Source organism: Beta vulgaris, chromosome 3 (assembly GCF_026745355.1).
Source record: "Beta vulgaris subsp. vulgaris cultivar EL10 chromosome 3, EL10.2, whole genome shotgun sequence".
In the NCBI taxonomy this organism is placed as follows: Eukaryota; Viridiplantae; Streptophyta; class Magnoliopsida; order Caryophyllales; family Amaranthaceae; genus Beta; species Beta vulgaris.
The window spans coordinates 53,985,997-54,099,144 of NC_079204.1; the positions used below are offsets into that span (position 1 = coordinate 53,985,997).

General features: G+C 34.9%; 9 protein-coding genes across 12 annotated transcripts in view; 5 read left to right on the forward strand and 4 right to left on the reverse strand.

Annotated features, from left to right (window-relative positions):
* LOC104889528 (calmodulin-interacting protein 111) overlaps positions 1 to 5,265 on the forward strand; it is a 10,914-nt gene extending 5,649 nt beyond the window's left edge. For both annotated transcript variants that reach the window (XM_010674772.4, XM_019248259.3), the window contains exons 7-11: positions 1,246 to 1,672; positions 2,059 to 2,139; positions 2,266 to 2,456; positions 2,540 to 2,727; positions 4,642 to 5,265. In XM_010674772.4, coding sequence (XP_010673074.2) covers positions 1,246 to 1,672; positions 2,059 to 2,139; positions 2,266 to 2,456; positions 2,540 to 2,727; positions 4,642 to 4,705 — 951 coding nt within the window. In that variant the 3' untranslated portion in view covers positions 4,706 to 5,265. The remainder of the gene's footprint in view (positions 1 to 1,245; positions 1,673 to 2,058; positions 2,140 to 2,265; positions 2,457 to 2,539; positions 2,728 to 4,641) is intronic.
* Positions 5,266 to 20,782: 15,517 nt separating this feature from the next.
* LOC104889529 (transcription factor MYBC1) lies at positions 20,783 to 23,299 on the forward strand. Its single transcript, XM_010674773.4, has one exon. It carries the CDS (start codon positions 21,339 to 21,341, stop codon positions 22,350 to 22,352), a length of 1,014 nt encoding a protein of 337 aa, XP_010673075.2. The 5' UTR covers positions 20,783 to 21,338; the 3' UTR covers positions 22,353 to 23,299.
* A 10,776-nt stretch (positions 23,300 to 34,075) lies between these two features.
* On the reverse strand, positions 34,076 to 43,051 carry LOC104889530 (hypothetical protein). Its single transcript, XM_010674774.4, has 4 exons — positions 42,578 to 43,051; positions 36,472 to 37,099; positions 35,243 to 35,522; positions 34,076 to 34,422 (listed from the first exon to the last, which is right to left on the reverse strand). The coding sequence occupies exons 1-4, from the start codon at positions 42,705 to 42,707 to the stop codon at positions 34,372 to 34,374; spliced, it is 1,089 nt and encodes a 362-aa protein (XP_010673076.1). The 5' UTR covers positions 42,708 to 43,051; the 3' UTR covers positions 34,076 to 34,371.
* A 19,872-nt stretch (positions 43,052 to 62,923) lies between these two features.
* Positions 62,924 to 66,326, forward strand: LOC104889531 (hypothetical protein). Its single transcript, XM_010674775.4, has 2 exons — positions 62,924 to 64,662; positions 65,590 to 66,326. Exons 1-2 carry the CDS (start codon positions 63,033 to 63,035, stop codon positions 66,030 to 66,032), a joined length of 2,073 nt encoding a protein of 690 aa, XP_010673077.2. The 5' UTR covers positions 62,924 to 63,032; the 3' UTR covers positions 66,033 to 66,326.
* A 119-nt stretch (positions 66,327 to 66,445) lies between these two features.
* Positions 66,446 to 68,913, reverse strand: LOC104889533 (psbP domain-containing protein 6, chloroplastic). The gene is made up of 3 exons (XM_010674776.4): positions 68,508 to 68,913; positions 66,966 to 67,282; positions 66,446 to 66,726 (listed from the first exon to the last, which is right to left on the reverse strand). Exons 1-3 carry the CDS (start codon positions 68,809 to 68,811, stop codon positions 66,556 to 66,558), a joined length of 792 nt encoding a protein of 263 aa, XP_010673078.2. The 5' UTR covers positions 68,812 to 68,913; the 3' UTR covers positions 66,446 to 66,555.
* Positions 68,914 to 75,191: 6,278 nt separating this feature from the next.
* LOC104889534 (exocyst complex component SEC15A) lies at positions 75,192 to 78,584 on the forward strand. The gene is made up of 2 exons (XM_010674777.3): positions 75,192 to 75,333; positions 75,955 to 78,584. Exon 2 carries the CDS (start codon positions 75,979 to 75,981, stop codon positions 78,352 to 78,354), a length of 2,376 nt encoding a protein of 791 aa, XP_010673079.2. The 5' UTR covers positions 75,192 to 75,333; positions 75,955 to 75,978; the 3' UTR covers positions 78,355 to 78,584.
* Positions 78,585 to 96,766: 18,182 nt separating this feature from the next.
* LOC104889536 (protein NRT1/ PTR FAMILY 3.1) lies at positions 96,767 to 101,597 on the forward strand. Of its 2 annotated transcripts, XM_048639966.2 has the most exons (5): positions 96,865 to 96,944; positions 97,270 to 97,403; positions 98,213 to 98,430; positions 99,545 to 100,104; positions 100,490 to 101,597. In XM_048639966.2, the coding sequence occupies exons 2-5, from the start codon at positions 97,376 to 97,378 to the stop codon at positions 101,421 to 101,423; spliced, it is 1,740 nt and encodes a 579-aa protein (XP_048495923.1). In that variant the 5' UTR covers positions 96,865 to 96,944; positions 97,270 to 97,375; the 3' UTR covers positions 101,424 to 101,597. The 2 variants fall into 2 exon arrangements, with proteins under 2 accessions (XP_010673082.2, XP_048495923.1); XM_010674780.4 differs by lacking the exon at positions 97,270 to 97,403 and having other exon boundaries at positions 96,767 to 96,944.
* LOC104889535 (hypothetical protein) lies at positions 100,426 to 103,712 on the reverse strand. Of its 2 annotated transcripts, none has more exons than XM_019248261.2 (4): positions 103,593 to 103,712; positions 102,592 to 102,721; positions 101,628 to 102,064; positions 100,426 to 100,795 (listed from the first exon to the last, which is right to left on the reverse strand). In XM_019248261.2, exons 2-3 carry the CDS (start codon positions 102,713 to 102,715, stop codon positions 101,688 to 101,690), a joined length of 501 nt encoding a protein of 166 aa, XP_019103806.2. In that variant the 5' UTR covers positions 102,716 to 102,721; positions 103,593 to 103,712; the 3' UTR covers positions 100,426 to 100,795; positions 101,628 to 101,687. The 2 variants fall into 2 exon arrangements, with proteins under 2 accessions (XP_019103806.2, XP_048495924.1); XM_048639967.1 differs by having other exon boundaries at positions 101,628 to 102,083.
* A 3,790-nt stretch (positions 103,713 to 107,502) lies between these two features.
* On the reverse strand, positions 107,503 to 110,092 carry LOC104889537 (7-deoxyloganetin glucosyltransferase). Its single transcript, XM_010674781.3, has 2 exons — positions 109,387 to 110,092; positions 107,503 to 108,722 (listed from the first exon to the last, which is right to left on the reverse strand). The coding sequence occupies exons 1-2, from the start codon at positions 109,925 to 109,927 to the stop codon at positions 107,779 to 107,781; spliced, it is 1,485 nt and encodes a 494-aa protein (XP_010673083.2). The 5' UTR covers positions 109,928 to 110,092; the 3' UTR covers positions 107,503 to 107,778.
* Between the last annotated feature and the right edge of the window lie 3,056 nt (positions 110,093 to 113,148).

Consider the following 113,148-nt stretch of genomic DNA (forward strand, 5'->3'; position numbering starts at 1 on the left):
AATACAGAAAGGCCATGAACCATAAAAGGAAAGTTTTTTGTCAGTGTGGGAAGGCTAGGAAGTTCTAGGCACGAAACATATGATATTGCATTGACCTCATATCCTTCACCCTAAGCATAAAATGGCAAATGTCAAACATAGCCTGCCACAGCAAATGTCTTCATAGGTTTTGGCCTCTAGCAAATGCAGTACAGGCTACCGCATTAATTGATGTTCCTTTCTTTTTCTTTTTTTTTTTTACTTTATCTAACTAGTTAATAAAAGCTTTTAACTAAGGTAGAAAAGACATTATCAAAATATTATCATTTAAATCTGTACAAAATATTAATCAATGTTTTGATTATTTTATATATAATTTTATACAAAATATAAAATTTTGCCAAATTTATATTGTACTCGCTATCTAGAATCTTGATGTTGGCGTTTTTTGTCCCCGTATCTTTCACGATGCTACATAGTCTACAATCGTGCACCCCCGAATTGAAAATCCTGGCTCCACCACTGCTGTGACTGGCTACAACCATAGGACTATGCTGGAATATGTGACATGTGTACCAAACTCCACAAGTCAGTGGTGGCAAGTCTCTGAACTATGGTAAAACTTCTCTGAGAAAAGACGAGTACATAGATTCTTGGAGGTATTAAGAGGTTTATCAGGAAGGAACCGAAAGATTAAAGATTTCTTATCTGGAACATTTTACGGTCTGTATAACTCCATTACAACAACTAATGTGGTTCACCTTGATCATCCCAAAGACCCAAACAATACATTATAGCATGTGGGCTACCATCTATGCCCACTTGTTCCATGGACTGGAGCAAACCACTTTGGTACTTCTGGTCACTGTGAGTGAGCCGCCTGGATTACACTGTGAATTTGGGAATCTGTTTGTCTTTTAGAGGTCACATATCTTGAGCTATTGAATTAGGCATTCTAAAGATCAATTTTTTATTATCTTTATTTACATCATTGCTCTTCCACAATTAGGGAAAGATTGGCTCCTGGGGAAGGGTAGAAGAACAAGGATCTAATTTGGGGCAGAAATTACAGAGGTATGATCATTACCCGTCAATCCGGGGGCTGGAAGCCTGCCAACCCCTGAACACAAAGAAAAAGCTGAGCACTGTCAAAACCTAAGGAAGGCATCTACCCACATTATTGATAAATAAGAAAAAGTAAAGGGCCAACCAGATTCCTGTATGAAGTATGATTTATTTTTTTCTCTGTTTCTGCTTCTTCTCCAGGTGATTCTTGAGGTTCCTAAGGTCAAGTGGGAAGATGTTGGCGGACAAGAGGAGGTGAAGGCGCAATTGATGGAGGCTGTAGAGTGGCCGCAAAAGCATCAGGATGCATTCAAGCGAATTGGAACCCACCCACCGAAAGGGGTATTGATGTTTGGTCCTCCAGGATGCAGCAAAACTTTGATGGCTCGTGCTGTTGCTTCTGAGGCTGGACTGAATTTTCTGGCTGTTAAGGGTCCAGAACTATTCAGCAAGTGGGTTGGTGAATCTGAAAAGGCTGTTAGATCTCTGTTTGCTAAGGCAAGAGCTAATTCCCCATCAATTATATTTTTTGATGAACTAGACAGCCTTGCTGTCATCCGCGGAAGGGAAAGTGATGGTGTCTCAGTTGCAGATAGGGTCATGAGTCAACTTCTGGTTGAATTGGATGGTAAGCCATTTTGTAAATCTATTAGTGACGACACCTCTTATATGATTGGGAAGCATTACTTTGTTGTAGAGATATTAAAGCAACTTGCTTTCCATTGTCTTTTGGCTGTTTTGTTGCCCTCTATTTCTTTCTTTCCCTTGTTAATCTTATTGGACCTGGCTACTTCCTTTTCGTATTACTCTTGCTATATATAGTAAACTTGAACAGGAATGTGTAAGCAAGATTTTGATCAATCATGAAAGTCCTGCTTGTTGAGTGGTTCAATGAAGGAAATATTGTCTATTAGGCAAAATGAAGCAAATCTAAATAATCTATGGTCTGCAAAGTTAATTTTTTATCCATGTAGTAAGATGTCTGGAACCCTGACAAAACCTGTTTTCGTCTAGGTTTGCATGAAAGAGTTAATGTTACTGTTATCGCTGCAACAAATCGCCCTGACAAGATTGATCCTGCCCTTCTTAGACCAGGTGATCCTCATGCTCTCTTTGAAAAACATAAGCATGACAAAACATTTAGTTATATTGCCTTCCTTCTTTTTCTCTCATGTTACTAACTTCAGCTTTTTTCGTGGTGTTGGATCTGGCAATCTGAAGGGCGGTTTGATCGACTGTTATATGTTGGACCCCCGACTGAAACTGATCGTGTTGACATATTCAATGTCCATTTGCGTAAAATGCCTTGCAGTTCCGATGTCGACGTATTAGAGCTGGCTCATTTGACTGAAGGCTGTACTGGTGCAGATGTATCATTGATTTGTAGGGAAGCAGCAATCTCAGCAATTGAAGTATGTTGTCTTATTTCTCTTGTTAATTTTTTTTTATATATCTTCAGCTGTAAGTTTTTATATGCAAATATTCACGCAATCAGGAGAACCTAAATTCTTCCGAGATAAATATGGAGCATTTGAAGAATGCAATTCTTCATGTACACCCATCAGAGATTCAACCTTATCAGGAATTGTCCGACAAGTTTCAGCGACTTGTACATTCAAAGTCTCCATCAGATGACTTGGCATGTCAACATCAGCTGAATGGGCCAAACGAGATATCATCCTGGTAGCAGTTTTCTCCCTTTACTTTTCTTTTTAACTCTGCTATGTGATCTAATGTCAGCTTACCTTGCTTAGAGTCCTCCTGATTTCTTGTGGTGGTTTTGGACCTACGTTCTTTCCAAGCTACTGCTTCTTTATGTGATTTTTGCAGTCTGAGTAAACTAATTTTTACTTCTGAAGACTTCATTGATATGACTGTTGAGCATCCAGTGTGTACTGTGTAATGTAGTGTTATCTAAGCATGATGCAAGACAGTACCACCTTTTACCTTAGGCTATAAAACTTGGTAGTTTTTCTTTTGGTTTCTGTTGTGTAAAATGCAAAATGTTATTCCCAACGAGCATGTTGAATAACTATATTTGTTTTCCTCCAACCAACTCAATCTTTCACATACTAAATAATTGATAGTTACGCCTAGAATTCAACCAAGTACTGCCAACATCAAAATGCTTGTGGCACGAGGATTAACTGTCTGTGGGCTCACTAATGTGTAATATCTATTTGTTGAGCTCAATGATCATTTGATATTAAGCATATAAAGCATTAATTTACAGTGTTTTGCAAGTGATAACTTGGTTGGATTGTGTTTTAAAACTACTCCTGCTGTCCAGAATCAATAGACATTATCTGAAGACCCCCATAATTAAGGTTTTATCATGATTTCACTTATATACCCTCTACTATAGTTGCCGTTTCCATCTTCTCTCGACTACTACATTTGAGTTTGGAGGGGTATATATGGAAATGTAAGCATAATCTATTTCTATCTGAGCGAAGATGGCAACTTTTTCCTTGAATCAAAATAGTATTGTGACTCTTAATTCTTGGATGGGGGAAGTATGTAAAAGTCACTACCGAATGCCAAACCGTCGTCATTGATTGTGAAATTGAGAATTAAAAATTGCTAATTTGCACAAGGCCTGCTGCCTCATAGTATCTGGTTGACTCATTACTGGGTGGAGATGCATCATGTTTAGTGTATATTTTCAAAGGCTGTTAACTCATAATGACAAGGACATGGTGATAGGAAATATAATTATCATGCAATTATCCTATTCAAATCACTGTATCTGATGTGAAGAACTGAACAAGGACAATTAGGTGATAACATTTAGATTGTGTTGTTAAATAGGAGTAATAATAAAAGTTAGAACAAGTTATTGCTTCCTTTTGTGACTAAAGTGGCCAATATAGATCTCTTCTTAATTAATTATGGTGTTTATATTATAGTATGATTAAGATGGCTTTAACTTCAGACTTGTGAAAGTAAAGTAGGTAGCAGTTCTTTTTGAAAAACTTCTGCGTCATCATCACTAATATTGTTTGAATTACACTGAATGAGGATTAACCTATTGCCTCTTGACCTACTTTTTCCTCTTATAATTTGTTGTCGAGTCGAACCATCATTAGTGGTTTCCTTGCTGGGATTTCTCATACAATTAGATGTATGAAATGGGTCGAGTTCAGGTTGGGCATTATATTTTTCGGGCTTGAAGTACTTTCCGTAACGATTTATAGTCAGCTCTAAATTTTCACTGAAGAATTTTGGTTTTGTCCGGGTCGAGTTGGATTGTAAACTTAATTTAACTTCAATTTTATGCTATATTTATGGGTGCGGTTGGGTATTGGTCACTCTCATTTTTCGAGTTTCAATTGTATTTTTGAACTAAAATTTCATGGGCTTTCACGAGTTTATGTCAATTCTTATCAGATTATCTTCAGTTGAGGGTTGGGTCAAATTTTGATACGTCTAATTAGATCCTTCTTGATGGTGCTCCAGCCTATTAATCACCATTTAGAGAAGAAAATTAAAATTTGAAACTTAGTTAATGCTTTGCCTTTGATAATTTATTACCTCAAGTCACCACAAGATCAGTGAAATTCTTATAAGCTAATCTGTATTTATATGGAAAACCAGGAACCCAGTGAAATGGATTCAGCATCTTGTCTGTCCATGGCGAAACACTTCTACAAACAGGTAACTGGAGCGAAATTCAGCCACCTTTGATTCTTTTCTTCATATGAGTATACTCGGATCAGATTCTCAGAGCTCCATCGCCATCTTCCTCTGGCACGCACATATGATGTTTTGCATACACGCGCACAAATCAACCTCTTATGTACATAACGCGTACATGCACACGCACACGTCCATTCAAATGAAGAGAGGGATTATAATTATTCGACCAAGATCTTGTGTAAGCTCATGTGATTCTTTTGGAAGAATGTGTGACATTTTCCTAAGAGTAGGAACCAACAAATTGTGCACAACACATAATCTGGAAACAAGTTTGTTAAGTTTGGTGGGGCTGTTTTATCTATTTTATTTCATTTATGTTAATTTACCCACATTTTGCTGCCCTCAAATTTGGTAGTACATCAGATTTTAAGCAGTATGTGGTGATTGGTGTTGGGCATACTCCTATAAACTGTGTTTGCATTCTTTTGGTTGGGCAAACATTGTCACTGTCCTACAGCTGGGGATGGTCTATTTTATTTGTAGGCTTCCTGTTGTCATTATTCACATTTTGGTCTTTTTGCACTCTTCACTTTCTCTAGGGAATAACACAATCAACTCCGAATTTTGAAGTTTTATGTACTATTCACCGAGTAAAAATTACCTCTCTTCGGTTTTCTAAAGATTGTCCCATTTTTCTTCTTTCATTTTAAGAGTTTTATCGGGTTGATAGGTAGTTTTGTCCTTTAACATAGTGGTAGGATAAGTATGGAATGGGGACTACATTATCTTAAAAGGACACGGGATAAGCTTTCGGAGACAAACTAAAATGAAAAATGGGTCAATCATTTAGGTACCGATATAGTGAGTAAAAACTAAATTTGGAATAATTATCTTTTTAAAAGCATTTTTCACATCTCTATCCGATATTCTCTTGAACACTCGCATTGCAATCAAAATAGAACAAATGAAGTTTACATATGTTTTCAAACGTCAAAGTCGATTGAATATAAGGTGCGAAATATTTCATTAAAACTGGTCAAAACTTATCATAGTTTTTCTTTGACGTTTATGTTTTCAAATGTCAGTCGATTGAATATAAGGTGCGAAATATTTCATTAGAACTGGTCAAAACTTATCATAGTTTTTCTTTGACGTTATTAGAACTAATTAAATTTCATTTTTAAAGGTGAAGAGGACGCACCCTCAACAATCGCAAACTGAATCTTTTCCTTCGTGCGTGGTGAAGTTCGATCCGTGGACCTCTACTCTACCCTGGGAGATGTAGATATAACTATAAGCCACTTGACTTAGTTGAGCAAAACCTCTCAACTTCACACTCTCATTATCAACTGAAATGGCCAAATGGGTGACACGAGCTTGGGTCCCACCTTTTTTTGGTGTTTGATTTCTCAACTGGGTTGGTGGGGGGTGTAACAACATCATTAAACACTTACTTTTACATAGAAAAACATGGCAATTATAGGAGTTTGATGTACTTCTTTGGCTAAGCTTCAAGGAGTATCTTATTTGTGGATCAATGTGTTTTGTGTCTTTCTGGCTCCCACTTGCTTTTGCATCAACTTTGTCTTTACTCTCTCCTTAGATTTTATTATTACAATGCATTTATGGATTAATATTACCATTATATATTGGATATCCTTAGTTCTAATCACAATGCTTAATTATAGGGTTGATTAACAAATCAGGTTGGATTCGGGTTAATAATAAACTTGAACATATTCCAACACAAACTGAACCCGTTTATTAAATGGGTTGAAAAACTCAACCTTGACCCGACCTGTTTATTAGATGGGTTGCCCATATAACCTGTTTAACCCATTTACATATTATTACTATTAATTTTTTTTTTTTGTTTTTAATAATGAATTCACATAAAAGTATGCATGATTAAATTTCTTTTCAGTTTTTGTGTTCTAGAATTATTATTTTTAAAATTTTCACAAACTTTAACACAATTTTTTTAAAAATTTATATTTTAATAAATTAAACAGGTCAAATCAGGTTAATTTCGGATTGAAAATGTCAACCTTAACCTAACCCATTTAATTAAATGGGTAAATCGTGTCAACTCATTTACTTAAATGGGTCAAATATCTCAATCCAAACCCACTTATTTTAAGTCAGGTTCGGTTTCGATAAACAAATTGGGTCAGTTTTTCACGACCCTACTTAATTAGCTAAATATGCATTGATGGGGATATTTTTTTTTGTGTCAATACCCTTTCTTCTTTCTTTCTTCTTGTTTTTTGGTTGTGCATCAAAGCTAATATGGTTGTGTAATATTCACACATATATGTATGTACAACATTTGATAGGCGAATATTAGTTGAGAATTGTGCATTCTCTATGTAAGGTTATGCAACATTTGTTAATAGTTGTGCATTCTCTCTATGTAAGGTTATGCAACATTTGTTAAAGGTTGTGCATTCTTTATGTCAAGTTGTGCAACAAGGTTAGTTTGATTGTGAATCAAGGTCACTACGTTTGTGCAGCAAGCTCAGGTTGGTTGTGCATCAGCAATGACATTTTAGTTGTGCACGAAGGTATGTATGATTGTGCACCAAGATCATATTAGTTATGCTGCAAGGTCGGTTCAGTTGTGCAGTAACGAACATATTGAGTATACATCAAGAACATCCGAAAATCATAGTTGCAAAAAAGAAAGAAAGGGCAAAACAAATAATATACATATTGTTCACCATCAAACATTTTGATATTAAGCTTTTTTCTTAAAAAAATATATATTACTCGAACATAATAAAATGACCTTAAAACGAATCGGCCAAAATATTACTATTTACTAGTACACAAGTTAAAAGTCAAAATGGTAGCGGTACGATAAAAGAAACAGAGAGGACGTACATTACTCGCATGAGCAGATAGATAACAAACATGTTAACTAGATAATCTTACCCAAAACAAAACAAAACAAAACAAAAACAAAATCTTTGAAGTAATCTTGGGGAGAGCTAGATAAGATAGCTTGCTTTTGAGGAAAAATACGGTAGCATTGATTGATGGGGAGAAATAAACGGTTGCTAAATTGATGATATAAGGGTTCACTAATTTTGTAATATCTTAGGACATCATAGTTTGCTTGATTAGGAGCAATAATCTTTCAATGATGATGTCAAATCAAACCCAATGGCCATATGTTGTTTGGGTAAAAGACAAACATATGTGGGTTTGTTTTCATCATTACAGTTTCTTCATAATGCATTTTTTTACTTTTTCTAATTTTGGTGAGACACCAATTGGTTCAAGTTTTGACAAGGTTGTACATTTGTTTATTATAAAATCTCTTTCTTGACTATAAAAAAAATGTGCAAGAGTTACTAATTCTAATTCATATTTCGAGGGGTGAGGATAGTCTAGTGGTTAGAGCTTCTTTTCTAGTTTCGGAAAGTCTTGAGATCGATTTTCACCCTTGGCAAGTTGGGATTTCCTTTATTCTCCTAACTTGTCAAGGTTTCGTCTTACCATATTTAAAAAAATAATAATCATATTTCGAGTTTATTTTGGACTATTTTGATTCTTTTTCACGTTTCAAGACGGTTTGTTTTTGGAAAAAAACGTTCTCCAGGAAAACTGTTTTCCCTATATTACATTGTTTTGTTGGGAAGTGGATTTGAAAAGGAATACTAAGATAGAAAAGAGTTTTTTTAATCTCTTGTAAACATTTTCCTTCAAAATTTGAAAGGAAATAGAATCATTTTCCTCCACTTTCTCATTTCCAACATCTCTTCGTTTTTCCCTTCTTTTAACTCAATAGTTTTCCATCAAAACAAACAAAGGAAAACTATTTATAAATGATAAATATAGACAAAACAAATACAAAATCACAATTAATAAATTACTGGTAATTATAATTGAAGTTTCTTTTTTTTTTTCCTCCTCTTTCACAATATATAGCAACATTTGTAATTGTCTTTATTCTTTAAAAAATATATATAGTCTTTTGAGCTTATGAATCTTGTACTTATTAGTTAACTTATCAGTTTATTTTCAGCTATTATTGGCAAACAGAGCTTTTATCTAATTTTTATCGACATCTTAAATATAAAGGAAGAGAAAGATAAAACGGTTGAGTAGAAAAATAACGTTAATGATGTCCAAGAAAACTTATACTCACAGTCTCACACATATTATGTGGGCATTTATTTATTTTGGTACCATTACTATTTTTCGATATTTTTTGTCATTGATGGAAAACGTTTATCTACTATTTTGCACTCGGAGTTCTTTGCCCACAATATTGATGTGCCAAAGCAACAACCTTCATTCATGCGTTTATGGGTCCCATATATTAACGTATTATCAAAGCCATATATGTATGTAATGTAATGTAATGTGTCCTTTAATAATTAATAGTGTGAAGTGATTGTCTAATTGACTGGACTACGTTGGACGATTTGGACGGATCATTTGGATTTTGAAGTTAAGAATCATTCTGCATCCTTGATTGATTGAGTTTAAGAACTCAACCAAAAATTGCTTAGAACTTTTGGTTATTATAGAACTTTAGGTAGGAATTTAAACTGGTAACAATTAGAACAAACTTATTTGAAAATCGTGGCGTGAGAAGATCACTGTCCTAAAGTTGAATTTTGCCCCGTAACAACATACAGACTCACAACAATCAACCTCCAAGGATACACGATTTCTGCATTTCCGGTGTTGATAGGAAAGCAGATTGAGAACGATCTTGAATATTGTCCAGAATAATAGAGGAGAAAGAAAACGAAGAGAAGATGAGATTGTGTGTTTCTATGTTCCAATGAATGCTAGAACACTAGTATTTATAAGGAGAGAAAAACCAAACGAGATCAAACCATGGCTGAAATCGTGGGAAAAACGGTCAATAAATGGGAAGAATAATGGTAGCAGATCAGAAGAAAAATTAGGGACAACTGAAATATTAAGAGAGAGATTATGGGAAAATGGTAACTTAAGACTGATAAAAACGGTCAAAATGCCCAAGGCCTGGACCGGGCGAACATGATATACTTAAGGCTAATTTTTTTTCTCATTGCTCATTTGAAATAATCCTAATAAGCAAAATGAGAGTTCCAAAAGTCTTGAATACCATATACATGATACACTCGTATATATGATGAACTAACTCTACTGCTTGATGAACTAGGTAGCCAGCCTAGAACCAAAAGACCACCCCTCCCCTCATTTACCCCAAATGCTGCCCTCAAAGTTCAAATGCTGATCTTTCTCCTAGGAGGTGGACATTGGTACCACTAGATTAAAGATATCTGAGTGACACTTAAAAAAAAGATAAAATCTGACCCATCAAGCATTGATTTTAAGAAATTATCAGCTAGTTTAGACAAATGACCTTCAATAGACAGGACTTTTATGAAAAGTATATACTTTTTTAGGGTTAATTTTGTGGTGAATGTGTTTCTTTTCTGCTTGTCTGCATGCAATGCTTTACTTATTCCAGCAATAGTTGATGCCTTCTATCTACGTAACGCCGCAAAAGTTGATGCCTTCTAGCCTTATGAAATTTTCCATGGCATGCCTATTGCCTAGAGACTAGAGACTATAGATTAGAGAGTGGTGCAAAAAGTATGTCTTAATTTGTTTAAGAATAACATGGTATGTACTGCTTTTTTTTAGAACGCACACTATCTTAAGAAAGAATTTTCTCCTAGAAAGACAATATTTTATGGAAATAATTACATCATTAGTTCACTACAATAACTTGAACTTTGATCATATCAAATTACTCAATATGCTTGATAAGTTTGACGTGAATGCATGAACCATGATTGATAAAAATTGTAAAGGTGCACGAGTGATTCTAACAAGTTTGAAAACTAACAGAATTATTTCTAATTTCTCCTACTTTATTAATGTCTTTTCTAATTTTTGCTATTTTTTTAGGGGGAAAGCAAGCTAGCATTATTATTACTTTTGGAAATTATTATTTATTCGAGCAGGTGGCACATTATATTCTTATCTTTCTAAATGAAAGAATTCAATATCGTTTTAAATTTAGAGCAACGAGTTTGGCTTTTGTAAATGTAGTAGTGTGCACAATCAAGGATTTTTAAAATAATGAAAAGATTGTTAGCTATTGGCAATAACAATGTGAGTTTGGTGTTGATCAAGCATTGGACACATTTGAGCAAGAACTTAGCGATCAAGCTCAAGCAAGCCGGGACTAAGCTTGTAATATTAGGGTTTCGAGAAACGACAATATGGAAAGAAGGATCATTGAGAGATAACAATATATTGAATTGGAAAATTTGCCAAAAACAAAAAGACTTTTTACGAGTTTAGTTTTGCGAAAAAAAATCTTATAAAGCATTTCTTGCGAAACAAACTAAAAAATTAATTATTTTTGCAAGATGAAACATGAGACCATTTTTCGGTGTTGACCCTTATCTTTCCGACGTTGACCCTAGCAATTTCCCTTCTTGCTCATAATCACCACCTAGCCACCACTACAGACACCTGCAACCAACCCCCCTACCACACCAGCCACCGCTCTCCTTATTTTCCTCACTCATCCTTTCTCTCACTTCGTTCCCATGGTTCCCACTTTCTTCTCTCGCACCTCTCCTCCTCCTGTGTGTTGCCGTTTCAGACTCTGAACCCCATCCCTTCCTAAATTACCTTCCTTTTCCTTCTACTTTTTGGGTTTTTTGTTTGAATCTCAACTTTGAACACTTGTGTTTGGACATTTCAACCTGAATCTCAAAGTTTCAAACCCAATAATCGAATTTTAAGGTTTGACTCTCAAAAATATCAAACCCAAAAATTCAATTTTTGAGTTTTAAAGTTCGAGATCTGCTCATTTGTGGTTTTTGGTTTGATGTTGAGCAAAGGTTTTTGAGGTAGTTTCTGTTTCATTTGTGATGGTAGTGGGTAATGAGTTTCGTGGTGGTGGTTGTGGGGGCTCATGGCGATTTGGTCATGTGATTGTGGTGGGTACAAATTTTCTGTGTTGCGGGGGGGGGGGAGCTGGCGGGGAGGAGGTTGCGGAGGGGGGCTTTGTGTGGCGTAGCGGTGGGGGTGGACGAACGGAGAGGAGAAGGGAGATGGGTGGGGAGGGAAGAAGGGAGAGGATATAGGGTATGGGCAAAAGGGGGTGGGGGCTGCCGCCTGAGGGGGTGGAAGGAGGGGTTAGGGGTTGTTGGTGGGGGTGGGCTACAGGTGGTGGGGTCTGGGCTGGGTTGGGATGAAGTAGGGGTGGGTGGGGCTAGCGGCAGGTGTTGTAATGGTGGCTAAGTGGTGATTATGGAGGAAGCGGGAAATTGCTGGGGTCAACACCGAAAAATGGTCTCCAGTTTCATCTTGCAAAAATAATTAACTTTTTGGTTTGTTTTCGCAAAAAATGCTTTATAAGGTTTTTTTCGCAAAATTGAACATGTAAAAGGTTTTTTTTGGCAGATTTTCCTATCAAATTAAACAACAACTTGAAAGCAAATGTAGTTTTGTCATTGTGAATTTCATGACACGGCAAAGAGAGACAAAACCACGCACACCATTTTCTTTCAAGTTGTTTAATTTGAGAGACTTAAACAAAGTAGGGTATTGAGAATTTCTTGACTTCGCAAAGAGACTTAAACAAAGTAGATAGGGTTTCGGAAAACAACAACTAGAAAGATGGTTTTTTCTCTATTAAATATAATATGAGAACAATAAAGACATAATAATAATGACTTAAAACTAACATCAAGAGCATGTTCGATAATTTACTGATTTGTTGAACGCCACCCTAATTTTTCTTATGAACGCCCTAAATACACCAAAATACATACATGACTCTGCCTCTATGTATACACCAAAATACGTACTCCCCGTTCTTATACCCTTTTCCATTCCCTTTTTACATTCCCCTAACCTTTTTTAATTATCTTTCATCTCCCAGACTCTCATACTCTCATCACTTTCCTCCATTGAAGGGAGCTTGACATTTTTCGACGAGTGTAACCCTTCCGGCGACTCATTATTTTCTCCGACGAGTCTGACATTATTGCGCGCACCCCAAAAAACGTTTTTTTAAAAAAAAAAAATGGGTGAGGTGTATAGTAGACGTCGCACCACAGTTTCAGGCGTCCACCATAGACGCCTGAACCTGTGGTGGGGCATCTACTATACGCGTCCCACCACTGGTTCAAGTGTCCATGTGGACGCCTGAGCCTATAGTGGAACGTCTATGGTAGACGCTTCACCAAATAATTCAATTCAACGCAGTTCAGTTCCATTTAGAAGCGACCAGGAGGTTTCTTTTAGTTTGGGTAATGAAAGCCTTTTATTACTAAATTGAGTCCAATCAAAAAAAAAAATTCTTGAAGGAATGAGTCCAATCAATTTTCCAACATATAATTGACTGCAACTTAGAAATATATGGTGTTGCAAAAGAAAAGCATCTTGAAATTGTAGTCCTTAACAACCTAGAACTAGAAGTGTGTTGTAGGCCATGAGATACGATATTTTTATGCGTTCAAGTGGATTGTGCAAGCGTTTTCTTGGCAGGTGGCACTTGTAAGTCCAATCAATCCTTCTCAAGTTCTCAACATCCAAAGTGAAAGTTGCTATCATACCTGATTTTTTTTAACAGCAGCTCCGGTTTTTTTTTTATAATATGCGGCTAATTTTTCGCCAAATTTTAGCTAGTTAAATTATATTTTTATGAGTTATTGTGTACCTTTTAATAAAATGATAAATAGAAACTTTATCATTGGATGGATGGAGTATAATTAAGTTTGACAGTTGGTGAATCTTTGAAAAAGTTTATTTCTATAAAAGATCTTATGTCTACTTAATTTACGACCTCCACATATAAAGAACAAAATTCATAACGAACATAAGTTTAAGCTAATGATTGAGACCCTATAATTAGTTTTATACACTATCACGTCCTTTATGCAAGAGCCTTGGGCTTGAAGTGTGGATGCAGCACATGCCTCCCTCATATCTCGGCGTTAGATATTCCACCTAAAAAGGAGAGGTGGATGAGATTTGAACTCGTGACTTTATATCACGCTGGCTCTAGTACTAAGTCAAAGGATCAACTAAACCAAAATAGTTTAAACTAATGATTGAGGTCCCAGAAATAATTTCATACTCTAATACATTTGTTATTTAACATTTTCCTAAACAAAAAAACGTACAATAAAATGAAAGATTCGTCAAAGATCACAATACAACATATTCCTAACGGAAGGCCTTGAATTGAAGTCATTCTCACAATAAAAGGAGTAAAACCAAATAAATCATCTTTCTCTCCATTATTTGTCTTCCGCCTATCTTTATAGCAAGTCTCATAAGACGTAGAATTGTTTCCAATATTGAGCAGACTGGGAATATTTTGGACTTGTACAATCAATCCCTTATGTATGCTTTCATGCATTTTTTTTTTCTCCCCTTTTCTGTTAGTATACTAGATTAAGACTATAAACAAAATATTTATATGAAGTATTAATTTCAATGACTAATCAACTAATCTTCTATTAAATGGTTTAACCAAATGTTTCGGGTTAAACAGGTTTCGGAGAACTATTATTCTCCGGAAGTGGCTCCCTACATTCTTATGGACAATTTGTCCCTTGATTAATACTGATTTTGATATTTTCACTAAAAGAACTAATCTTCTATTATATGGTTTGACCAAATGTTTTAACTTAAACCAAGTATATATATACTTTATGTAAGTATTTCTTTTTGTTAATTTTTCTACTCTCAAGGTTTTTTTTTATAAATTTCTTATAGGTTGATTATTTTCTACCTTTTGAACTTTAACTATTTTTGCGTAACTAGTAGAATTATATACTTCCTCCGTTCTGTTTTAAATGAAACGTTTGTTTTTTCACGCAACCCAACACGCTTCTTTAATCATTAATATCTTTAGTTGTGCACACGTAAAAAATAAAAAAGTTATAATTTGATAGTATGCATCGAGACGAATCTAACAAGATCCCACTTGACTATGTTTTTCTTTATATAATGGCGATAAATTGGAGTCAAAATTGATCAAGGAATAGTGTCATTTTGCACAATGTTTCATTTAAAACAGAACGGAGGAAGTATATGATTTGACCATTCCGATACAAATCGATGAGCAATGAATGAAAATCGGAAAAAAAATGTTTATTACTTTTTGAGATAAATCTCAAGGGATTAGGCTTCACTACTTGTGGTACAAAAATTCCTACTTTCTCTATTCTTTTCTTATTGCAACATATACTTTTTTTGGTTATTTCGTATATATTGTAGTATTTCCTCTTTCGGTAAAAAAGCTATTCAATTGGACTACATTTCCCTTATTAAGTCTACTTAAATCCATCATTGATTACCTACCAACCAATCACATGAGTTCTTTTTGCCAAGCTCTACTAACTTTATAATTTCCTTTAAAAGTGTATCCAAACCATATGTTGCAATAGAAAAAGAACGGAAAAAGTATATTGCTCAAAAGTTAATACTTTTCGATATCAAACTTCATAAACTTTAATCACGAATCATCACCAATATATAAAAAGAAAAATATAGTAACCTGAGATCTTGTTAAATTTATCTGAATATATAATAGTTTTCAAATATCAAATTTTTATAAATTCTACTAGTATATATTTGAAAATTTTAATGATTATTGTAATACATTAGAAATCATAAAATTGCAAGTGTTGCTGGAATATTCTATGAAAGGAATTTAAGTTACTTGATCAATATCTAAATTTATTCGTGAGTGGTGATTTATGTTCTGATTGGACAGACATTAGCCACTTAAGTTAGCTTACTCATTATTAGGTGAATTAGCACTAATATTCTATGAACCCTTTTTTTATTTGTGAATTTCATGTTTATGCACATGGAAACAAATCGAATCTATAAAGCTCTATTTAAACATAAATCAAGCTTAAAAAGTTTGGAATCAAGATTATCTTAGTCAAAGCACTAACAAAGGGAGGCAAAAAGACAAAATTGGCCCCCCATTAATCTATAATCACACACCTTGAGCACACAAATGATTCTTTCTCAAGCAAAGTAACTAAAACCCACCTAAAAAAATTAAAAGTGAATAAAAATCCAAATTAAAGAGATCAAACCCCACTTAAAATACTAATGTATTTATCATCTTCAAATTGGATTGGAACATCTCCCCACTTGATTCCTCCATTAGACCATTACCAAATTCAAAAGTAAAACACCCTCAAAGTGACCTAACTTTGCATTTTCTTTTCTAATTGATTATACTCTTCCGTTTTATATTACTCGCTACACTTCTTAATTCACGGATTTTTAGGCAACTTTTGGAAAAGAAAGAGGTGGAGAGTAAAAAGAAAAGGAACCCATGTGAGAGAAAAAAGATAGAGAGAGTTTATTAATTACCTAAAAAGAAAATATAACAAGTAATGTGAAACTTCCTACAATAAAAAGTATAGCGAGTATTATGAAACAGAGGAAGTAGTATTTTCTCTCTCCCCTTCTTTTCTCACTCATACACTCAAAAATTGCTTCATAAAGTCTTCTCTAATCCCAATCTGTTAACCCTTTTTATTCCCACTCTTTCTTTTTTCTAGTACATGAAGTATAATACAAAGCTTCTTTTGTCTTTTAAATATGATCTCTTTAAATCCGTACAACTCTACCATATCGTGAATACAACGCTCTATTAATATTTTAGGGTTTAGTCATGTTTAATATCCGAAATAATAGCTGCTGGAAAACATTATTGGTTAAGACTTAATTAAGAGGTAAGGTCAGCTACTGACAGCGTAAAGCAGATAATTTCCCAATCTAGGCATTTGGAGGAGCATGTACATTACGTGCTATTATAGTGCACAATATGATGAAGGAAAAACCTACCTTTTTTTTTTTAAGGTAATGAAAAAAGAAGTTAGGAAACCCTACGCACGAGAGGAATTTCGAACGAGTCATTTACAAGGATATCATGATATTTGGAGTTATTACAATTAGTAAGAAAGAAACTATTTTGAACTAAATGTCCTACATTTGCTATCAAATCAGCTGCTTTATTTCCTTCGCGGTAGACATGGCGGATGGTGTGTGCGGAAAATGAGTTGAGTAGAATGCGAATATCTTCAATAATGTGCACAATCTACCATGGCGGTTGCCAAAGACCTTTAATTGCATTGATGACGAGAAGGTTATCTCCTTCAATGTGAATGTTGGAGATTGTTTTTGATTTCTAGTTGAATTCCCATCTGAAGTCCCTTTGCCTCGGCAATGTGAACTGTTCCATTTCCTAGATTAGAACCCATAGCCTCAATAAGGTGGCCTTGATGGTCTCTAATAATTGCTCCTGCTGTTGCTGAATCATTTCTGACTGAGCCATCGAAGTTTAGTTTGAAGGACTGGTCTGAAGGGTTTTCCAGGCGATGGGGATGAAGGTAGAGGCAGTGAGGCTAGCGGATGAAGGAGGGGAGAAGATGAGTTGTTAATGGTGGTGCGGGTAGTCCATTATGTGGCCAGAAAGGAGGCTTTGAGGATGATTTGATTGGAGCTAAAAGAGAGAAGGCTGAAAAGGATGCCATTTCTTTCCTTCCAAAAGCTCCAAATAAGGAAGATAAATTTTGAGAGTCTTTTTGTGGGATTTAATGGAGCTAACTAGCTAAGAAAAGGTAATAGGGTGAGTTTGGGATGGAGTGTTGCAACCAATTTTGGATTAATGGGTTACTCCATAGATCATTAAATTTTGACAATGAAAGAAAAGGTGTTCAATCGTTTCATGTTGGAAATTGCAAAGACCGCAATTACTGAAAGGGATGATTCTTCTTGTTGTCACGATATCTCTAATAGGTAGATTGTCATGGCAAATTTTCCACAATGAAATTTGCAGTTTAGGAGGTGTGTCAATTTTACAAATCCAATGAAAATACCATTTTTCTAAATTTGGTTCTAAGCCATGTGATAGCCATATGGTTGATTTGACTGTAAACTGACCATTTGATGAAGGTTCCCAAACAAGAGTATCCAGGAGAGGGCTTGTAGGCAAGAGGATTCCTTTGATTTTTTTGGAGCCAACTATGGGGCAGAAAATTTTGGAGTTCATCAATGTTCCATGAATTATCAAAAAAAAAGAAATGGGAAAGGTGAGTATCAAGGTTTACAGAGTTGGGATCAATTTGAAGTAGTTCGATGAGGTTTTTATGGGTTAGTCAATTATCTAGCCAGAAGAAAATATTTTTACCATCTCCAATTTTCTAATGAATGCCCTTTCTAAGAAGGTCACATTAATCAAGTATTTTTTCCATATAATGGAGTGAGTAGGCTTAATTAACGTTATAGCTGAAGAAATTATGTTGTTGAAGGTTTTTTATTTTAACACTGCGTGCCTAGAAGTTATTTGGTTCAATAAGTATTTTCCAATCAAGCTTTGCTAAGTAAGCCCATTTAGGGGGTTAGCTCTTCTAAGACCCAAATCACCCCCGATCTTTTGGTGTACAAATTTTGTCCCATGAAATAAGTGGGATCGCATTTCTTTCCTTTTGTTGTCTCCAAAAGAAATTTTTGTGTATTGAATCCAGGGATTTTGCTATGAACCCATGGAGGATAAAGAAAGAACAAGTGTATGATGGTAGTGCTTCTAAATTACTTTGAATAAGCATGTGACGGCCCGCTTTTGAGAGGAAATCAACTTCTCGTTGATTAATATGTTGTTGAGTGTTTTGAATAATTCTTTTGAAGTCTGTTTCGGTGGGATTGGAATTGCTGAAGAAGATTCCAAGATAGCGTCCTTAACAATTGTTTGGGGTCTTGTTAAAATGGCTTGCAACTGTAGACTTTTTCGATGAGGGGATATTTTTAGACAAGATGATGTCTAATTTACGAAAATTTATAAGTTGACCTGAGATAGTGCAAAAAGAGTCAAGAATATTTTTAAGCTTTACACAGACCGTACTTGTTGCTTTACAGAAGAGGAGGTTGTCATTGGCAAATAGAAGGCAAGGGATGTTAGGTAATCTAGGCTGAATATTAATTCCTATCCCTGAATTTGGTTTTTGGGCTTCTGAGGATATCTTTGGAGTAAGCACTTCCATGCAGCAAAGGATAAAAAGCTACGGGGAGAGGGGATCCCCTTGTCTTAGCCCCCTTGATGATTTAAACCATGGAGTTTTTTGTGCCATTTATTTTGATGTAGTATGAAACATTTGTAATGCATATGTTAACCCAAATTATCCATTGTGATGGAAAACTAAAATAGGGTAATGTTTTCCGGAGAAAATCCCATTTAATTTTGTCATAAGCTTTTTTCATGTCTAATTTGAGGGCGCACCAACCTTTCTTGTCTTTTGATTTTTGGAAGATGTTAAGAATTTCTTGTAGTATTAAAAAATAACATGGATTCTCGAGTTAATGTTACAACTGGGTACTAAATTTTTCCCTTTGTTTCAGTTTGGGTACTCAACTTTAAAAAGTTCCAGTTTTGATACTCAAACAAAACTTCTGTTACTTTTGGTGTAAGTCCAATTAAATAATAATAAAAAGTGTTTTTGGACAAATTTTTTATTTCTCTTCCTAAAAAGAATTTTTGTCTTTCTCTCTCCTCCCATCAAAATCAAATCCACCCGACCACCACTCCACCACCTCCCCCTTCCCCATAGTTTTTCTCTCTCCTCCGCTCCTGCTTCCATCGCTCCTCTCCGGCAACCAAAACAACATCATCATGCTGCATTTCACAAGCAAAATCAACATTTGGGAGATAAATCCCCAAAAATTGGAGAGAGAAACTTCCACTGAAACAAAATACAGAGAAAAATCAACGGAACACAAGAAAAACTTCAAATTCTTCAATGGTGAAACAATAATTGGTATCAATCTCTACCCAAAAAGATATATGCAATTGGAATCATGATTTGATTTCGAAATTGATGATGAAAGCATTTACGTAATTCAAAGTGTCAATCTGGTTGAATCCATTAATTATCTCTCCTCTTCATCAGACGAAGATGATGATGTAGACATGACTAAACCTCGCGCCTTTCTCTGTCTAGAATTCCTCTCTGCATAGATCGACCTTACGACAGTTCTTCAGGCGAGTACATCGGCAGTAAACAAGCAAGGTACATTGGATGCGAATTCTCAGGCGAAGAACTTAAAATCAGTGGATGCGATTTTAGGGGTTTCTATGCTGGAAATCGAGGAGGAGGTTCCAGTGGTGATTCAAGAAGATTATCACACTACGTGCATCAATCCAACCCCTGCAGAATCAAGCTATGGCGAGGGGATAATTTCTCAAATTGGTTAGAGCAAATTAAATCGAATGAGAAGAACTTGGATCCTGAGCAGAGTCGTTGCATCAATAGGGAAGGTATAATTGATCCATTACCTATCTTAATTAGCAAAAAAAAAAATGATCATGATGATGTGAAGTGTGGTAGTGTTTTTGATTTAGGGAAAAGTCATGAGTGTTTTGATGGTGATTAGAACAGTAATGGTGATGATTCTTTTAAAATCGATGGTGTTTATGGGTGTTTTGATGGGTCGATGATGGTGGATAATTGGGTATCAGAAACGATGGCAAAAAAAAAAATTGGCGTGGTTTGTGGTGGATTGGTGGGAGTGGATTTGGTGTTTATGGGGAGGACAAAGAAAGAAATATTAAATTTTTTAAAAAAGAGAAATAAAAAAAATTGTGCAGAAATATTATTTTTATTATTTAATTGGAGTTAACAGGAAAAAGTAACAAATGTTTGGTTTGAGTACCCAAACTGAAACATTTTAAAGTTGAGTATCCAAACTGGAACTTTTGGCAAAGTTTAGTACCCAGTTGTAACCTTAACTCCGGATTCTCCGTCAACGACAAGAAAAGTTAGCACTGACGTCATTTATGACACTCGATGCACCCAAGCCAATAATTTGAAATGTTTTTGCTACTAGTCAAAGTTGGTGGTGTTAAATGCAATCGCGTCATAGTTTGTGGCTTTGATGCTAATATTGCCGAAAAGAAAAGAATACAAATACAATGATCCATTTCACATTATTTTCATGTTTGTCCCTCAATTCATAGACTAAAATGACTAATATGCCCCCATCCTTCAAAAAAAAATGTCTCAAAAATTACTTTCTCAAGCAAGAATAGCCAACACTGACAAGTTTTATAAGGAGAGAATCATAGAAGTATAACTGTATAAAGAGTTAAGGACCCTCAAATCCCGGAAAAATATAAACCCCATAAAAATCATAAGAAAAGTCTCCTCAATTTCTTTTTTACTACTACTATTTTCTTGGTCTTTTTGAAACAGTACCCCATAATAAAAAGCTGAAAAGAAGCACCAACAAGATCCACCTCGAACACCCCTCCTCCACCACCCACCACCCTTCACCACATTCTCTCTCTCTCTCTCTTCCCCTCCTCCATATCCAACATCTCAGCAAACATTTTTATGGGAAAACAATTTCTTTCCAATTTAAGTTAATATCATATCATATCATATATTCATATCTTTATCATTATATATGAAGTAATCTCAATTATCTCTTTTTTTTTCATAAAAATTCCTGCAATTATTATGATTATCTTTAATAGTGAAACTCACTAATTCCCTTCCTACACAAAGATTTCCCACCAAAAACTAAAATTAACGCATACCCATCTCATAAAACCACCCCAATTTTATTGGGTCAATTCAATTTTTCAAAAAAAAATGAGAGAAGAGGAATCAAATTGGTTCTCAAAATGGGAAGATGAACTACCATCTCCTGATGAATTAATCTCATTATCTCAATCATTGATTACCCCTGATCTTGCTTCAGCTTTTGATATCCAAAGTCCAAGCAGTAATGGTAATAGTAACACACCTATATCTATTTTATCTCCGCCGCAACTGCTCAGTCACTACCATCAGAGCAGCTCAGCACCTCAACCGCCTCCTCCGCATCCTAACTCGTCCGAGTTTGACTCATCTTCAGCCGAGTTGGGAGGTGGCGGTGGAGGTGGTGGTGGCGGTGCCACTTCAGGTGGTGGAGGAGCTGATGAACCAGCTCGTACCCTGAAGAGGCCTCGCCTTGTGTGGACCCCACAGCTCCACAAGAGATTTGTGGATGCTGTGGCCCACTTGGGTATAAAGAATGCTGTACCAAAGACTATAATGCAGCTCATGAGTGTTGATGGGTTAACTAGAGAAAATGTTGCTAGTCATCTACAAAAGTATCGCTTGTATCTTAAGAGGATGCAGGGACTCAACAATGGTGGCGGTGGTGGTGGTAGTGGTGGTGGTGGTGTTGTTTCTGGTAGTGGTGGTGATTCCGCCACTGATCATTTATTCGCTAGCTCGCCGGTCCCGGCTCATTTCCTACACCAAGGAGGAGGAGGTCCTGGTGGTGGTGGTGGTGGTGGTGGGAGTGGTGGTAGAGGTAATTCAGAACATTTTATGCCGTATGTGCCGGTGACGGCTCTTAACCACCATCAGATGGCGGCTGTTGCAGGCCACCAGCAGATTCAAGCACAGTTTCAACATCATAGACAGATGGCTCATTTTGGGTCTGCACAAGGTGGCGCACAATTTGATCATCCTTTTTTATCAAGACAAGCACAATTGGGTCCAACTAGAAATGGGATGATGCAGAGTAATTCTGGGTTTGTGGAGGATGTTGAATCTGCAACAGCTAACAATGGTGGCAGGAAAGTTCTTACTCTTTTCCCTATTGGAGATGATTGATATATATAAGTACAATATAATCTCTACTTTCTTTCTTTTTTCTAAGGAAAAGAAGAAGAAAAAAAAAAAAGTTTGGATTATAGTTGTTGTGATTAACTTTGGGGGATGAGACTAGAAAGAGGGGGTGTTCATTTGTTGTTTCTAGTTACTGTTGATTAGTGTTTAACTAGTGATGAGTAATTTTAGGTTGTTTTTCATGGGAAGAGTGTTAATTCTGGGTTCTTTGGACATAATTAAGCTTCCATTATCATTAATCATGGTGTAATTAAGGTCATCCTATAGAAGTGTTGTCATTTTCACTTCTCATTATTGTGCAATCTAGTGACTTGAGTAATTGATCATGATGTCACTTTTGGGGAAGCTCAGCTGAGGTGAGCTGAGCTAAGCTACCAATCATACTTGTGGTTTTGTGGATGTGATCATTTTGGGTCCTTCTATTATGATTGAACAAGATTGACGAGGTATCTTATAGAGTTTGATATCATCAAGATTATTACTTGGTTGATCATAGCACGCGGCTATAGTTGTACCCAAAAAAACAACCATTAGAATCGGCTTAGTGAGTCCCTGCTTCCGTGATGAACTGTTGCTTTTTATCTCTGTGATCCGAGCAAGGAGAAGAGGATTGTTCGGGATTTATTATCCGGTAATTCAACCGTGTTAAAGCCTTATTATAGGTTGAGGTTAGCTACATGAGTCAAGTTTTTATCTCCGGTATCTTCTGTCAAGCGTTATATGCTCCACCAAACTTCTTATCTGGTAACGTAGGATAAAAAAAAAACGCTTCATCTAGAATCCCAAGTAACAGTTCAAGTGTAGTTTTTGCAAATGTAGTGTAATGTAGATGTGGTTCATTGGTTCTTGTTGTAAATTGTGTCATTCTATATATTAAAAACCTCTGATTTCATCATAACTTATAAAGGACTATGTTGAACTAGTGTTGTTTTTGTACAAGTGTGTACTTATGTTCTGTCCTAGTTCTTCATCATCAACATTCAACCTGTATCCGTACTTTACTGTTATATCCGATCAAAGCGAATCTTAATCGCATTAGAATAAACCCGATTTTCCAACATTTAAGCCTGTATTATCAATGAGTATTTATCTGTCTATAAACTAGATCCATCACCTTCAGTCAGATCTCTTTTTGTGGCATTTTTATAATGAAGATTGTATCATTCAAATCGCATTATTTAACAGCTGTATTAGACAATTTCATGCTGTTAGGACCTGGCAAAATGCGTGTTACTTAACTGATTAACAGGATTTTCTGCTACTCAGATCATGTGTTCGACAGTATCAGCTTTCGTTTCCCTGCACTCAAAATCAGGAACTACAACATCATTTGAGTTTTCAGGTGGAATGTTTAGAATTTTGTGGGCTGTAACGAAAAAGTATATATGTTACAAATTAATTCATTGAGCTGGCTCAACAATTTGCTCTAGGTTACTCGGACTTTTCATTTTGTTCATATACATGTGTTAGATGATAGATCCTTGATTTTCGAGACAGTCGAGTCTAACACCAAAACACATATCCATGACTAACACAAATACCCGAGTCCATATAACATAAAATTTAGTGTTGGAGATTTTTCATGTGTCGTAGTAATCAAGGGACCAATTCCAATACTTAATTGCTATTCTTTTTCAAGTGATGATGAACTTGTCCGACAAAGGTGGAAGCTTTTATATACATCTATATTTTTTTAGGGGACAAATCGTTCATGAGGATATAAGGAGGTACTTGCAAAGAACAATGGCTCTCCCAAATTTGTTATACCTTAAACGGGACTAGTTTAGCTAAATGATGCGCTATATAATTGTCATCTCTTTTCACATGAAACCACAAAACGGAAGAAAAAGAAGTGCACAAAGAAGAAATGTTAGAATAAAAAATGAAAGCTTAGATGTGGTGAATGCTTCATTTTTACGAAAACAATGAAATGTATTAGAATTGCTAATTTTGCATAATAAAGTTTTAACGTAATGAGGGAAGATACTAGGAATCTCACACAGAACATGCATGTTAATGTTTTTCAGCAATTTCCGGAGAAACAAGCAATATGTGGGAGTCTTGGCTTTGCTTTTATGAATTATTGTTGTATTAGGCCTTGTTTGGTCTTATTCTAGGACTGTTGTATATAAGAGCCAAAAATAGTAATCCTACTTCTATGCCAAATACTTTGACACTCATGCCAAAATAAAGTAATTGTTGTCCCTATAAATCATATTAATAGGAGATGTATTTTAGTAGTAATAGACTAATAATAGCCTAATCTTCACAAAGTTCCAATAGTCCCCTATCAATTTTAAGCCACAAAGTTTTACTTTTTCCAAAAGATTTTCATCTTTCTTTAACTTTACTAAACAAAAGCAATCATACATATACATCTAAGTGAAAAAAAAAAAATCAATCATACTTACGATAAATATTCAAACAAATCACAAAGGTTCCAGCAATAACATTTTATTGACTCATTTTCAGATCTTTCATCTCCAAAAAAAAGATTAATACATAATATTTCGAGAATCATAACGATACTTAATTAGTTAATTATAACACAAATACGACAGTTATTACATTTGAAAATCAATTGGTGTTTTATTGCTAATTATATCGAACTGGTAACAAGAAGACTATCAACGACACTGTTACAAACACATATGGTATAGACGTTACGAATAGATTGTCATAAAAAGTTAAAAACTATAAACCATATACTTGATGATAGCTCCTATGATTCATAAATTTCATCCATTTAAGTTAAGAGGATTGGGAAAATCATGGCTCACCAAATGATGTTAATAAAGGTAGCAAACAATAAGAAAAGGGACACACAACATCTACATGGTAGGCCATAACTCATAAGGGGTAGAGCTAGGAATTTTCACATGGGAGATTTGGGAGGGGACAAAGGCATAACATAAAACTATGAAACACCAAAGAGATCATCTTTTTTATTTATTTTTTAAAATTAGATTTGTTGTGGGTCCATTCACATTATATGACTATAAGCCAAATCTCAAATATACTTATAAACTTATCTTGTTAAAAAATACCCTTCAGTTTGGGACCAAACCAAACAGGGCACAAGGAATTTTCGGTCATATGTGGCAATGTGGGGCGGCATGAATATGATCATCTACTGCAACTTTGCAAGTGCAACTACTTTTTATTTTTCTCCTCCTGATCCAAGGATCCCCCACCAATGAAGGCCAAAAAATTTGTAAAGAAAAATGACTTTGGTTGACCTTGTGTTTATACTTCCTCTGTTTCTAAATAAGTGCAACATTTCTTGTTTTCACGTTTGCCAATGCATTATTTTAACCATTAATATCTTCCATTATCAATAAGTAAAAATTATAAAAAGTTGATATTAAAAAAATTCACATTCAGACGAATCTAACAAGATCACACATGACTATGTTTTTCCTAACATGTAAATCACCAAAGCTAATTAAAGTATAAACTGTAAATAGTAAACACTATGCAAATGTTGCACTTATTTAGAAACGGAGGAAGTATTTGATTGGATTTCCTACCTATCCCTTAAAATTATGTATGGTTATTATGCAAAGTAAATTTCTTGCTTAAGTGGAAGAGGATCATTCATTAATCCCAAATGTTAAAGGTATCTTTTAAGTAGTTGAGGTATTGTTGTGGTGTTGTTGGTATAGGAGTTCTATCTTGTTATCATTGTCAAGGTTACATATTTGATTTCTCTCGATGGGAATTTAAAGGTGGGGATTTTCTTTATTCTTATGGGTTGGGTTGTTGTTAACTCGGAACTGACATGGTTTTACACGTTTAACTTAAACATACAGGAAAATTTAGCATTTTAGCACCATTTAAGATAAGTTGGCAAAACATTAATTAATTCTTTAAATCTTTCTAATATACTACCAAGTTGTTACCTAAATGGATATGGATTAATAAAATATTGGGCATAAAAATCCAATTTATTATTGTTAACATTTGTTAGGGTTGTGAATAAATAGGTTTAATAGGTCGACACTGGTAACTACTTAATTAAACGAGTCGTGTTAGTGTCAAGAGATCTTAACGGGATTAGTTAACCTGATCAGACTTTTTGATGTGACTAGTAACTGATACGAACTTGAAATAGTCATGATATGACCTATTTGACGGCTCTAGGTTTATGCTTGTTGATGATTGGATTGACTTGGCCTTCTATTCAATTGAGTGTCATATAACAAGGTTAGTATCCAAAAATCGCATGACAGTCATCTTCGTAAGGGTTATTAGTGATTAATATGCAATACACCTTTTTAAAAGTAAGGGGAGGAAAAGTTTTCTACCAAATTGGAATTTTGCACAAATTAATCCAAGCAAATGACCCAACTACATAGACAAGGCAACTTGAGAGTAGGGAAGGGTGAGGGATTCATTTAATTCTGAAGGTTTCGGTGAGAACAACATTTACCATTAGACTAAACTTGGTCAATAAGCATATTATCCAATGAATGCAAACTTTGTGTCAGGCTAATACTGTTTTAAGTGGACGGGATCTTTGACGGACGCAGTCAATATAATTTTGATAAAAAATAAAAGATTCAAATATAATTCATTTATGATTAGTTGCTACTATGCCTATTTCTCTATCTCTTTTATCTCCTTACACCTCTATTGGCCAATCCACTATCGACCACAATATAAATGGATCAACTTGCTTTGATCGTTAACATGCATATAGTAACCAATTAACAACCCGATACGGTAGTATATTGACTCGTCCGATAACCAGCTTTATACTAGAGCTAATCAAATCAGCCTGCCTTGGCCAAGCCAGGCTCGGTCCGGTCTGAATTTTGGATAGGCAACTAGATTTTGCTTTGGGACGGGCTTTGGACAAGTCATTTGAGTCTTATTTTTGGCCCGAAATGGCGGGTTTTAGGCACAAAAATTTCGGCCTGAAATTAGACCTGACCAGGCCACTGGGCAATGTTTTTAAAGACCCGTCCCGACCCATAATCGCCTCTACTTTATACTAGACTAACCTATGGTCAATACTTCATAGTACACCCCTTGTATACAAGTTTCTGATAGGAACATAGAAGTGATAATGATGCTTTTAAATTCTTTCCCTTCTTAATATAAATATATAACAATAATATTACTCTAATGTGAACAAAGAGAGTATTAAAAGATCATTTTTTTTCCCTATCAATCAATTATTGATCGTCAAATACGTATCATAACATTAACTTCTTTTTTTCTTTGACAGAGAGTATCACAACTACAACAATAATCGAAAACGACAACTTGTTAAACTTGTGGAAGTGGAGTTTCCAACCATGATCACTACATCAACGACTCATCTCTAATTAATTATATAAAATCATTACTATTAACATAACTCTCCATTATTTAAACCCTAAAAATTCTGATTGGAAAGAGGATTTTTAAGTCTAAAAAAAGATTAGTTGACCCAATCTAAATTTAGTGGGAATAAAACTAACATGTCACATCAAAAAAATATAAAATTATATCCTTAAACTTTGGTGATCATGATCTACGTATAGTTATGAATATAATTAGTTCCAGCTCATTTGGAAAATCTTATTTGCCGTCATATGTCCAAGTACATGACTCCCATCCACATTGTCTCATGATCATAATCTACCTACATGCATTCTCCCATACATACATCACACTTATTAGCTACTACTAACTACTAAGAATAATATGTATGTTTTAAATGTCCATAATTTATTTCCATTATAAAAAAATTTCTTGTTTGGATGATCATGGAACAGATAGACAATGTTAGCCCCACCCCCAAACAATTTACTTAAAATCTTAATTAATCATTTACTTTGTCTCCAAGGGTTAGGATTCACTAGATCAAATCTTAACAAAAGGGAAAAAGAAGAAAGAAAGTTCCAAGAAAATTATCTTAATAGTAATTATATTAGTACTTATATGCACCCTTTATATTCTCCTTGTCTCCACTTAAAAGATCTTTTCTATGGGAAAATTATAGGAATTTTCTTTTTTCGAAATTAAAAAAAGATATCTTTAGCATGTAATTTATGCACATATATATAGAATATAGAATCAATATTGCTATTCTAACTATTAGTTTAAAGTTAATCTTTTGCTTGAGTTGGTCTTTTGATATTGAAGTTCTAATCTTGGTTTTACATTCCATCGCGCCTCCTCACATTAGAACCCATCATACTAAAATTGTTGATGCAACATAGTTCATCTTATACCCCAAGGATTTATATTTCACTTTGGACGGGAGGGGTTGATGAAATTTGTACCTATAACCTACTTGTCACAATAATGGCTCTGATACCATGTCATACAATCAACTCAATTAAGGTTAAACTAATAGTTGGAGCCCGAATTTTAGTTTTGTATTCTATCATATTGCCAAAAAAAAATATTAGGAAAGTTTTCATCTTTCCTATACAAGAATTCTTCATATAAAAATTGATATTGTCTACAAGACATAACACTCTGTATATAAACAAGGAGTGTGTTCTTCATATAAAATTAACACAAATTATTAGGATCGATGGTCTAATTTTAATATAAATTTAGATAAATTCAAAACTACTTTATCGTAACAAACCAATTTCACCTCACTTTAACCAACACTATCCCTAGACATCTCGCACCAACTTAGTCGCCGTTGTTCATTCTCTTCTTCTTCTTGCATTTGCTTTTGAATCTCAAACTACAACAGACAATTTTAAAAATAAATCGAAAGTCTTACCGGATAGAATAAACTAGTTACTAAATGGGTTAAAGAATGTGATTACTGAATGGATTAAGCTGGTAATTAGATAGATTAAAATGGTCAATAAATAGATTAAACTAGTTACTATATTCTGAAGATGGTCCATTTTCTTCTTAATATTGGGCTTGGACCATTGCCTAATTTTAATTTAAAAGTAGGTGGTCTCTTACATGATCAACTATAAACTAAATGAGCGAGTTACCCAATTTGCACTATTATTTCCCTCGATGGCTTCTTGTACCAATTTCTCCTGACACATTACTAATTCTCCCGGTGTAGATTTACTTGTTGATAATAGATCAGTAAGAGTATTGGTCTGATAGATGACTCTTCTATAGAGTTCATAAATATTGGAACTCATTAATTTACCTCCGTCTATCTGAATGATCGGTCTCAACTCAGGAGGAAGATCAGATAGTATTCGATTGATTTTTCGATCATAAGTACTATGTAAAGTCCTCGGTTTTTCCTTTTTCTCTATCCCTATCCATAGATAGGTACAACGTTTGAATCAATAGAAAATCTGGTGCCTATTGGTGTTCCAAAAGTTCCATTTCGAAGTCCTGGAGAGGAAGATGCATCTTGGGTTGACGTATAGTGCGACTTGTCGGATATATTGGGTCATATGGGATAATTGTCAAATTGTTGATCTATCTAATTAAGGTTGATCAAGCTCAATCACGTATAAAAACAAGGTCAAATAAGTACTCAATAGGTCCAACAAAATCTAATAAGTTCAATTATGAAAGTAAAGTTAACGTGATGCTTACCTCTGTTACACAATAGTTGCAACTGTTTTAACGCTTGCAAATGCGCACCTTTTTTCTATTAATATCTCTAATATCAATTGATAAGAATTACTATATAATGTTAATATAGTAAAACTAATCCAACATCTTAATTAAAGGCTTCTTTAGTCAAATATATAAATAGTATAAAAGTCGAATGCGATTACAAAACCAAGGAGGGAGGTATCTTTGTAATAACAAATGAATTTTTTATGCCAATAATAAACACAGGAGTATATGTTTATTAAGAAGCTTAGGGGAGCAGAATCGTATCAAATGATTTTAGATTTCAGCAAATTCTTGTCAATAAGAGAGGCTTCTAAGTTCTAAACATTGCTTTGATTGACAACTCAGAAGTTAAGACGCACGAAACTTCCACTATCCATGCAAATTAATAAACTAAGTTATGGGATAAGGAATAATCTAATTTTTGTTATGGAGTTTATAAATAGTGTTAAAAATAGACAACCTGGCAAATCAGTTCATAACAAATAATTAGCCCATAATTTAGTACCGAAGTAACCTTTATCTTTCCCATAGATTATTCCCTCCATTTAGATTCGAGTTCATCATTTTAAAACATTAATTGTCTACTTAATCCCATCCCAATCTCGGTACTACCACCCTTAAAAGGTTATCAACTACTCCCTCCGTCCCATAATATAGTGTTTGTTTCTTTTTTATACTGTCTCCAAGACGTAACTTTGACCTTTAATATCTTCAGTTCTGTATTAATAAAAAAATATAAAAAGTTGATATTATGAAACTACACATTGAGACGAATCTAACAAGATCCCACATATGTTTTTTTATACTACCTCCGTTTCTTAATAAGTGCAAGATTTCCCTTATTTGGAATAGTCACAATAAGTGCAACCAAGCTCAAAATGGTAATAAAAGTTCAATATTATTACAAATATGCCACTAAAAAGCAAGAGGGGACCACAACTTTTTTGTTTCATCACTTGAATTACTCTACTTTATTGTGGTCCCAACTTTCTCTCTCTACATTCTAGGGGTGAAAGTTATTCGGATAAAATCCAAAATCCAATCCAATCCAAATTAGCAATTCGGATCGGATTCGAACTGTGTTCGGATTGGATTCGGATTGAGAATTTTTGAAAAATTGGATTTTCGGATCGGATTGGATTGAGGGTAATTGGATCCAAAAATCCAATATAACCGAATAGTAATATGCCTTGTATTATGTATCTGGATTGGGCTTAAGTGCTTAACTGGTTTTTTATTATAAAAAAACCTACTCCATAGTCCAATACACATAGAATTTCAATCCTTCCCCTAAAGCACTACTGCACTTAATTCCTCATTTCCTAAATCTACTAGGTTGCTGTTGTGCTTAATTTATTTCATCGAAAAATTAAAGTTTTAAAAAATTGGATCTTCGAATCGGATCCAATCTAGAGTATGAAATTTCGGATTGGATTGGATCGGATCGGATTCAAACCCTAATTGGTTTGGATTCGGATTGAAAAATTAAAATCCAAATTTTATTCGGATCGGATTGGATTAGGCCTTAATCCAAACCGCACACCGAACTTTCACCCCTACTACATTCCTTGGTATTCCCCCACTTTCTCTATGTTGCACTTATTAAGAAACGGAGGAAGTATATACAAATGAGAATATTCGGTCAAAGATTTTAAAGTTTGACCCACCAAAAATGAAGTAAGCACTATATTATGAAATGGAGGGAGTAAGTTAGTAATGTAGGGAAGTAGGTTTTGTGTAATACTGACTTATTATAACACTTACTTTCAATTTTCGACTTAAAATGGTCACTTTTTTTTTAATTAAACGGGTAAATGTATGAGCCAAATGAGTCACTTATTATCTTTTAAGTAAAAAAGTTACTCCTGTTCTACTATTATTTGAAGACAGTGTTATATGAGATTATTATAACAATATTTAGCATTTAATGTAGAAAGTAATTTTAAAATGCACTATTATATAATTATTACACTGCTATATCTACACTCTCTATATTTAATAGCAATATTGTTTAGGTCGAAGTTAGAAAATTTTAATCATATATTTTCACTAATCTATACAAATATATTAAAAGGCGTGCGAAAATAAGAAAATGTGCCACGTGACGCTCTCCTTAGGGAGTTTTTAAAAGGTTAATACCCCCTAAAGTTGGGACCTACACAGGTTAATCAATAGTTCAGACCTTTTAAAAATTATCACCCAAAGTTGAGACCTCTATTGTCAATTTTTCATAAAAAAAATTAAGAAATTGTAGAGTATAGGGTTTGAACTCAAGACCTCAAGTACATATGTTAAAGCTTTAATCACTAGGCTAAGTTGTATTTATTGTTATTATCATATAGTATTATATTAATAAATAAATTTTTTTCTTATTCGGAGCATAACCCGGACTTAATAACTAGTTTAAATATCAAAATAGAGTGTAATCGAAGGAATACAAGGAAGTATTTTTTAAAATTCAGACATATACTAAGGTCTTATTAAGTTGATAGTAACCAAACATATAATTTTTTTTATTGTTATACCAAATAGACAAGTGATATTACAATTATATTATAATAGCTTCATAATTTGATGAAATTATATTTTCTAATCAAGCCGACAAATAATTTAATTTTTTTCAAAAAAAAAAAAAACTCCCCAATTATACAACTTAGAATAATAATTCTAAAAAAAAAAGTACTACCATATTAAAACATGAAATAAGACAAAGAATCAGGATATTATTTTTCCTCCACTTTGATGTCTCCTTACCTTTACAAGCTCCATCCCATGTGAAAAATAAAAAGGTTTTTGGCATGGAGTGTTTGTCACTACAAAGATAGGCAAAAGTTTTTTAAGGGGTTTGACTACCCTTAACCTGAAGGGAACAATTTGAGATCTCCAAGATGAACACAGAAAAAAGTGCCCCCATTTATTTAGCAATTACTTGGAGCTAATTGTAAAGTTGTTTTTGCCATGCATATGGAATCTTTTAACATCAGATGTTGGGACTTTTAGGGTAATTTCATCATGTCCAATTTCACAAGCATGCAAAGTTGTAGTAATAAAACAATTTTATTTGATCCAATTATATTCATGCCTTGACATCATCTTACTTGGAGCTACTTAAGACAAGGAGACCAATACCTAAACTAAGTATGGTTAGTAGTACTTTCAACACATTAATATAGTGAGCTTTTGCCAAATCACTGCTATATACTATGGGTATAATTTACACACTTTTTTTTGTACTATCAAGATATTATTGGTAATATTATAAAATAATTTGGTACTTGAGTATTGGTACTATACAGTCTTATATAGGTACTTTAAGACCTCGCATTGATACTCAAATCTACTTATTTGGTATTATGAATAAGTATTACGTCCAATAATAAATCCTCACTTGTTATTGGTTAACGCTTTCATGGTACAATTAGCGTCATCATTTTTATTATTCCCTTTATCTAAAATTAGTTTAAACTTTTGGAGCACAAAATCCTGATAACAAAAATTTACTTATCTTTTGTTATTTTACAAGATAAGTAATTCATCCATTTCGTTTTAAATGCAACAAAGGAATATTTTATATCTCAAAAATAATAATATCCATTTGTTGCATTTAAAATAAAATAGAGGAAATTATCTACTTCCTTTGTTCTTTTTAGATGCAAGATTTTTGCCTTTTAGATGGATTAAAATAATCAAATGTTGCAGATAAAAACAAAGGTATAATAAGAGAGCAGAAAATTTATACTTTTATCGAGCACAGGATTTGTATTTTGTTTAAATGGCTAATTAGATGTAAATTGAGATAAATAGTGAATTAAAAAAAGAGAATAATGTTAAATTCCTATCCGTCTCTCTTGCTCTAAGATGTTTTTTTTTTGAGATTAAAAGGTAGGCTATATTATTAAAGAACCATGTTCAGAGAGTCCGAAACAATCAAGTCTGAGATCCAACTAGGACCTCCTACAAGCCAAACCTCGTCACTGAAGCTCGAGGTAGCCCATTTTCTTGCTCTCAGATGTTAGTACGCATAAATGTCAGTATGAGACAGTATCACAATAAACATCGTAGGATTAATTACGATACGGCCTCGCCAAGAGTTACTCTTTTATCAGACTATCAATGCAGGGAAGAACAATCTAAACACAAATTAAGAACTGATATAAGAGAGAAAGAACGAATTATAGTTATTAATGATTCTACAAAGTTGAATTGTAAAAAAACTTTTTGACATGAGAAGACTAAGAAATGACTAAGTTGCCAGTATCAACTGAAAAGAAACTAGAAAAGTTCCTATTGTTTTGAGAAAATATAGGTAGCACACAGACTAGTAAAAGTTTTGGACATATAATTCAACAAATGACACCTAAACACAGAGGCTACTAGTAAGTAATTATATTGACCTAATGGAAACAGGCAGTTGATCAACCAGACACCACCCACCATACACAATGCTGGATCAAAGGTTCTGAGAGTAGTCGAAGCTCAGAGGCTGCTGACAGAAAGGAGCCTGAAATTAAGAGTACAGACACAAAACATCAGATTCAGGTTATATGCCGCGGCGAAAAAATTGTGCATTTATCGTTGCATGCAAAAGCATGGATTAGATTGACAAATTCTGCATGAAACAAGTATATTAAAGTTTATATCTTTGTGTTTTGAACCATGGCAAAGATAGAAGGGGTGAGAATATCGATATAAATCTTCGTTTTGCGGAGAATGGTTAAGGTAAATATCCTGCATATCGTTAACTTATTTAAGTATGAATGAAATTCTTATCATTTCCTTTTCTTCGAATTATTGAACCTAAGCTATTAAAATATAGACCAAAGAATCTCAAAAACCTGCCCTTTAGTTTCTCCCTTTCATGCAATTCCCTAATCCCTACCAATGAATAAAGAGGATCTCGTCCCATCATGTACTCCCTCTGTTCAAAATTAGTAGCCACAACTTCCAATCCCTTCCCCGTAATTAATAATAAGACAGTATTAAACAAAAAGACTGTTATATAAGTGTTGGACCATTTCCGTCCTCTCCATATCAGTAGTAAAATATTGGGGAATCTAGTAATGAGTCGGTTCTAAAAATATTTGTATGGACTATCAATCTGGAAGAGGAAGTATATAGTAAGCTGCCTGTGCAAAAACAGATTGTATAATACAAAAGCACATGCGTAAACCACAACCTAGCAGTCACTGCAAGCCAATAAGCCATCTCAACTAGGCCAACTTAGTTACTTAGATATCATGGCATATGCTTCAGGTAATTTAAGAATACCAACTAACACGGAATGGGCATTAAAAGAACCGAATTTCAGAAGTACAGCCTACCTGGAAAACAGAATGCCTGAATTGCTCATAAGAGTGTGCATACATCATAGCAGGACTAGGCCACTGCATATATACAGCATCTCTTGAAGCTTGATTCAATCCCATTGCGTAAGGACTCATGCTTGGGTCTGATGGGCCATAGTTGAGGGAAGTTTGCGCTCTGGGGATCTGACCCATCTGAGGAAAAGCAGAAGCATCATACTGCACAAAGGGAGGCTGAAACTTGGGCATGCTGAAAGGAGGCAAAAACCTTTGGCCAGTAGGAAAGCTTTTAACATACCTGCAGATGACAAAGAGCACAAATTAGCTCAAAAGAAAAACAATAGAGAGCAGGCAATTTCCAGCGCAACATAGAATCTAGTTAATAGTCATGCCTGAAATTCTACTAAATTATCTTTTTGCCTTTTTGGCATCAGTATATCACCACTCTGGTAAGTGGCAAGTTCAACATTAGACAAAGGTTATGAGTAAAAGGTGTATTTGTTTGAACTCCTCCTAACAATGCCAAGGTTGCTAAAGAGTACTTTCAAATAACTGAAAGGGAGAATGAATCAGGATATGCATGCTCGCATAACTGAAACAGCAATAAGAGGAGCGGCCGCAATGCTAAATAACCTAGAATCATTTCACAAAATGATGGCTCCATCAAACAAGAGCCACAGCAGATGTACATTTGTACCGATCTTAAAATATCTTCCAATTCCCCTTCCAACAGTTCATAGAGCTATAAGCCCAATCGAGAAAGTATTTTTCTAGCAAATCTCATTCTTGGTGAAAAAATGGGTTAGACTTTGCAGGACAAGAACAATCAAAGCAAAACCATTGATGAGTTACCTCCAATTGCTTTCTCTATGTTTATCCAAAGAAAACAGTAAGGACAAAAAAATTGAAAAAAAAATCTACGAGAAAAACACCATTATGTCAGTAACCTAGGACTCTAGGAGTGCCCCTGAGAGATGAATTGGATAAGAGAAATGGTATTTCTCTTAGCTTATGAAATTGATTAAACCTAGATGAAAACTAAAGTCGAGCAGCGAAGATCAAGTATGTAATAATTTTATCATCCAGCATTGAGAATACGATATGAAGAAAGTGTTGCCACTGCTCTCATGCTCCCAGGCTATGCCATACAAAGCCAACAAAAATACCACTCTTGAAGTAAAACCTCAAATAAAATGGCAGATTAAGGCAAGTAGAGGTGCACTGCAGACCAGTATACACAAACGTACCTTACATAACTACGATCATAGTCTGGATCAGATCGGTCTTTTTCTCTGTCTTTGAAGATAGCAGCAACTCGAGAAGAAGTTCCTACATCCCTGACAATGATATTCTTCTCCGGATCATTGATGAAATTATAGCATCCTCCATTTTCCTCCTTGCTTGGACACAAACCTCTGTTTTCCACTAAAACCTGAGGCATTGTCTCATCTGCCGTAGGACTGTTTGGGCTGCTAAAGATGCGCGCTCTTGCCTTATCATACTCCTCCTTCCTCTCTTCTACACTCCTTACAGAGTTTCGTTTAAGACCCATGTCAGTTCCATCACCAGAAGATGTCCTACAAGGCCTACGCCTGATAGCAATTTTGACCAGCTCTTGTTTGCTATTTTCTGACTGTCTAGCAGGTATATCTGATAAGCAAACAGATGGGTACTTGCTCTCCGCTGTTTTCATAACCATAATCTTTGCTCCAGCCCCATCAGTGAGATTGTCCAATACCATGGTCTGCAGCCCATAATGTTGAGCAACCCTGTGCGCTGCAAGACGTAGATAGGAGGTAGGAAAATGTTGAAACTCAAACTGCAGCTGCTCAGGAGTCTGCAAAAACTTCTGAATATCGAGTTCCATACGCAAAACTGAAATAAAATACATCAAGGGAACTTGTCACTTAATTGAACAAAGAAGATCGCATGAAAGAATTATTATCATATATATTCAGGAACCTCTTCACAGCAAACAGCATACCTCATAAACCAAGAAAAAAGAAGCAAAAAGAACAATAAAGGGTAAATGAGCAGAAGGCAAGAAGCTTCACTAGCTTTATAGGAGTATATTCATCATACACAAAGGTGTACAATGTGAATGGCATACCCAAGACTACTTTTTGTGCAATTGCTCATTTGGAGCTCTCCTTTCTGAATATATTTTGCTCATTTGGAGATCCAAATGAGCAATGAGCAATGAGCAAAAAACAAAAACAGCCTTGGGTGTACCATGCTCACGGTACACCCGGGTGTATCATAAAAGTTGAAAGCTTTATAGCTTAGAGCAAAGGCAGCAAGAAAGACATTGCCAGTTTCGTACTTGGCCAATTTCTCGCATCTGCAAAAACCCAAGGACACAGACCAGGGTACATCCCTTGAGATATGCTGACAATATCTTGAGAGTCAGGACTGTTTCTCAGAGACATTAAACTAGCTGGCTAAAAGAAAAGAGTGAACAGAGCATGAACAGATCTAGACTCAAGCCTCCTTAAAACACACCTTTAAAGTAGGCCCCACACGGGTGGCATGAAGAGAGAGACATTATTCACCCATATGATAATGTGGTAGAAAGGAAAATTTAGGAGAGAGAGTGGTGGTCTGGTGGACATGCTGGGCATGGAGAAAGAGAACAGGATGCGTGGATGCAAGATGTCAGCGCTGACATATTGCCAGTCAATATTTCCGTGACACAACTCAGATTGCTCTATCTAACTGATACCCAATAGTTATCATTTATTTGCTATAGTAAAGAGTAGGAGAGATAAAATGATGATCAAAACTTGATGGACAACCATAAAATGAAAATATGTCAGGCAAAAAGCAACAAATCCCTTCATGTAAAAATATAGAGACATTCTACGACTGCCCAAAGAAGAAAGTGATATGATATAAGGACATTAATCATGTTTACATTTAAAATTTCACCATGCATCTTATTGGATACATAGTGAATCACTAATTAATTAAAATTTCAAGAATTACTTGACAATTCTTGTTTCAGATATCCGGTCTCAGAACCTACTCAACCTAGTTACAAAATCTTCCCAGATGGGCTTGCAATTGCAGTTAGACAAACAGGCACAAGCAGATGCAGTCAAGTTGGACATATTAGCAACATGAAAATGTATCTACTGTAACATTTTACTTTAATAATACAAGGCCCACCTACAGAGAAGAAGCTATTTATCCCCTTACCTCCCTCCACCTTGTAAAAGTTGTTCTCATTTGTGGCCAACTTTCTGAATCATAAAAAAATCTTCATAGACAAGCAAAAGGGAGAGTTATTGTCATCCAAGATTCATCTTTACAAATTAAACTTCTTATTTATTTTTTATTTTTTCAACTTTTATATCTCTATTTTGGTCTTTCTAGAACCTGAACATTCATTTAGCTGGAGATTAAAGAAGAGTTCACTAACTATTAAGGAACATCGGCAAAATTACAAGTGAAAGATGTCATGAGGAAAATATTGGGTCACGAGAGGATGATTGGTTCATGCACACATATCTAACAACTCAAATATGATATAGAAGAGATACTGCTAGAAATAAATGTCAGACCTCAGCAATTACACTCAGAAGAAACAATTGAGCAACAATGAGAATCAAATCAGGGAAAGCAAGAAAAATATGAATGGATTGATATGATTTCAGAGAATTTCCTGCCAACTATAACATTAGCCCAATGTTCAAGAGGTTGGAGCTCTCCCAATGTAGTTTCTATTTCACTTTCTGAATGATCTACTCTAAGCTCCTCATCCCTTTTTATTACATTACACCCTTGCCCCTCCTGGCTGCTCATAAGTTAAAATTCCAACTAACTCTTCCTGAAATACTTGTGCTACCCTTCTCTTTACCCTTTCGGCCATTCCCCATACTGCATAACAAATTCTCAGGTGTAATGACAGCTTTTCCCTCAGACTTCCTCTCACAATAGGTTATAAGCACGGTGGGATTTAGCAGATACCTACCAACCTGTTCGTAAATTATATGAATGAGGAATAGTAACAAAGACAAATAATAACACCACCCTTGCTTCAATGTTCCGTGTGCAATATTAAGAGTTCTGAAAGGATTATATTCAACCTTGCTCTATGATTTTATCTCCCACCTGTCTCTCCCTCCATAGAACCTCACTGGGAGATAAGCAGCAAAAACAAAACAACAAGAAAATGATATACCTCCTTCGTTCTATAATTGATACAATATGGAGAGGATGCACAATCTTTAAGGAGCCTATGTGATGAGGAGAGAGATAGAGATGGACAAAAAAATAGGGACCCAAGTAATGAAGAGAGAGATAGAAAGAATACTTCCACCAAAAATAGGTGTCAAATTTATTTTGCAACTACCCAAAGAGGAAGGGCTCGCATTTATTTTAGAGCATAAGAAGTATGTGTTAAGTCCAAAGCCTAAATCGAAAGACATTTATAGTGCGATTGACAAAGGATCCCCAAACATGTTCTCTACTACCTACGACTACGTAAAACTCCAAATCAAAGTTATAAGCATTACAAGCCTCCTATGACTTTCCCTCATAGCTTCAGATGCACTACATGATAAAAGAGCAAAGATAAGCACTATTGTTTGGTCACTGTGAATAGTGAGAAAAGGAAGGATGGACAATAAATGTGTGTTGGTAAACAGAATAAAGCACACCGTAATGTAAACTTCTCATTTGAGGATAACATTACCCTTTCATTTAAATGGACAAGATATGAGCCCCACTAGAATAGTTAAAACCTTTCCTAATTGGTCACCCACAATCCATCACTCAACTCTCACGAGTTACGACAAAATTAAATGAACCCATACACAAATGCATTCTCTCTCAGGTGATATTACCTCCACGAATTAGGCCTTCCTCTGTGGAGAAAGCACGCTGCCAAGCATCACAACCCACTTAGTTGTATCCAAACACCTCAACAGGTCATGCGTCCCCTCTAGCCACTATTAGGAGAATTCCATATTACTACTCCTAATCTCCTCATCCAAGGCCTCTTTTGCATTCACATCCTTTTAACACTATAAGTCTATTACTAATATGTTATCTACTTTGCAAGTGTCTTTGGACTAGTGGAGTCCAACAAATATGAAGATCTATAGAGAGGCACCAAGAGATGAAGGAAATATTTGTTCGAAGTGACAAGAAATTCAAGACATGAAATTACATATCTTCCACTTTCGAAGAGATAACAATTCTTGGAGATTTTAAAAAGGAAAGCCTTCTCTTAATATAGACCATCTCCTAAACAAAAGCTAGATTGACTTCCACTTAAAATTCAAAATTTCGCATAATGGGCAACTTCCACAACTCTGTAAAAAGTAACTAGTAAATTCTTATTGACCACTGGCAAGTCACACCAAAACTAAAAACCCCTATAGGAGGCATTATCATCTTCAAAGCTTTGCAAAACTTTGTACGGCAAAAAATACACCAAAATTATACAGAGAGATTAAGCTCCACCCACCACAAAGCACCATCAATAAAATTTAAAAAGTAATGAACATCAATACATTCCTCAATAATCGGAAAATTAGAATTTCATTAATGAGCATGAACATTTTTCTGTAAAGATATGACATTCAATTACTCTTGCCAATGGCCTCCAGGACAACATTAAAACCTCAAACCTAAAGGATCCTTTGCATGAAGCAAGAAGATGTCTCTCGTGGTAGCCACAAAGATCCTCTCCCTCTGTTCATTTCAATCTAGTGTCATAGAATTCTGCGATCACATTTTTTTCATATCCTTCTTTACTCCTTCAACCCAAGTCATCTTTTGGTTCTTTCGCCTTCTTATAAATCCCCATATTTCCAATGCTCTACTTCCTTTATCCTTTAGACCACGTCACACATGCCCAGACCAACATGGTCCATTCTCCCTTCATCTATCCTCAATGTTTATTAATAAACCTTTCTTCAAATATCTTCGTTCCATATTTTACCCCTTAAGTTGTTCCCACAAAGGCATCTCAACATACGCACCTATGCCATACCCATCTTCTCTGAGCTCATCTTTAAGAATTTTCCCTTTAACCTTAAAGCTACGCTGCAATCACATAATATCCCTAATACTCGACATCGGATCCAACCATGCTTGATATTGTGATCACAACTTCGTCAGATAAATCAAAAGGTACTTAAACACTCACTTGGGGAGTAACTCCCTACCATCTGATGTTAATGAATTGTTTCACTCCCCCTTAGTAACTTGGCACTTCATGTACTTAATTTTATTTCAACATAGTATAAACCCTCTAAGTAACTTTTATCCCCAATAACTCTAACTTGGCATTAACCCCAAATCTAACCTCGTCCACTGATACAATATTGTCTCCAAACATTATACAGCATGGTAGCGTACACTAAAGTTACCCCACAATCCACATCAGTCAATGACAAATACATGGGTATCCTCGATCAACAAGTCTCAAGAACATCATCAATCTACATCACAAACCTTCTAAAATATCTCATAGCCAGCAACGAGAAACACCCAATAACACAGATGCACTCAGAAGAGACCTCCAACCACAAATCAAGTTAGTACTAGACCTACTTTTGACAATATGATAAAGCAACTTAGTGTGTTTGGCATGTTCAGGGGAAGATAAATTTAAGCAAAGCAGCTCATGTTCCTTTCGCCACCAAATGTACCGATAACTCTCAGCTAAAAAAAGCACAGGTATCCGAACCTCTCAACCAAAAGAAAGAGCATGGAAGGTTTACATGGAAGTAGAAGACACATATTACAGCCTTCTTAGTTTGTACTAAACACCCAACATCTACGAGATTTACCTGACTTGGAGGGTATACGTATTCAAACATATCTCATTCCTGGCGTCACTCCTTACTCATAATGCAAAACTAATTCCACCACAGTCCATTCACTAACATTGTAAGAAGTAACCAACTACAACACAACATGATCTATATCTACACCAACACACAGTACACAACAACAAATGCCCAGCATGCACCCCAGCATACTCAGTCAGGGAGCTCACCGCCCGACATTCCGAACACAATTTCTTTCCAGCATCATATTCAACAACAACATCAAAGCAATCTAGCATCATACAATAACAAATCTCCAAGAACCCAATGTGCTTCAGCAAACCCTCATAAATCAACCAGATCTAAACCAAAACTAAACTACCCCCAACAAATTTAACACAATTCCAAACAACAATACATTAATATACAATCCAACAATTCCAAATCCCCAATTTGCAAAATTCTACCCCTAAAAAACCCACCTCCAGATTTCAAAAATTACACAAAATTAAACTAATTAACTCAAAATTAAACCACAATAATCAAAATTAAGCAAGTAAAAAAACTCAACTGGTTAGACGATGACGAGGGTTTTGAAGAGCTTCAACAAGAAAAGGGTCCACCAAAGAAGCGTAATTGTTGACCAATGCTTCTTTTTCCTTATCATTCAACCCAATTGATGATACTTGAGTAGATTCCATTACAAAAAAAAAACCCTTGATTAAAAACACAAAAAAACAACAACCCAGATAAATTCTTCTTGCTATTACCCTAAAATCAACCCAAAAAATTAAAATTTCAAAAACGATCTACAAAGTTTTATTATTTTTTCTCTCTAGAATTGCGGATGCTACTGCTTAATTTGCAGGTGTTTCTTCTTCTATGTAATAAAATTGGGGAAAATTGAAAGAGGGTTTAAGAAGAAGAAGGAAAGTATGGTTGTTTTCCTAAAGCATCCACGGTGAGAGGAGAGAGAAAAAAAAGAAGATGGAGAGACGAAAGAGAGAAAACTCTTCTTATCTCCCACCCAAAAAAGGAGTATGAATTTATGAGATTGGCCTCTATTTATATGTCCCTTTGATTTTTCTTCAAATTTTTCCTATTCTTTTTTGGGTTTTGTTTTGTACCCTCTCTTTATTAGATTTTCTTACCCCAATTATTACCTTTTATAATAAGGTGAAGTGTGTGGATCATAATGGGCTTTATTTTGAAGGAAAAATCATTTTTTTAATGTATTTTTGGAAAGATATTTATGGGTTTGTTTGATTTTATTGTTATTCGTGAGATTTTGAAGAATAGAATCGTGTAGTTAACTTTTTGGAAAACAGACTCATATATGTATACTATTTTTTTTAGATTGTTTTACCGAATTTTAATAAATTTTGGAAAACAGACTCATATATACATAAATGATCGTGTATTGCCCGCCCTACTTGATAATCTACCATCTCCATGAAGACAAATTCTAGAAAGACAAAAAAGAAATCAAAAATTATTAAAAGAGGCGGTCTTGTTTTAATATAAAAATAGACCTAGTCACTAAATGGATTAAATTAGTCACCGAAAGAAATTAACCTAGTCACTATTGGACTTATTCTCTTTTTAAGATTGGACATACCATTGCCTAATTCTAATTTAAAAATAGGCCGTCTCTTACAAGACAAACTCGAAAGAAATATATAACATTAATTCAATAATAAAGTATACAAATGTTCTATTAGTTTGTCACCTCAACAAGTAGTTCTAATAGTAATATGGTGCCAAACCAATACCCAAAATAAAGAAGTACTGCATCCCAAATATCTTGTACCATCCCAACATTCGCCTTTAGCCCGTTATTGAATTAAACTAATTAAATACCAAAAACATATGCCACATTTTCAATAAGCATTGAAATTTGCCGACACTGTGACAAACTAAAATAGTTCAATGGTGCATAAGGAGCAATGATATTTCCGTACCCGGTATGATCTAATACCATAGCATTTATGTAATTTTTATGACAAAAGCAATATTAAAAAATTATAATTTTTTTCATATATTTTTATTTGGGGATTGTTAGTTGAAATTTAGTTGATCATATCTGAAAACTATCTTATCATATCAGTTAGCTATTATATTATATCTGGCTAATCTAATCATATTAAGTAAATGGTATGGGACAAGTTGTCCCCTATCGAATATGGGAAAATACTTTCTCGGTGCGTAAGATGGGAATGGGAATTTGTTAAATTTCTCTCCTAACACTAATCTCAAAATTATCACCCTTTTTCTCATTAATCAATCAATGTATGAGAAAGCCTTAACTCATAAAAATATATTTAGCTCCTAATTGTATAATAGATAGATAATTTATATATCCTAATTTTATCTTGTTAACTTTAATCATTTCCTAATCCCATGTTGACGATAACGTAGTTATCCTAGTCGATAGAATATTATATATGATATATACTGTGATAGTATAAGTCTAACACTATGAGATATGATTAAAGTTAATAAGATAGAATTAAGAGATATAAATTATCTAATATAACTAGAAATTTTATTACAAACTCAAAAGATAATCTATCATAGACTCCAAAAAAGAAATCCACACGGTTCCTAAAGTTGTGTGTTAAATAATGAACACCAGTAAGCCCTTTTATAACATAAGGAACATAAGAAGTGTTGCTTCCTCAAATTGACCAAACTCTTTTCAAACACTTCTTATGTTTGACACACTTTTTATGTTCCTAATTATGTTATTATTTAACACACAACTTTAGAAACATTTTTAGCCTCTAATATTTTTAGGACCCCTTGTATTATTTTCTCTAGTTTTTCTCCATTATAGTGAAGAAGCTCTAATCCTCCATCTGTGGACGTAGGTCCAATTGACTAAACCACGTAAATCCTTGTGTACATTGTTTGTTTATCTTTATTGTTTTTCTCACCTTAATTATTTCATTAATTGTTCCGTATTAATCAAACTACAACACCCTGTTTCCTGACACAAACATATAACTAATGTACTTAAAGGCCAAGCATACAAATATAGATTCTCTTAGTATTATTGTGAAACTTAAATTAACAATTTACCACTTCACATGCTCTATCAAAACCTAAAAATAGGGGTTAAGTTTATACATAATATATAGTACAAATGTGTAAATTTTTGGGGAGGTTAACCAAGAACAATCAATGCTGGAACTAGTTAGTGCTAAATTAGATATAGTTGCTCTTCACAAATATGAGATGCAACATTTCTCTCTTCTCCTGTATTTTTCAAGTGGAATATAGTGTTTCACTAGCATTTCTAAAGCTTCTCCTTATCTCATCAATTAATCTAGGTAAAATTGGCGTTAACATCCTGAACTATAACTTGGGTGCACCCAAAACCACCAACTATGACTATTAGCCTAAACACCACCAACTACGAGGTGGGGTATAGTTTGTACCACTAATTACGATGTCGGGTGCAGTCTGTATCGTAAAAAGTCACCGTCTTCGACAACATATTGGGCTTTCGGCCTCATTTAAGGTATGGAATGCACCCCACCCCATAATTATTGATGTTTAGGCTACTAGTCGTAGTTGGTAGTGTTAAGTGAGTAACACTCGAGTTAAAGTTCAGGGTATTGAGGCAAATTTTGGTGAACTTTTTGTTCACTACTAACAATGTTCTAAAAGGATCTATATAATGGGGTTTCTTTCTAAGATATTTTTGTCTCGTGGGGGTATTAATTCTTTGACTGAAGTTCGTGAGACGGTAGGAAAAAACAGTAGGCGTGAGAAAATAAGGATCCCAAACTAACACCAGCATTTTGAAAGTATGTTTGGGCCACGACCACGAGTTCTAAACTTGGTTACCAATTACCATTAGTTGTGAAAAGAACAACGAGTCAACGACATCCTTGGCCAGTAAGTATATATTTTGTGCAACAAAGTTGCAACGTGTAGCCCAAACCAGAAATTGTGCAACGATTATCTCAAATCGTTTCCCATTATCCCATACCACAGTACGGGCGCCTAAATATATAGGAAAAATTAACGACAGAGGTCTGAACTTTGGGTGATAATTTTTTAAAGGTTTGAACTATTGATTAACCTGTGTAGGTCCCAATTTTAGGGGGTATTAACTTTTAGCGGGCCTTAGTGACTTGAAAATGGCTTAATAGGTCATAACTTGTAAAACTTGGGTCACAATAGAAGGGTTAATTGAGGGAGGGAAGTAGGAACTAGGTGAGATTTAAAAAAAAATCGTCAGTTTTAAGTCATCAAGGTCCGCTAAAAGTTTACACCTCCTAAAGTTGAGACCTACACAAGTTAATCAATAGTTCAAACCTTTTAAAAATTATCGCCCAAAATTCAGACCTTTATTGTCAATTTTTCCAAAAATATATGGTCGCACAAAATGAACTCATGGAATGTGCCACTAAATCACTAATAGCTGTTTTGTTGCCCAAAATAAACACTCACCCACTCTCTAATCAAAATGAAATTTCTTGTATTCTTTGTAATCTTGATATCATATTGGTCTTTGGAAGTTAGCGAGTATATAGCTCTATTATATAAGAGAAGGGGGAACTATGGTGTCCCCCAATAAATTTACTTAATCACCCCTTAGTAAACCAACTATTCCACCAGAAAAAAGATGAAAGAAAATCAAACTTAAATATAGCATAAAAAACTTAACAAAGAAAACTATATCAATCAATACACAATCAAGTAGTAAATCAAAAAGAAATACAATCAATTAACAAAGTGAAATAATTTAATTAAAACAAAATACTTTGTTGCTAAAAAATATAAAAAAATCCTTAATAAATCTGTGTAACATTATTTTATCGCTCATTGGTTTTAATTTTAAAAATCTTAAAGAAAGTATAAATAAAATAAATAATAAAAGACGGATTTGGTTAAGTGATATAGGCTTAATCAACAAAATTAGCTAGCCCAAAAACATATCTAATATTCAAATTTCATTTTTGTTTATGCCCAAAAAAGTTAGGGAAATTTTCTCAGGTACCCCTGAGGTTTGATGTAATTCCCAAATTACCCCTCACATTTGGGGAATTCCTCATATACCCCCGAGGTTTGTGTTTGGGTCTAAAATACCCTTACTCTTGACGGAACCCTAATGCCGTTAACTTTTTTTTCTCTCTTTCTTCAGTTTTCTCTCCTTCCTCCCACCTTCCTCCATGGATGAACCTCCAAGCTTTCCTTGTGAGCTGTTCTTCGTCTAAATTCCCAAATAAAATGGTCCACATTTTAGGCTTTCCTTGTTCAAGGTTCACTCTCTCTCCTCCATCTTCTCTCTCTTCATCTCATCAGTGCCTCTCCTCCCTCATCTCCTCTCTCTTTTCCCTCCTCGTTTCCGCCCATATTCCTCCAGAAAAACCGCCCAGATTCCACCGGAAAAAGCCCACTTCTCCACTTAATCACAGCGTCTCGAGTTCTTCGTGGGCAAATCTGAAGACTTGATCTGAAAACAAATCTGAAACTCGTTGTTCTTCGTCGTTGTTCTTCGTCGGCTGTTTTGTCGTTCTTCTTCGTCACATTTTGTCGTTGTCCGTCGACTGTTCTTCGTCGTCTTATCGAGTTCGTTGTCGAAGATCGGAGACTCGAAGATAAAGTCTTGAAGATTGAAGACTCAAAGATCGACTCCTTTCAAAAAAAATTGGGAAATTTCTGTTCTTTTTCTCATTTTGTTTGTTTTTTCAAATTTATTTTTTCGTTTTTCAATTGTTACATATTTGTTTATTTTTTTGTTTTCTTTATTATTTCAAATCAGTTTCGAGGATGGTGGGGATGATGGGAGGAGAGAGAAAGCTTGGAGGTTCATCCATGGAGGAGGGTGGGAGGAAGGAGAGAAAACTGAAGAAAGAGAGAAAAAAAAGTTAACGGCGTTAGGGTTCCGTCAAGAGTAAGGGTATTTTAGACCCAAACACAAACCTCGGGGGTATATGAGGAATTCCCCAAATGTGAAGGGTAATTTGGGAATTACGTCAAACCTCAGGAGTACCTGAGAAAATTTCCCAAAAAGTTATAAATTATGTTCTAAAGAAGTGAGGCACGCTTGCGTTCATAAATTGCTAGTATTAAACTATTTGAAGTAGGGATCGTAACCCTAAAATATCCCTAATATATACTCCCTCCGTTTCCTAAAGATCTTCCCACTTACTGTTCCTACAGATACCAAGGAAAATCAGTTGTGTGGGGCATGGTGTGAGTAAAGTAGGAGAGAGAAAGGGGTTAAGATAAATAAACAAATAAAAAGGGGTTAAAGTAGGAGAGAGAAAGGGAGTAAAATTGAATTAATAATGTAATGGTGGACAATATGATAGTGACATGAGAGGGTAAATAGGGAAATTTGTTTTGTCAAATAAGGAATAAAGCAAACGAGGGAAGATCTTTTGGAAACACCTTTAAGCGAAAAGAGGGAAGATCTTTAGGAAACGGATGGAGTACTACCTCTGTATTTTTTTAGTTGTAATATTTGCTTTTTTACATTTGCCGGGATGATTTTTTGAACGTTGATATCTCTTACTGGGTATAAGTTTAAATTATAAAAATCTCATCACCCTTCCCTTCATTGAAATAAATTGCGTTGAGATCCTAGCCATCCACAGGGCAATTTCAATCTCGATTCGAAATGAAATCACAAAAGGCTCCATTCTTTTCCTTGAATCTGACTCGTCAAATGCTGCAACGTGGTGCAATAGCGAAAGTGGGGGGACCATGATGAACTACCATCTAAACTTTATAAGAAGTGTGCGCAAGAATGCTCTAAACATCTCCATAACTCACAAAGGCCGAAGCTCCAATTTCGTGGCAGACTCATTTGCAAAGCAAGGATTACATCGCAAATCTGAATACATTGCGTGGCTTTAATTTTTAGTGAAGCCTGCGGTTCACTCAAAGTTTTTTGTTATCTCTTTTAGATGAAATTTTATGAACTGTTATGAATTGCTTGTATGCACTGTAGGCTTGGTTCTTTTTTCAGGCTTGTATGAATGAATGGTCTTTTGACCGTGTACTTGGTTGCTTGGCTCCAGATTTACTCCTCACCTTTGGGTGTGCTTGGCACTATAAAAGCTTTCTTCCTTGGTGAAGGAACACATGACTTTGAGTTGAGTGTATTTGGGCCAGGATTTGAATGAAATGAAAAACCAACTTATAAAAAAAAAACAATGATGATCCCTTCAACGGTGGAATGAAGTGTCAAATAATAAAAATATTATAATGTGAGATTAACATTAAAAAAAAGAGATAAAGGAAAATAATAATCTCATACATTTAATACTCATGTAATAGGGACAAAAATAACTAACTATAAACGAATACAATATTTCAATAATATGAAATTACTTTAAAGATTAATTGTTTCACTTATTTACAGATGGAAAGACTATTATATTCTCGCAAACATGACAAAAATTTCAGGCCAGTTTGGGCAATTTTCTCGAAAACAATTTATGTTCCTTAAAAGTGTTTTTCCACAAATTGTTTCTAGCAAAATACTTTTCAGAAATAAAAGTCTTTGACCACAAAACTCTAAAAATAATTCTAAGGAATATAAATGGTTTTATATTTTTTGTCATTTATCATACATTCACAATTCCACATGTACCATAAATATAGTGAATTTTTTCCTTGGATAATGCAAAAGTGGGTTTTAATTCCCAAAATGTGTTCAAAAAAATTAAAATTCCCTGCGTACCGTCCACGTAGGACGGCACGCGAGATTTTTTTTTTTAGTAAAACCGCTACTCGGAGTAGCGGTTTGCAAGTGTCCAGAAATTTTTTTTTTTTCAACTTAGGTAAAACCGCTACTCGGAGTAGCGGTTTATAAAAATAAAAAAAAATAAAATTTTTTTTTTTTTTTTTTTTTGTAAACCGCTACTCCGAGTAGCGGTTTACTATGCAAACTGATATCTGCTTACCATATTTTGCGCAGGTAAACCGCTACTCAGAGTAGCGGTTTATATTTATACACCGCTACTCAGAGTAGCGGTTTATATTTATACACCGCTACTCAGAGTAGCGGTTTATATTTATAAACCGCTATTCAGAGTAGCGGTTTATATTTATAAACCGCTACTCAGAGTAGCGGTTTATTTTAAAATTAAACCGCTACTTTGAGTAGCGGTTTCCGTGGGTTAAAACAAAAAAAAACAATTTTCTCGCGTGCCGTCCTACGTGGACGGTACGCAGGGAATTTTAATTTTTTTGGGCATATTTTGGGAATTAAATCCCACTTTTGCATTATTCAAGGAAAAAATTCTAAATATAGTACATGTAAGGTTAGTTGTCTATTCATTGCTCATAAGTTTATTTAAATTCCTCTATATAATTAAATTATAATTAAAAGGAAAAGTTTCAAATGAGCGAAAATAGTACTCCCTCCGTCTCAAAATATAGTACTCATTTCCTTTTTTCACGGTAATTTATGCAAGTACTCCCTCCGTCCCATAATATAGTGCTTCATTTCCATTTTGGGTGTCCCAAAATATAGTGCTTGGTTCTATATTTAATTCCATAATTTTTTGTGATTTGCCTAGAAAAATCGTGCCATCATTATTTGTTTGCTTCTTGAAAATAGTTTTTTTGCTTTGTTTATTCAACCCAAGGGTTGCATTTAATGCTCTTTTACCAATTATTCTTCATTCTCTCTCCTAAGATCACCTTTTTCCACACAATATTTATTTTAATAATAAAAAGTTTTTACTTTCCTCTTAGATTCTATTTACCTTAATTCCCGTGAAAAAATGGAATCAAGCACTATATTATGGGACGGAGGGAGTAAAATATAAGAGGGATAATAAAGATTTTTTGTTTATTTAAATAAATGTTGTATGGAAAAAGATGATTTTAGGAGAGAGAATGGAGAATAATTGGTGAAAGAGCATTAATTGTAACATTTTGGTTGAATAAACAAAGGAAAAAACAAATTTCTAGAAGAAAATAAATGATGGGACATAGTTTTTGTAGACAAATTACGGAAAAATGTGGAACTAAATATGAAAATGGGAACTATATTTTGGGATACCTAAAATGAATATACTCTAGAGTCTAGCCTATCATTGACTTGCCTCAGTGTTGTGGCCAATTGACTAAAAATAGTTCATTAACTAGGTTTTGGACCCGTGCATAATGCACGAGAACTATTAAGTTTAATAAGAATGTTTAATATATTAGCTACATTGAAAACATATAAACTATTCTTTACGTCTATTCGATCAAATTCTTTTTTGTATGATAAAAAGGTGTCTTTATATTAATTATAAAATTGTTTAGCAGATACATAACTCATATGTTTTCTTTATATGCTACATTAATCGTAGTATTAGACATCCCATGTTCTTCCTCATAAGTTAGTACTATTATGCATCTTTTACTCGTGACTCTAGAAATGGTTACGTAGAATTGGTCATGCTTGCTACTGGTCTCGGCGGGAAACCCACTATGCGATAGAGATTGTCCTTGATTTTTAATACTGCCAAAAGAAACTGCCTTTTTTTTGGAACATCATAAGAAATTTTGTTTCATTTGACGGAATATCATACGGGGTATAAATACCTTATTCCCCGTTGCTACCTAAAATGACCACAACTTGGATGATTCGGTTTTTTACATGCTTGATTACCAACCTAGTACTGTTACATAAACCAGATGTTGGCCGGGTCAATATTCCTCAGTATCATCACTGGTGTACGAACCTTTAGTCTTATATTGTGATTCAATAGACCGGAACATCTAATGGTATTTAGGAATTCAATGGAGTAGATCTTCATCTAATTCTTTTTCCTTAAAAATTGCATTTTTCCTTAAAAATTGCATTTTTAAACTTAAATATACTCTATTAATACCTCGGGTAATTCAAACAACACATAATCATTCACATCTCCACTATCTTATGAGTCGAAGCAAAAATATCTATCACTGAAAATACTTAGTTTCCTCTAAATGATCCTCTATGTAGCCGAATATATGTTTTCCACTCTAGCTGATATAAGATTATTTCCACCATCTATAAAATTGACAATGAGTATATATATAGTATTCGTGCGATGATATTTGCTATCTCTTGTTATAGATAAATAATTTATAAATCATCCTAAGCTCAATTATGATAAGGATGATGAACAAAATTTCAAACTGAATATTGATCAACTCGTTGCAATACAAAATTTCAAATCCTTATTTTACATTACTATTTACAATATAAAATTAGTCAGTATATCGTTTTGATTTTCATGTTATATTGTAAACCTTCAAGAGGTTATTGTTGTGGATGAATTTCAATCTTTCTTTAGTATTTAGTGTTATGCTCCCATTTGTATCTTTATTTATTCTAAAAATTTGATATATTTATACTTTGGAACTGCATAATGGATCAGAGTGATTAAAAAATTGATAAATATAATTTTTCCCCTGTTGGTTTTTGTTCCTCTTAATTTCTTTTAGGGTGACATTTTCGTACTTCCCACTATACTTTTCGCCTCCCAAAAATTACACTAAATGAAACCAGTGGCCCACAGTTAACCATTACTCCTTTATTTCTTATCATGAGCAATCCGAAAGAACAGAAAAATATAAAAGTATAATTTTAAAATATATCAAGCCAACATCATTTTTGATATTAATTAAATTAATTTAGAACATATAAATATGTAATACCGTATTATATATGTGCGTTTTGTAGGTTCTCCATATGATTTACATTTTATGGTTATCCTTTTATATAAGAAAAAGTGAAAACAAAAGTAAATAGACAAAATAACAACTTTAACAATTTAATAACTTTATCCAATACTTTCAAAACATTTTCACTCTCTTTCTCTGTCAACATCCCCGAAAATATATTCGTTCTCTCAATTCATCTTTCTCTCTAGAAAACCAATTAGTGAAAAAACAACCAAACTTAGTGTTTATTTATTGGGAGTAAAACCGACTAATTTTGAATACTTACAATAATCCCTCTTTTGACATATAATGCTAGATAGTTAGCTAATTTTGTTGATAAAACTATGTCGAATAGTATCCCTCTTGCTTTCTAGTCTAATACCCATGCAATGTATGGTTACAAATAGTTTTATTACTTTGCAGAAAATTATAATATAAATAGTTATTCCTTTCAACATCAAATTCATCATTATATCGTATTTATCCCCTATGTACGACTTATATCGACTATATATTATTTATGATAATGCTTCTAATCTAACCTTTTCTCTCTTAAAAACGATAAATATGCAAATTACCCTCATTCTATTTTAGATGGGATGAATACAAAGGAAGTCTTTTTTATTTTTACGATGCATACCCTTTTCTCATCAACTATGTCATGTCATTTCCTTTGGTTTAGCAATTTCAGAGTTTGATGTAAATTTAATTATAATATCAATACCCATGGTATTGAAACTTCATTTCAAAACATGAGTTTTTCTTTATAAATTTCATTAGCATCCAATACTACCCAATGGCCAAATCACTATGGTCAAATCACTATGGTAAAAATTAAATTTGTAAATTTTACAATACTAACTAATATACTTGGAACTCTATGAAAAAAAGAACAGAAAATGAAATGATCGAACCACAAATGAAGAAAATAATAACGTCACACTTATTATTAGCATGGTAAATTATAGTTGTTGCAGTGACTACTGCACTATTACATATTTTTTAGTCACTCGAATAGTGCCCCATAAAAAGACAATTAAGAACAAAAACATTTGAACCATGAAAAAAACTATCCAACACCATCAAATTCATAGTTTTTTCATCATATCCTGTATTTTATCTTGAGTTTTCTTGACTTTCACTAAAAATTTGCACTGGTAAAATCGTTTTCTCTCTAGATTTGTTGTTCTTATCAAATTGCCAACCCAACTTTTCGGTGAATATGAAGCAGCAATCCACATGTAGAAAACTATGTCCATACTTTGATCTTTCTCGTGCTTCTTCCAACGCGATCAAGTCTTATTTGCATCTCCAATTGTTAATTTAATTTGAAGGCAATACATTATGACTATTGTAAGTTCGGGTATCTTTTTATTACTTCAATTGTAATTGGTTTATGAATTATTGATTCAAGATTTTCAGAGTTAATTATCAATAGACACACATGCACAGATGGTGGCCTATCCTTCGTAGCTTGTATCATCTGATTGATCTTTGGGATTTCATAATTTTCTTTATCACCCATCCAAATTCAAGTTCAAAATAGAGCTACATTTTGAAGAAGAGGCTTTTATAAAAAGTTGTTGACTTTGTTTATTTTTGTTAACATTGTAATTTCCTTATTAGCTTATATAAAAAGCTGTAATTTTTTTGTTAACATTGTTTATTTTCGTTGTTGTTAAACAATCGGAATCTAAGACACTTTTTAAGTTACTCTAACCTAGTATTGTAATTTTTTTTGAAAGGTTAGTATTATAATTGAATAGAAGTAAATAACACGAGAAACATTCCTAAAAAGAAAAAGAAACAACAATTAGTTAGTTGCAGCTCACTTCTAGGATATTCTAATGTCTTTCATCCTTCATCTCTTTTTCTCACCTCTCTACCATTTCATAATTATCTTCCTTCATCATTTGATCTAACTCTTCTCCACTTCCTTCTCTTTCATCTGAAATGGAAAATTTTATATATATTTTGTGAAAATAGCAATTAACTTTTATCAAATCCATAAATATTTGTGTTCTATATTTTGCTAAAGATTTTGAGCGAGATAGTACACAAATTTTGCTTTTCTTTTTGGTGAACAAAGGTAACATAACATAATTAACAAAATTTGATTGATCTGATTTACATGCAACAATTAGAAAACAGAGTTACATGTATGTTTTCACTCCTTCAATTCAAAACTAAACTCGTTCATAAATTACAACTTCACATCACCAAAAAAAATGAAAAAAGAAAGGTTAAAGAAAACAATAAACAAAAAGCTTAATATCCTTAGTAGATAATTTCGCAAAAAAGTCAATCTCATTTCTTTTTGACTTCGAATTCATCGCTGCTATCTTCCTCTCTGTTGGTTGGTTCCCCAATTGCTGATGTTGCCATGTTGATGTACCCGTGTTTTTTCATCTGGGTTTATCTGTTCGAAGTATTTCTATGTAGGAGTTTTTCTCTCTCCTCTCTATTTCTCACTCCAATTAATCGAATTGTTGTTCATTTGGATGAATTACAGAAAAAATGAGCTAAAATTCGATCATGAAATTGAAAGAATTTGGTATTGAGGGTTTGAGAGGAGGGAGATGCAGTAAAATAAATATTCATATTTAAAGATGTGTGAGTTGTTTCCTTTCATGACAATATTCAATTTGATTTAATTAGGGATTATTTTTTGGAATTAATTTGTTTCCTTAAATATAAATTGCTAGATTTAAGTTTACCTTACACAACCTAAATCTACACGATTTGCAATCTTTTTAAATCAAATACAGTGACACGTGGCAAGTGAATGAGAGGCTTGGAAAAACTGAGAAGCAATGAGAGGGGATAAACAATATGGGGCTGCCACATAGGATGAAGTTTTCTTGCTTTAATATTATATATGATGACGAGATCGAGAAAAGTAGGTTTTCCTTTGCGGGCGGTGGTCGGAGATCTAGAGAATAATCATGGCTATTGGCAACTAGTATTTGGTTTTGAAAGTTTCAGCAGGGTATTATGGTAAAAGTAATGCCTCATTATAGAAGTATAAGAAAATTTGTTTCTCGAAAAACAACACATTGGATAAGCTCCAATTTGTATCCAAGACTCCTAGAAGTTGTTTTGGGCTTTTCAAAAGGTATAAACTACTCTCCAAAGATATGGTGTTTTGGCATATCTTTAGTTTTTTGGTCTTAGAAACTCTAATAGAAGCTTGCCCAAACACTATTACTACTTGAACTTCATTTGCGATTGATTTGGAATAGTTAGATTGTAACGATTGAACTTGTACATTATTCATACACTTTCTTTTGACCACCTGTTGTGATTCATACATAAGGAAAAATATAATCATTTGTGATCTTACTAGATTCATCTCGATAGATCCTTCAAGATATCAACTTTTTATAATTTTTACTTGTCCGTAATTATAGATATGAATGGTTAAAATTGTGCATCTGGAAGCATAAAACACTATATATTGCAATGTAATTATAGATATGCATGGTCAAAATGGGTCGGGAAGCATAAAACACTATATATTGCAATTTACATGAAATGAAGGAGGTGCAAATCTAAAAATTCTTGAATTCCTCTAGTCTAGGTTGGATTCTTGGACTATTGACTTGTAAAATGTGCCAAACCTAAAGGAACATCCGTCAATAAACTCTCGATTTAGTGTTTTCTGGTGATTCGCATATAGTGGACTTAATTATAGACTACACGAAGCAAGTATAGACATTTCACTAATTGACTTGTGTACTTTGGAAAAAAAGTCAAATTGAGCGTATAAAAAAATTAATGTTTGTAGTGACCCATTCTAAAAAATTGTTTATTTCTAAAATCAACTTAATTATTAAACTAAAACCTTCAATTTGGTGTTTATTAATAATCACCTTTTATTGGTTCCAAATCAATAGTATATGTTCAAAGTGCAATCCACATACCAACTTGTGAGACTAACATTTAACTTCCTTATTCATCATGTGTTGTAACACTTAAGATGCCAACTAAAACAATTATGCCTTAAAGTAATGAGGTCAAATTTTTACCACTAGGCCAAGCCTTACTTAATATGTGTACTGGATATGTAGTAGTTTAAGGAAGGCATGATAATGAAGGTAACTAAACGCAACCCCACTTTACTAACGCAGTCCAAAAAACCTTTATTATCATATTCTTTATGAAAAAATCTTTTTCTCTCTAAATATATTCTCTCATCCTCCTTTCTAACTGTTAAAGGAAAAAAACTTCATAGAAAACCTAATTCACAAATTTTACTATGATACTCAATGGACGATAATTTTGATTCAAACGAATTTCAATCTGATGTATGTTGTTTATTTTTTTCGTCATTATTCATTGTCAGACAATTATTATGCATCAATTTTCCTTATTTCGTGCAATTTACGCAACTCGATTAGTTTGTTTCGTGCAGATTAAGCGAAACAGTCTATTCTGTTTCATGCAGATTGCACAAAACCGTCTATCCAATTTCATGCAGATTGCACGAAACATTCTATTATGTTATTCGAACCTTCAATAACTTTAGTAGTTTTCTTTCAAATTGTAACTCGCAATTTGTTGGTTGCTGAAAGCACAAAAATGAAGAAAGGAGAAAGAGAAATCATGAAAATGGAGGAAGGAGGAAGACAAAACCACGAAGATGGAGAAAGGAGGAAGAGAAATCACTGAATTTGTTATGTTGTTATGGAGAAATCACTCAAAAATGGATGAACTCTTAGAAATTAAATTGGTACAACAACCATAGAAAAAAGCCAGAGAAATGATAGAGGGAGAAAGTAGGCAGAAATTGGTAGATGATGAATAGAGTTATAAGGAGTATATGAGTTGTGTATAGTAAAGTGAGGTAGCATTTAGCAACCATGATAATCTAAACCTTCATAACCCAAGTTTGGGCTCTTACCCACATTTTGGTACTTTGCGATAGGCGGCCCAACCTAGGCATTTTCATGTACCTAATCAAACAGTTTAGCTTTCTCTTAATAAATCTTTTCATCTTAAGAATATTGGAGGTGTTTGGTAATTAGAGTTTTGGAGTAAAAAGAGAGTTTGGGACCACTTTTAGAGTTTGGAAAAATTGTTTTAAATAAGTCAACCTTTGCGTGGTCTTCCAATTTCAAGTCTAACTTTTGATTATTCTTAGTCAAGTTAGGTTTGTAGGGCTATTTTCTTCTTAATTGAGTTTTAACCTGTTTGTGACCTATTTAGAAGGTTACATGTGCCACGTGTCGTTAAATGATTGGTTTGCTTTTTTTTGTTTTATTTTCTCACTAACCCCTCCTCTTGTCATCTTTCTCTTCCCTCTTCCTTAGACCACCCCCACCCCTCCCCTCCCTTGCCCCTGCATTCCCACCAACATCGTTCCCCACCCCACTCCTCCCCTGCCCCTGCCCCTGCCCCTGCTGCCTTTCCACCAGCAGCATCCCCCACCCCTCTCCCACCTCGCCCACGAGCACCCTTCCTTCTCCCCACGCACCCCCACCTCCCCCTCCCTCACTCTCGCCGGCAGACTCGTCTCCGTCCTCCTCCCTCACTCTCGCCGGAAGCCCGCATCCGTAGTCCTTTAGATCAGCGGGCTCCTTCGTGTCTTTCTGGGTAGAAACGAGGGTGGGAGAGGGGGAGGCGCGGGATTCGATTCGAAGGGGTGAGGACGGGGAGGCGCAATCGGAGGGGTGGGGGAGGGGAAGCGATTTTACGGCGAGGAGGGGGAGGTGCGGGATTCGAAGGGGGAAGGGGAGCGGGAGCGATTTTCCGGCAGGGGAGGGGGAGGCGCGGGATTTGAAAGAGGAAGGGGAGGGGGAGCGATTTTCCAGCGTGGGAGGGGGAGGCGCGGGATTCGAAGGGGGACGGGAGGGGGAGCGATTTTCCGGCAGGGGAAGGGGTGGCGCGGGATTCGAAGGGGGAAGGGGATGGGGTGGTTGGGCTGTTGTTGTTGTGGGTGGGGGGGGGATGGTGTTGTTGTGGGTTAATGGGTGGTTTTCAGTTTTTGGGTGGGTTAATGGGTGGGTTTTCAGTTTTGGGTGGGTTAATGGGTGGATTATCAGTTTTTGGGTGGGTTAATGGGTGGGTTAATTGGTAAACTTTCTTATTTGCCAATTTATCAGGTTACCGGTCATTTATCCTAATTAAAGCTAATGGTGCTACAAAGTTGACTTGACTAGGAATAATCAAAAGTTAGACTTGAAATTGGAAGACCACGCAAAGGTTGACTTAATTAAAACAATTTTTCCTTAGAGTTTTGACTAGTCAAAAACTCTAAAAGGGGTGTTTGATAAAATAGCGTTTTAAAGAGAGTTTTGGAATGAAAACTCTCAAAATGAAAAAGCTCCTAATAAGAGCTTTTTCTTTAGAGGATTAGGTACAAATATGTTCAATGACTTTTTTGCCTCTAATAATATTAGTACACATTGTATTAAAATGTCTATAAATGTCATTTTACTCAAACAAATGACAATAAGCTTTTAGCAATCAGTTAATTGTTAAAACATTTATAAAAAAAAAGTTGTCAAATCAGCAGTCAAATCTGCCAAACAAAAAGTTAAAACTCTAACAACAAACTTTAACTCTAACAGCTAAACTCTAAACTCTATTTGCCAAACAGGACCATTCTCTTCATTATTTTCAAAACTTGAATGATTATAAATCACTTATTCTTTAGTTTGTTTTTAGTCTTTTAGAACTCAAATTTACATTGCATTGCTATTTTTCTAATACAACCTTCTTTTTGATGGGATTTCTTGTACCAATTTGGTGTTTCATGATTATATTGTTACAAATTTAGTATATTCACATATCCATTAACTCGTTTTAGCGGAAAAAAAATCCTAATTCTTTTTTTCTAGAAAGGGGATGACATCCTTTCGATGATGGTAGCCCTCCAATTCTTCTAGTTTTTTTTATTGCCTTGTTATTAATATAATCTCCTATTATCTTTTTCTTGAGAGTTTTCTACCCGATTTTTGTTTTTTTCTTCTTTCATGGGAGTTTAGAGTTTTATTTTATTCTCTTCCCACGTGAAGGTTTTAAAAAATGGTATGAAAAATCGTTCTTATTAGTTGAAGTTCAAGACTACCAACATAAAGGTATTGAAAACTCGAATAATATGGTCAGCATGGTTAGATCAAGAATGTTCTTCTTCAAATAATAGACCTCCCTATCAATAGTGGTTTAATTCAGCAAATATAAAAGGGCTGCCTTGTATTGCTCGATCTGGTTCACCGTAGTTTTTTCGAGAATAATTTTTTTCGATTTATCTGATTATATCTATTTTTCTTTAAATACTTATTATAAACGGCGTTCGATTTTCAATCAACAAAAAAATTCTTTTCAAAAAAACTCGCTTTAACGGCTATACTATAAATAACTTTATTACTTATTTTTAGTATTAGTTCTTCATAGTTCAATGTGTAGTAACATGAATACATGATGATGGAATATAAACCAAGTGAAGAAAAAAAGACTTATTATAAAAAAAAAAAAACAAGTAAAGGAAAAAGGCAAAACAAACTTAACAAAGAAGGCAACAAATTAATGAAGTAATTAGTATAATTTATAAATAGGAATGGATCACAATTCACAAATATGTGGCGTAACGTAACGGAAAGCATGCTCAAACCAGAAGAAGGAGCAGGAAGTTTCCAGACACACGCGGCTTTTATTTGTTGATTTGATAAATTCCACGTTCTCTCACCTTCCCTTCACCAAGCTGTACGGATTTGTTATGCCTCTATTCAATCACCACTCGCATTTCCAATTCACGTCCAAGTCACGCAGTCTCCCTATGCCCAATTCTATTTTTTTATTTACTCGTTATACTTTTTTTTTCATGAACTCCAATGCAAAGTTTACATAATGACTCGACATCGAGAAATTAAAGTTGGCTTAAGTGTTGAGTTTTTCCGTATTTTCTAACAAAGTTTAAGTTCAATTATTACTCCGTATTTAGAAGAGGGAGGATTGGAGATGTTTAGCTTGTAAGAGCACCTCCAATGGCAAAAAAAACCCTCCCCATATGGACTCTCTCTCCTCAAATGGGGCTCCACATGAGTGGGGTTGGTTCCCCATTTAATGAGGATGCTCAAGTTTTAGGGGAGGTGCCCAAGTGAAGAACAAATGGGGAGCTTACACATGGCGGGTGAGAGAGAGAAAAAATATTGGTGGGGTATGGGAAAGTAGGAGATAGAAAAGGTGGTGGGGGTATAGGAAATAAGAGAGAGAAGATAAATGGGGAGGGATGAATGGGAGGTAGATGAGTGAGGTATGTGTTTCAAATTTGAGTAAGGTAAAATGGGGAGGTAGTGGAAAATGAGGTGGACAAATAAGGTGAGGAGAGAGAAAAAATGGGGTGCCCCATGAATGGAGATGCTCTAATGGGCAAAAAAAACTTTGACTTGACACTTAAACTATTGAATAGCAAAATTAATTGATTTTATTTGAGTTTATCTTGTAAGAGACTACCTATAAATGCTAAGCCCAATATTAAAAAGAAAATTAGCCCGATAGTAACTAGGTTAATTTCTTTCGGTGACTATTAATCCATTTAGTGACTAGGTCTACTTTTATATTAAAATTAGACCATCTCTTTTAATAATTTTTGTTTTTATTTTGAGAATATATGTTGAGGTTCATCCAATAACAATTTTGTGATAACATCTGTTAGTGATATTGATATACTCTCTCTGTCTCTTAATAGACTTTATGTTTTTCATTTTCATACTTACTTATATATATTTTATCTCATTAATATTTTTAATTACATATTACTAAAAATTATAAAAGACTGATTCTCATAATGTACACAATGAGACGAGTTAAACAAGACCTTACATGAATATGTTTTTTTATATACTGGTAAAAAATTGAAAGATGTTCTTTACTTATAAATGGTGCCAAAATTAGAAATGAAAAGTCTTTTCATGATTGGAGGGAGTATTAGTTGAAAACAGTGGTTAAAAATATGTCTATTGTGAAAGAAGTCAAAGTGTGTAACTACTTTGAGTTGAAAGAAGTACTACCATTTTCTTTGTGGTGTTCCTTGTCAAGTTGTTTTTGCTTGCTTTCTTCTTAACTTATGCCAAAATCACTGGTGGCTTTGAGGTTCCCAAGCGAACGTCTATGAACTTGCCAATGTAAGCTTGCTAGCCTGTGCATAAATTAAGAGAGCTTGTTAACTGCAAATGTAATGCCAAGCCTATCGATATGATCCATGTTTAATTGCTTTACTAATTTCCAAACCTCTAACGTCAAAAGACTCATTTTATAACTTTTTTAAAAAGAGCTATTTAATTTCAATAAGCTAATTAAAACATTTTTTTTTTACAAAACACTTAAATTAGAGGATTGATTAGTCAAATCCTCTAACATGAGCTCAAACCTCTAAGGGCATGTTCTTTTCGGCATAAAACAGCTGAGTTGAACTGAACTGATTGTAGCTGAACTAAACTGAACTGAAAATAAGATGGGGAGAACAGAACCTAACTTTACCCCAAACTTCTCTTTACCAAATAACGTCATAATAAAGATATTTCTTCCGTTTCAATTTTAGGTAATAACTTCTATCTATTTCTCTCCTATTACATGAGATCCTTTTATTTTGTTTCTCTATGTCTTCCCTCTTCAAAAATTACCTAAAACTCCATGATTCTAAAAATATCACGATCACAATCAAATTGAAATAGAGGAAGTAAATTTATTAAGAGTATCTTCCACGATTTCAAATTTCTTAAATTAAATCCAATAGGATCACAATTCACATAGACTTTTCCACACAAATCATTGAAATCAACAACAAAATCTCCACCAAGAGACTAAGGCTATGTTCAGTTCACCTTATTTTTGCTTATTTCAGATCTAATCAGATCAGATCAGAAAAAGTAAGTTCAGATCAGATCATGCTTATATTTAAAAATCATTATATCTTTCATTACATATTAGTAAAAATTATAATAATTGAATATTAATAAAGTTCTCATTGAGACGAATCAAACAAGACCCCACATGACTATATTTTTTCTTATATATTGAGAAATATCTAAAAGATAAGATCTTGTAATTAGATCAGATCAGAAAAAATAAGTTCAAATCAGATCAGATAAGTTCAGATCAGATCAGATCAGATAAGTTCAGATCATAAAATTTCAGGTGAACTAAACATAACCTAAAAACTGAAAATAGTCAAGCGCGTAGAAAATTCAGACAAAAACTTTGTTCTAAAACACCACGTCCACCACCCACTTGTCTTATCTTCATTTCATTTCATTTCATTCTTCAAACCCCCCTTAATTCTCTCACACCAAAACCTCATTTCTTCCCTAATTTTCTCTCTCCTAAAAAAAAAACTTCACCAAACTTCATCCATGGAAGATCCACTTACTTACGACTCAAACCCTAATTCTCTCCCCATTCCTCCTCTCGACGAAGCTCATCTTCTCTCCGCCGATTTCTTCTCCGTCGCCGGAGAAAACAACGACGTCGTCGTCGACGACTTCTCTTTCGGTGTTGACTTTGACTTTAGCTTCGACGATCTCACTTTCGCCGACGATTTACTATTAGAACCACCGTTAGAACCACCGGAGAATCCGACGTCGGATGATTTTTCAGTTGTTTCGGAGATTCGTAATTCCGGCGATTCCGAGGTTGATCGAAACCCTAACCCTAGGGTTTACGAGTGTTCTTCACCGGAGGAGGCTAATCAAGGTCCGATTTCATCGGAGGAGTCTAATTTTGGGGCGAAATTGAGTTGTCCTTCGTCTGATTCAGGTAATTCTAGTGATCGTGATGTTTCGTCGAGTTCTTTTGTTCGTAATAGTGAGGATTTGAATTTGTCTCAGGTTAAGATGGAAAAAACAATAGTTAGGAAGAGTAGTAGTAATAATGATAATAAATGTGTTATGTCAAAGAGGAAGAAAGAACACGAAAATGAATTAGTTGAAGGAGAGAGTAGAGTTAATAAGTTTAGGAGGTCATCGTTAATGGAGGAAAATGGGAGTGTGATTGTGGATGATGGTGGTAGTAATGATGGTGATGATAAGAGGAAAGCTAGGTTAATGAGGAATAGAGAGAGTGCACAGCTTTCTAGGCAGAGGAAGAAACAGTATGTGGAGGAGCTTGAGGATAAGCTTAGATCAATGCACTCGACGATTACGGATTTGAATGGGAAGATTTCGTATATGATGGCGGAGAATGCGACTTTGAGGCAACAATTGACGGGTGTTGGGGCTTGTGGAGCTGCTCCACCGCCTCCTGGGATGTATCCGATGGGTCCAATGCCGTACCCATGGATGGCGTACCCGCCTTATATGGTTAAGCCGCAAGGCTCACATGTTCCATTGGTTCCGATCCCTAGGTGGAAGCCTCAGCTGCCTGCACAGGCTCCTAAGGCTAGTAAGAGATCGGATAGTAAGAAGGGAGAGAGGAAGACGAAGAAGGTGGCGAGTGTGAGTTTTCTAGGGTTGTTATTTTTCATGTTGCTCTTTGGAGGGCTTGTGCCGTTAGTTAATGTAAAGTATGGTGGGGTTGGAAATGGCTTTGATGGTATGCAAAGGGGAAGTGTGTTTATGGTTGATAAGCATGTGGGGAAGTTTAGTAGTCATGGAAGAATACTTCAGCAGTCGAATAGTTTGGATGGGATTGGTTCGACGGTGAATTCTAGCGAGCCGCTGGTAGCTTCGTTGTATGTTCCGAGGAATGATAAGCTGGTGAAGATTGACGGGAACTTGATTATTCATTCGGTTCTTGCCAGTGAGAAGGCTATGGCATCTCAAACAGCTGAGGGAGTTAAGCCTAGTGAAGAAACGGGCTTGGCCATCCATGGTAGTTATCCACCTTATCCTATTCCTGGACCTGGGAGCAATGATTGGAGACACCCTCACCTTGACAGAAATCAACATGGAAGGCAAAGGGCTCTCACCTCTGGTTCATCTGATGAATTTAAGCCATCCGGATCTGATGGCAAGCTACAAGAGTGGTTCCGCGAGGGACTTGCAGGTAACGAGAATTTTTCTATTGGTTATATTACTTTTATCCCCCTTTGAGTTAAATTTTTTTCAAAGAAATATGAAGAGTTGAGAATGTTCTATTATATTGGTTTTGTGGTGATGATTTATTGATTTTTTACGCGTGCTCTCCACCTCACATGAGAATAATTATATGGATAGGATGGGATGGGGGAAGTTTGGGATTGATTTAGATTTATTACATGTTCTTGACTCTGAATTATGGGCTGCTCTAGCTAAACTGTGTAGATAGGTAAACATTAACATTGCTGGTTCTTTACTTATCTTTTTCTGCCATTGTTGACTGTCTTTTTAGTTATTGCTTGGTAGTAGTTAGAGCTAGAATTAAGGTCAGTGTTTCAGGTTCAAGTCTGGAATCTAGTTATGCTAAAAAATGTCGTCAATAATGTGAAATTATCAGTCGAATTCAGGTTGAATTTGGGTCTCTTATTAACTTTAGGCCGGATTAACTGGTTGGCTCAGAGATTGCCTGCGCTAGTAGCAGTATCTGGTAGTATTTGCAATAGCCGTTGTGTGACTTGTGTTTGCTCAGTTGGTGAGCAGAGGCTAGCCTTTTCGTTTGGTATCTGAAGATGCTTCAAAACCTCTCATTTTCAGCCACTAGGCAGCAAAGCCTCTGCTATGCTCCTTGTTAGTGGCAAAGACTACAGTATTGGATAAACTTAATTCTAATGCGGGCCAGAAAAAGGTGGTGTAATTGTGTGTTGTGAGCGTCAGGGCTTAATTTGCCGTGTAGCAGAGTGAAAAGGCACTTGGATCACTTTTCTGCCAATTGACAAGTTTTATGTGCATACTGCATACTGTCTTATGATTACTATTATAAGTCTGAACTAGTTGCTGCACATCTTGCTGAATGATTTGCTAACAGGCTCTAGCCACATTTTTTACGCTTGTGCAGGGCCAATGTTGAGTTCTGGCATGTGCACCGAAGTGTTCCAGTTTGATGTCTCACCTACTCCAGGAGCAATAGTTCCAGCTGCATCCATGGCTAATATTTCCTCAGAACACCGTCAGAATTCTACTAGTCCTAACAAACCCAGGAATAGAAGAATTCTTCACGAACCTGCTATTCCCCTGGAAGGCCATATATTCAACGCTAGTGAAGAGCATGTTCCACATGAACAGAATGGTGGACTTCAGGGAAACAAGTCCAGTTCTTCAATGGTTGTCTCCGTTCTCGTTGATCCAAGGGAAATTGGTGATGGTGATGGTGAAGGCGTGATTAGATCAAAGACTGTGTCTCGGATTTTTGTCGTTGTTCTCATCGACAGTGTTAAGTATGTTACTTACTCGTGCATGCTTCCATTTATGGGTTCAGGCAATCATTTGGTGACAACCTGAGAAGTTCAGGGAACAATAAGACGAGTGATGGAACTAAAAGTATCCATCTCCACCACAGTTTTGTACAGTACTGATACTTGTGTACTAAATATTCTAGCGACACGCTTAATTACCCGGTCTTTATGCTGCTAAGTAATCTTTGTAAACTGGTTTCTTCTAAGAAATCTTTGTAAACTGGATTCTTCTTATCTTCATGTTGAGATCTTGGTGTACTAACAGGTTTTCTGCGTTAACTTCTTGTAAGTTGTAACTTATGATATATAAAGCATCAATGTGAGGACTTGGCTGTACTAATCTTTCGTTTTCTACTAATATCTGTTTAGATCATATTTGTGCTGCTTCTGTTAAATCTATATTCCATCTCCAATTTTATCGGGTTCAACAAAAACATCTGTTATGGTTGTGCTGGTGCATGAGCAAGAATATATTTTCACTCTATCCAATAATCTCATCTGTAGTATATTATATAGTATTACAGTATAAGCAGTAGATTGATGGTTGGAAAACATATTTCAGCAGATGACTAAACTTGAAAAGAGTCTAGTATGGTTTGCAGAGTTTTCTGGGAGGTCTGCCATTGTTTCTCGTTTGCACTGGCGACAAATAATACGACTGTACTCCCCTTTGCTGTTGCTTTGGCGAGATTGTGCGTTCCTGTCAGAGCAAATGGCGTCTCCAATGCATATTTGTAGTACTGCAAGCACCAGAAACAGAAACCCTAGTTACTAAAACAAACTAAACTCGAAACTTTTGTTTTTGTGGGGGGGGGGGGGGGGGGGGGGGGGAGGTACACACTCAGCTCGAAAGGAGCTCTTATTACTTGAGTTCAAGTTCTTAACGAGTTGAGATTATGAATCTTGAGATTTGGTCGACACATTATCACCATTAAATGGAATTAAGTTATATGCAACTCGTGAGTACAAGACATCATACCGTCTGATCACCAAGCTTCTCAATGGAAGTCTCGAGCAATTCATCTGGGTCATAAGAGTTTCCGGTAACAAAAGGTCCTAGAGAAGCGATCAGCTTCTCAGGGCTGCCAATTTCTTCGATGGTAGCATTAGGCTTGTTGGTGAGGCGGATGAGAGGGGAAGCTATAACTTGGATCTTCCCTTGTTTCTCATCTTCAAATTTGACCTCAACCCATGGTTCTGCACACTTTGGTTGGCAATAGTTCCCAGACAATATGTTGGCTATCCGCAGCTGCTTCCATGTTGGTGGCAACACAAATTGGTAGGGTGCTACATTCCCTGCAAAACCATCACTATATTTCTGCTTTCAATTCTACAACTCCACACATATTTCCTATTATATCACACTCTTCATTATGTTCAAATGTACCAACTACCAAGACTATTATACTAAGTAGAATTGTATAACAACAAGTACAAAGAAGGGGAGGGGGGATTCGAACTTGTGACCTATCGTTCACAGCACCTCAATCTTAACCACTAGGCCAATATATCCTTGGTTATTTGCTGAACTCTTTTATTGTATTACAACTTTATTTTTCCAATGTTAATTTGCCAAAAGTAGTAAATACTCAATACCTTGATACTATTGGTGGACCAAAAACATAACATTTGATAATATAAGAGCCCGTTTGATGTGACTGCAATAAGGGTTTTTAAAAGCATATAATATAAGTTGTACAATGAGTTTAAAATTTGTTAAGCTAAGAGTAATTAGTTTTATTTGAAAATTGACAACAATAAAATAAATACTACCTTTTCTTATTTCCATGAAAACAAAAATGATAATAACGATAGATAGGCCCTAAACATTTGTATTTACTTCAATCACTTTATGATAGTTGTTTTTCAATAATGTTATAGTTTGAAATATTGGCATAACACAACTATTGATTAAGGCCAAAAGATTATATGGTACTAGCATGCTACAATAAAAAAAATTCAATCTTTGAACAATGTCACATAATTCGTTAATTTTAACTATGAACTAACCTAAATACTTAAATTGATAGAGAATATTACATTTATAACTCGTTTAACAAAACCAGCCAACAAATTGCGTTTTATATACCCGTGTGGCACATCAAGGCACATCAAGCCAACAAAGTCATATTTTTTTTTATCCATAATGAGTTACGAAGGCAGTACAAAGTACAAAGAAGGAGAAGGGGAATTCGAATCGCTAACCAATCATTCACATTACCTCAATCTTAACCACTACGCCAAGACATTATTGTTACAAAAGTCATATTTTGTGACAGTTGCTACAGCTTACATGGAAGTACATTTAGGCTAGTAGTAGTAACATTTCTCTTATTGAATAAAGTATGAAACACAATCACAAATCCACAAAGTAGTATACAAGTAATTAGCTCATTGTTTAAATCATCCAACATAAAATGCAACATATTACATTATTACTCCATAAGTCCATACATCAATACATTATGTTTGCTCTTCTACACCACAATAAAATAAGGGATCAGATAAACAACAAACTGACCTGCGCGAAGAGCAGGAGTATCCTTGGTAGATGCTTTAAACAAAACAAAAGAAGGATCAGAAGAAGAAGTTGGCAAATAAGAACCCACTTCAATTTCTTTAGCTTGTGAAGGAGAGACTTTTATTACAAGAGGTAGGAAAGACAGTCCTCTAAGCAAATCTCTTCTTATTATAAGCTTTCCTTGTTCTTGTTTTTGTGCATGTAATTGTAATGATAATGGTTTTGTTGCAGAAAAGTTGGATTTGGTGGAGGTTGTTGTTGATGATGATGTGAGGGGAAGTTGTGTTAGTGAAGCAGTAGCCATGTTTATGTCAGAAATGAGAGAGAGAGATGGAGGTGAGGAGGGAGAGAATGTGAAAGTTTTGGATGAGGTTTATATAATTGGTTGGGATTGGTTGGTTGAGAAAGAAACTTGGAAAAGAAAGTCTTGCACCATGAGAAATTGAGATGTGGCATTTTGATATTTCATTTGACTTTTGTTACAATGGAAAAATTTAAGGATTTTTTAACTGGAATAATACAGACTTTGGGCCGTTCTCTCGCAATAATACAAACTTTTGATTATTTTTTAATAATACAAACTTTAGGCCAAAATTCCTCCAATAGGTTAATACCGGTTGGTAACTTGTTGTAGGAGGTAATCAAGTTGACGTGGCACATCTAGGACACGTGTCTTTATTTGATTGGTTGATTTTTGAATTTAGTAAAAAAAACAATTTTTTTTTTCTTTCTTCCCTTGCTCCCCCCTTCATTCTCTTTCTCACTACTCCACCCCACCCCACCCCACCCCACCCCCACCCCACCCTACCCTGGCCCCTGCCCCCAGCACCTCCCTGCCTGCACACCGTATCCCGACCAACCCCCCATCTCTGGCCCCTCCCCCACCCTGAAACCACACCGCACCCCTCCGACGACCACCCTTGACCCCTCCCCCCACCCCGAAACCGCACCGCACCTCTTCGACAACCAACCCCCATTTCTGGCCCCTCACCCACCCTGAAACCACACCGCATCCCTCCGATGACTATCACCTTCATCATATCTTCAACATCTCCAGTCAACTTTGACGCTATTCTCGATCGCTCGAACTTAGATCCTCTCCCGCACAACAACAAGTCATCGTTGCTACCGCGCGAAATCAATACGATCTTCGAAAATGGCGGTCATTTTGATATTATCGGCGAATTTGATAAGTCATATTTATATATAGTTTTTAGGTGCATTTAGGTTGCATTTTAGAGCATTTAGTTTCATATTTAGGTTCATTATTACATTATAGGAAAAATTGTTTTAATTAAGTCAACCTTTGCGTGGTCTTCCAATTTCAAGTCTATCTTTTGATTATTCCTAGTCAAGTCAACTTTGTAGAACCATTAACTTTAATTAGGATAAATGACCTGTAACCTGATAAATTGGTAAATAAAAAAGTTTACCAATTAATCCACCCATTAACCCACTCAAAAACTGATAACCCACCCATTAACCCACCCAAAACTGAAAACCCACCCATTAACCCACCCAAAACTGAAAACCCACCCATTAACCCACCCAAAAACTGAAAACCTTCCCATTAACCCACAACAACACCATCCCCACCCCACCCACAACAACAACAGCCCAACCACCCCATCCCCTTCCCCCTTCCCCCTTCGAATCTTGCGCCACCCCTCCCCTGCCGGAAAATTGCTCCCCCTCCCCGTCCCCCTTCGAATCACGCGCCTCCCCCTCCCTCGCCGGAAAATTGCTTCGCCCCCTCCCCTTCCCCCTTCGAATCCCGCGCCTCCCCCTCCCCCTGCCGGAAAATCGCTCCCTCTCCCCTTCCCCCTTCGAATCTCGCACCTCCCCCTCCTCGCTGTAAAATCGCTTCCCCTCCCCCACCCCTCCAACCGCGCCTCCCTGTCCTCACCCCTTCGAATCGAATCATCCTACGCCTCCCCCTCTCCCACCCTCGTTTCTGCCCAGAAAAACACGGAGGAGGCGACCGATCTAAAGGATACGGCTGCGGGCTTCCGGCGAAAATGAGGGAGAAGGACGGAGACGAGTGTGCCGGCGAGAGTGAGGGAGGGGGGGGGGGAGGAGGAAGGGTGCTGGTGGGCGAGGTGGGGCGAGGGTGGGGTGGGGGTGCGTGGGGAGGAGAAGTGTTCTCGTGGGCGCGGTGGGAGAGGGGTGGGGTGGGGTGGGGGGTGCTACTGGTGGAAAGGCTGCAGGGGCAGGGGAGGGAAGGAGTGGGGTGAGGGACGCTGCTGGTGGCCGGTGGGAGTGCAGGGGCAGGGGAGGGGAGGGGTTGGGGTGGTCTAAGAAAGAGGGAAGAGAAAGATGACAAGAGGAGGGGTTAGTGAGAAAATAAAACAAAAAAAAGCAAACCAATCATTTGGCAACACGTGGCACATATAACTTGCTAAATAGGTCACAAACAGGTTAAAACTCAATAGAAGAAAATAGCCCTACAAGCCTAACTTGACTAGGAATAATCAAAAGTTAGACTTGAAATTGGAAGACCACGAAAAGGTTGACTTATTTAAAACAATTTTTCCTACATTATATTCTTAAGTTATGCTTTTCTATTCCTATTCGGTATGTTTTCTTGTTTTTGATGAATTTCAGGTAATGAGAACGTATTTGGAGTATGATTAGCTAAGCTTAAGGATTAGGAGCACTTGGAAAGAAGTTACAATGCATAAGGATCGTATGGATTTGTCATAGTACGAATTCGAGCGAAAACGAAGCGGAAAATCATTAGAAGAAATGTGAAAAAAGAGTCATGTCTACTCTTCTGATCATAACTTCTGATGTACTCCTTAAAATCAAGTAATTTCAGCAGATTTAGAAACTAGACTTGAAGAGCTTTCCAACGATAGGTGGCACGCCCCGAGGAGACTTCTAGTCAAGGAGTTATGCCTTCCGGAAGATTGCACTGTTTCTGCTGGAATCTGCCACGCGTACGCGCGGATCACTAATCCGCCTATTAATGATTTAATTAAGACTTTCCTTATCTTGTAAATTACTTTCCTAGTCATATTAGGTGAATATTATTTAGATAAGTTTTCATTCTTTTTCTCTCTCCTCCTGCCCCCTTTCACGCTATTTTATTATTTTTCTAGGTTTTAGTTTTGCTCTCCTCTTTTTCTCTCTAGTTTCTAGTTGTAAACCCTAGTTTTTATTCTTCTTCATAAATTCATGATTTCTTTTAGTTTCTTTCATTGATTTATTTGATTATGTTTTCTTTTATAGTATTAGATTTCATCTTTTATTTCATGATTATATTTTTATTTCTAGGGTTTGGGAATCCATATTTATATGCTATGATTATTGATTGATATTTATTCATGGTTTGATTAATTATTGATTTCTCTAATTGATTAGTGTTTTATTGTTAATCTTGCAATCTGATCAATTGACTGATTAAATTTTGCTAATATAGAGTCATAGATCGAGAGATAGTACTCTTTACAGGCTTACCTACAATTAGCAAATCTGATTATGTTGAGCGACCGTACTAGCATATGTTGATTTGAGAGCGTTAGTGCCTGACCAAGGATTAATCTGTGCTCTAGATATCTGATTGATTGAACCATTGATGATATTTTGATAGATTATAGTTATAAACATGGTGAACCATTACGCTAGATCCTTTTTAGTTTGATTTTCGTAGTTTGATTACTTTAGATCTTTAATTCAGATATTTGTGATCTTGTTTAGTTTCTCCATACCTTAGAAACTATATTAAAACGACCATCTCTCTGTGGATTCGACCCTACTTACCCTACTACATTGTTAGAAGGTTTTGCAGGAATTATTTTTGACGGGCAACGGCGCCAAAATTTGGTAGGCTGTCGTACACCCGTCAAAAATAATTCCTGCAAAACCTTCTAACAAAGTAGTAGGGTAAGTAGGGTCGAATCCACAGAGAGATGGTCGTTTTAATATAGTTTCTAAGGTATGGAGAAACTAAACAAGATCACAAATATCTGAATTAAAGTTCTAAACTAATCAAACTACGAAAATCAAACTAAAAAGGATCTAGGATAATGGTTCACCATGTTTATAACTATAATCTATCAAAATATCATCAATGGTTCAATCAATCAGATACCTAGAGCACAGATTAATCCTTGGTCAGGCACTAACGCTCTCAAATCAACATATGCTAGTACGTCGCTCAACATAATCAGATTTGCTAATTGTAGGTAAGCCTCTAAAGAGTACTATCTCTCGATCTATGACTCATATTAGCAATATTTAATCAGACAATTGATCAGATTGCAAGATTAACAATAAAACACTAATCAATTAGAGGAATCAATAATTAATCAAACCATGAATAAATATCAATCAATAATCATAGCATATAAACATGGATTCCCAAACCCTAGAAATAAAAACTACTCTATCATGAAATAAAAGATGAAATCTAAAACTATAAAAGAAAACATAATCAAAGAAATCAATGAAAGAAACTAAAAGAAATCATGAATTAATGAAGAAGAATAAAAACTAGGGTTTACAACTAAAACTAGAGAGAGAAAGAAGAGAGCAAAACTAAAACCTAGAAAAATAATAAAATAACATGAAAGGGGGGCAAGAGAGAGGGAGAGAGAGAGAGAATGAAAACTAATCTAAATAATATTCTTTAACCTAATATGACTAGGAAAATAATTTACAAGATAAGGAAAGTCTTAATAAATCATTAATAGGCGGATTAGTCATCCGCGCGTACTCGTGGCAGATTCCAGCAGAAACAGTGCAATCTTCCGAAAAGCATAACTCCTTGACTAGAAGTCTCCTCGGGGCGTGCCACCTATCGTTGGAAAGCTCTCCAAGTCTAGTTTCCAAATATGCTAGAATTACTCGATTTTAAGGAGTACATCAAAAGTTATGATCAGAGGAGTAGACATGACTCCTTTTTCACATTTCTTCTAATGATTTTCCGCTTCGTTTTTGCTCAAACTCGTACTATGACATATCCATACGATCCTTATTCATTGTAGCTTCTTTCCACGTGCTCCTAATCCTTAAGCTTAGCTAATCATACTCCAAATACGTTCTCAATGCCTAAAATTCATCAAAAACAAGAAAACATACCGAATAGGAGTAGAAAAGTATAACTTAAGAATATAATGCAACAATGAACCTAAATGTGAAACTAAATGCTCTAAAATGCAACCTAAATGAACCTAAAAACTATATATAAATATGACTTATCAGAATTGGAGGAGGAGGAGGAGACGTCGTCGTTGTCGACGATTTTGCATAGTTACGCGGTCTGGGGAAGTGGTTTCGTGGTGGTGAGTTTGAGGCGGTTTCGTGGTTGGGGAGTTTGAGGCGGTTTCGTGGGTGGTGAGTTTGACTTAGTTTTGTGGGTGGTGAGTTTGAGGCGGTTTCGTGGTGGGGGAGGGGTTGGTGATGGTGGTTTTATCCGTTGGGGTGGAGCTGTGGAGGTGAGGGTGGGGGTGGAGCCGTGGAGGTGGGGGGAGGGGTGGGAGTGGGGTTTCACATTCTCAGTTGGTTGGCTAGGGGAAGGAGGAAGAGATTTTGGAGTTAAAAAAAAAAATCTACCTGTTTTAGAGGTTAATGGTCAACTTGACCTACTGGAGAAATTTTGGCCTAAAGTTTGTATTATTAAAAAATAATCAAAAGTTTGTATTATTGCGAGAGAACGGCCCAAAGTTTGAATTATTTGAGTTAAAATATCCAAAATTTAATCTTTAGCCATGTTTGTATTCAATAAATCAATTTTCTTATTCAAGATAATTATAAAATATATTTCTTTTAAAAGTATGCATGTTTTAATTTTACTTTAACCCAATTTAGAGTTTTTTTTTTTTTTTTTTTTTTTTTTTTTTTTTTTTAAAAAAGGGGTCCTTGGCAGGCGCCTCATCCACTGGGCGAGGTGCAACGACGCCTTCACCGGTGGTGGGGCGTCCTTGGTGGATGCCACCTTTTTTTTTCTGAAATTTTTCTTTAAAAGAAAGGCAGTCATCCACCATGGACTCCCCACCACCGGTTGAGGCGTCCATGGCAGGCGTCTCCACTGGTGGTGGGACGTCCATGGTGGACGCCTGCCTTTCTTTTAAAAAAAAATTTCAGTGTAAATGAAGAAAACAGAGGAGAGGAGGGTATGGGGGTACGGCGGTGGGGAGGTGGTGGTGTGTCGGTGGTGGTGCGACACAAGTAGTAGTGTGGCGGCAGTGGTGGTGCGACGCCAGTAGCAGTGTGGCGGCAGTGGTGGTGTGTTGCACCGGTGCTCAATGGTGATGTGAAAGAAGAGGGGAGGGAAAGTGTATAAAGAAGGGAGAAAATCTAAAAATAAAAAATACAGTATATTATACATATTTAGGGTGTTATTAGGAAATCCTAAGGCGTCATTTAACAACCCAACTAGTTATTAGGTTTGGGCTATGTCCAGAGTAAGAAAAAATTTCATTTATTAATATAACACCTTATGATAATAACACTAAATACAACTTAGTCTAGTGGTTAAGATTTTAGTATATGTACTTGAGGTCTTGGGATCAAATCCTATATTATGCAATTTCTAAATATTTTTAATGAACATGGATTCCACGTGACACATAGACGTTCTTAAGCACGCCTTTTAATATATTTGTATAGATTTTACTACCTTATGAAACTAATACGCGCCGACCAACAACTAGTCATAATACCAATACCTGGGCCAACATTTTTAGCCCATTTTTTGCATAAAAAATTCCTAAACTACATGGTTTGTTATACAACACCTGAACATCCCCTAAACTTGAGAAACCACTCAGCTTCTCTCACTCATATGGAATTTTGAGCCTCGAATTGATGAAGCTCGTTCCAGGTTCCTTTTCTTTAGATGAAATCTACTTGTTTAGACGATCTTTTGTTGCGATTTTTCATGTTTCTTGCGATTTTCTTAAGATCTACTTCACGTCATTGTTCATGCGATTAATTTTATGCGGTTTTTTACTGTTTGTTACATGAATTCAACCTAAATTTTCTTTTATCTCATGTTTTTAGGAATAATCTACATGTTATAAACTTATGATTTCGAATTTTTGGTATAGTTTCTTGATTCATGGTAAAATGATAAGAATATTTATGTTACAATTTGTATATGCGTATATTTTCATGCGATTGTTCATTTGTTCTTGTTTGTTTCATCAAATCAATTTTTGAAATCTGGAACGAATTGTGATTAGGTTATTAGAAGAGTCGAAGTAATTAGGATATTAATGCATGAGATCTCAGTGGTTAGTATCTTGTATGAGTAGTCTCAGTTTGTAACCTAATGTGGAGTAATTTGATTAACAGTTCTATATTATTTAGGCCGATTTTGTATACTGTAATACATTAGAAGACATTGATCAACATATGGTTGTAGCTTGTATGTATAAGCGGTACAAAAAATGGAGAAGAATGTGAAATGGTTAATAATTATTCCTTTTCTTTTTATAACTAGGAAAACGGTCGATGTTGTAAAACCATGAATGCTAAAACGAAAAGGAGAACTGTTGCGGAAAATGGTGACACTGGGACGGGTGAGGACTTAGTCCTTGCTACGTTGATAGGGAATGGGGAGGATTTGAGTCCCCTTGTTCGGCATGCCTTTGAAACGGGGCGTCCTGATCCACTCCTTCAACAGCTGAGGAACTTGTCGAAGAAGAAGGAAGCGGAGATCGAGGACTTATGCAGGCTTCATTATGAGGAATTTATAATCGCAGTTGATGAGCTCCGTGGAGTGCTTGTTGATGCAGAGGAGCTCAAAGCCGAGCTCCAAACTGATAACTTTAAATTGCAAGAGGTTGGGGCCTCTCTTTTGTCTAAACTTGATGAAATTCTGGAATCATATTCGATAAAGAAGAATATAAGTGAAGCTATTAAGATGTCCAAGATGTGCTTTCAATTGTTGGAGCTTTGTTCAAAGTGTAATGCCCATGTGTCTGAGGGGAAATTTTATCCTGCTCTGAAGACTATTGAGTTGATTGAGAAGGATTACCTGAAGAATATCCCTGTCAGAAAGCTAAGGTTGGTAGTGGAACATAGAATTCCACTCATCAAGTTGCACATTGAGAAAAAAGTGTGCAATGAAGTTAATGAATGGCTAGTTCATATCAGGACGTTGGCCAAGGATATCGGACAGACATCAATAGCACATACTGCATCAGTGCGCCAGAAGGATGAAGATATGAAGGCTCGTCAGAGGGAAGTTGAAGAAAACAATCGTTTACAGCTACCAGAGGCTGCTTACAGTTTAGACGTTGAAGAGATAGATGAGGATTTGAGTTTGAAGATTGATCTTACCCCTATCTACAGGGCATATCACATCCATAAATGCCTTGGTATAGAGGAAAGGTTTCGGGAGTACTACTATAATAATCGGCTTGCGCAACTCAACTCAGACTTGCAGATTTTCTCATCACAGCCATTTCTTGAATCTCATCAAACCTTCTTAGGCCAGGTTGCTGGCTATTTTATAGTGGAAGATCGTGTTCTTCGGACTGCAGGAGGTTTATTGGAAGAAAGTCAGGTTGAGACTATGTGGGAAACTGCTGTTTCTAGGATCACTTCTGTGGTTGGGGGGCAATTTTCGCAGATGACTAATACATCACATTTCCTTCTTATCAAGGATTATATGACACTTTTTGGTGCGACTCTGAGATATCATGGGTATGAAGTTAAATCCCTCCTTGAGACTATTAATGGCACCAAAGATAAGTATAGCAAGCTTCTTATGGAAGAGTGCCGCAAGCAGATTTTTGATATAGTTGCTAATGATAGCTTTGAGCAAATGATATTGAAAAAAGAATCTGACTACCAGGGAACCGTGCTCTCTTTTCAGCTCCAGACATCAGACATCATGCCTGCCTTCCCATATGTTGCACCCTTCTCCTCCATGGTGCCAGAAGCTTGCCGTGTTGTCAGATCATTTATAAAGGACTTTGTAAATTACTTATCTTCTGGCGGGGAAGCAAACCTTTTCGATGGTGTGAAGAGGTGTCTGGATACGCTATTGATCGATGTACTTAACGAAGTCATACTTGATAAGATTAGTGACACCTCCATCGGTGTCTCAAAAGGAATGCAGATTGCTGCAAATGTAGCTTTCCTTGAAAAAGCGTGTGATTTCTTCGTCAAGACCGCAACACATCTTTGTGGAGTTCCCACACGTTCAATGGACCATCCTCAATCTACTTTAACAGCTAAGGTGGTCCTGAAAACATCAAGAGATGCAGCATATATAGCTCTTCTGAGTTTGGTTAACAATCAGCTGGATGAATTTATGTCACTTCCTGAAAATATTAATTGGATACCAGAGGAGATACTGGAGAATGGACATGAATACATGAATGAGGTGATAATTTATCTTGACACTCTTCTGTCCACCGCCCAGCAAATTTTACCTATGGATGCTTTATACAAGGTTGGCAGTGGGGCTCTTGAGCATATCTCCAATTCTATCACAGGTGCATTTCTTAGTGAAAGTGTCAAAAGGTTCAATGCTAATGCAGTTGTGGCTATTGACAATGATCTGAAGATTTTGGAGAACTTTGCTGATGAGCGGTTTGAGAGCACTGGTTTGAGTGAAGATTACAAGGATGGTCATTTCAGATATTACCTGATAGAAGCACGCCAATTACTAAACCTTCTGTTGAGCAGTCAACCAGAAAACTTCATGAACCCTGTTATCCGGCAGAAGAATTATAATGCTTTGGAAATTAAGAAGATTGCTATTATCTGCGACAAATTCAAGGATACTGCAGATAGTCTGTTTGGAAGTCTTTCGAATCGAAATGCAAAGACTAGTTCCAGGAAGAAATCTATGGATGTTTTGAAAAGAAGGTTGAGGGACTTTAGCTAGGACAAGCTTCTAATTATGTGAGCCAGAAAGAATTTATGATTTTTTTTGGTTAAGCAACTAGATCCCCCATTCCCCTTCCCTCTCTCTGTAGGTCATTAATATTAGATAGTTAGATACCCTTTTCCCTGTGGTATCATCCTCTATATTTTCTGTTCAATTTTGTTTATCATAACTTGTCAAATTGACTGATTTCTCTTAATGTGAATTTGGTAGATAAGAGGTTCACTGGATCTATTTTCCCCATTTTCTTAATTCATATATAATGGTGATCGAGTCAGTAGCCTCGGATTGCCAAATGCTAATGATTTTTCCGCAACAACAGTTCTTTCTGATGAGCTGTAAAAATTTCCCCATTTTCTTATTTCATATATAATGATGATCGAGTCAGTAGCCTCGGATTGCCAAATGCTAATGATTTTTCCGCAACAACAGTTCTTTCTGATGAGCTGTAAAAATCATTCACAATTAGTGTATATTTCAGGATAATATCATGAAAAAATGTGTTCATCTGTATCTGTTCTTTAAAGTTTAAACACAAGAAGCATATTTGGTCACATCTAGATTTTCACTTCTTTTATGCAAAGAAAAAAGCAAAACTTATAGTCTTGTTGTAATTAGTTTATGCTGACAAGCTGTGCAGCTCATTTTGGCTTTTTTTATTTTTTATCTTTTTTCTTTTCGACATCTGTACGTCTCTTGATCGATGATTTCCATACAGAAGTAATGCAGATTGCGGATAGTTGTGGAACTTATGTTTGCCAGGGACTCAAGATTCGTTTAAATATGTGTACTTGTGAAGTTTTGATATCCGAGACTTCTGTAGTTCTGTGAGTTATAATTAAGTTCGAGGCAGAACTCGCATGAATGTCCTGACTCTGAAATTCTCAGTTTTACTGACTGCCATCTTTAGCTGTGAGGATATATTAGATTCTACATTGTGCTCAGTCCAATCATATTAGTATATTACCCCTTATAATCTGTGATGCAAAGGCATGTCTGAATGAATTTTGTTCTTAGTTATAAATGTTATTGCTGATAAACAGTACAATGGTTGTTTCAAAAAAAAAGTCTGCTTTCTAAACTCATGCTTCAGCTCATAGCTGGTTAAGTTTTTACTTGGCAAGGTAATATCAAGATATATATCATCTGAAGAAGCCTCTCATTTGTGGATTTTGATATTGCATAGTTTACTTTCTAATTTATGAATTACAGTATTTATGCAACTTGGTGTGATCTTTAACTTACTAGGAGCTTGCTGGAAATTTTTCTGTATTTGTGCTGCAAGGATGCATAATATACGGGAGTATTTTCTCAGAATCAACGAGGTGTTCATAGTGTGGGATATCGTGCTTCTGTTTGCCTGTTTCTTACCCCTTCAAGATGGAGTTATTCTGAAGTGACAAATGGCGATGTCTTAGCAAGGTGCATTTTCGTTTCTTTCCTTATTCTTTGCACTAGAGTTCTTACAAGGTTTCTTGCACAATTTAAGTTTGTTATTGCTTCTAGCTGGATAAAGATATCATCTCTCCATGGTACCCTGCATGCGTCTTTCTTTTCGTGAGTAACTCACTAGAAGGTAGTCAGATATAATTCTTAGCATTCTTTATTTTTCTTCTTCTCACTTATATTACGTTTCTAATGTTGAGATTATTTTAGTTGAACAAAAGTACATGTTGCTCACTCTTTCTTCCTCATCCTTCCATCTCCTTCCCTCCCCTACCTTTTCCTCCATCATTAAATGCCATCCAGACAAAGTATAAAGCTACAACGATGTTATGTTATGATTTTGGAAATTTGCTCATGTAGTATACAGGTTAAAGTTGCCGCAGACTCACGTGGTCTGACACATGCTATGACAACAACTACTTTCTGGACTTGTCGTTTAGTAGTTTTAGCTTAGTCGCGTATTTCAGATACCACCTTGTAGTCTTCGGATTCTCTAACCTCTGAGTTACTCTCTTGAGGTTCAGTAGCTGCTTGTGTACAATGTGCAAATCCTCAAAAGTAGGAAGTCTTCAAAATGGCTGATCTCTGTGAGTAACTTAATGTGGGCTTCAAGGATTGGTAATTGTCCAGAATAGCCCCTCAGGCCTTAGCTACATCATAGTGATTTATGAAAGCTGAGTCATCCAGGTTTTTATGTGTATGGGCAGGAATAGTTTTACTAAAGCAGTTTTACTTCCAAAGAATTCCGGTTCTCTAGTTCTCGACTTCTAGATATCAGAGTTTGGTATTGGATACCAGCAATATGATTCCCATAATGCAGTTTTCTCAGATTCAGTCCGTGTTATATAGTAGATGTTTATCCTGCTTAGGCTGTAATTTGAATTTTGATGCATGTGTTAAGGAACGCCTTCAGGCCAACTGCTAGGAGTATTACCTATTCTTCTCATGCAATTTTGCTAATCCTTGTGAAAGAATTATGATTATATTTATTCAGTCCTGCAAGCTTAGATCTTTCATTGACTTTATCTTTGACAGAATTTTCAGCTTTTATTTTATGATGGAACAAGATTATTGTCATACTCTGTGATAATGCTTTGGGAGAATGATATATAGTAGTATCATTAGCAATTGGGGATTAGATAAAGCCACAGTAGCATTATGATTACTTATTAAGTAGCTAAGATTTTCTATGTTGCTAGACTTGCTACCTTAAGAGAAACTCAACTTTGAAACAGGAGATGTATTAGCTATACATTATAGTTCAGATACTGCCATACCTTTCTAGTACCTGTCTTGTAATGGCACATTATTTTTCATTTTTGATTTCAGAAACGCTGTCGCATACTCTTTTTTAACATGATAGTGGAAAATATGGCTATCTACATAAGATGGGCTCTGGAGCAGTTGAGTTGCGTTGGGCTTGTTTCCGAGACAGGCCGAGGCTACTAGCTGGGGAACAGCCTGGCTTGACCGGTACTAGACCCGTATGACCCGATTCGCTGAAACCAGCAATTAAAATTGGTGTCTAGAGGACCTTAATAAGGAGTGATCAAAGTAATGGAAGGAAAGCTGGAATTTTGTCAGGATGCATCGCATACATTAGATTTATATTGCATAGGAGATAGGGGTATCAGATATACCAATTATAAGATTACATTAGCATTCATATTATATCATTACCTTAAACCTAAGTTACTCTGATTGGACTGCTAATGTTAGACACGATGATACATGTATTTGACTTAAGATAAAGAGTTAGAAAAACATATCATATATTATACCAAGTGTGCAATATTTATCATTCTTTAGTACTTTTCTCTTATAGAAAATTACATCTTTTTGCAAGTGTGAATGCAGGTTGAATAGTTAATAGAAGAATGGTGAGATACGACATGAAATGTTGCGGTGGACAGACCAAATGAGAGAATTTCTGAGTTTTGAAGTTGGCAGTAAAGTAATACTGAATCATATAATTGAGGCAATGGGCCACTGACCAAGTATATATTTCTGTCTGCTTTCTGAAGTATTTTTTACGTAAGTAGCTACGTCATTTAAGGCAACATTTTCGTCAAGTGTGAGTGACTAGAGTAGAACTTTAATTTGTCTAAAATTGTAGCATCTTTTCTTTGTTGTCTTGTGATTTGGAAACCTTCAGTTGTTTAAGAATTAAGATCATACTGAAGCACATCAGTGGGTTTTACTGTGCAGTTTGGACTCCAGAATCTGATTTGGGACCGATTCATTTAACTCTTAATTCGACTTGGACCACCAACATTGTAGTGCATTTCATTGTTGGAGCTAAGAGTCAGTTGTGGTCTGTTTCATATTGATTGGTGTAATTGTGAGTATGTTTTGTTTCGTTCGCTTTTCTCGCGTCTAGTAGAGTTGGCCAGTGGCTAGTGTGTGGTGAACTGCGATTGGCTAACTAATGATATGCGAAAGGCAGGCCACTGTCTCTTTGGGCAGAAGTCTTCCGTTCCGGTCATATTGGTTTACGGTCCACATGGACACTTATGGTAGTTCTTGAGATGACCATGAAAATCTAGCGGTTTAAAATGATTTAAAATAATTGTTCATCCTGGAAACCTTTACTTTTATCATTAAAATGACCATAGAAGAATCATGAGTAAGTTTTATACGTATGCAAGTAAGAATCATTTAATCATATTGTCCAAGATCTCGTTATCAGTCAAATTTTATGGCTTGGTTATGGTTAAAAGATGACTGGTTATCATGATGAATAAGAAGATTGATCTACCCTTATCTCCAATTTTGTCTTCTTGTCTTAAGCGTGATGTTGGAACAACTCAAAGCCACAACTGCAAATGCTTCATTTGTATCATATCTGTTGTGCTGCTTGTGCATGTGTGCTTCGCCATTTCATACCTATGTGAAAATGAAAGGCACTACTGATTTTGTTTCTGGGAAATTGCGTCTTGAAATTCTTCAATGATGCAAGTATTTCTTAGATACTCCTGCTCTTTTTCATGGCAGAAATTGTATGCTTCTCCACCCCTAGTAAATCTGTAGCATTAATATGTAGATTAACTTCGACCCCTTTTTTTTTCATTACAAATATTTAAAATCGAACATTAATATTTAGGACACTGTTACATTTACCATAACTAGGTTCAAATGCATGCTATGTGTGTTTCACGTTATAAATGGTTTGTTCGGCAAATGTAGATGTTAGCTGTACAAGTAAGTAGCTCTTAGCTGTTGTTCTAGCTGTCAGCTGTCAAATATTAGCTGTCAGCTGTCAAATATTAGCTGTCAGAGTTTGAAGTGAAAATAGCTTTTATGATAAGTAGTGTTTGGTAAACTAGCTGTTAGTTTAAAAAAATAACAAAAATAAATTATATTCAATCTTTACTATCCCAAAAGCTATTTTAGCTTTTTCAAAACACTAGTTGAAACATCAAAAACTACTCTAAACACTCTTCACCAAACACAATTTTCCATCATTATTAGAGTTTTGATTTAATCCAAATACGAAAAGCTATCTGAAAAGGTATTGCTGAAAATGTCCAATATGATGTATATTAACATCAAATTGTAAAATATTTTTAGAAAAATAAAGGACATTTAAGGTATTTCATGTGAATATCAAACTTCTCAAGAGTTGCCTTATATAATAGAGATGTATAATTTTAAATTTTAATATACTAACTCTTTTTATTATTACTAAAGGTTTGAATTGAGTCAAATGGTTGTAAGTTTATTGCAACGAAAGCAATAAATCAGCCTAGAATAAAACAACAATCGACACAAGTATTTAATGTGGTTCACTAACAATGTGACAATATGTTAGCTACGTCAACACACAACTGCACAAGGGTAAACTGATTTTATCAAGTTTAGGAAAGTGTATACAGATTACAAAATACGGAGGCAGAAGTTAATTATAAGGTTTATATAATTAATCCCTATGAATTAACCTAAATAAATAGACCTACAACTCGAAACTAAAACAAACTCCATATATACTAAACAACATATACCCCACGCCGTCAGGGTGTTTCACCCTTGAAACCCTACTCGCCGTGCTTGGTTAATAGTAGCTCCAAAATAATTCATGGCATAAATCAACAATTGGAATTAAAAAGATCATAAAAATTTGACAAAGAATGTTAGGGGATTAGATTCTTCCCCAGTTTTGTAGTCCGGTACTGATATAAATTTCCAATTGACATTTAAAAATTGTGAGCATATTGCACATGATATGTCGATTCCACTTTTTGTAGATCTCGCACCATTGTAGACGCAACTTATTACCTCTTGTAACACCATATCTGGTTTCTATACTAACTACTAAGTACTCGGTAGTATTTGACTTTTGTTTATAGTAAAATCATGTTGCCTTTCACTATTCAATTGTTATAAATATTTTTGTTGTAGTTCCATAGTAAAATTTATAGAGCTTGTCTTGTAGGAGATCGCCTACTTTAAAATTAAAATTAGGCAATGGTAAGTCTAATATTAAAAAAAAAAATTAGCCCAATAGTGACTAGGTTAATTTCTTTCGATGACTAGTTTAATCCATTTTGTGACTCTGTCTACTTTTATATTAAAATTTGACCGTCTCTTTTAATAATTTGGGAAATCTATATAATGTAACTATATATTACGAAAATAGATTAATAATCTTCCAAAACACTATGAGTTCATACTTTTCTTTGAGGAAAATTTTCTTTTCGAGGTTGTGATTAATAACAATGAATTTAAATTATAAAGTAGAGGGTGGGAATAATATTGGGTTAGTCGATTTCTCAAATTTCATATTCAATCCATTTGTATCCAAACTCGGATTTGGATATTGTGTCTAGGATTTAGATCAGATTTTTCAGTTTCCACATTTGATCCACCTATATTTAATTAGATCACTTTTTTAAAAATCAATTTTGATATACTATCTTGATCCTTGGATTGGCATAGGATTATGTGTCCTCTAATTGGGTCCGAACTCTGAATTGAGTTGGATTTAGACTATATTATCACTTGAGATCACAAAATTAGAGTTTTAGATATAATCGCTCGATTTCTAATAACACAAACATAATTATCCTATTGTAATGTTTCAATAATCTATTAGTTGATGAGGTAATATTTGTGAATAGAATAATAATCTCATGAGAAATATATAATTTCCTAATTAAAAAGCTACTAATGAGCCAGGTCGAACTCTGGCCAAAAATAATTGGTTTAATTTGGTTTCGTGGTTAAGTGAGGTAGGCGAAAAGCTAATTTACTCTAAAAATCTTTTGGGATAAAATAATACCCTAAAATCAAGAAATTACTCAATTTTTGGCAAACCTGGCTTGGCCCCAAAATTCTACCAAGCCGTTTGGGTGGGTCATTGATTAACCAAACCTCATTATTGACGAATTATGCATGTGCAAACTAGTTAATGACCCAAGTGATGCTCTCAACTCGTGCCCAGTAAGTAGTTATTAATTACTATGCTTTGCATATAGTTTAGTGAAAGTATTGGGTCAGACCGTCTGACCTAATATTCTCGTCAGATGACATGACCCTCAACTCAAATTAAGGTTTCGGCGCCACCTCTTCAGCTTCACCTTCACCATCTCTCTCCTTCGGCGCCGCATCACCAATATCTTGGGACCTTTTGCCCCTTTGTAGTGTATATGTTTTTCGTCAAATCATCTGCTGTTTTTGTACAGGTTTGTATAATATGCAGAATAGACATACATGTTTCTCTGAAGTTCATATAATCACGTTACCTCTAAATGATTTGAAGTTCAACGAATATAACATATATGTTTCTCTAACCTGTTATATGATGGACCATCATCTCTAACCTGATTCATGGAGGAAGAACAAGGAGGACGCGACATGTTTCTTTGAAGAGCAATCGTGTTAGGTTGTTGGCCGCCCACCATCAGTACCACCACGACCACCACCACTAGGAAGATGGTGAGAATGTGGTGAGTGGTGATTCCTTGCTTATAACAATGCCATGGTTGTTTTTATCAATTCGAAGGATGGTTGTTTTCAGGTTAGTTTTCTTTTCAGTTGGACTTTCTTTTCTTTCAGTTGGACTTTCTTTTCTTTCAGTTGGACTTTGTTTTCTTTCAGTTAGACTTTGTGTTCTTTCAGTTGGACTTTCTTTTCTTTCAGTTAGACTTTCTTTCTTTCAGTTGAACTTTCTTTTCTTTCAGTTAGACTTTCTTTTCTTTCAGTTAGACTTTCTCTTCTTTCAGTTGGACGTTCTTTTCTTTCAGTTGGACGTTCTTTTCTTTCAGTTGGACCAACTGAAAGAAATAATGGGCCAACTGAAAGAAATAATGGACTAACTGAAACAAAATGAAGACTACCTGAAGAAAAATATAGACTACCTGAAAAAGAATAAAGACCAACTGAAACCCAAGTAAGTCTAACTGAAGCACAAAAACCCACTGAAAAACAAAGAAGACTAACTGAAGACAAAATGAAGACTACCTGAAAAAAATTGGAACCACCTGAAAAAAAATGAAGACTACCTGAAAAAAAATTGGAACCACCTGAAAGTCGTCCGACCAAGATTATGGTCGGACGAGTCCGACACAATACGTTCTCTATAGTTTAACCTTGATCTTGAGTTTATCTTTATTCTAATATTTCATTTTTAGAAATGTAATCATTATTAAGTTTTGCTTAGAGTGAATGAGCACCATTGATGATATTGTTTAATATTCTTACAAGATCATGGATGGGTTTAGATATGCTTATAATGACACCATTTAGTTTACTTAATTGTACGAGGATGACTAGGGATTGAGATCTAGAAACGAGGATCAAGAGTGATTGAAGTCGAAGATGCTTTGAAAACTTTTTTAAAAAAGGTCAATTTTCATCTAGTCGTGCTCATGCATGATGCATGCATGGAACAAATTTAAAACGTTAAGTTGTTTGAGGAGGCTTCAAAGACTTATGTATGCAGTTGAGTATTAAACTCCGCAGCGATGTATCAACAACTTAAAAAACTAAAATACATAAAATACTACACATTAAGAACAATAATAATCAATGGAGTAGTATACAATTTCTGAAAAGCAAAGATGATAGTGCAAACTTTTCCTAAAATAGGATCTTATCATAATGCATAAAGCCTAAAACCTCAGCAAAATCAACGAACTCCTAAATTTAGGTTAACAAAAGAATATATAAATTTCTTTTACCACCTACCAACTTAATCAAATAATAACGATGATGAAAATGAGGCTTGAGACCCACAATAAAGCAAATACGAAGCATGAAAAATAATTGTAAGAATGACAAAAGAATATGATCCACATAATAAAGCAAATTTTGCAACTATAGTCTTCAAAATTGTGATGTTTGCTGCCTTTATCGATTGCAAATGTTAATAATAGTTTACTAAGGGCACAAATGTACAATTGTAACATATATATCGTCGTAGGTGCATAGACTCAACTCTTTATAATTTAATCACGAATACAAGGCTTTCTACAGAAATTTTAGCGACAAAAATCTGATATTCTCAAAATCGATCCATATAGATGATTTTTCTTATAGTGATACTGGTGAATGGTGATATTGTAGACACTAAAAATTTATTAGTGTTAACATGAAAATGAATTAATTATTATTGAGCTAAAATAAATATGATCAGCCCAATTTAATTATTTTAGCCCACTCAAATTACATATCCAAATTAAATTAAACAAATATAATTCGGGTTATAAAGTACTCCCTCTGTTTCCTAAAGATCTTCCCTCTTTCTATTTAAGGGTGTTTCCAAAAGATCTTCCCACTTTTGCTTTATTCCTTATTTGGCAAAACAAATTTCCCTATTTACCCTCTCATGTCACTATTATATGGTCCACCATTACATTATTAATTCAATTTTACTCCCTTTCTCTCTCCTACTTTAACCCCTTTTTATTTGTTTATTTATCTTAACCCCTTTCTCTCTCCTACTTACACACACCATGCCCCACACAACTTGATTTTCCTTGGTATTTGTAGGAACAGTAAGTGGGAAGATCTTTAGGAAACGGAGGGAGTATTGGGCTAGCCCAGATTACTAGTCCGAATAAGACGGACAAGTGGCAAAGGTAAAAAGACTTCCAAGTCATAAACGGGCCCAAACCCATAAGTTACCAAGTCCATGAAAGGATCTTCATTCCCTATAAATAGACCGCACATCCCTCAGTTGGGGGACGGAAAAATCATTATTCTCAAGAGCTCATAAAATTCTCTTAGAATTCTCTCTGCAATTAGTCAACAAGCACATCAAAATTGTGCCGACTGTTCAGATACACTCAAACATATTCGACTGAGATTCAAGCTTTGTCAGCCCTCATTCGAATATACCCAAACAAAACTCAAACTCAGGTTGACGTTGACAAAACGTCATCCCACACTCAAACTCAGGTTGACGTTGACAACAGGTCAGTCTACATTCAACTCCACGTCGACACCAACACGTGTCACTCTCAAGCTACGAAACAGAATCAGAGGACTTAGTTTATTTTTCATTATAAACTGTTTACAGAGATTGTACTCAATACATTTATTGAAATATAATTTCTTTGTTACTTTGTTTCTCGTCTTATTTATTTCGACTCGAAATTTTTTGTATACAGATATCTCTATAAACATGTAAGTATGTAACATAACAACCATATCCTAAATGAAAATGATATATTGAAATTCAAGGGAGGGTGTTCATGATGAAATTGAATTCTTTGAATGTTGGTTGGTCTAGGCCAGACATTTGGCACCTATCATTGAAATGAAAGATTCATAAATCCTAAAAGAAGAATTCAAAGTTAGTAACCACAGCGCACTACTAGCAAAAGGTCACTGTCCATAATCCAGGTATGGTGATACTAAGCACGGGGGCATATAAGTTGGTCACCCCCACTTCTGTAGTTAGTGAGAACTGTTGAAGTGAGAACCACAACTTTTTTAAACCCAAAAGAATTCACATGCCCTACTATCTTACATGAACAATGTAGGACCAATAATTTGATAGAGGATTGGCGGCTAATTATTGAGTCCCCCCATAGATGATATATAATACTTCATCTGTTTATGAAAAAATACAATATTTGTAAAGTACAAATTATCTAATGTGATATTTTGATTCTTAATATATTTATTTTTCAACACATAAAAATTGTAAAAAGTTGATTATTGACGCAGTCGGAATTAATGGAGAAAAGCAAGCGCTAATCTCGAATCAAGAACACACAGATTTACAAGCGATAAATCTGTAAAACTCCGGAATCCACCAGAAAAGAGTATAAATTATGTGATATTATTAAAAGTCAAAAAACTGCCTCCAAACATTGACCTAATAATGTTTAAATACGTAAAACAAAACCCTAATACGTAATTAAGGAAATAACAAAATTCGAAAATAATTAAAATGCCTATTTCGGGCCTTAAACGAACTCGGATGGCTTAAAAAGCCTATACGTCACAACATAGCGGTGGGTTTGACTCGTTGGGCAATTCCGCTTCCGAAAAGGTATCACAATAAGCAATCGAACTCCGTCGGCCCAATTAGCGCAAATCATTTCAAGCTTTTCGTCGTGCTTCTTTATCGAACTTATCTGCCAACCGTCCTACGTCAATTATGGTAAAGTATACATCAAGACGAATCAAATAACTTAAAATCCTACATGACCGTATGTTTTCTTATATTCTTGTGAGAGAATATGGGCTGAAGTTGGTAGATTAATATTTTGGTTAATATTACAAATATTGTATCCTTTAAGAACGGAAGAGTCCACTACTTGGATATACAATCACAAGCTCACAACTTTTCAAGGTACTATCAGATTTATGTATCAGTATGTTATCATATAAGTATATGCTATAATAAGCGATTTGTAAAATTGAGCAAGGCTCGTCTGGACTCCACTAGGTGGGCATGGGCCGAGTCAACACGTAGATCAGCCCGACTCGGTACGTTATTCGCTACGTGGGTTGTGGGCTTGCCACGTCAAGAAATTTTATTTCAGGCCCGGCCTGGCACAAGCCCGCCTATATGGCTCGTGGGTCGGCACGCGAGCCGAACACCCTTTCTCTTTATTTTTTTTAGTATAAAACCGCCAATGAACCAAAAAAACAACATAAAACATGCGCCAAACTCGTAGGAGGCACGGGCCCTGCCTGCACCGTGGACAAAATCTAAAAATTTTTGGAGCAACCCACTACTCACAGGCTTGGGCTCGGTCCGCCATTACCCCAAACCCGGGGGCGAGCACGTGAAAAGGCCCGATCCTACCCATGCCCAGATTTAGTCTCCACCATTTCACGACTCTCTTCTGTTTTCATTGATCATAATTATGATGAGTTATTACCCACTCGCACGCCCTCATATAATCTAATTTTTTCTCTATAGAGTCTATTGTAAGAATTGATTGCTTTGCGTTCAATTTAGTTTATAAATCTAAGATATTACCAAAATTTTGTGGTATTACCAAAATTATGTACCACCACACATCTCTGAATTTACATCACGTAATTTGAGTTCGCCATTGTCTTCAAGTTGCTCAAGAGAGTCTATCCGTGTACAAGCTCTAATAATAATATACATATAAAAATGATTTTAGGTTGTTGATTTTATAATCTGAAATTAGTTGGTTGTCAAACTTATAAGATCATATTAATCATGTTATTACATATTCAAGTGAAATTCATCCCAAGTCAATTGACAATAAACAAGTGATGTAGTAGTCTACAACTTACTATATTTTATTATTAAGACATTCGTATTTGAGGTTTTGCTTCAATAAATGAAAAGGCAACATTCTCATCCATCTAAAATGAAAATTCTAAATCTGCCTTAGCATAATAACAATGTCGTTTTCCCTATGCAAATTTCTAAAGATTCTTTTGCTTTTATCTGCAAAGATTAAAGATACAAAGACATTATTTTAGAATGGTCCGTCTTATATGCAGATTATATTAGTAAACAAATGTCAAATTTTTGGCATTAAATTTAGAGGCTGGAAAGTGATATCCACCATACTATGCAAATTAACAAGTAGGATATATTATAACAGAAAATTGACTAGCATACAGCCTGGCTCAATGTACATGATTAGGCTCATTTACAGTAGCAAAGGCATCTAAATTACCTCGACCATGACTCCATGAGAGTCACGAGAAAGGTTTAGCTTAGCAACATATATATCACGTATCAGCATAGTAAAGTTGGTAGTATAAATATCTCTATTATACAAGTGAAGGGAGGAGTCGAGGAGGTAGGCCCTGTTTAACAATAGCATTTTAGGTATAGCGGCTAGCGGTTGGACAATGTCAAAACACTACTTAAGAAAATTATGAGTGTTTGGTGAGGTAGTGGTTGTATTAGCAGGTAGCGGTTGAAGTAGATTATGGGTAAGTAAGGTTTGAGATTTATAGGTAGCGGTTAGCGAATAAACACTATATAATGAATGTCATTTATTGTATTTTACAATCTCAATAGTTATTTTTGCCAAATACTCCTAATTAAATAATTACTTTAAACGCTAATCTCTAATAGCTACTAGTAGACAGCTAGCAGCTATCCCAACAACTACAGCTATTGTAACAGCTAACATCTACTAGAACCACTAGTTTTGCCAAACAGATCCGTGATATGTCTTCTTTGAAAGGACTAGAATACTTTTTAATAATTTAAAACAACATTTTGTTTTTATAAAGAATAAAAATTGAGAATCAATGCAGCATGTCATATAGAGTACGTCAAAAATGGAATATACAATGAGCATTAATAACTTGACAAATAGATTGACACAATCAATTTATGAAATTAATTAGAATTTTCAATAGAAGAAAGTTAGTGATATAACCTAAGGAACTATGTTAAAGCCGCTGACAAAAAAATATTAAATCATCCGACAAAAATTTTCAGCGACGGTATGAACAGTTAAAAAATCGATCACCTTCCATTTAAAAGATAATAACATCTACAAAAGAACCTGAATCATACATTTTATAGATCAAATATTATGTTAATTCATACATATAGCTACATAAGGTTGTTGCGCACGCATCGTATGTATATATGACTAGTATAAATTTAAACAAAAATATTTCTGTATATTTTTAATTCTTTTGGTCTATATTAGTCATTATGCTTAGCTTATTGATGAACTTATAACTTACAACTCTATTCAATTTGTATAAGAGGTATATTAGTGAACCCTTAGCATATAATCTCACTGGCATTTTTTTGCACGCTATACATACTTACATCTTTTTTTTCTCAATTAAAGAAGGAAATATAAAAGCAGAAGCAAGCTTGTGCTCAGATAAAGTGGAAGAATTTGTATCAGGTTCAATCGTTGAATATTAATAAAGTGCATGGAAGAGTTAAATTTATATAATAGAGATTACCGAAAAAAATCAACATCTAGGTTTAAAGAAATTATCAGTATAATTATTAATACGAAATTCAAGTTTTTTTTTTCTTCGATTGTGTCAATCAAGTTATATATTCAAATTAATTTTTTATCAGAGTTTTCCACCCATATGTAAGAAGAGGAAATCATTCTCCTTAATTTAGTATATAATTGAAATTTCAAATTCAATGCCATTATTAACTTGTTCAATATATGGCAAGTAGGGAAAAAAAAGATTATTTAATACATATTACAATTTAAATTCATTATGGGTTTATAAGATTTTTATAAAGGGGATACCATTTTGCTCCGCCTTCACTTATATAATAGAGATAATAATATCTTTAAGTCCCAAATGACTATACAATATAATAAATATTAAATTGATTTTTTATTAATGAATCACAAACGATATATGGGTGCGTTCTGTTCAACTTAAAAAATTAAGTTTCAGGTCCAATAAGTTCAGATAAGTTGCAATAAGGTCTAATAAGGGCAATAAGTTCCAATAAGGTCTAATAAGGTCCAATAAGCTCCAATCAGGTGCAATAAGTTCCAATCAGGTCTAATAAGGTCCAATAAGTTCCAATCAGGTCTAATAAGGTCCAATAAGGTCCAAATAGTCAATGTTTAATAAACATTTGTATTATTGTCCATTATTTTGTTATTCATAATTTCATATCACTATTAGCTGATTATGTTATTACTAGAATTTTAATTAAAGTACCACAATGATTATATAGTATTATACTTGTATTAGTGTCTATTATTTTATTATTTATTCATATTATGTCTATTATTTTATTATTTATTTGTATTGTGTCTATTATTTTATAATTCATATTACTATTAGCTGATTATGTTATTATTAGAATCTTTTTATTAAAGTACCACAATGTATAGTATTATACTTGTATTATTGTTTACTATTTGATTATTCATATTGCTATTAGATAATATTATAATCATGGTCAAATAATTAAGGTTAACAATAATAATAATAACTATAATTACAATATTTTGCTATTCGTCTTTAAATAACTAGAGATAACATGTTTTCGTTACTAATTACAATGAAAGATATAAATGTTATCAATTGATTATGATTGGTAACTTCGTGTTTGTGTCTCTGATGGAGTATTGGAGAAAAGAAAAAAAAAAAAGAAAAAACAGAAGGAAGAAAGGAGAAGAAAGGAGAAGAAATGAATGAAGCAATGTCATGCAAAGCTACGGTGATTTTGAGCATTTTTTTTCTCTTTTTTTTTTTTCTTTTTATCTTCTAGTACATTCGAATTCACATAAATGAAAGGAGAAGAAAGGAGAATAAATGAAGGAAGGAGTTAATGCTATCTACTTACCTTCACATTAATGAAAGTGAAGTGAGAATTTTTTATACTCCCTCCGTTTCCTAAAGATCTTCCCACTTACTGTTCCTACAGATACCAAGGAAAATCAAGTTGTGTGGGGCATGGTGTGAGTAAAGTAGGAGAGAGAAGGGGTTAAGTAAATAAAAAATAAAAAGGGGTTAAAGTATGAGAGAGAAAGAGAGTAAAATTGAATTAATAATGTAATGGTGGACCATATGATAGTGACATGAGAGGGTAAATAGGGAAATTTGTTTTGCCAAATAAGGAATAAAGCAAAAGAGGGAAGATCTTTTGGAAACACCCTAAACGGAAAGAGGGAAGATCTTTAGGAAACGGAGGGAGTATGTGCCAATTTTAACTTGTTAGCAATAAATGTTAATTAATTTTTGATTTTCTACTAGTGTTTTATAAAATCAAAACAAGACTATTAGATATATTAGTGGTGAAAGTTATGTATAGGAAAATATATAAATAGTAATTTTTTTTGTTAAATTAATTATCATAAGAGATAATTAATAATCATTATTTTTAAAGGACGAATTATAATAATTATCACTCCATAAAAATTTTGAGGGGTAGTATTTACGTTAGTGGTAATATTTATGTTATTCATGGTCAATGTTTTTGTCTAATAAGGTCAAATAAGTTTCAATCAGGTCCAATAAGGTCTAATAAGTTTCAATCAGGTCCAATAAGGTATAATAAGTTTCAATCAGGGCCAATAAGGTCTAATAAGTTTCAATAAGATCAATAAGTTCCAATAAGGTCCAATAAGTTCCAATCAGGTTCAATCAGGTCCAATAAGGTTTAATAAGTTCCAATAAGTTCCAATAAGTTCAGTTCAAGTTCAATAAGTTCAGTTCAGATAAGGTCCAATAAGTTCAGGGCCAATAAGTTGAATAGAACGCACCCATAATACGTGTGTGGTAGTAATTTTGGTGTGAGAGAAGGTCAAAGACCCAAAATACAAACTGAAAGAAAAGACCAAAACAAACGAAAAGAACAATAAGAAAAGGAAAACAAAGTAGTACTACGTGTGTGCTAGTATAAAAATCATGTATCATTGAAATTCGGTTGAAGTTCATTTTGATGAGCAGATTGAGCACTAATTGACCTCGTAAAAGTTTATGGATGAATCTCAAATGATAAATTTCTCAATCAACAATGCCTCATTATGGGCATGGATCTTAATTGATAGGTTGATGGCTTTGCACTCATCTTCTTTTCGTAATTTTAATTGATATTCATTGTTAATTGATAGGTTCATGGCCATGCACTCATGGATTTTAGGGCGTGTTCGGCAACAGTAGTTGTGGTAGTAGTTTTTAGTTGTGAGAGTAGTTGGTAGATCTTCTAGTAGCTGTTAGTGGTTGGTGAAGTTGTTAATTGTTAGTTGTCCAAGTAGCGGTATAAGATATTGATGTTCAGTAAAAGAAGCTATCAGAGTACGTATAGCTGTTTACAAATAACTAGTTAAAAACTGAAACAAACCTATAGTATATAATTTATACACCACTAGACGAGTAGATGTTGTCCCCAAAGCTACAAATTGTAGCTTTTGACAAACACTACTAAAACACTAATACTTGTACCACTAAAAGCTACTTACACCACTACCTTTCCAAACACTATTATTTTTTCTAATTAATGTTTTGACTGAGTCAATACTCTAAAATCTACCTAAAAAGCTTGTATTGGACACCCCCTTAATGGATAGGTTCATTAATCATGGCCTTGCACTCATGTTCGTTTTAATATTCATAGTTGAACCTACTAGAGAAGACACTAGAGCCATAAATGGCCTAAATCAAGCTATGAACATGTCACTCATGTATTTTTTGATCACGAAAATATGTCATGAAGCTTGATCAAAGAATCATGGCCTTTCGCTCATGTTCTTTTGGTGATTTACCTTAGGTCATGCCATGACAACATAATAATGCAAACCCTTCATGGATGTGTACTGTGAAAACCTCAAAAGGTTGAACGTGATTGCTTGAACAACAAGGTAGAGTGTCCTCTTACCTTTAGATTGAAGATTGAAACAAAAATGGAACTTAAAGGGGGTTTTACTATCTCACCTTCAACCATATAATAAATGACGCGAGATAACACGTGAGAACGAAACTCGAGTTGCACATGGTATGAGAAGTCAATACATTGTCATACTATTTGTTCTTTTATATTCTCTAACACACTTCTTTATCTATTAATATTTCTAATAATCACGTAAATCTTATAAAAAGTTGATAGTTAAAATCCTTACATTGACATGAATCTAACAAAATCTCACTTGTCTATATTTTTCTTGTATACTGATGAGATAATATAGTTGAATTTGGTTGATTAATAGAGCCCAAACGTTTTGTAATGCAACTAACTAAAAAGAGGAAGTATGAAGGAAATGTTTTAGAGTATAAAACCCTTCACTGTTGGCAATCATTACCCATGCTGATTTCTTTGCCTAAGACAAAATCCCAAGGATATGAAAAGATCGATTCTCATGGGAATGTGAGATCTTTGCTTCATAAACCAAAGTCAATCACATATCCTTGTAACAAGACACAATTCTGACTTGCATCATCAGGTATAAGATCGCAGTTAAGCATCTCTTCATTCCTTTCGTGAATGCTTTGAGATCTTCGCGACGCGACGACTCTACATATTAGATTAGGACATAAGTCTGTATTTCAAATAAGAATCAAGGTTGATCTATTTGGTTGGAGGCCCTCTTTCCACTCTTATGACACGGATTAAACTGTGATCCATGCAAATTGGGTTCATAAATTCCCCCTACTTACCTTAAAAAAAAGTATGTATTTTCAAGTATCAAGTATAGATAAGAGAAATGCCTAAGTTCCTAACTATTAGCAACAATTAGGAATCTAGACACCTTTAATTATTCCCATAATTTCTAAACTCTTTCCCAATCTCACCTTACTTTTCTCTTTTATTTTCACTAATAAGTTGATCCTTAATCTGAACACATTTTACTCACACTTGTTAGGAACTGGACAAAGCTCAAATTTTTTATTTTGAAGGATAAAGGACAACACATCCATGTCAATAAATATTGGGGTGGACAATCATGGTAGGTCACACCATTTATCATTAATTTCAAACACCCTTTACCATGCACGTTACAGTGTACAGTGTACTACTCTCCTAGCTTAATTCATCTATCAGTTGCTTATAAATACTCCTGACTTTCATTTAGCATCTTTCAAAACTCACATTTTTCCATAAAAAATTTTAACATTTCACAAATCAATGGATTTGGAGAAGAGAATTGATGCCAAATCTGGGGTGCAGGAAGAAATGGAAGAAATGGAAGAAAGTACTCCAAAGAAGAAACAGCGTGGTGGGATTAGAACTATGCCTTTCATTCTTGGTGAGTTCATTTACAAGCTCCTCAACTTTTAGGCCATACATTACAATTTTTATTGATATATACCACCACTTAATAGTTGAAACGTTTTACAAGTTTTTTCACATTAATTTATATCAATTGCTAAGTTTAGGGCTCTTTTTTGTTTTGCTATATTAAGACCTGTTCTCCCCAGCTTATTTTCAGTTCAGTTCAGCTCTGCTCTGAACAATACTTTTACTCTCACATATCACTATTCATTTCAGTTCAATTCAATTCAGTTCAATTGAGTTCAATTCAATTCATTTTAATTCAATTCAGTTCAACTGTTTTATGTCGAGGAGAACAGGCCCTAAGAGAAAGAAAAAATAACTTGTCCATGAATACATAAGGGGCCACCTTCGGAGAAAGAGATTTTCTCATATTTGCGCAACAAAATTGTCATCCAGATTGACATGAGACCAAACAAGAGAAGTAAAGAAGGTAGAAGAAGCTAATATATATCATGGAGATCTTCACGTTTAGTTAGAACTCTAAATTAAAGATGATTAGTAAGGTATCTATGCTTAAGCTAGTTGAAATTAGGCTAAAATGAGAAATTAGTCCCTCGTAACTTTTTATCAAACTTTCACTTTGCTTTTCAACTAATAACTAGTAATTCTATTTTTACTCTACTTTTAAGTAGTTTTTGCCAACCAGAGTGTAAATTAAAGAGTTGCTTTTCTCATAGTAATTGACGCTAAGCGCTAACCATCATAGTGGTTTAACGAATCAAAAATATTTGAATATATATATATATCTATAATAGAGTATGAAACTTTAGGTTATTTTATCTAGTAGAAATAACTTAATGTATGACATACAATCGTGTTATCTTAAAAGCAACACAAGTATTGTTTTATAAAAATATCATTATTTAATTCTCATTAATAATATTTTAGATATAGAAAATTACTTAGTGGTATTAAAGAAATTAATTTGTAATCATGATCGTCTTGAATTGTTAGCTAAGGTCTATTCAAAGAGCAGCGGGAATTTTTATCATATACCCGGGTGTACTATGAGTATGATATATTTAAGATTTTTTTTTGCTCATTGCTTATTTGAAATTCTAATGAGCATAATCACATGATAAGTAGAACTCCAAATGAGTAAATGAGCAAAAAAATAATCTTGGGTGTACCATGCACCTGATACATCCGGGTGTATGATGAATGTATTCCAACAAAAGCAATTAAGTACTGGTATTAAAGAAATGACTAACACTTAAAATTGTGTTTTTTTTTTTACAGCAAATGAAATGTGCGACAGATTTGCTGGAGTTGGTTTTTATGCCAACATGATAACATACTTGACTCAACAACTGAACATGCCGCTGGTACAAGCCTCCAACACCCTAACCAATTTTGGGGGCACAGCAAGCTTCACGCCTCTTCTTGGTGCTCTAATTGCTGACTCTTATGCTGGCCAATTCTGGACTATCACAATTGGTTCTATCTTCTATCAATTGGTCTCTTACCTTCTCCTTTTTCGTTTTAAAATACTTCCTCCGTCTTTTAGTTGCGAGTTTGCAACATAGAGGAATGTTGCTTGTTTTTCAAGATACTCATGTGATAGAGAAAGATAGGAAAAAAAATGCCCTTGTGAAAAATAAGAGAGGAAGAGAGAACTCGTATATCAAAATTGATATGATGCAACTATTTGTAAGCAACCAAAATAGGAGGTATTACGGAAAAAAAAACTCTAAAGTAGTATGACTTTAAAGATTTACATACTAATCAATTAGTTAATATTTGATAATATACGAACTATTTCGACCAACTTTTGTAGGATAAAGTACAACCTTAATGATCTGCGTTGTTACCAATTCATCACTATCTTTTCGAGCATTTTTATTTAGTTTGAAGTTTACCATACTTCACTGAATCTCAAATACATAGTTCATTTGGTGAAGTTCAGGGACAATCAAGACTTAGGATCGATTTCGACCTACATCACTATTTTTATGTCTTTTAAGGTGTAGCAGACATTGAATCACTTCTACATCACCGTTTTTAAGGCTGCAAAACTATCTAAGAGTCTAAGTATTCAGTATTCTATTCCAGATCCAATTTGATCACTTGGGCACCTAATCCAAAACATATATAAATCAAATTGGATATTTGATCCAAATCTAAAAATTGGATACCCATTTGAATATTATTTTTTTAATATCTGATACTCCCTCCGTCCTCTATTAGTTTACCCCTTTCTTTTGCACAGAGTTTTAGAAGAAATAATAGTGGGTCATAAAATGAAAAAAAAACTATTATTATATATTAAAGTTGAATGTATGTGTGATGAAAAGTTTATGGTCCCATTCCAAAAACAGCAAAAAAAAGAAAGGGATAAACTAATAAGTAACACCTTTAAAAAGAATACGGGTAAACTAATAGAAGACAGAGGGAGTAACTTAAAGATTATTGAATATTGGAAACCCAATCCAGCATCTAAAATGATGGGCATATTTAATTGATGTATATGCTTCAGTTTTTCTTTAACCTACTTGGGAAAACAATCAAATCCAAGTTTTATATTTGGGCTCTGCAGTGATTATAAATTTCTAAATCCGACATTGGTTGCAGGGAATGCTCAGCATAACAATGTCAGCCATTCTTCCAAACCTCCACCCCCCACCATGCCCAACTCAGGTGAACTGCCAAGAAGCATCAAGTATGCAACTTTGGGTCTTATACTTATCTCTCCTCTTAACATCTATCGGTACGGGTGGCATCCGGCCCTGTGTTGTCACTTTCGCGGCCAGCCAGTTCGACATGAGCAAGTCAGGTGTCGCGGCACGCAAATGGAACTACTTCAACTGGTACTACTTCTGCATGGGAGTAGCCACACTAACTGCACTAACTGTTGTAGTCTACATCCAAGACAATGTGGGTTGGGGTTGGGGGCTTGGAATTCCAACCATGGCCATGACATTATCTGTTATAGTCTTTGTGATCGGATATCGGCTTTACATAAAACCTAAGCCAGCAGGGAGTCCTTTGGTCAGAATTGTTCAAGTTGTTGCTGCTGCCTGGAAGAAGAGAAATGCTCCCCTGCCATCTGAGCCCAGTATGTTGTACCAAAACAATGAGCTTGATGCAGCTATCTCCACTGATGGAAGACTTCTGCACACTGAACAGTTCAAGTAAGTTATGTTTAATCACTATATGTTATGTTTTTATCTAAAAGAGATGATCATTTATCCCTGGGATAAACAATATATCCATAACCTAAGTACTTCTTCCTGAGTCATGATAACCCATTTCATTGATGTGTAAGATCATCTAATCTAAAGGGGCTTTCTTCCCAAAATGTCCCCCTCTTTATTCAGAATACCCCAAAAACTCTTCTATGAATGCCAGGAATTTATCATCCTCTTCTCATCACCAATCCTCTATTGTCAGAAACAATCATGCTCTTAGCTTCATACACACAGTAAACTAACAAGCACATATTTAAAAGAAAGTTTGATAGTAACATCATAAATTACATATAAAAAAATCATACATTAATTGTTTTTTGATTTGTAGGTGGCTGGACAAAGCAGCAATAGTACAAGGACAGGCAAAAGATTCAAAACCACTAAACTTATGGAATTTGGCCACAGTCCATAGAGTAGAGGAGCTAAAATCTATCATCCGGGTGTTGCCGATCTGGGCAGCCGGGATTCTGCTAGTAACCGCGTCATCTCATCAACACAGCTTCGTACTCCAACAAGCTCGAACCATGGACCGTCACCTCACCTCCACATTTCAAATTCCTCCTGCAAGCCTATCCATATTCAGCATTGGGACCATGCTCATAGGACTTGTTCTATATGAACGTGTCTTCGTGCCCTATGTACGTAAATTCACCAGAAATCCGTCAGGCATAACATGTTTGCAGCGGATGGGAATAGGATATGTTATCAACATATTTGCAACTATATTAGCATCACTAATTGAGAAGAAGCGGAAATCTGTTGCCACACAATACCACCTCTTGGACAAACCTACGGCCGTTATCCCCATCAGTGTCTTTTGGTTAGTCCCCCAATATTGTATCCACGGAGTGGCTGAGGTATTTATGAATGTTGGGCATCTCGAGTTTCTCTATGACCAAGCACCAGAGAGCATGAGGAGCACAGCTGCTGCACTCTACTGCTTAACAACATCAGTCGGTAACTACTTGGGCACTATGGTGGTCTCACTAGTTCATAGCTACACAGGGAAACAACACAATTGGCTTCCTGATAGAAACCTCAACAGGGGAAGGCTGGAGTATTATTACTTGCTTGTTTCTGGTATACAAGTACTAAATTTCATATATTATGTAATTTGTGCCTCCTTATATACCTATAAGCCCTTGGAGCAAGTCAAGGAATGCGATAACCAAGAGGAGAAAGTTTTTACACAATCCCCAGCGTCAAAAGTTTTAGTTGGCAAGGATGCAGAGCTTGAACTTTCCAAAACTAATAAATATTGATACCGTAGAATAGATGGAAATAGCAGGGTTTAACAGATGGAAATGTAACTATATTTCATGCTTAACTAGCATCCTAGTTTTGTTCAGCAGCATATAGCTAGTTATGGCTTACCAATGAAATATGCATTACATGCATCTTCACTCATAAAGCAAAGTATAAAATGCACTTGTCTACATGTGAAGTACAGAAGATATAGGATTCACCTGCATATGTAAAGCAGGACGAGCAGTCAACATGGAAAACAATTTTTTTCTCTTCTTGCTTCAGATATCAAAACCGGAATATACACCGCTTTCCCTTAACAACCTTTTTTCTTCTTCAACATAATTCTTTCCTCTACTAGTCTGGCCAAGGTCTCTCTTTCGCTTTTCCTTCTGGGCAAAACTCTTCTTATCTTTCTGAGTTATAGCAGTTGCAAGCTCTTCACCATCTGCTAATGAAGCTCTTGTTTTCTGGCGCTCTTTGTATGATTCCTCAATATCCCGATCTCCAGCCCTTTCCTTGCCGGTAGACCATGTCCAGTCTCGATTTGGCTCCTCCTTTGGTGGAGGCACTTTCAGAACTGATAGGCCTCCTTTATAACCATGACGGCTCAAAGCTTCAAAATCAATCCCACCACCTTTCCGTTTCACAGATTTTACTGCAGATAAGGAGCTAAACTAAGATAAATGATGAGCAAATCCTGAAGAAATTTTGCTTATGAAGTTCAAAAACAAGGACATGAACTATTCTGCATCATATGGGATTTTCATTATTAGCACAAGCCCTCGCATAATTCTCTCCTCAAATTGACCCGAATGCCACTAAATTGTAAAAGATGGCAGATTCTTCACATAATTAATGACTTAATGACCATGATGTTTGAACTTATATTCCAGGTTTCAGCTAAAATCATTGCATGAGATGAGGTTGTATTTCAGATTTCAGCAGGTAATGCATAAAACAACATGAATTTATTGATTTCCCAGAAAACTCGAAAGTTCACCTAAATTCAGTAAAACCCACAAATACTCATCTACTTATAGCGCGGAAGCATATGGCACTATTCATGATAACTTAACAAAACTATTGATATGGTAAAACAACCGTTCTTCACACTTATTCAATCTAAGTGTGCAACAAAGGTAAACATAAAAAAAAAAAAAAAAACCACAAAAACTAAATTACCTTCAGAAGATTTTCGTGAAGACTTTGATTTTCCTGGTCCATCCTCAGATTCTGATCCAGTATCATTTGATGATGATTCATCATCCGATGAATCATCTTCTTTGTCACTCCATGGTCTTTTCATGATTCTCTGAACCGCGAGAAGCAATATAAAGTAAAAACAATTAAAACATAGATACACAAACTAACACTCCAATTCAAAAAAGATAAACAATTTCAAGGTGAGTTCAATAGCAAAGCAAAAAATACATGGAAACAAAATTAAAACCAAGTTCTTTATGCAGCATCAATGAGGTTACAAACATTGACCCAACACATCAGTAAGTGCTCTACATCCCTCTATGGAGCCATAATCAAAAGGCATAATGATTCAAGATCATGTCACACAATTTTTGATTACTATAGAGCTTTACATCAGTTTCCTTGATCATTATTCAACCCAACTCTCAAATAACTCAGCATGAACACCCAATTGCAGTTTCAACACAGCGCAAAGGTAATCGCTTACACTTCATTTTGGACCTCACATTTCCATTACTATGCACACAGAAATCCTACAATTTCTACAATCTAACAAAACTATTCATAGCATCATTCACGTTTCTGCATAAACCCATCATTTAAGATCAAAATCAACACTTGGGATATCCTCCATCGTCTAAAATATTCAAATTTGAACAGCTTAAATAGAAAAGTAAAACAAAATCTAACACATCCATTTTCCCAAAAAAAATCCAAAACGCAAAAATGACACTAACACTTTTCAATTGATGATACAAACATGGAGCAGAGCTAAAAACTTGCCAAGATAAGTATCAGTGTGACAAATTATGGAGGAATATCAAAGTAAAACCAGAGAAAAGCTCCTAATTCGCACAAATATATTTAATTTCATTTCTACGAGAGATTCATAAAATTCAAAGGCGAAACAGAAAAAAGAACGTAAGGAGTATGAAATTAAGAAAAGAATGGTGCATAATTGCAGGGAAAATGAAGATTACCTCAACGAAAGACTGAAAGAGAAGGAGTCTGATGAAATTAATATGCAGGAGTCGTGGTTTAGGGTTTTCAGCTGATTCAATTTTTCACATAGACTCGTTTTTCTTTTACACTTCGTTTGGTTGGGAGATACAAAATAATCCGACTTGCATTGGACCCGGTTCACGCTAAAAATAGTGTGGACCAAGCCCAGGCACGTGACCCTATATCACTTTAACATACACTATATCACTTTAACATACACTATATCATTATAACATACACTATATCATTTTAACACACAAATCACTTTAACATACACTATATCACGTTAACATACACTATATCATTGTAACACACACTATATCATTTTAACACACACTATATCACTTTAACATACACTATATCATTTTAACATACACTATATCATTATAACATATACTATATCACTTTAACATACACTATATCATTTTAACATACACTATATCATATCAATATACACTATCATAAACTCACGTGATATGGATCGGGTGCACACTAATTAGTGTGCACCGGGTTCATATTAGTTTTTTTACTTTTCTTTTTACTCTCTCTTTCCGAAATTGCCCAAGAGTTCGTGAATTGAGAAATATAGTGAGTAATATAAAACGAATAAAGTATAAAGTTGGGGTGGTATACTGATATCCGAAACCTCGGATCAAATTTTATTTATAACACTACGCTAAATAAACACAACGCCAGTTTTTAACGAATTCAATAATTTAAATAATGTCAAGATTTCAAGTAAGAACATTTTATAAGTTGGGAGCTATCTAAGATAAAAGTGCAAATGACAGATGTGACGATCATTCCAGAAGATAACCTAATTAAGACATATATAAGGTTACCTCTTATTATTTTTCCAAATTTCTCTTTTACCACACATTATCACTATCATTGTTGTTTTTATTATTTATACAAATATATTAAAAGGCGTGTAAAAACAAGAAAATGTGCCACGTGGCGCTCTCCCTAGGGAGTGTTAGTTCATGTAATCCATGTACACTAAGAAAAGGGGGTTGCTAAACGCAGCCTCACTTTACTAACGCAGCCTTAAAAAAACCCCAAAAAACCCTTATTATCATATCCTTTCTAAAAAATCTTTTCTCTCTCTAAAAATATTCTCTCATCCTCTCTAACTGTTAGATATAAAAAACTTCATTAAAGATCTACAAATTTTAATTTGATATTCAATGGACCATAATTTTGACCGAATCGAATTTCAATATAATGTAAGTTAGTGAATTTTTTTCGTAATTATGATTCAAGTTGTGAATTTTTTTTCGTAATTATGATTTGTAATGCATGATTAGCCTGTTTCGTGTAGACTACACGAAACAATTGATTCCGTTTCGTGTAGACTACACGAAATAGTTGATTCCGTTTTGTGCAATCTGCACGAAACAATTGAATCTGTTTCGTGCACCTTGCACGAAATACTATATTCCGTTCCAATGGAAAAGACCGTCACTTTGTCACATATCATGGCTCCTAGACTGGCTCGAAGAGATTCAGATGACGATTGCCCTTTGCATGGGAGATCAGAGAGTATTTGACAGTGTCTGCTTCTTTGAACGCACTGAAGAATTCAGCGGCGGTTGCATTTGTGGCTCTATATTTGATAGCCCTTGGAACTGGTGGAATCAAGCCATGTGTCTCATCTTTTGGCGCAGATCAGTTTGATGAAACTGATGAAAAAGAAAGGGAAAAGAAAAGTTCCTTCTTCAACTGGTTCTACTTCTCAATCAACGTGGGTGCTCTTATTGCTTCTCAATCAAAGGGTATTTTAGATATTTTGTAGGGTTGTATTAGTAAAGTGAGGTTGTATTTAGCAACCATGCTAAGGAAATTAAGAAATTGCATAGTATAGAATTTGATCCCGAGACCTCAAGCACACATATATATACTAAAGTTCTAACCACTAGACTAAGTTGTATTTAGTGTTATTATCATAAAGTATTTTGTTAATAAATGAATTTTTTCTTACCCGAGGCATTGCTCGGGCTTAATAACTAGTTATGTCCCTAATAAGAGAACAAGAGAGAAAAAGATACAAATGAAATTTATAATTGTTTATTACTGTTATTTAAGCACGAGTTTTGAGTTAAATTCAATTATAAAAAGTTAAGTTTGGCCAAAATTTAGGTCTATATGATAATGGAGCTTTTTTTAATACTAACTTATTAACAAAATGCCTCTATTTTTATATCGATATGTCATTGATGATTTTTTTATAACAATCTGCCAAACACCCATCTTTTAGAGTTTTGATACATGTTCTAAATGTTGAATAAAATTTCAAGATTTCAATAGGGTATTTTTGTAGTTTGGAGAGGTGTAATAAGCAATATAGTGATACCGTATACTTTCTCTACTCAAAAATTATTGCAATACTTTCTTTTTGTAATAGTTCTTTAATTAATACAACGGTTTTATACATGGATGATGGGTTTAAAAATATACCGCAAGTGCACGGTGTCTGTTTAGCAGAAACTGATGAAAACGGGTCGATCCACATGGAGATGAGTTCTACAGATTTATGCTTAATTATTTAACTACTTCAAGAGAGGAAATTGATTGAAGAATTAATAACTAAAACTAGAATAAACTAGAATACAAAATGATGGAAGTTTATCAAATAATTAAAAATCTAGGGCAATCGACCGGTCTACCATGCTTATACCAATTTAATCACTACAATATAGTTCAACAATATTTGGATTGAGGTTCGAATAATTAGAGTATTTCGTTAATCCTACGGTCGGGCATTAACAATTCTTAGATTAACATATGCCAGTATGGTCGCTCAACATAATCAAACCTACCTATTGTAACAAGCCTTTAATGAATACGATCGTTTGATTATGCTCCTATTAGCTAAACATAACTCATGATATTGCGCAATTACATGAATTAAACAAGCATAACAAATCAATAAGAATTATTCTAATTCAATCCAAATATCAAAGAACTTTAAACCACAATAAAAAAAAAGGTGTAAACATGGCTTCCCTCTCTAAGCCCTAGAAAAAGACTACTTACTCATGATAATAATAAACTCAATAAACATAATGCAAGTGGAAGAATTCATTAAATTAAACAAAGTAAAGAGGAATACCGAATGATTGAAGAACAATGAAAATGGAATCAACGATCGTTATAATCTTCAAAATCAAGAATTCATATAAAGCTAGAGAGATCGAGAAAAAAAACTAAGTGTTTAAACCTAAAAACGCATAAATTAAGATAGTCTGATCGAAAATACTAAAAACTCATTTATACTTTTTACAAAACCGGCTAAAAAATGCAAAATTAACCGTTTTGAAAAACTGCCCGATCGAGCGAGGGTGATTATCAAACTAAGACAAAGAGACAATTCCGCCCAGTCAACTGGACAAGGCCGCCTGGTCGGGCGCACAAGCGATTTTGGCTCCTTTCTCGATCGCCTGGTTGACCGGGCTACCATGCCTTGTATTCTGATGAAATTTTCATTTCTTATCTCTCAAACCAGAAATTCGATTGGGGCGTGTGACCTATAATTGGAAAGCTCTTGAAGTCTATTTTTCAACCCAACTGGAATTTCTTGATTATCAATTTTCAATTAAAAGTTATGATCAAAATAGTGAATAGGTGTTAGTTTTGGCACTTCTTTCACTAACTCTTTGCTTCATTCTAACTCGAAATTGTCCCAAACGGATGCATTATGATCCTTGTGCAAGTTATATTCATTTTTAATAATTAATAGGTTTGATCTTAGATAATTATGATCAATTTCCATCAAAATAACTTGAAAATCATCGAAACATGCAAACATAGAGTAGTAGAGCATAACTTACGTAATTCATGCCATTATGCACCTAAATGCTCTAAAAGGAGTTCTGAATACAATCAAAATGCATCTAAAAACTATATATAAATGTGACATATCAATGGATGAAAAATATACTCACACATGAAACCACTTACATACACTAAAAAACTTTTGCTCTCTTCTTGATTTAACATAAATATTTACACAATATGCGATTTCCAACTATCTCTTATAATCAGTGTACTCAAGGCAAGTGTTGCAATAACTTTTGAAATATAGAGGAAGTATTATAAATTGAGATGATAAATATCTCGTATCAAAATAGTGTAAAAATCTCACTCATAAATTTCAATAGCTAGCTATGGAACAATATGATCGTTTGAAAGCAACACGTTATTCACTATGCTCTCTAAATTAGCATATGAAGACCCATGCAAATTCATAGCTGCTTTTTTGGCCAATTTTCTCCACTCTATGGCTCTCTTCTTCATATCCTTCCCCTTATTTCCTTCCATCAACTCAATTATCATCCTTTCAATTTGATCTCTTTTTATGACTTCACTCATATCTATACCAAGGCCTAAATAATTGCAACAATACCAACCATTGGTACCTTGATCAGCAAAAAATGGCCAACAAATCATCGGAACACCATTGCTTATACTCTCGATCATTGAGTTCCACCCACAGTGAGTCACGAACCCTCCTACAGATGAATGACCTAACACCTTTTCTTGGTCGCACCAACTTAACAATATTCCTCTTTCCTTGATCTCTTCCTCAAATTCAAGAGAAAGAGGTTTAGACCCACCAATACATAGATTAGATCTTACAACCCAAATAAACTTTTGATGGCTATTTGCAAGACCCCATGCAAGTTCAACTAGTTGTTCTTGCGTTAACATCGCAAGTGTTCCCAAACTTACATATAATACTGAATTGGGCACTTGAGAATCAAGCCATTGGATGTAGTCAATATCTTCCTCACACGAAAGAGTGAGTCCAATATTGTCATCTTTTGGTTTGTTGTTGACTAATAAATTAAGTGGTCCAATTGGGTAGATGTTAGGTGAGAAAGATGAGAGTTCCTTTAGAACATCTTGTTCCAAAGTGTCAAATGTGTTAATTAAAATTGCTCGTGATTTGAGAGCTCTATATTCACTTGACATCACATGATTCATCAACTTATCATTTTGGTCTATTGTTCTTATAGACGTTGGCATGTTTTTCAAGCGTATTCCCTTCAAACTTGGTATCCAATCAATGGCCATGTCAAGATAACCATTTGTGAGGCAACTTGAGTCTGCAAAAAAAAGTAATTTTTTTATATATAACTTAAGTCTAGTACATAAAGACCGAGAGTTATGGATCATTATGGAGTATAATATTACAATCTCAGGTAGGAATAAGAGGAAGTTCTTTTCAAACTTGTAAGGTGGTGATTAAATTTGTACCTCGATTTCAAGAGTCTTGTATAATATGTATCGTCTATCAGATTTTAATATTTTTTAAAAAAAATTAGTTTAAATTAGCTTTTTTTTTCTTTCTTTGAGGGAAAAGGATGGCTTTCTTTGATTATGAATCATATAAAATTTGGGTGGATTTATATAAATATTTTAATTAGGATTTTGAAAATTTGACCTTCAAATTGGATTGGTTTTTGGTTAATAGTCCTATAAAATTGTGACAATTTTTCCAAAAATCTTAAAATACATAATATCTTAAAGAGTAATTAATAGGAGATAGAGTGAGCAATTTAAAAATAAACTTTCATTTTTCCTATATTTTAGATTGAATTTTTTTTTTAATATCATCAACCAAGAATATAGTTATACTTTATTTCTTTTAAATTTACACCGTTAATAAAAATATTTGATCATTTTATATCTTCAATCACGCACAAGTAAAAATTATAAAAAAGCTTATATATATTGGAACTTTATGTTGAGAGATTAAGTGTACCCTACCTCGGAGGGGAATAATGCCTTTATCAAGGAGTTGACGAGTTTGCAAGTAACCCATCATTCCACAAGCCCCACTCGTCTCCAATGACACCGCCGGAATCCCCATTTCTCCAGCCACGTCGAGGGTGTACTTCGACATGCCAACATCAGTAACCATGCAAGTCACCGGTGGCAGCCGCGGCGGCTTAGTAGGCGACAAATCTTGATTGCATTCCTTACTACCAAGTTTCAAGAGCAGCTCTTTTAGTGGAGCTTCCAAAAGATCATCCAAAAATGAGTTTAAGACAGACATGTTATCTTTCGGGTCGTCGGTGCAATCGGGTATGGACTCAAATCTGAAGATGGGTGATTTACAAGAAGAAGAAGAAGAAGAAGAAGAATGAGCTTGGTGAGATTGTTGAAAGAGTGTTTGGTGATTGTGATAAGTGTTGATGAAGGTAATGTGAAAACCAAAATTGAAATGTAGGAGTTTAGCCAGTTTTAGCATTGGTCTTATATGACCTTGTGCTGGCATTGGGATACAAACTGCATGATTTTTGTTCATCTTAGGGTACGTACGTAGTTAACTTATTCTTTGAATTTTGTTTTGTTTCTCCAATTCTTGAATGATTGGTTATTGCTAGCAACTAGAAGAGATGTGATATAAAGAGAAGGAATGGTTGATGAACTACCGATCTGGACCACTCACCTGCATCTCTCCCAAAAAGATTTTTTTTATTTTATCCGTTTAGAAATAGTTGTACCATTTCATGTTTTCATTAGAGCTGGCAAAATATTACCCAACTCGTCGACTCGATCCGAATCCAACCCATTAATAATGGGTTGAGTTGAAATTTCAAACCCATTTAATTAAATGGGTTGAAAATTTTGACTTGATTTTAACTTGTTTTACCCATTTATTAAAACAACCTAAAAATCCTAACTCATTTGACAGCTAAAAAAAATTAGGCTAGCCTACATAGAAAGTTAAGTAAAAACCCTAACTCGTTACAGTTTATGTTGAACAATTGATTATGGAGCTGTAATAATGTTAATTTTGAATAATAGTTGGGTTGGGTTGATTTTGAACAATATCTAGCATATGGTTATGTAATGGCTTAATGCTAAGTTGTTGCATACTGTACGTTGCTGTGTAACATAAGTTGTTTTACTTTTTTCTGGAAACACGAAAAAAGTTAAATGGGTCGACTTGAAGGTTTGTTACTTTTTATTGAAAAAAATAGCTTAAATTTCCAAAACGGGACTGAAATACCATTAATTACTCGTAATTAATACAAGAAAAAACCTGTAATCTCATCATTAACACCATCATAAAATGATGTATTAACAGAATAAGAAAACCCAACTCCTGCTGGTGATTCAAGATATAACATGTTTGCTTCTGCAAAAAGCATTAACAACAAAATGATTGGTTATTGCTAGCAACTAGAAGAGATGTGATATAGAGAGAAGGAATGGTTGAACTACCGATCTGGACCACTCGCACCTCATCTCTCCCAAAGATTTTAGAAATAGTTGTATCATTTCATGTATTCATTATAGCTGGCAAAATATTACCCAATCCGTCGACTCGACTCGAACCCAATCCATATTAATGGGTTGGGTTGAAATTTCTAGCCCGTTTAATTAAATGGGTTGCCCTGACCCAATCCATTTAATTAAATGGTTGTGTCATTCAGGTTGAAAATTTTGACCCGATTTTAGCCCATTTATTAAAACAACCAACTCATTGACAGCTAGAAAAAATTAGGCTAGCACAAATAGAAAGTTAAGTAATTAAAAACTCTAACTCATTACAATTAATGTTGAACAATTGATTATGGAGTTGTAATGATGCTGATTTTGAACAATAGTTGGGTTGATTTTGAACAATATGTAGCATATGGTTATGTGATGGCTTAATGCTAAGTTGTTGCCTATGGTTGCTTTGTAACTTAATTTTTCTTGTTTTACTTTTTTTTTGGAGTCGCGAAAAAAATTAAACGGGTCGGCCATAAGGTTGATCCATTTATCATAAGGTTGGGTTGTAATTTTCAACCCGTTTCTTTAAGTTAACAGGTCAGGTTGAGTCAAGGGGTTCTCAACCCGTTAGCCCGCCAACCCAACCTGATCTTGACTCAACCAGACCCATAACCACCCTAATTTTCATACTTGCCTATACATGGTTTTAAACATCCATATCTTGAATTATAAATATGTAAAATTGTAAAAAATTAATATTAAAATACTAATAATAATAATAATAATAATAATAATAATAATAATAATAATAAAATTAAAATGAACGAGTTGTGTTACTGTTAAGGTTTGTTGACCCATTTAACATTATTAATTATGGGTTTTTGCCCAAATACTCTCGAGTAATTTTCTTTATAACTAATTACCTTTCAACCTTTTCAAATTAGCAAAATTAGCTTCAACACCCTGAATATAGTGTGGGTGCACCAAACAGCCCCAACTACGGCTTATAGCCGTAACATCCTAAAGTACAGACCTAGGTATAGTCCGTGCCATAAATGAAGTCAGTGTCCAGAATTCTCACCGGATTCTCTCCCTTTCTTTTTTAACCCCAATTTTTTTTCACTTAAAAAAACAAGACGCGTGCCTTCACTTTCTCCTTCCTCAACTGAACAAAAAAGACTTTCTTCCCCAAATTCTCTCTTACTTCCCCAAATTCCCTATTTCTTCCCAAATGAACCCTAAATTCTGAAAGAGTGCGTGAAATCCGCATAATAACAATGAGCTCAGCTTCATCTTCAAGTTTCAAGAATAATTCAAATACCAATTTAGGTAATGTAAGGTTTACAATCGACATTGATTGCCTGCAGTAGTCCAAATTACTTGAAAGTAAGTTCAACCACAATCAAAGAAAACGCTTCTATGTCTGCTTAATATCTAGCACTCAACTTGTAGCCGGTGAGAATTTTGATCACCGACCTCATTTATGGTAAGGACCGCACCTAGCAGGTTTGTACTTTGGGGTGTTATGGCTATAAGTCGTAGTTTTGGTGCACCCGCGCTATAGTTCATGGTATTGAGGCCAATTTTGCCTTTAAATCACAATATACTCTCCACTTTCTTTAAAATTATCCGTATGTCCTTAATGACTAACAAATATTAGTTTTTCTAGTTAATAATCCCTATTGTCAAACCCTAATTAATTCCTACTTGAGTCATTTACCCTAATGACCACCATTAAAACAACCATTATTTACAAAAACAAAAAAGATAGTTATGGTCTTATGGATGAAGATAGAGAAAAAAGGGTCATATAAGGTGTTTTAGTGCTTGGTTGTCAATTAAGGTATATAGATCATATAAGGGTTAAACAAAATTTAGTAACAGAGGTAGGAAATAATCACTCCAAAAAAGTTAAGGGCGTTAGTCATTATGGGAATATAGTAAATTTTCTAAAAAAATTGAGGGGTATATAATAAATTTTAAAATGTTTAAGGATATTTGGTGGAAAAACAAATTTAAATTAGTTAATGTTATGAAATATAATATGGATGCCCATTATACCCCCGTTAATATATCCGGGATATTCTAGGGTTTTGTTCTCCAAGCAAACCCTAACTATTGTATTGTATATATATATACCGGACTACATGGAATAAGATATACAAGACGATTCTCTCTTCTATATTCTCTCTTCAGTTTATTTACAACACGTTATCAGCACCAAACCCTAGCCGACTGAGCAAACAAGAAACCAAGAAAATCATCTTGTCATTGAGGTAAAGTATTATCACTTTTGTTATTAGT

Excerpts from the sequence above, each read along its gene's own strand:
- LOC104889529 (XM_010674773.4), top strand. The coding sequence starts at position 21,339 with ATGAGAGAAGAGGAATCAAATTGGTTCTCAAAATGGGAAGATGAACTA.
- LOC104889530 (XM_010674774.4), bottom strand. The coding sequence starts at position 42,707 with ATGGAATCTACTCAAGTATCATCAATTGGGTTGAATGATAAGGAAAAA. Across the intron at positions 37,100-42,577 it reads CCCTCGTCATCGTCTAACCA|TTTTGCGTATGGAACTCGAT; the intron begins GTTGAGTTTTTT and ends ATTTTATTTCAG. Across the intron at positions 34,423-35,242 it reads TCAGGCATTCTGTTTTCCAG|GCTCCTTTCTGTCAGCAGCC; the intron begins GTAGGCTGTACT and ends TCTTAATTTCAG.
- LOC104889531 (XM_010674775.4), top strand. The coding sequence starts at position 63,033 with ATGGAAGATCCACTTACTTACGACTCAAACCCTAATTCTCTCCCCATT. Across the intron at positions 64,663-65,589 it reads GTTCCGCGAGGGACTTGCAG|GGCCAATGTTGAGTTCTGGC; the intron begins GTAACGAGAATT and ends ACGCTTGTGCAG.
- LOC104889533 (XM_010674776.4), bottom strand. The coding sequence starts at position 68,811 with ATGGCTACTGCTTCACTAACACAACTTCCCCTCACATCATCATCAACA. Across the intron at positions 67,283-68,507 it reads TACTCCTGCTCTTCGCGCAG|GGAATGTAGCACCCTACCAA; the intron begins GTCAGTTTGTTG and ends ATGGTTTTGCAG. Across the intron at positions 66,727-66,965 it reads AGAAGCTTGGTGATCAGACG|TACTACAAATATGCATTGGA; the intron begins GTATGATGTCTT and ends TGGTGCTTGCAG.
- LOC104889534 (XM_010674777.3), top strand. The coding sequence starts at position 75,979 with ATGAATGCTAAAACGAAAAGGAGAACTGTTGCGGAAAATGGTGACACT.
- LOC104889536 (XM_010674780.4), top strand. The coding sequence starts at position 96,824 with ATGGATTTGGAGAAGAGAATTGATGCCAAATCTGGGGTGCAGGAAGAA. Across the intron at positions 96,945-98,212 it reads AACTATGCCTTTCATTCTTG|CAAATGAAATGTGCGACAGA; the intron begins GTGAGTTCATTT and ends TTTTTTTTACAG. Across the intron at positions 100,105-100,489 it reads CTGCACACTGAACAGTTCAA|GTGGCTGGACAAAGCAGCAA; the intron begins GTAAGTTATGTT and ends TTTGATTTGTAG.
- LOC104889535 (XM_019248261.2), bottom strand. The coding sequence starts at position 102,715 with ATGAAAAGACCATGGAGTGACAAAGAAGATGATTCATCGGATGATGAA. Across the intron at positions 102,065-102,591 it reads TTCACGAAAATCTTCTGAAG|TAAAATCTGTGAAACGGAAA; the intron begins GTAATTTAGTTT and ends CCTTATCTGCAG.
- LOC104889537 (XM_010674781.3), bottom strand. The coding sequence starts at position 109,927 with ATGAACAAAAATCATGCAGTTTGTATCCCAATGCCAGCACAAGGTCAT. Across the intron at positions 108,723-109,386 it reads AGGCATTATTCCCCTCCGAG|ACTCAAGTTGCCTCACAAAT; the intron begins GTAGGGTACACT and ends TTTTTTTTGCAG.